The 121,896-nt window shown below is 32.2% G+C and overlaps 6 protein-coding genes and 2 long non-coding RNA genes across 11 annotated transcripts; 5 read left to right on the top strand and 3 right to left on the bottom strand.

Annotated features, from left to right (window-relative positions):
• Positions 1-244: 244 nt before the first annotated feature.
• On the top strand, positions 245-6,864 carry LOC136272522 (uncharacterized). Its single transcript, XM_066074210.1, has 3 exons — positions 245-297; positions 1,085-2,209; positions 3,499-6,864. Exons 1-3 carry the CDS (start codon positions 295-297, stop codon positions 5,047-5,049), a joined length of 2,679 nt encoding a protein of 892 aa, XP_065930282.1. The 5' UTR covers positions 245-294; the 3' UTR covers positions 5,050-6,864.
• A 3,519-nt stretch (positions 6,865-10,383) lies between these two features.
• On the bottom strand, positions 10,384-13,798 carry LOC136272482 (uncharacterized). The gene is made up of 2 exons (XR_010710492.1): positions 13,681-13,798; positions 10,384-11,871 (listed from the first exon to the last, which is right to left on the bottom strand). It is a non-coding gene; the product is annotated as an uncharacterized lncRNA (long non-coding RNA).
• A 5,119-nt stretch (positions 13,799-18,917) lies between these two features.
• Positions 18,918-24,255, top strand: LOC109619559 (uncharacterized). The gene is made up of 3 exons (XR_010710287.1): positions 18,918-19,160; positions 19,939-21,063; positions 22,358-24,255. It is a non-coding gene; the product is annotated as an uncharacterized lncRNA (long non-coding RNA).
• A 5,137-nt stretch (positions 24,256-29,392) lies between these two features.
• On the bottom strand, positions 29,393-36,291 carry LOC117683824 (low affinity immunoglobulin epsilon Fc receptor-like). The gene is made up of 4 exons (XM_034453740.2): positions 35,807-36,291; positions 33,801-34,219; positions 32,122-32,203; positions 29,393-30,686 (listed from the first exon to the last, which is right to left on the bottom strand). Exons 1-4 carry the CDS (start codon positions 36,093-36,095, stop codon positions 30,472-30,474), a joined length of 1,005 nt encoding a protein of 334 aa, XP_034309631.2. The 5' UTR covers positions 36,096-36,291; the 3' UTR covers positions 29,393-30,471.
• A 9,441-nt stretch (positions 36,292-45,732) lies between these two features.
• Positions 45,733-63,624, top strand: LOC105327389 (inactive cell surface hyaluronidase CEMIP2). The gene is made up of 24 exons (XM_034453860.2): positions 45,733-46,029; positions 48,574-48,790; positions 49,483-49,637; positions 49,763-49,940; positions 50,457-50,636; positions 50,993-51,214; positions 51,369-51,473; positions 52,048-52,184; positions 53,240-53,312; positions 53,588-53,706; positions 56,330-56,463; positions 57,110-57,179; positions 57,297-57,434; positions 57,758-57,887; positions 58,255-58,318; positions 58,556-58,591; positions 58,979-59,113; positions 60,001-60,181; positions 60,474-60,689; positions 61,021-61,220; positions 61,660-61,827; positions 62,578-62,746; positions 63,219-63,293; positions 63,529-63,624. Exons 1-24 carry the CDS (start codon positions 45,889-45,891, stop codon positions 63,580-63,582), a joined length of 3,297 nt encoding a protein of 1,098 aa, XP_034309751.2. The 5' UTR covers positions 45,733-45,888; the 3' UTR covers positions 63,583-63,624.
• Positions 63,625-64,116: 492 nt separating this feature from the next.
• On the bottom strand, positions 64,117-76,240 carry LOC105327388 (aggrecan core protein). 4 transcript variants are annotated; one of them, XM_066072809.1, is made up of 11 exons: positions 75,662-76,240; positions 74,965-75,021; positions 73,781-73,861; positions 73,080-73,136; positions 71,520-71,576; positions 70,177-70,239; positions 69,818-69,874; positions 68,325-68,387; positions 67,705-67,784; positions 65,651-65,747; positions 64,117-65,062 (listed from the first exon to the last, which is right to left on the bottom strand). In XM_066072809.1, the coding sequence occupies exons 1-11, from the start codon at positions 75,957-75,959 to the stop codon at positions 64,824-64,826; spliced, it is 1,149 nt and encodes a 382-aa protein (XP_065928881.1). In that variant the 5' UTR covers positions 75,960-76,240; the 3' UTR covers positions 64,117-64,823. The 4 variants fall into 4 exon arrangements, with proteins under 4 accessions (XP_065928881.1, XP_065928882.1, XP_065928883.1 ...); XM_066072810.1 differs by lacking the exon at positions 71,520-71,576 and having other exon boundaries at positions 75,662-76,235; XM_066072811.1 differs by lacking the exons at positions 69,818-69,874; positions 70,177-70,239; positions 71,520-71,576 and having other exon boundaries at positions 75,662-76,232.
• Positions 76,241-88,540: 12,300 nt separating this feature from the next.
• On the top strand, positions 88,541-98,611 carry LOC105327387 (calcitonin gene-related peptide type 1 receptor). Its single transcript, XM_011427829.4, has 11 exons — positions 88,541-89,307; positions 91,860-91,975; positions 92,582-92,694; positions 93,380-93,548; positions 94,032-94,182; positions 94,428-94,494; positions 94,835-94,901; positions 95,484-95,566; positions 96,017-96,149; positions 96,477-96,518; positions 96,802-98,611. The coding sequence occupies exons 1-11, from the start codon at positions 88,860-88,862 to the stop codon at positions 97,036-97,038; spliced, it is 1,626 nt and encodes a 541-aa protein (XP_011426131.3). The 5' UTR covers positions 88,541-88,859; the 3' UTR covers positions 97,039-98,611.
• A 6,552-nt stretch (positions 98,612-105,163) lies between these two features.
• Positions 105,164-110,702, top strand: LOC136272052 (pineal opsin-like). Its single transcript, XM_066072807.1, has 3 exons — positions 105,164-105,945; positions 106,769-106,841; positions 109,487-110,702. The coding sequence occupies exons 1-3, from the start codon at positions 105,352-105,354 to the stop codon at positions 109,780-109,782; spliced, it is 963 nt and encodes a 320-aa protein (XP_065928879.1). The 5' UTR covers positions 105,164-105,351; the 3' UTR covers positions 109,783-110,702.
• The last annotated feature ends 11,194 nt before the right edge of the window (positions 110,703-121,896 follow it).

Here is a 121,896-nt window from a genome sequence, read left to right as displayed (position 1 = left end):
ATTTAGGTGTTTTCAAGAAACGGACGTTTATTTAATAACCAGGACTTGTTAGGTTAAACACATAGTTCAACACACATAATCATTACATAATCTGTCTTTTTCATGGAAACCTGATCAATCTCATCACCCGATTTGTGATTAAATTAATTTTGAAAAGAAATTATTTCTTCAAGTGCTTGCCACTTATGACATGAATAAAGCTATATATATGATGGCAGTGATAGAATTTATTACTTGTTTTGGAGTATAGGACAACGGCATTCAAAACAAAAAGAAGCTTGAAGTTGATCTAAAATGGTATGTACATTAAATCTTTGTTTTTAGGAAGAAAAAAAGAAAAAAAAGAATGATATGATAAGAAAATGCACAGAGGAGTTACTTTTTCTATGGTTCCATGAACAAATTTAACGTTCAGTTTCAGATACATGCATATACATGGATGTATTTAATCTATGTTCTTTAAAATAGGAATCACATGAACCACCTCATTTGTAAATTAATCAGCGGTTCGTAATGTTCTCATGTGCACAACAAGTGATGACGTATCGCTGATGACGTTCGATTCTTCTCTGTATTCTGGTTAGAGAGATGTGTGCGAGGGGAATGAATGACGGTTGAGAGCTAGGCAACAATTGTAATTATGCTTTATTTGTTAAAAAAACCTTGTAAACATAAAATATGTGGCTGTTCACTGTGACGTATGTTTCCTACAATAATTACATTTGACACTACCCATTTATGTTCAACATTGCCGACAGACATACGATTTTCATAGAACATGTGTCACTATATTTAATGAATCTAAATAAAGGTTTGCAAGCTTAAAAATTATAGGTGTATTTGTCTTGAAAACATGTAAAAATTGCATGTTATTTAGATACTGGGTAAACGTATGACGTTTTACTTGATATTCACGAAACAATAGCCGTTCAAGACTACATCAACTGTTTCTATCGACTTAATTACGTTCTTCTCCAAGACTTTTGCAAAATTGTTCGATGGAACAACTTATCGCCTATCGTATTGTACATGAATTTCAACAGGACGACTTATCAATTTCCTGTGTCTGCTAATTTCCTTACAGGGTCTTTTTCTGCTGGCGATATCCATGTCGTTACTTTTCGTCGTAAATTCAATGATGTCTCCTTCACTTCCAACTTCAGTGGCCACTCTACCCTCTTCGGATGATAAACTTGTTGTAGAAAACATGACCTCATGGATCACTAATGACACAGTTAAGATATATGTATACGCCCACCTTCTTTTTTGTCCCAATCAAGACATGTGCTTTGGAGAAAAGTACCAAAGAAATGTCTCATTTTCAAAAACAAAAGTTCGAAGTTGTTCGGTTTGTGGCTGCAATGATAATTGCCACAGGAAGAAGAACTGTTGTCCTTGGCGCAATTACAAACAAAATATTTCTACCAGCACACAATTCATAACGTATGTCGACCATAGCTATTCATCACATTCTCGATACGATACCGTGGCCTTAGATTGCATTTCTCCTTCTATTAATTTGCTTTACAAACAAAAATACTTTATGGTTTCGGATTGCCCGTCTACGTTTGTTGATGAAGTCACTTTACAAAAATGCCAAAAGCCGGAAAATGAAACTGATCTGAAACTATTCCAACCCGTGACATCTATAAAGACCAACGAAACTTTTCGAAACTTGTACTGCGCGATTTGCAATGGTGAAAATTCAGACATGTTGTTGTCTTGGGAAACACGACTTAGCTGCAGATATCAGGATGACCTTATGAAAGCTTTCTCTACAGAAACCCTCAAAACAAAGCTGTTCAGCCACACTAGTCAATGTGGAGTCGAGTTTATTCCACCTTTGTTGGTTGCTAACAATATCAGAAACAGGTGCTACACTGATGATCAGTATGCTGATCGTTGCAACATCACAGGTTTATGGCTGACCTATGACAGTCAAATTGAGAGAGGATGCAGCCTCGATTTCGTCGACAGATATATGCATTGTACAAATAAGCACATTGCTAGGAGGCAAGAATATAAAAACTTATTTTGTGCCATGTGCAACGTTGGAAATTGGACATCTGATTTGCCTACAGAATGTATTGAGAAATATTATTTAGATGAAGACCACATGGATTCGTTTTCAGCTATGATAGATTTGAGCAAGTTCGAAGAAAATGTTCGTGATCAACACCTACAATGTCCTTTCTATGATCCACTACTTGTAAGTACACACTTCTTTGTATTTCTCTTATTTGTACAACTCTAATTTTAGGGTAACATTACAGAAATATATAGAGTTTCAAGAATACTTTGTGCATAAAACTCTAAAGATAATTCACTGCTGGATAATTATTTCAATACCAAAGAGGTACACACAATCGCTATTTCTGGCAGAGCTAAAAAAAAACAACTCTAATGTATCAACATTACCGGATGTTGGAGTTTTTGTTTTACAAAGTGGAGATCCTTTTTATTTATAAGTAGCTGCTAGACAGCCTTGTACGTCTCTATTCACTATGTCTAATTTTCTTCATATCATAAAAAGAAACATTATCATTTTTTTGGTACAATCTAGCAGCGCTTCATCACTTTCACTTTGTTTGATCTGATTTTATTGATATTGACGAAAAAAACCCAGTATTATTAATAAAGAATTTTAAATATATACTATAAACCAATTTTTATTCGCGGCGACTATATTTCGCGATTAACCTCCAATAAACTGGTTCGCGACGACTTTGGGTTCGCGACCAAGTCTTATCCAGATCTGTATTGTTATCAAAACTATAGACAAAGAATTGGTTCAGGGCGAGAAATATTCGCGATGACAAGGCTCTCGCTAACCTCGCGAAAATATCTCGCACTCGAATTAAAGTTGGTTTACAGTATAAAAAATTAATTAAATTACACATTAATGAGGTCTAGTTCAGATCGTAATATGTGATATATTTATATGGTTTTATTTAAGTGAGGGGGGGGGGGGGGGGGTTACGGACGCATGTTATTCATTCGATGTGATTGTCCTAAGTCTGCCGGAAAGGTACAAGAAGTTGCGATTGGAGGCACACATTCAAAGCTACTATAACACACTCAATCATAATACTATAGTTTTTTTTTATATCATTAATAAATGATATTTATTGAAACTGTGATACAAAATTTGTATAGATATCCAACAAACTATACTTTAAGGGCAAAGACAACTAAGTGTATATAGATATATTCATGCTGACATATTAGGGGATCATGATCAAGGACTCTAAATAAACTTATTTTACGCAACGACTTTATTTTGCTCTTTACCGAAGACGAACTCGTAAGCTACGACTAATTTTTTTTATCAAGATGTATATTATCTAGGTATTAATTTTCAGAGACATTTGAGAACCTGTCCGCTGCGAGAAATATTATAGTTTCAGTATTCATAATCGTATTTGAACTTTTACATCATTATGGCATCATTGACCTACGATGTACTGACATTAATTTTTTTCTTATGTTTCTTTTCAGAAAACATGTCACCGTCCATTTTGTGATGCAGGCCTTAGATACGAAAATTTCGACTGTGTTCCGGCTCACATACAGATTTCAAAGCAAAAATACGAAATGAACATTCGTTTCACGACAAAATCAGGAAGAATAGAGCCAATCACAGACTCTTTGTTTAAAATCATAAGATATATTTATTCAAATGACAGTTTTGACAACCTGATATGTAAAGGACGTTTATTCGTTGAATCAGACGCCGCTGAAACATTTAAAACTGACTATTCATTTATGTTTTATGTAGAAATGTTTTATCATCATTTCCATAACTACAAAGAAAGCCTCAATTATTTATTAGAGTATTTTAAATTTGATGATGTAATTAGAAATACTTTAAATGTTGAACTTCTCAGTCAGTCCTTTAAATCTCGATATCATGAGCATACTTCTTTTTCTACGTTTTATCGAAACCCAGTTTCTGGAAAGGATTTATATGAGTTTACGAGAAGAAAAGCTCCACAACGGACTGACAAATGTGACCTCAATTACGACACAATCACAACAATTGTTGCTCCGTTCACGATCTGTCCAAAAATACTGATAGACAAAAGGCAAACAACGGTGGTTGTTTCGGGGTCCGTTTTTTGCTTTGTTGATTTGGACTTTTGCATGGGATCGTCGTATTTCAAGGAATCACGTGACAAAAGTAGAGTAGAGGTTTGCGTCGATCAATATTTTGAAAAACTTGAGTTGGCTTTGTTGAAACAAAAAAATTCTATGGAAAAGATAACGACACTTGTTTGCTTGTCCTTTTCTTCCGTTGGATGTATTGGAACGATGGTCGCTTATTTCATCTTCGATATTGGCAAACACGTTCACTCAATGAATATCAAAGCTTTGTGTTTAACTTTGATTTTTGCTAACACTGTATTTTCCGTTTCCGGATTATCCTCGTCCAACCCAATATTTTGTCAGATAGTAGGCGTTCTCAATCACTTCCTGTGGCTATCAGTAGTAATGTGGATGCTTGCCTCCTCTTTTACATGTTTCCAGACCTTTACATACACCCAATATCAAAGCAAAGGTAGTATTAGGAAAAGATTTTTTATAAATGTGGTGTACAGTTTTGCTTTTCCAACGTGCATGGTTCTGACAAATATGTTAGTCAGCAAACTTTTGTTCCAAGATTCTAGTTATGGATATTCATCATTCAACTGCTTTATCTCTCTCAAAGATATGCTACTCTATACATTTATCGTTCCAATCGCATGCATGGTCATTCTCAATTTCTTTATGTTTCTCTTATCATTTAGAGAAATAAGCAGGAAGGATGACACGCATGTTGAGCTTAAAACAAAACAGGACAGAAATATGTTCGTTATATTTTTCCGGTTGATTGCCATCAGTGGAACTACCTGGTTCTTTGGATTTCTAAACATCATGTTCCCGAACCCCTTATTTTCCTACCTACACATCATTCTGGCCAGCTCTCAGGGTATCTTTCTCTTTTTTGCATTTGGAATTCAGTTGATTGCCAGAAACATTAATCCACAAAAGAGACATTCTCTCAAATAGTAAAACACAATCTTTCAGTTCATCCGAACCAGAGACTCTATGGATTTTTTTGCATCCTAATTTTTCTTTCCTATTTCTGTCATCGTTAATGGCGCCGTCATCATTGTTTTCGTGTTAACAGTTTGCATAATTTTTTTTACTTATTTAAAACACCATTTATGTAGCCTCAACAAATCAACATTTTGCATTATTTTTTACTTATGTAAAGCAACATTAATGTAGCCAATCTCAACAAAACATGGCACCAAACTAGCTACAGTTTAAAAATTAAAAAAAAAAAGTTTGAGGACAGAAAGCACAGCCTTTATTAGCCTTTTCCCTTCATCAAGATCAAAAAGAACAAATTGAATTGATGAATAATACAACTCAGACTATACAAAAAATACAAATATTAATGAAGAAAAAGATAAATAAAACAATTATGATTGCGTTTTAATAAGAAATGTAAAACAGCAAACCACAATTTACGTTTTATAAACGGCAGAGCTGTTTATAAAAAACATAAACTGTTCAAACCAATTTTGAATTCGGATGAACGTAATACAATGTAGCTATTGAAATATATAATTCCTTTGATTTTCTGCCATAAATTTAGATGAAAACGGTCATTTGACCTTTAAAAATGATATTTTACCGTACCAAATTTCAACGTAATGTCGGATGGATTGATACGTTTTTGACGTTATACCTTATGCGTCGAAGCAACATCTTTCATACGAAATAAACATTTTTTTTTTCAGCCAATCAATGGCGTGTTGCAAGTAAATCCAAATTATTTATCATGCAAGAAGTATCGTTCTGTGAATTTCATTGTTTGTTTTTAGAAATGTTTTTGATGTTATGTCGTCATATCCAAATTTGGCGGAACAATAAAATGTCCATTAAATATAGAATTTTCGGCGTCGGTAAAACAAAATCATGTAATCAATGAGACATGATTACAATTTTTCGCATTATTCGTCGCATGTCATTTATGATGATGTCGTTTGAATTGTTACAACTAAAATGTGCAAGCTTGTTACTAATATTTCTTTGTTTTTAAAGCTGTGAGTTTATCTTTTAATCGTTTCAAAATGCATGTACTCAAACCATATTTTTTTTTAAGGGAAAATGAAAAAGCAATGTATGATCAGTATATTGTATTCAAATTATCTAATGTATTTTGTGAAGCAATTATAAAGAATTGTGTAATTAGATTCATTTTAAGGTACGTTTTGTAAAAATGCTTAGGTGATTGTTTTCTTACAAAGTTTAAAATGCACCCCCTTTTCTGTCGTCTTTCATAGAAATTGATTACCATTTGTGTTTCATCAGAATAGGCTATTTTGCTAAAATGAACAAAACAAGCGTTAAACACGGAATGCATTAACATAATTGACGTTACAAAATACAACTCTGCCATTTAGTATGGTGAAGGGTGACTGAAAGGTAGTTAAGTACTGACGGAATGGCATACTTAGTGGCTTTGTCGTTTAGTCACATTTCGAGACCATTCAGTCATCACTCAGCTGACTAAATTTGTTAAGGTTGTTTGGGACACTTTGTGACGTATTGTTTATCGAAAAAAAAACTCCAAGAAAACCAAGTGTAATTTTATAAGTAGTTTCTTTCCCAATATTATCACCTATCAGCGTAGTGCAGTTGGCTAGAGGGTTTACTAAGAATCTGTAAATCATGAGTTCGAATCCCACTGAGGGATTAACAATTTTTACCTCTCAAAATTCTTTTAAAACTATTTTTTGGGGTCAAATATCGTAAAATTTGAAAATTTTAAAACTGTGAAAGTAATTCAATCATTATGATTTTTAATCCACATTAATAAGAACATGGTACATTAATAAGAATATGGTACATTGGTACATAAAAGAAAATGTTAAAAAAAAAAAAAAAAAAAAAAAAAAAAAAAAAAACTTTTGCAGATAAAGTGGTTTCAAAAATGGTGTTCAATGGAAACTGTAAATGTATTACATTTGTGATAACATTTGGCTGTGTATTCTGATTACCTTCATTGGGAGAAAACGGCATTATGCCAAATCAAGTGCATCGCCAAATGGTATATATATATATATATATATATATATATATATATATATATATATATATATATATATATATATATATATATATATATATATATATATATATATACATGTATACTGAATATAAAAGAAGGTAATAGGTACAATAAGAAATGCGCTGAAGCAAATCTACGCTAACTTGTTTGGAAATCATTTTCCGCCAAATATAATACATTTACAGTAAGCCTTACTTTTCATGAAAATGTTATGTTTCTTTATACATGTATATTAATACCATATCTTGAAATATATCATATATAAAAATATTTATTGTTTCACTGTTCATAATGTCATTGTTCAATAAAAAAAACGCTTAAGTTTCGTTACCTTTTTTCATGACACACTTTTTAAAAATCAAAACCGTTTATGCCAAGTTTTGAGCGCTTATTAAAATGATAACATATTATGCATATCGAAATTATTGTGAATGAAAGATATTTTTTCATAATTATAAATTACACCTTCTTTTCCATTTTGCAATTATTCATTGTTCATTTTACAATTTTGCAATACATCGATAATTACGACAACAAGATTGATCAGTTGATGCATTTTAGATTTTAGGATATTGTAATATTTTCGTTCGAAGTCAATATTATGCAGTATTTTTTTTTATAGAAGGGAACATAGATTTTTTTCTAAGCTGATAATTATACTGTAATTATATTAGGCCATACACTTCAGTTAGAGAGACCATGAAAAAAAAACACCGTGAAAAAGGATATTTTGTTATATGTATCTTTATATGTTTGCTTTAATATTCAACTTGTTAAAATGATGAATATCTTAACGAGTTGAATAAATCAAATATGAAGTCAGACAAATATACCAGTATATGAGCTATTTATCTCTTACCTTTTATTTATATTAAGCTTTTGAGACAGTCTCTAGAATAACGAATTGTATTTTTTCTGCCCTTATCGATCATGCAACGTTATGTTATTAATACTTTATTGTGGCTTCTTCTCTGTAGAAAAGTATTTATAGCGTAGATCTACAGATGTGTGATGTGTGTACTAGTATTTTGGATACGCTTACCTCAGATAATTAAAGGGGCATGGTCACAATTTTGGTCAAATTCTGTTTTTATGTTTTGATTAATTACAATGATTTACGAATGTATTTCTAGCTAGACACGATCTCGTTGCAAGCAACGAGGAGGTCTTCCGTCTGATTTTAGAACTTGAGATTTATGTTCGATCTTGATTTTGCTATTTAACAGTTTAAATGATTTAAAACAGGAAAGGAGGGTCTACAATTTAAGGGCCAGATACTATTTTGTTTTAGGTGTAAGAGCTTTGTTCAACAAGTGTTTAGATATTCGTCACCGTTCTTGAGTTATCTGTGAAAAATGTTTAAGGGGCCGGTCCCTTATCTCCTTATTGGGGCCACTGAACCAAATTTTTAAGGTTGCATGTTGTTAAGAACATCATTTTGAGCATCTTCTCTTTTATACTGCATTTCAAAATATATTTTTCTTTTTGAGATATAGGTGATCAATTTTTTGGTCTGTTGAGCCCTAAAAAACCCTAATTACGTAACACATTAGAAAATCATTATGTTGTTAGACTACATAAATGTGAGATAAACATTTTGCTTTTATAATCTATTACAAAATATCCCTCGTTTAAGACCTATAGGAAAAAGACTTTAGAGCCATCTAGGTCCCTACATTTAGGGGCCAGCCCCTTTTTCTTGGTATCAGATGTAAGGTCATTTAATCATAAAGACATTTTGTTCAACAAGTGTTTAGAAATCTGTTACCATTCTTGAGATATCTGAGAAAGAATGTTTTAGGGGCCGGTCCCTTATAGCCTTATTGGGGCCGTTTAACGAAATTTGAAGATTGCATTTTATTCAGTATATCATTTTGGGCATCTTCTCCTCTACACTGCATTTGAAAATATTTATCCTTTCTGAGATATGGGTGATCAAAATTTTGGATTTTGACCCCTTTAAAACCCCTAATTACGTAACCCATCATGAAATCATTATATTGCTTGGATACATAATTGTATAATAAACATATTTGCTTCTATAACCTTTCACAAAATATCCCTCAGTAAAGGGCTACAGATAAAAGACTTTAGAGTCCCTTGGTTCCTTAATTTGTGGGGCCAGCCCCTTTTTCTTGATATCAAATGAAAGGTCATTTAGTTCTTAACACATTTTACATAATATGTTTTAACAAAATATTTTTCAGAAAAGAGATAAACAAAGAAAACCAGAAAAAATAACGACGTTTCTAAACTCTCAATTTTCGGTACCAGGCGAGCTTCAGCGCCTTTTGAATCAGATAAAAATGAATGCCTAAAGACACATCTACAATCTTTTGACTACAATCCCTGAAAGTTTGAACTCAATATCTTCAATCGTTAAGGAGAAGATCCCAGGACAAGCCGACCCTCTGAAAATCGCTAAAACGTCAATATATCAAAAACGTCATCAAAATTAAAAATTACGTATAAAGTTTAGATCAGTATCTATCATATCTGAAAGTTTAATGAAAATCGGTTGAGTCGTTTTTGAGAAACCGTTGGAAACGGAAGACCTTAATGATCAAATAAAATTTTTGAGAGTCATTCGTAGAGTTATAAGCAAGATACAGGGCTCACAATTCTTTGTTTTGTAAACAAGGCTCGTGTCCTGTTTTTGTTTACATAGGTTAAATATACCAGTAAAAATCTTTTTTTCAGCTTATTTGTTTATCTTCTTATTTATTTTAAGGATGGATAAACAGTTCCTAATGTTTTACCTATTCGTTTCTGGTTTAAAACGGACATTTTTACTTCAACGTCCAAAATGTAAACAAACGCTTTGTTTATATAGCGAAGAATTTTAAGCTTTCTAACTCGCTCATAACTTTGTATATAATAAAATCGGAAAAATAATGTTTGACCAAAATCGTGACCACGCCCCTTTAAGGAATAAGGAATCATTCTTTAGGTATTATGAGGTGATAATTTTGGCCGGGCGTGATCAAATCCATGAAGCCCGAAGGGCTTTATGATAGATTTGATCACGCCCCGACCGAAATTATCACCTCATAATATTCAAAGAATGATTTCCGATGACTTAAATTTATATAATTTTAAGCCATCGTACGATTAAATATTCAAATATAAAAAGCAAACCCCGCTGGTGCTTCGATTGGCGTCATTTGAAGTTATGAGTTATATAGTACAAAAGCAGTACGTAGTGTTATCACAGGCAAAGAAACCGGAAAATGTAAATTTTTAACAATAACAGCTAAACAGAATTCTTTATTATTTTAATATTAAAAACATATAAATACACGGATAGTATTGATATGTAATACCACAGCCCGACATTGCTAAACTTCGCAGACAACCTCTCTGAGATCTTTGTCAAATTGTAAAAAAAGAAGTTATTTAGTTATACAATGATTCATTACAATTCGCAGATGACCTCTCTGCAGTTTTTTTTGTTTGGCTATTCCTTGATTAATACAGCAGAGGATCTCTATGAAACTCTTTTTAAATGATGAAACAAGTAGCGTCCTCAGCTGGACAATAATCCATTTTGCAGATGATTTCTCTTAAGTGCTTGTCACTTGAGGAAAACAAAGACAGATCATTCACATAAAAAATGATCAATTCAATTTAGCAGGTGTTTTTTTGTGGTACTTTTCACAAGCAAAAGCCAAATGGTGTCGGTAGCTGGACATTTTTCCATTTTGTGGATAATTTCTCCTACAAAAAGGTGCTTGTCACATGATGAAAAAATTAATTTCATTCAGTTTGATGTTTGATCTAATTCGCTGATGATTTCTGTTAGGTGTTCCTCACACGTAAAAACAAGTGGCGTCGGACATTTTAACCATTTCACAGACGATTTCTTTTAGCTGTGTTTCAAAAGGTAAAAAAAAATCACTAAGCTGGACACTGTTCAATTTCGCAGATCCTTATTCAAAGGTTTAGAAAAACAAGATCCATTATTTGATTGCATTTTATTTAGCCAGACATAGTTTTGCAAAAAATAAATTTTGGAATGCTTTTCAGAAGGTTAAAATAAGAGGCTCGATTTAATTGGCTCGGGGATTACTTTAAGAATGTTGTCAGACGGTGGAAAATTAATAGCAGTCAGTAGTATATTTAGAAAGCAAATGTGCAAAAAATCACTTTAATCATGGTGGAAAAAGAGATGCCATTAATTTGAATACTGATTCATATTTGAGGAGTTTGGCCGTTTTAAGCTGGAGATGGATCAATTTTGCAGATGATGTTCGAGTTGTATGTCAGATCGTGGGTGAAATGTCTATTAACTTGACAGAGTTTCATTTCACAATAAGATTTTGTGTTGTTCCTGTTGCATATCATTGATCAATTCAGATCTAAAAACAATTTCTCGGGGGCGAATACATGCATCATAGTCTATAAAAAAAACCTCAAGTTTATCATAGTATTCGGCCGGACATTGATCCATTATGCAGTTGATTTCTTTAAATGTTTAATTTAATTGTGGTCAATTTTATATGTGTGAGATTTTTGTCACACAATAAGATGTCATTAAGGTGGACATTCATCCATTTCGCAAATGACCTCTTTGAGGTGTTTGTCACAGGGTGCATCATTCCAGCCCTCCGTGGCCCAAACAAGACAATCCTCGCCCGTGACGTTTTTGGGGAACCCCTCCATCCAGTCCGTGTACGTAACAGTTCCCCCTCTCGACCAGGAGAACCAAGTACCGTTCCGGTGTCCCCCTAACCAAGCTGGGCGAGACTCTAGAGGTCAAACACAAAACAAAACAAAAAGGTATATTATTAAACATTCCTTTAAAGGGCTTGATGGACGTGGTTATAGTAAACTATCATTATTGATCTCATTATGTAGACGAGCTCTAGATATTGGAAAATATACAGTTTAAAAGCTTATATATAGAAGGAACTTTTCTTTACCAAATTTAAGTTGATGGCTAAAACTTCAAGGTAGAACTCATGGTTATTTTTTTTTTAAATCTTAATTTAATTTGACCGTTTAATATTATATAAATAGTGCCTGTTTGGGAGGGTAACAGTTGAAATTGACACCCCGAGGAAACCATTGTCAACCGACGCGAAGCGAAGGTTGACAATGGTTTTTGAGGGGTGTCAATTTCAACAGTTACCCTCCCAAACAGGCACTATTTATTTTATTATACTGAATGTCTTAATTTTATAGATTTTTTTACTGCTTTTATATAGAAATGAAGCGAATTCCACGGCAAACCGTACGCGCATAATTTACGCGCATGTAACAATTTATTGTGTTACCCTTTGCTAAGTGTGTTGCTAACGCTGAGGGTATTAGAACGGATTATCAACTGTGTCTAAGCCAATCAGATTTCAGTATTTAACATGAAAGTATAATAATATAAACTAGTGATAGGCCAAAGACGAGGAACTCAATAAATCATAAATCTAAAATATATAGTATTTTTACTACTCTTGTTTATTATTTTTAGACGGGTAATTTGTTATCCAATCAGCCACCTTTGAATTATCAGACCCTATGCAATGTTCGATAACTGTACACAATATTTTATTCGCGGCGATTATGATTATTTTTTAAAGGTTTCCGTTATTAGTTGCTTCATACGAAGTAATGTTTCCCTCAATGCAATCCCTATAAGAGTTACTTTTTTTTCTACTACTATAGAAGCCTTTTTAAACAAAATAAACGTAATTAATCATTTTCCAAGAATCTTTCCTGCACATACATACTAGATTATTTTACAACATCCTTCTATATCTGATAATTTCATCATATTTACATTTTTAGTGTGTTTTAACACTACGAATCAATTCAAATTTGTGTCATACATGTATATTCCGATATACTATATATATTTCACCCATGAAGCGAAGCAAATGTTCAAGTGGGGTTTGCAAAATTATAATACAAACTGCCGGTATTTTAATATATTATCGCACAGTTGCTGATAATTACATGTATAAAAATAGACGCAATGTGGCCATTCTTTGAATATTGTGACATGATCAATATAATCGAATACGTGTGTTCAAATATATCAAAAAAGCCCTTCGGGCTTTATGTATTTGGTCACTCCTTACTATATTGATCACCCATTATACTGAAAGAATGGTTAAGAAGTTTGAATTATTCATGTCGCAATATTATCTACTGACTAATAAACATCTTTGGATTTTGTTCAAGAGTATCAAAGAGAAAAAACAGTTCTCAGTTTTTCTCAACACCTATTAACTATTTCTTCAATGCATTAACTCTTGTTTAAAAAAATCTAACGGATGACAGATTTTTTCTTCTAAATTTCTTTGAACATGTGTTTAAAGGCAAATTATTTTAATAGGATTATTATTTTGAACCGGGATAAAATATCTAAATATTAATAAACTTCTCCTATTTCAGAGATGAAAGGATCCAAAAGATACATAATTATATGTACTTCATTGATAACATCATTTGTTACCCATTTTCTATGCTTATCTTTACAACTCACATGTTTGTTATATGAATAAGAAATGATGCTTCAAACCTGCTTCACTAATTAGTGTAATGGCAAATCAACTTACGGATAACATTTGTCAGTATAAAGTTGGCTTCATCAACTGTTGCTAACTCAACTAGGTATCCCCCTATTGCTTCACAGTCCGTCTAGTAAAATAAAAGATCACGTAGAATTAATTCTCATACACAACTGTGGAATCAATAGAATTCGAGGTGGCTCAATTTTCGTGGTATTCGTGGGTAGCCCCCACCTACGAATTTACATCCTCCACAAAAACCTATAAAAGATTTAATTTTCCTACTGAAACTAAAAACCGACGCATCCACGAAATTATATCCCCACGAATAAGCAAAAATCCCATAATCCACGAGAATTGACCCTACGAAATTAAATGATTCCACAGTATTCACACTTTCTGTTCATAAAGCAATATTCCAACCAGTAGGAGAGACAATTTCTTCTCTAGTTTGATAATGTTTTTGCAACGTTCCGTTTCGTGTTGGATATGGAAGAAAATTTTTCACTTGGTGAAACTTTTTTGATGACGTCACAATCATATGGTTTGCACATCAAAAGGTATCAAGTTATTTAAGAAATGAACTCAATGTCTACACAAGTTATACTCGTATAACCTGGGTTGGGGCAATTTACTCTTTATAATCCGCGAAGATGTTGAGTTCATTCCTTATACTTTAATTTTCTGTAATTTGCTGTACAAATTGAGTCCGTTTTACTTTTAAAAATGATATTAATCTGTTCAAAAATCAAACCTAACGTATAGCAGATTAGTACGTTTTTGCATTGTGACGTGTCTTGTGACATGCAAACCAGGTTATACAAATTTAACTTAATATTTCTATCCAATCAAATGCCGCGTTACAACCAGAATTAAATTATATGAATTTGCGTTTCAAGTTTGTTAATAAATTTAAAAGTGTAAATTCGGCAGATTTCTTCCTCTCAATGAAGAAAATTATATACTCTAGAAAGTTTACGTCCGTGCTATCATTCGCATTTGCAGTTAACTGAGTGTTAACTGTACCAACCAAAATAGGGTTAAATTCCAAAATTTCTGATTTTATTTTTACTTTAAAGCTTTGTTTACTTTTGTAAAGAACCAAGTTAGCTTGATAAAATAGTTATTTTAACAAATTCAAACAAAATAACAAGAGGTCAGCTTTTACTCGGTGATTTTTAGTGTGTTTGTTTTATTTATTTTTTGATGTACCGTGCAAATTGAAATTCAAATTTGTAAATTTTGAATCAAAATATTCACATCTTTTTGTAGATTTTAGAAATTTATCTTCACAAAGCAACACTCTTACTAAGTGTGACGTGAATTGAAATGCTTTTGAATAAAAATTCTTTTTTTCTGAACCACTTAAAGTTTATTAAAAGCATAACACTAGGAGGTGAGTTGAGCGGATGCTACGGTACACAGGCACAACAATGGTAAACTCGGTTGTTCTTGTAATGTTTTACACTCTGGTATCCATTTGTTAGAAAGTAAGTACACTATCTCTCTTCGCGTGCGGGAGAATTTCCCATAGGCTGCAATTAAGAACTTTGCTCTTTTTTCTATTATTCGAATAGATTTTAACGTCTGAATTTTATTGACTTAACGAAAGTTTCATTGGGGATACTGAATACCCCATAAAAGTTGCTTTTCTTTAAGATAATTCTTTACGTTTCCATTTTCAATTCTGAATTCGCTTTTTTGCACTAGCTAACAATAAAAAAAAAGCAATTAAAGGAGCGTGGTCAAGATTTCATTTAGAAATTACTTTTCTATATCGAAAGACTCGTTTAAAACAATTCAATAAGGTGTATACATGTACATGTATATGGTAGTTAAAAAGGTCAGTTGTCGAGTTAAATAAAAGGTACAGATCACAACTATTTTTTATGTAAACAAGGTCCTTGTCATGTGTTTGTTTTCGTTTGTTAGATATACATGCACTAGAAAAAGTTCTATGTTTGGAGTGTATTATGCAAGTCATTATCTGCATGTTATATAAACAGTATCTAATAAAAATAGTGACTGGGTCCTTGTATTTTCTAATTTTTTTTTAGTTTGGGAAACAAATATGGCATGAGCTTTGTTTACATTGCACAGAATTGTGAGTTCTGTATTTTGACGACTGACATTGAAATTATTTTGGTAGGTTATTATAATTTATTAGAACCTTAATAATCAATAGTATTCGAAAATGTTTTTGATCAAATCGTGATCATGACTCTTTCAACATCAACATGAAGATAGAAATAATCGCTGTTAATGAAAGTTGAGATTGGGCATTGTACTCAAATATTATACATGTATGTCTGGTTGTAGTGCCATCGGAAAACATACTTTAATTCAACTTTTACATCTTAATTTCTTTCTCAAATAGATATCATATAGCGATATTGCGTATTTCACTGTTGATATGCATCTTTAGTTACTATATGGATACATACAGTATATAAGAGCTTGAAAAGAAATTTGCCACTTCTGGCCACCAAGATATCATATAGCGATATTGCGTATTACGCATAAAGCGGTATTGCTTATTTCACTGTTGATATGCATCTTTAGTTATTATATGGATACATACAGTATATAAGAGCTTGAAAAGGAATTTGCCACTTCTGGCCACCAAGATATCATATAGCGATATTGTGTATTACGCATAAAGCGGTATTGCGTATTTCAGTACTGATATGCATCTTTAGTTACTATATGGATACAAAAAGTATAATTTATGAGGAACTTTAAAAGGAATTTGCCACTTCTGGCCACCATGATTAAATACCTTTGCAGTGAACCAATTATTTAGATGTCCCAGATTAGCATAATTGCAGGCTGAGAAAGAAGCATTGTTGGTGACACTCGGCGTGGTTCCAAGATCAAAATTTGTACTAACTGTTGTTTCAAGATCAGTTGTAGAATCGCACTATCCACCTCTGTAACCCCTTTCGATTGTTCACTTGACGAGCTCAATGTAACTAACGCCTCTGATGACGAAGTGACGTTCGTAACTACTGATGACGTCAGAGGTGATGATGACGTCTCATCTGTATTGTAAAATGACGTAGTTTCTGTTCATATGGCCACTCCCGAGCTTATCTGAGGATCTGATGACGTTGTTACACCAACAAAACTCGTTGAAGTCGAGGAAAGTATTGATGTTGTTTGGGTAGTTGATGAATTTGGTACTAAATCTAATAATGAAGAAAACATACATTAATTATATTGTACAGTGTAGTTCTAATGAATAATAATTTAATTCTGGTTTTAACGCGCTTCATTTAGGGAATGAATTCAATATTTAATATTTGTTTTATACGATATGATATGGTTTGGGACAGTTTACGCTTTATAAACCGACAAGCGGTTTATAAAAAAAAGCGTAAACTGTTTCAAACCATTTTATATCGTACAAAACTACTAAATATTGAATTTATTGCTAATACTTTAATTTTTTTGCTTTTCGTTGTAGATAAAACGGTCATTTGATCTTTAAAATGAGGTAAAATTGTTCAGAATTTAAACATAACGTCAGGCGTATTGATACTTTTTTTTCCTTAGTCTTACTATCACGTAGGCAAGATAGTTTACGATATAAAATAATGTTTAGCCAATCAGAAAGCACGTTACAACTAAACTTAAATTATTTGAATATATTTAAATCTCAAATTGTAAATGCACAACCTCACCTCAGATATTAGCTGGTTTTCACTCTTATTATCTACCAAAAAGGTGGCCCATCAAAGCACAAGAATGAATAGTCATGATGGTTAATAAATCGGATTCTATATGATATTTTTTTTCATAAAAATTTCATTCTGTAATAAAGTAAATCTTTTTAAGAAAATATTATTAAAAAGAATCCAGATTTTTATTTTTCATTAATTGTGTGTCAAACGTTAAAAAAAAAATATGCCCAAGTTGCGATAGGATTTTATATCAAGGTGGAATGTTATACGCTTATAGTAAGTAATTAAGATGAAACATAGCGCCACGTTTGTGACGGGTCGACGCATTCATATAGGTGTTAAAATGTCGATATCTTTGAGAATCTGGGGTGTTTCAAGAAAATCAAAGGTGTTTCATTATTTGTTTACAATAAGACTTAAACAAAATGACAGCATCAGCTGTCTCATTTCTGGGAAACCTGATATATGTATTCACCTGATCTGTGAATTTAATTAGTTTTGGAATCCAATATTTCACTCAGCTCACATCAATTTTGACATGCAAGAGATTATATTATATAAAAGTTATGTCTGCTTGCCTTACTAACCATCATCAATACAAAGCATAATTACTCCTGTTTAGAAAATAAAATAAATCATTTTTTGAAAGATGTATAATAAATGACAATTAACAAAAGGCATAATATTTAACACGTGAAGTAAAATAAGTTACATGTCTATAGATAAATATCAAAAGTAAAGAGACGGATCATTAAATTTCAAGTTTGTGCTTGAGAGCAACAATGAGTTGCATCAAAATACAATTTTGGCATAACTGACCTAAAAGATATATTGCAAAAATTAAAATGAGTTTCAAGAATGATGCATATGGTGAGAAAAGGTGGGTGCAGACAACGCACTTTGAAAAAAAAATTCCATTGAAATGAAAAGCTCCATTTAAAAATAAAAGAAAATATTTAAATTTCATGGTTTTGTCCTTACTTAATTGCATTTTATAACCGAAAACATCATATTTAAAGGCTCAAGGTACATCCGATGAGTTATGTGTTGGCCATTTATCCCTAAACAAATGGTATCATGTGTATACTGGACTAAATAAAAAATATTTTTAAATTAGTGATAATATGAACCCAATTTGTGCACCCTCTCAATCCTTGGGTTAAATAAGAACCTGACACATGAGACGATTCGCGAGCTAGCTCAATCAAGACATTTTCGGAATTTTAAGAAGTCAATCCATGTTAAAATTATTTTAAGAAATGAACTGAAGATTCACATGTCCCACAAAAAATATTGGTGTAATGACCTGGTGACCTTTTATCATCTTCGGGTAATATTGTGATCGATGTATTAATATCTGCTAGTCTTAAAAAAAAATTGGAATGTAATTGCTATTCAATAAGAGTTCTGGGTGAAGCAAATGGTGCTTTATCGGCGAAAAGAAAATGACCACTGTCGCTTCTTTCCACGCAAGTAATCATGACTTAGTCAGCTCTCTCATGACATTGCGAAATCAAGCAATATTCATACACATTTAGGTGTTTTCAAGAAACGGACGTTTATTTAATAACCACGACTTGTTTGGTTAAACACATAGTGCAACACAAACTTGAACACATAATCATTACATAATCTGTCTTTTTCATGGAAACCTGATCAATCTCATCACCCGATTTGTGATTACATTAATTTTGAAAAGAAATTATTTCTTCAAGTGCTTGCCACTTATGACATGAATAAAGCTATATATATATATATGATGGAAGTGATAGAATTTATTACTTGTTTTGGAGTAAAGGACAGAGGCATTCAAAACAAGAAGAAGCTTGAAGTTGATCTAAAATGGTATGTACATTAAATCTTTGTTTTAGGAAGAAAAAAAGAATGATATGATAAGAAAATGCACAGAGGAGTTACTTTTTCTATGGTTCCATGAACAAATTTAACGTTCAGTTTCAGATATATGCATATACATGGATGTATTTAATCTATGTTCTTTAAAATAGGAATCACATGAACCACCTCATTTGTAAATTAATCAGCGGTGCGTCATGTTCTCATGTGCACAACAAGTGATGACGTATCGCTGATGACGTTCGATTCTTCTCTGTATTCTGGTTAGAGAGATGTGTGCGAGGGGAATGAATGACAGTGGGGAGCTAGGCAACAATTGTAATTATGCTTTATTTGTTAAAAAAAGCCTTGTATACATAAAATATGTGGTTGTTCACTGTGACGTATGTTTCCTACAATAATTACATTTGACACTACCCATTTATGTTCGACATTGCCGACAGACATACGAATTTCACAGAACATGTGTCACTATATTTAATGAATCTAAATAACGGTTTGCAAGCTTAAAAATTATAGGTGTATCAGTATTGAAAACATGTAAAAATTGCATGTTATTTAGACACTGGGTAAACGTATCACTTTTTACTTGATATTCACGAAACAATAGCCGTTCAAGACTACATCAACTGTTTCTATCGTCTTAATTACCTTCTTTTCCAAGACTTTTGCAAAATTGTTCGATGGAACAACTTATCGCCTATCGTATTGTAGATGAATTTCATCAGAAAGACTTATCAATTTCCTGTGTCTGCTAATTTCCTTACAGGGTCTTTTTCTGCTGGCGATATCCATGTCGTTACTTTTCGTCGTAAATTCAATGATGTCTCCTTCACTTCCAACTACAGTGGCCACTTTACCCTCTTCGGATGATAAACTTGTTGTAGAAAACATGACCTCATGGATCACTAATGAAACAATTAAGATATATGTATACGCCCACCTTCTTTTTTGTCCCAATCAAGACATGTGCTTTGGAGAAGAGTACCAAAGAAATGTCTCATTTTCAAAATCAAAAGTTCGAAGTTGTTCGGTTTGTGGCTGCAATGATAATTGCCACAGGAAGAAGAACTGTTGTCCTTGGCGCAATTACAAACAAAATATTTCTACCAGCACACAATTCATAACGTATGTCGACCATAGCTATTCATCACATTCTCGATACGATACCGTGGCCCTAGATTGCATTTCTCCCTCTATTAATTTGCTTTACAAACAAAAATACTTTATGGTTTCGGATTGCCCGTCTACGTTTGTTGATGACGTAACTTTACTAAAATGCCAAAAGCCGAAAAATGAAACAGATGTGAAACTATTCCAACCCGTGACATCTATAAAGACCAACGAAACTTTTCAAAACTTGTACTGTGCGATTTGCAATGGTGAAAATTCAGACATGTTGTTGTCTTGGGAAACACGACTTAGCTGCAGATATCAGGATGACCTTATGAAAGCTTTCTCTACAGAAACCCTCAAAACAAAACTGTTCAGCCACACTAGTCAATGTGGAGTCGAGTTTATTCCACCTTTGTTGGTTGCTAGCAATATCAGAAACAGGTGCTACACTGATGATCAGTATGCTGATCGTTGTAACATCACAGGTTTCTGGCAGACCTATGACAGTCAAATTGAGAGAGGATGCAGCCTCGATTTCGTCGACAGATATATACATTGTACAAATAAGCACATTGCTAGGAGGCAAGAATATAAAAACTTATTTTGTGCCATGTGCAACGTTGGAAATTGGACATCTGATTTGCCTACAGAATGTATAGAGGAATATTATTTAGATCAAGACCACATGGATTCGTTTTCAGCTATGATAGATTTGAGCAAATTCGAAGAAAATGTTCGTGATCAACACCTACAATGTCCTTTCTATGATCCACTACTTGTAAGTACACACTTCTTTGTATTTCTCTTATTTGTACAACTCTAATTTTAGGGTACACATAACAGAAATATATAGAGTTTCAAGAATACTTTGTGCATAAAACTCTAAAGATAATTCACTGCTGGATAATTATTGCAATTCCAAGGAGGTACACACAATCGCTATTTCTGGCAGAGCTAAAAAAACAACTCTAATGTATCAACATTACCGGATGTTGGAGTTTTTGTTTTACAAAGTGGAGATCCTTTTTATTTATAAGTAGCTGCTAGACAGCCTTGTACGTCTCTATTCACTATGTCTAATTTTCTTCATATCATAAAAAGAACCATCATCATTTTTTTTGGTACAATCTAGCAGCGCTTCATCACTTTAACTTTGTTTGATCTGATTCTATTGATATTGACGAAGAAAACCAGTATTATAAATAAAGAATTTTAAATATATACTATAAACCAATTTTTATTCGCGGCGACTATATTTCGCGATTAACCTCCAATAAACTGGTTCGTGACGACTTTGGGTTCGCGACCAAGTCTTATCCAGATCTGTATTGTTATCAAAACTATAGACAAAGAATTGGTTCAGGGCGAGACATATTCGCGATGACAAGGCTCTCGCTCACCTCGCGAAAATTTCTCGCACGCGAATTAAAGTTGGTTTACAGTATAAAAAATTAATTAAATCACACATTAATGAGGTCTAGTTCAGATCGTAAAATGTGATTATTTATATGGTTTTATTTAAGCGGGCGGGGGGGGGGGGGGGGGTTACGGACGCATGTTATTCATTTGAAATGATTGTCCTAAGTCTGCCGGAAAGGTACAAGAAGTTGCGATTGGAGGCACACATTCAAAGCTACTATAACACACTCAATCATAATACTATAGTTTTTTTTATATCATAAATAAATGATATTTATTGAAACTGTTTTACTATGATACAAAATTTGTATAAATATCCAACAAACTATATTTTAAGGGCAAAGACAACTAAGTATATATAAAAATATTCAAGCTGACTTATTAGGGGATCATGATCAAGGACTCTAAATAAACTTATTTTACGCAGCGACTTTATTTTGCTCTTTACCGAAGACGAACTTGTAAGCTACGACTAATTTTTTGTCAAGATGTATATTATCTAGGTATTAATTATCAGAGATATTTGAGAACCTGTCCGCTGCGAGAAATATTATAGTTTCAGTATTCATTATCGTATTTGAACTTTTACATCATTATGGCATCATTGACCTACGATGTACTGACAATAATTTTTTTCTTATGTTTCCTTTCAGAAAACATGTCACCGTCCATTTTGTGATGCAGGCCTTAGATACGAAAATTTCGACTGTGTTTCCGCTCACACACAGATTTCAAAGCAAAAATACGAAATGAACATTCGTTTCACGACAAAATCAGGAAGAATAGAGCCAATCACAGACTCTTTGTTTAAAATCATAACATATATTTATTCAAATGAAAGTTTTGACAACCTGATATGTAAAGGACGTTTATTCGTTGAATCAGACGCCGCTGAAACATTTAAGTCTGACTATTCATTTATGTTTTATGTAGAAATGTTTTATCATCATTTCCATAACTACAAAGAAAGCCTCAATTATTTATTAGAGTATTTTAAATTTGATGATGTAATTAGAAATACTTTAAATGTTGAACTTCTCAGTCAGTCCTTTAAATCTCGATATCATGTGCATACTTCTTTTTCTACGTTTTATCGAAACCCAGTTTCTGGAAAGGATTTGTATGAGTTTACGAGAAGAAAAGCTCCACAACGATCTGACCGATGTGACCTCAATTTCGACACACTCACAACAATTGTTGCTCCGTTCACGATCTGTCCAAAAATACTGATAGACAAAAGGCAAACAACGGTGGTTGTTTCGGGGTCCGTTCTTTGCTTTGTTGATTTGGACTTTTGCATGGGATCGTCGTATTTCAAGGAATCACGTGACAAGAGTAAAGTAGAGGTTTGCGTCGATCAATATTTTGAAAAACTTGAGTTGGCTTTGTTGAAACAAAAAAATTCTATGGAAAAGATAACGACACTTGTTTGCTTGTCCTTTTCTTCCGTTGGATGTATTGGAACGATGGTCGCTTATTTCATCTTCGATATTGGCAAACACGTTCACTCAATGAATATCAAAGCTTTGTGTTTAACTTTGATTTTTGCTAACACTGTATTTTCCGTTTTCGGATTATCCTCGTCCAACCCAATATTTTGTCAGATAGTAGGCGTTCTCAATCACTTCCTGTGGCTATCAGTAGTTATGTGGATGCTTGCCTGCTCTTTTACATGTTTCCAGACCTTTACATACACCCAATATCAAGGCAAAGGTAGTATTAGGAAAAGATTTTTTATAAATGTGGTGTACAGTTTTGCTTTTCCAACGTGCATGGTTCTGACAAATATGTTAGTCAGCAAACTTTTGTTCCAAGATTCTAGTTATGGGTATTCATCATTCAACTGCTTTATCTCTCTCAAAGATATGCTACTCTATACATTTATCGTTCCAATCGCATGCATTGTCATTCTCAATTTCTTTATGTTTCTCTTATCATTTAGAGAAATAAGCAGGAAGGATGACACGCATGTTGAGCTTAAAACAAAACAGGACAGAAATATGTTCGTTATATTTTTCCGGTTGATTGCAATTAGTGGAACTACCTGGTCCTTTGGATTTCTAAACATCATGTTTCCGAACCCCTTATTTTCCTACCTACACATTATTCTGGCCAGCTCTCAGGGTATCTTTCTCTTCTTTGCATTTGGAATTCAGTTGATTGCCAGAAACCTTAATCCACAAAAGAGACATTCTCTCAAATAGTAGAACACAATCTTTCAGTTCATCCGAACCAGAGACTCTATGGAGTTTTTCGCATCCTAATTTTTCTTTCCTATTTCTGTCATCGTTAATGGCGCCGTCATCATTGTTTTCGTGTTACCAGTTTGCATATTTTTTTTTACTTATTTAAAACACCATTTATGTAGCCTCAACAAAACAACATTTTGCATTATTTTTTACTTATGTAGAACAACATTAATGTAGCCAATCTCAACAAAACATGGCACCAAACTAGCCACATTTTAAAAATTAAAAAAAAAATTTGAGGACAGAAAGCACAGCCTTTATTAGCCTTTTCCCTTCATCAAGATCAAAAAGAACAAATTGAATTGATGAATAATTCAACTCAGACTATACAAAAAATACAAATATTAATGAAGAAAAAGATAAATAAAAAATTATGATTGCGTTTTAATAAGAAAAGTAAAACAGAAAACCACAATTTACGTTTTTTATGTTTATAAAAAACATAAACTGTTCAAACCAATTCTGAATTCGGATGAACGTAATACAATGTAGCTATTGAAATATATCATTCCTTTGATTTTCTGCCATAAATTTAGATGAAAACGGTCATTTGACCTTTAAAAATGATATTTTACCGTACCAAATTTCAACGTAATGTCGGATGGATTGATACGTTTTTGACTTTATACCTTTTGCGACGAAGCAACATTCTTTATACGAAATAAACATTTTTTTTTTCAGCCAATCAATGGCGTATTGCAAACAAATCCAAATTATTTATTATGCAAGAAGTATCGTTCTGTGAATTTCATTGTTAGCTTTTAGAAATGTTGTTGATGTTATGTCGTCATATCCAAATTTGGCGGAATAATAAGATGTCCATTAAATATAGAATTTTCGGCGTCGGTAAAACAAAATCATGTAATCAATGAAACATGATTACCATTTTTCGCATTATTCGTCGCATGTCATTTATGATGATTTCGTTTGAATTGTTACAACTAAAATGTGCAAGCTTGTTACTAATATTTCTTTGTTTTCAAAGCTGTGAGTTTATCTTTTAATCGTTTCAAAATGCATGTACTCAAACCATATTTTTTTTAAGGGAAAATGAAAAAGCAATGTATGATCAGTATATTGTATTCAAATTATCTAATGTATTTTGTGAAGCAATTATAAAGAATAGTGTAATTAGATTCATTTTAAGGTACGTTTTGTAAAAATGCCTAGGTGATTGTTTTCTTACAAAGTTTAAAATGCGCCCCCTTTTCTGTCGTCTTTCATAGAAATTGATTACCATTTGTGTTTCATTAGAATAGGCTATTTTGCTAAAATGAACAAAACAAGCGTTAAACACGGAATGCATTAACATAATTGACGTTACAAAATACAACTCTGCCATTTAGTATGGTGAAGGGTGACTGAAAGGTAGTTAAGTACTGACGGAATGGCATACTTAGTGGCTTTGTCGTTTAGTCACATTTCGAGACCATTCAGTCATCACTCAGCTGACTAAATTTGTTAAGGTTGTTTGGGACACTTTGTGACGTATTGTTTATCGAAAAAAAACTCCAAGAAAACCAAGTGTAATTTTATAAGTAGTTTCTTTCCCAATATTATCACCTATCAGCGTAGTGCAGTTGGCTAGAGGGTTTACTAAGAATCTGTAAATCATGAGTTCGAATCCCACTGAGGGGTTAACAATTTTTACCTCTCCAAATTCTTTTGGGTTAAATATCGTAAAATTTGAAAATTCTAAAACGGTGAAAGTAATTCAATCATTATGATTTTTAATCCACATTAATATCTACAGATGTCCCATACAACTTAAATTTTTCGCAGATGCCAAAAAAAACCCGGACCCCCCCCCCCCCCCCAAAAAAAAAAAAGAAGAAAAAACCCCAAACATTTAATAAAAGAAAATAAAAAAAATCAAAAAAAACAACAACAACAAAAACAAAACAGAAACAAAAACAAATCCAGAAAACACAAACGTGTTGACACCTCAATATGTATGTTGCATCGTTCTGTGTAAATTGTTTGTGAAAATTTTATGATATAATTAAGAATATGGTGCATTGGTACATAAAAGAAAATGTTAAAAAAAACAAAACAAAAAAAACAAAAAAAAAAACAAAAAACTTTTGCAGATAAAGTGGTTTCAAAAATGGTGTTCAATGAAAACTGTAAATGTATTACATTTGTGATAACATTTGGCTGTGTATTCTGATTACCTTCATTGAGAGAAAACGGCATTATGCCAAATCAAGTGCATCGCCAAATGGTATAAATATATATAAATATATATATATATATATATATATATATATATATATATATATATATATATATATATATATATATATATATATACTGAATATAAAAGAAGGTAATAGGTAAAATAAGAAATGCGCTGAAGCAAATCTACGCTAACTTGTTTGGAAATCATTTTTCGCCAAATATAATACATTTACAGTAAGCCTTACTTTTTATGAAAATGTTATGTTTCTTTATACATGTATATTAATACCATATCTTAAAATATATCATATATAAAAATATTTATTGTTTCACTGTTCATAATGTCATTGTTCAATAAAAAAAAAGTGCTTAAGTTTCGTTACCTTTTTTTATGACACACTTTTTAAAAATCAAAACCGTTTATGCCGAATATCTACTTGTTGCCGTGGTACGATCCTTGCTCAAGTTTTGAGCGCTTATTAAAATGATAACATATTATGCGTATCGAAATTATTGTGAATGAAAGATATTTTTTCATAATTATGAATTACACCTTCTTTTCCATTTTACAATTATTCATAGTTCATTTTACAATTTTGCAATACATCAATAACAACGACAACAAGATTGATCATTTGATGCATCTTAGATTTTAGGATATTGTAATATTTTCGTTTGAAGTCAATATTATGCAGTAATTTTTTTTATAGAAGGGAACATAGATTTTTTTCTAAGCTGATAATTATACTGTAATTATATTAGGCCATACACTTCAGTTAGAGAGACCATGAAAAAAAACCGTGAAAAAGGATATTTTGCTAAATGTATCTTTATATGTTTGTTTTAATATTCAACTTGTTAAAATGATGAATATCTTAACGAGTTGAATAAATCAAATATATACCAGTATATGAGCTATTTATCTCTTACCTTTTATTTATATTAAGCTTTTGAGACAGGCTCTAGAATAACGATTTGCATTTTTTCAGCCCTTATCGATCATGCAACGTTATGTTATTAATACTTTATTGTGACTTCTTCTCTGTAGAAAAGTATTTATAGCGTAGATCTACAGATGTGTGATGTGTGTACTAGTATTTTGGATACGCTTACCTCAGATAATTAAAGGGGCATGGTCACAATTTTGGTCAAATTCTGTTTTTATGTTTTGATTATTTACAATGATTTACGAATGTATTTCTAGCTAGACACGATCTCGTTGCAAGCAACGAGGAGGTCTTCCGTCTGATTTTAGAACTTGAGATTTATGTTCGATCTTGATTTTGCTATTTAACAGTTTAAATGATTTAAAACAGGAAAGGAGGGTCTACAATTTAAGGGCCAGATACTATTTTGTTTTAGGTGTAAGAGCTTTGTTCAACAAGTGTTTAGAAATTTGTCACCGTTCTTGAGTTATTTGTGAAAAATGTTTAAGGGGCCGGTCCCTTATCTCCTTATTGGGGCCACTGAACCAAATTTTTAAGGTTGCATGTTGTTAAGAACATCATTTTGAGCATCTTTTCTTTTATACTGCACTTCAAAATATATTTTTCTTTTTGAGATATAGGTGATCAAATTTTTGGTCTTTTGAGCCCTAAAAACCCCTAATTACGTAACACATTAGAAAATCATTATGTTGTTAGGCTACATAAATGTGAGATAAACATTTTGCTTTTATAATCTATTACAAAATATCCCTTGTTTAAGACCTATAGGAAAAAGACTTTAGAGCCATCTAGGTCCCTACATTTAGGGGCCAGCCCCTTTTTCTTGGTATCAGATGTAAGGTCATTTAATCATAAAGACATTTTGTTCAACAAGTGTTTAGAAATCTGTTACCATTCTTGAGATATCTGAGAAAGAATGTTTTAGGGGCCGGTCCCTTATAGCCTTATTGGGGCCGTTTAACGAAATTTGAAGATTGCATTTTATTCAGTATATCATTTTGGGCATCTTCTCCTCTACACTGCATTTGAAAATATTTATCCTTTCTGAGATATGGGTGATCAAAATTTTGGATGTTGACCCCGTAAAAACCCCTAATTACGTAACCCATCATGAAATCATTATATTGCTTGGATACATAATTGTATAATAAACATATTTGCTTCTATAACCTTTCACAAAATATCCCTCAGTAAAGGGCTACAGATAAAAGACTTAAGAGTCCCTTGGTTCTTTAATTTGAGGGGCCAGCCCCTTTTTCTTGATATCAAATGAAAGGTCATTTAGTTCTTAACACATTTTACATAATATGTTTTAACAAAATATTTTTCAGAAAAGAGATAAACAAAGAAAACCAGAAAAAATAACGACGTTTCTAAACTCTCAATTTTCGGTACCAGGCGAGCTTCAGCGCCTTTTGAATCAGATAAAAATGAATGCCTAAAGACACATCTACAATCCTTTGACTACAATCCCTGAAAGTTTGAACTCAATATCTTCAATCGTTAAGGAGAAGATCCCAGGACAAGCCGACCCTCTGAAAATCGCTAAAACGTCAATATATCAAAAACGGAAATGACGTCATCAAAATTAAAAATTACGTATAAAGCTTAGATCAGTATCTATCATATCTGAAAGTTTAATGAAAATCGGTTGAGTCGTTTTTGAGAAATCGCGTGCACAAAATTTGTTGGAAAAAAAAAAAAGATAAATAGCCAAGAAAAAGAAACAGAACGAAAACAATAAGGTCTTCCGTTGGAAACGGAAGACCTTAATGATCAAATAAAATTTTTGAGAGTCATTCGTAGAGTTATAAGCAAGATACAGGGCTCACAATTCTTTGTTTTGTAAACAAGGCTCGTGTCCTGTTTTTGTTTACATAGGTTAAATATACCAGTAAAAATCTTTTTTTCAGCTTATTTGTTTATCTTTTTATTTATTTTAAGGATGGATAAACAGTTCCTAATGTTTTACCTATTCGTTTCTGGTTTAAAACGGACATTTTTACTTCAACGTTCAAAATGTAAACAAATGCTTTGTTTATATAGCGAAGAATTTTAAGCTTTGTAACTCGCTCATAACTTTGTATATAATAAAATCGGAAAAATAATGTTTGACCAAAATCGTGACCACGCCCCTTGAAAGAATAAGGAATCATTCTTTAGGTATTATGAGGTGATAATTTTGGCCGGGCGTGATCAAATCCATGAAGCCCGAAGGGCTTTATGATAGATTTGATCACGCCCCGTTTTTTTTTTCAAAAAAATTGATTCATTACAATTCGCAGATGACTTCTCTGCAGTTTTTTTTTGTTTGGCTATTCCTTGATTAATACAGCAGAGGATCTCTATGAAACTCTTTTTAAATGATGAAACAAGTAGCGTCCTGAGCTGGACAATAATCCATTTTGCAGATGATTTCTCTTAAGTGCTTGTCACTTGAGGAAAACAAAGACAGATCATTCACATAAAAAATGATCAATTCAATTTAGCAGGTGTTTTTTGTGGTACTTTTCACAAGCAAAAGCCAAATGGTGTCGGTAGCTGGACATCTTTCCATTTTGTGGATAATTTCTTCTACAAAAAGGTGATTGTCACATGATAAAAAAATAAATTTCATTCAGTTTGATGTTTGATCTAATTCGCTGATGATTTCTATTAGGTGTTCCTCACACGTAAAAACAAGTGGCGTCGGACATTTTAACCATTTCACAGACGATTTCTTTTAGCTGTGTTTCAAAAGGTAAAAAAAAATCACTAAGCTGGACACTGTTCAATTTCGCAGATCCTTATTCAAAGGTTTAGAAAAACAAGATCCATTATTTGATTGCATTTTATTTAGCCAGACATAGTTTTGCAAAAAATAAATTTTGGAATGCTTTTCAGAAGGTTAAAATAAGAGGCTCGATTTAATTGGCTGGGGGATTACTTTAAGAATGTTGTCAGACGGTGGAAAATTAATAGCAGTCAGTAGTATATTTAGAAAGCAAATGTGCAAAAAATCACTTTAATCATGGTGGAAAAAGAGATGCCATTAATTTGAATACTGATTCATATTTGAGGAGTTTGGCCGTTTTAAGCTGGAGATGGATCAATTTTGCAGATGATGTTTGAGTTGTATGTCAGATCGTGGGTGAAATGTCTATTAACTTGACAGAGTTTCATTTCAAAATAAGATTCTGTGTTGTTCCTGTTGCATATCATTGATCAATTCAGATCTAAAAACAATTTCTCGGGGGCGTATACATGCATCATAGTCTATAAAAAAAACCTCAAGTTTATCATAGTATTCGGCCGGACATTGATCCATTATGCAGTTGGTTTCTTTAAATGTTTAATTTAATTGTGGTCAATTTTATATGTGTGAGATTTTTGTCACACAATAAGATGTCATTAAGGTGGACATTCATCCATTTCGCAAATGACCTCTTTGAGGTGTTTGTCACAGGGTGCATCATTCCAGCCCCCCGTGGCCCAAACAAGACAATCCTCGCCCGTGACGTTTTTGGGGAACCCCTCCATCCAGTCCGTGTACGTCACAGCTCCCCCTCTCGACCAGGAGAACCAAGTACCATTCCGGTGTCCCCCTAACCAAGCTGGGCGAGACTCTAGAGGTCAAACACAAAAACAAAACAAAAAGGTATATTATTAAACATTCCTTTAAAGGGCTTGATGGCCGTGGTTATAGTAGACTGTTAATATTGATCTCCTTATGTAGACGAGCTCTAGATATAGGAAAATATCCAGTTTAAAAGATTTTATATAAAAGGAACCTTTCTTTACCAAGTTTAAGTTGATGGCTTAAACTTCAAAGTAGAACTCATGGTTTTTTTTTTTTTATTTTAATTTAAACTAGTGATATGCCAAAGACGAGGAGCTCTCAGTAAATATTAAATTCAAATCATAAATCTAAAATATATAGTATTTTTACTACTCTTGTTTATTATTTTTAGACGGGTAATTTGTTATCCAATCAGCCACCTTTGAATTATCAGACCCTATGCAATGTTCGATAACTGTACACAATATTTTAGTCGCGGCGATTATAATTATTTTTTAAAGGTTTTCGTTATTAATTGCTTCACGAAGTTATGTTTTCCTCAATGCATATAAGAATTCCTTTTTTTCAACTACTTTAGAAGCCTTTTTTAACAAAAGTAAACGTTATTAAACATTTTCAAGAATCTTTCCTGCACATGCATAATAGTCATAGATTAATTTAAAACATCCTTCTATCTCTGATGATTTCATCGTATTTACATTTTTAGTGTTTTGAACACTACGAATCAATTCAACATACATGTATTTTCCAATACATTTCATCCATGAAGCGAAGCAAAAGTTAGGACGCTAGTGCGGTTTGAAAAATTATAATACAAACTGAAAAAACCCCGTGAAAATGCCAGTATTTTAATATCTTATCGCACAGTTGCTGATAGTTACAATTATAAAAATAGACGCAAAATGGTCATTTTTTGAATGATCAATATGATTGAATACGTGTGATCAAATCTATCAAAAAGCCCTTCGGGTTTTAGGGATTTGGTCACTCCTAACTATATTGATCACCCATTATACTGAAAGAATGGTTTGAAAATTTGAATAATTCATGTTGTCTCAATATTATCTACATGTACTGACTAATAAACATCATTGGATTTTGTTCAAGAGTATCAAAGAGAAAAACAGTTCTCAGTTTTCCTCAACACATATTAACTATTTCTTTAATGCATTTACTCTTGTTAGAAAAATCTAACGAATGACAGATCATTTTTTTTTTAGATTTCTCTTTACATGTTATTAAAAGCAAATTATTTCAAAAGACAATTATTTTGAACCGGGATAAAATATCTAAATATTAATAAACCAAACTTATTTCAGAGATGAAATGATTTAGAAGATACATTGGTATGTTCGTCCTTGATAACATCATTTGTTACTCATTTTCTATGCTTATCTTTACAACTCACATGTTTGTTATATAAATAAGAAATGATGCTTCAATCCTACTTCGCTAATTAGTGTAATGGCAAATCAACTTACGGATAACATTTGTCAATATAAAGTTGGCTTCTTCGACTGATGCTAACTCAACAAGGTATCCCCCTGTTGCCTCACAGTCCGTCTAGTAAAATAAAAGATCACATATAATTTCTTTTGTTAAATACTGTGGAATCAATAGAATTCGAGGAGGCTCAATTTTCATGGTATTCGTCGATAGCCCCCCCCCCTTCGAATTTACATCCTCCACAAAAACTGATAATAAAAGATTTAGTTTTCCTACTGAAACTGATCCACGAAATTACATCCCCATGAATAAGCAAAAATCCTATAATCCATGAAAATTGACCTCCAAGTGTGATGTAAATTGAAATGCTTTTGATTTTAAAAAAAAAGTTGTTTTTTTCTGAACCACTTAAAGTTTTTTAAATTATTAAAAGCATAACACTAGGAGGTGAGTTGAACGGATTCTACGTTACACATGGCACAACAATGGTGATTTCTGTTGTTCTTGTAATATTTTACAGGTATCCATTTGTTAGAGAGTAAGTACACAATTTCTCCTCGCGTGTGGGAGAATTTCCCAGAGGCTGCAAGAACCTTGCTCTTTTTTCTATTACTCGAATTGATTTTTAACGTCTGAATTTTATTGACTTAATTAACGAAAGTTTCATTGGGAATACTGAAGTCCCCATAAAAGTTGCTTTTTTAAAAGATAATTCTTGACGTTTTCATTTTCAATTCTGAAGTCGCTTTTTAGCACTAGCTGACAATAAAAAAAGCAATTTAAAGAGCGTGGTCAAGATTTCATTTAGAAATTACTTTTCTATATTGAAAGACTCGTTTAAAACAATTCAATAAGGTATATACATGTACATGTATATGGTAGTTAAAAAGGTCAGTTGTCGAGTTAAAGAAAAGGTACAGATCCCAACTATTTTTTATGTAAACAAGGTCCTTGTCATGTGTTGTTTTCGTTTGTAAGATATACATGCACTAGAAAAAGTTTTATGTTTGGAGTGTATTTTACAAGTCATTATCTGCATGTAATATAAACAGTATCTAATTAAAAATAGTGACTTGGTCCTTGTAGTTTGTACCTTTTTTTAGTTTGGGAAACAAATATGGCGTTAGCTTTGTTTATATTGCACAGAATTGTGAGTTCTGTATTTTGACGACTGACATTGAAATTATTTTGGTGGGTTATTAGAATTTATTAGAACCTTAATAAACAAAAGTATTTCGAAAATGTTTTTATCAAATCGTGACCACGACTCTTTCAATATCAACGTGAAGATAGAAATAATAGCTGTTAATGAAAGTTGAGAGTGGGCATTGTACTCAAATATTGTACATATATGTCTGGTGACAGTGCCATCGGAAAACATACTTTAATTTAACGTTTACATCTTAAATTTCTTTTTCAAAGAGATATCATATAACGATATTGCGTATTTCGCATAAAGCGGTATTGCGTATATCACTATTGATATGCATCTTTAGTTACTATATGGATACATACAGTATACGAGGAGCTTTAAAAGAAATTTGCCACTTCTGGCCACCAAGATATCATATAGCGATATTGCGTATTTCGCATTAAGCGGTATTGCGTATTTCAATACTGATATGCATCTTTAGTTACTATATAGATACTAAAAGTATAATTTATGAGGAACTTAAAAAGAAATTTGCCACTTCTGGCCACCATGATTAAATACCTTTGCAGTGAACCAATTGTTTAAATGTCCCAGATTAGCATAATTGCAGGCTGAGAAAGAAGCATTGTTGGTGACACTCGACGTGGTTCCAAGATCAAAATTTGTACTAACTGTTGTTTCAAGATCAGTTGTAGAAATCGCACTATCCATCTCTGTAACCCCTTTCGATTGTTCACTTGAAAGATGTGTCGAGCTCAATGTTACTATCGCCTCTGATGACGAAGTGACGTTCGTAACTACTGATGACGCCAGAGGTGATGATGACGTCTCATCTGTATTGTAAAATGACGTAGTTTCTGTTGATATGGCCACTCCCGAGCTTATCTGAGGATCTGATGACGTTGGTACACCAACATTACTCGTTGAAGTCGAGGAAAGTATTGATGTTGTTTGGGTAGTTGATGAATTTAGTACTAAATCTAATAATGAAGGAAACATAAATTTAACATTAATTATATTGTACAGTGTAGTTACATTGAATAATAATTTAATTCTGGTTGTAACGCGCTTTCTGATTGGCTAAAAAAGTATAAAGAATGTTGCCTACGTCATAGTAATACTAACGTCAAAAACGTATCAATACGCCTGACGTTACGTTTGAATTTTGTACAATTTTACGTCATTTTAAAGGCCAAATGACTGTTTTATCTAAACGTAAATTCAAATTCAAACGTAACGTCAGGCGTATTGATACGTTTTTGACGATAGTCTTACTATGACGTACATGTAGGCAACATTCTTTATACGATATAAAATAATTTTTTAGCCAATCAGAAAGTGCGATACAACCAGCATTAAATCATTTTACAATAAAGGGTAAAACAAATTAAATCATAAGCAATGAATTCAATATTTATTAGTTTTATACGATTTAAAATGGTTTGAAACAGTTTACGCTTTTTTATAAACCGCTTCGCGGTTTATAAAGCGTAAACTGCCCCAAACCATTTTATATCGTATAAAACCAATTAATAGTGAATTCATTCCTTAATTGATAATTATGTTTTCTGAGAAACATGTTACATGCGTACAAACTATAACTGTCCACCAGAACTTCATAAAAAAAATCATAACCTAGTTTAGGTAAAATTAATGTGTTTTCCAAATGAGCTACGTCGTTTTGAAAGAAAAAAATCCGAAATGTAAATTATTTCCTAAAAACACGCACGTACATGTAGCATTCAAAATCAATACCTTATTAATCTGAACCTATATTTTTGTTTTGTTTGATATTCTATTAATTTCACAATGGAGTCAATCTGAATTTTGCGCAGATATGCTAATAATTAACTTGCTTTTATGCGATTTTTTAAAATTAGAAATAGTTAAATAGATCCATTAAGAATATATATAATTATATATATATATATATATATATATATATATATATATATATATATATATATATATATATATATATAAAGTTCTTTGAACATTAAAATCTCTGTCCTTCAATTGTTAAACTTTTTGAAGAGAAATCGATTTTTACAAAGCTTGAGATTAAAAGCAAAAGTATCTGAAAGATCCCATTTTGTCATAAAATAATACCTATTTTTTCAGTTGTAATTACTTATTGACGTATTTTTCACTTATTTCCAAATAAGTAAAGTTTCATACCGAAGAACACCTGGGTCGTCCATCCGAAATTTTTTTTAGACCGGGAGCTACAGACCTGCAGCATATTTTGACCCTTTCATATTTCGTCCATTTTTCATGATTTTTCAACTTTTTAGACCTCCCCACTGCTACTTTATTCGAAACTGCCCCTTGCTACCTCAGCCGATTAAAGAATTAAATAATATTATGTTTAAAAAAAAAACCGGAATATGAGCGGTATACTAGTATATGATAGATTAAAACACGAATTAACTTTATTGCATCAACCATAATTAAAATTTAATTATTGATTTCTCTTATAATTAAGCAATTTTCGGTGCTGCTTTTAAGTTTCATGGTGGGGATGGGGGGGGGGGGGGGTGAGGGTTAGGGTAAGTACATTTACTTACCGGCCCGACGATACCGGTAAAATCCCGGTCCAGCTTGCAGCTGGGACAGACCCAGATGCTCGGTGGATACACATATTCTTGTAACCTTGTGGTAAAAGTATTCCTGTGCCCCTTGAATCAAAACACTGCATTCCAAATTGCTGCGAACGTTTCCAAAAACGTGCAAAATTCCCGATGACGGGTATTTGTCTCGTTCTAAAAGACGAAACGATGATTCAGCAATGATCAGGTTAATTTGAAGAATTTCCATGAAAACTGCTCCAACGAAAGAACTCTCACGAAATTTCATTTTTGAAGGGGTCTAAATAAGAAGCAATCGGTTATTAATGTATTTTGCCAGGCAGTGGGGTATGCTTATTTTACACTGTACTCGCGTTTTAATTTGCGCTGCTTGAAGTTGAAACGTTGTAATTAGCTACATCAAAAATTCGTATACCACTAGGGCGATGATTTCTCCCCTCTGTCATTAGGTCTTGCACCATGCATTGGCGGCATCGACCTATAGGCTCTCCTCCAATGAAGTCAAAGATGAACATCGCGAGGCTCTCGAGACAAAAAAGAAAACTATTTGAAATTAATGAATGGAAATCGATGAAATTTTCAGACACGTTCTAGTCTAGAACTTCAATATTTCAATTATTGTTTAAACTAAACAATTCTTTCCAAGAAAAAAAACCCCGTATCGCTGATGTCTAATTGATGGTATGGCGAATATTGCTATTTATTCACCATAGCTCTAATGTACAGCTATATGATTATTTTTCGCTGTAACCAGTCATTTCTTATTGATATGTATGTATTTGGTACGATGCCTGATTTTGCATTGATTCATGTCGGTAGCTGTCATATCTTTTTAAGCTCCAAAACAAAATACAGACAATTACTGACAAAGGACAAAGCTTGAAGATGAATTGCAAAGATTGATATTGTATCGATCAATGAATAAAAAATCCTCATCGACCAATCGTTAAATTTTTTTAGAAAATACATAATTATTTTCCAACCAATTTATTAACTGTATGAAAATTCATGGGTTGTTTGTATTCAAGTAAACAGTATGAATTACAACTGCAAAGACAAATAAGACATTCTGCAATATTTTTTCCGCTAATTGTAAAAGACCAATTATAGAAAAAAAAACTCTGGCACTTATTTACATGTTCAATTGATTAAAGCTTCTATATTTAGAAAAAGCAAATGTATCAACGGGCAAATTAAAAGAATTTATGCCATTTATACGTTCCTGTTTAAATACAGGTTCCTTTTGCCACAATGACCTATTTTTATATAAAATGTAAAAGAATTACACATGGTGTTTTGTGTACATTTTATATATAGTTTTAGATGTATGACTTTTTTTATTTACAAGGCCACTTAATCTTTGATGAAAATGTACATATTGATATAGTCTTATATTTTGCAAAGAGAGAGAGAGAGAGAGAGAGAGAGAGAGAGAGAGAGAGAGAGAGAGAGAGAGAGAGAGAGAGAGAATTTTTAGGCGCATATTAAATTCAGTGTAAACATTTAATTTGGCAATTTAAAAAAAAGTGTGTTTAAGTAATGTTATAGCATTGAATGATTTATTTTTGACGTTTTAAACTGGTTTTCACATAGACTTTTGAGATGAGATCGACGAGCATGAAAATATATTAATCCATGATAAATAACTCTTGAAATTTTGCTTTTAACAATAAAGTCAACTTTTTGTTGAATAATTATAAAACATGGTGTTTTGACAACATTCATGAAATACATTTTTTAACCGAAAACATAGAAATTACTGTTTGAGAACTACTTATGTAAATTACTCGTAAATTCATACGCAGTGAATAGGTGTTGCATTTAGAGGCATTTAAACATCACGGAATTTAATGGAAAAACACAGTAGAATGTAAATATATTTAAGTATACCGGTAGAGATTTGGGATAATCTTTTATATATTACCCTCAGTTAACTTTACATATCATTGAAGAGTTTTAGAAAGATCCAAACAATCCAAAAAATATGGTCAAAAGTATTTCAAAAGATTTGTATAATGTAGTCTAAAAATGTCCACTACCACCCAGCCTTGTTAATTCAAACAACTTTCAATATTCATTCTCATTTTTTCCTTTTATTTGTTAACATTTTTGCTGTCTTTGCATTAATGAAGAGGCATTATCGATTATTGCGATCAATGTATATACCGACATAATTTGAGATAAATAATCAGCTTTTAGCAAACAACAACACTTGCACTCTCTTTCTCTATGACATGTTTTATCCCCCCCCCCCCCCCTGCGTACTTAAGTGTACATGAAATGAATACTGGGTTAGGTTCAATTTTGTGCACTTTTCTTTCCTTCAAGGCTGTGAATTCATTTAGTTAAAGTGATGTGAACATGTAATTATCGAATGGAAAATTCGCTTGCTGAAACAAATGCTCAATACCTTGACTTCAATTGGGGGAGGGCGATATAAGTTAGGGAACTTGTGCCCAATCCCTATTGTATTTTAGTACAAAAAATATATTCAATTCAATTGTTTTCCGGCATCACGTAGACTTTTTTGTAAGGTAAATAGAATTGAATTTTAAGGACTCTTTTTCGGGACAACAAATTAACTATCAGATTTACTTTAAAATTTTAGTCATTAATTTTTTTTTTTTAGCCATAAGTTATTAAGTTAAGAGAATATTCCAATATTTCAGTAATTTCAATGAAAAACTATTCTACATCTTAGAACAAAACTCTTCCTTGAAAGGAGATTCATATAGTTTAAAATTGGCGTCACGACTATCCAGTCCTCTTAAACAGCCTTAATTGATGTATTCATACCATCCATAACTAATATGGAAACGCCTAAAAGTTCAGTAATGGACTCTTTTTCCCAGAAGGCTGTAATGGTCTAAAGGTAAAATATTCGTGTAATTCAGTCATTTAACTTCCTCTATTTTTCATCATTTAATTAATAATGATGAATAATGGAGAGCTTTGGGTATTGTGGCTTTCCCACTGAAATATAGTATCCACGTGACAAATTTTATATAGATCAAAAAAATATATTTTTCTGGTTAATAATTAATACTTCCAAGGAAATTTGCGATAAAAATAAAACTAATTAAAGAGCATACAATTTTAATGAGGATCTAACGTCAAACATATAGTCGTGATAAAATTGTTGATACATACATGTATATAAAATCGAAGGGTTTCGTGTCCATCTTTTAAATTAAAGAACTGGCATAAAAAAAGACCATATCCTAATTAGATAATGTGTAAAAGAAATCTTGGAAGTAAGATTATGATATCTATATTTACAACTATGGGATATTTTTCTCAATTTCTTAAGAACGTTGATTAATATTTATGCTGCTCTTTACTGCAACATGAGAAGACTGAAATATAGGCGATCCCGTAATAATACAATGTCATTGTACATGTACATGCCTTATATAGACATTCCTTAAACTTTTAAAACGCATTTTGTTTAAAACTTAAATCAATCGTAAACTTGGATTTTGTAAAACAAATATTTTTTAAGTCGTATTTTTATCTGGCATGGTAGCCGACAGTGAAATAGACAGGCCTACGTCACATTGCTGTTTGACACAATTACACAAAGTTCAAGGACTCTTCACAAAATAAATATTATACCAGTCATTTTGAACACAAAAAAATACAGGCAATGTATATTTGAAAATGTTTGAACGTGCAGTCAGTTGTAAAGGTTTTTGAGAATATAGAGCAAATATATTTACAGATTTTCTTAATAAATACATGTATTTGCACTTTTCGCAAGGCGTTCGTGTAAATTTTACCTTCTTAATCAATACTATGTTCAGATGTGCACTAAGTTTTGCTTTTTTTTAAATTAGCAGCTTCTGCTTACCGATAGTCGTTTTTGAGGATCCATAATTTGTTTTTATCGTATCGATATATCTAATTAAGAAAATGGGGGCTAAAGTTTTCTCTTCCCATCCATTATTGATGAAATGGAGTAATGCATATTGACTCTACATATATAAGAACAACATTTGATTTCTGCGTATATTGGAAAAGCGGGGCGTCGATCGATAAGTCATTTTTCATAATTACAGAAAAAATTCTATTGTTTTTGTCAAATAATTTTTAAAAAGTTAACTATTAACTAATTGAGAGAATTTTTTTGTCATATTATGGACATTTCCTTCAGAAACATACAAAAATGTAAGTCTTCTAACACTTCATAATATTCAAAAATTTTATTATAATAATGGCAAATTTTTTAGTATTTCCCCAAAACATAATTGTTCATATCCTCTTACTCTGTTGACAAATCATCTGAAAAAACTATTTGATATTATAAGAAAATATAATTTAATAAATGTGACATAAAAAATTGAATGAAAATCATTGCAAATAAACACACAAAAAAAAGATTTATATTTTATTTGGAATGAAAGAGTTCCTCAGGTTGGAGTTGTCCTTCCTAAGTCTCAAGTCTCAAACACCTTGGGGGCTTTTCAATTTCTGAGTTGAATAAAACTTCCTAAATATTGTGTTGGAATGGTGAATACATATTTTATTAAAGGCCTATATAAGTAAATATATTCGCTTTTATGCAAACCTAAGTCAAATAAATAAAGGAGAAAATTAACTTATACGATTTTTGTATCCCAGCCTGAGAGATCTAGAAATTCAAAGCCACCGTCCCATCCCCTCAAGGTGGTATGGAACATATGCCGAAATCAATGTGGATTAAAGTACATTTTACTTTCACCGGTTTGAAATTTTCTTTCATTTGAAATTTGAATTTGTATGTTTTGGAAGTATTGGTACCCCCCCCCCCCCCCCCCCCCCACGGATTAGGATTTTCATGATTTTGGGAAAGGTTTTTTTTTCGCAAGATTTCTGACGATTAGTCCAACCCCCCCCCCCCCCCCCCTCCACTTTCAATTTGCTTATACTTGATTTTATTATTTCGATAGATAATGCGACACAACATTAAGGTGTCCCTTACCACCACAAATGTAAATAATGAATTTTTCAATTATCAAATAAATCTATTCATTTAACTTTTTTTTCAAAAGAGCGGCCCCCATACAATTCGCCTCAGTTTAAATCAGCCAGTACAGGAATTACATGCTTCCAGATGCGTCATAAAAAATGGTGTATAGAGCCACCTTAAATGGCGACATATGATTATGTAAATGGAATTCTATGGTGGCATATCTCTGCCCCTTGTGTGCAAGTTATTTTTCTATAAATTATGTGGACATGCAAGATAAATATGTTGACATGCAAGATAGTGAGTCAACATGCAACATAATTATGTTGACATGCAAGAAAACTGCAATCAAATAAGAGTTATAAAAAATCTCAAATATCGCCAACATGTGACATTCAAGATGCTAGATACGCTACCTATTGATGTCAACATGCAAGTTATTTATGTCAACATGCAACTTATTTATGTCGACATGCAACTTCTTTCTGTCGACATGCAACTTATTTATGTCGACATGTAACTTAGTTATGTTAACATGAGACTAAGTTATGCTGACATACAACTTATAAGTTGCATTTCAACATATTTATCTCGCATGTTAACATAGCTAAGTTGCATGTCAACATATTAATCTCGCATGTCAACATAAGTAAGTTGCATGTTGACATAAATAAGTTGCATGTTGACATAAATAAGTTGCATGTTGACATAAATAAGTTGCATGTCAACATATTTATCTTGCATGTTAACATAAAGAAGTTGCATGTCGACATAAAAAGGTAGCATCTAGCATCTTGGATGTCACAAGTGGGCGATATTTGAGAATTTTTTAGATTTTGTATAATTCTTATCTGATTGCAATTTTCTTGCATGTCAACATAGTTATGTTGCATGTTGACATAATTATCTTGCATGTCAACATATTTATCTTGCATGTCAACATATTTGATGGAAAAATAACTTGCACACAAGGGGCAGAGATATGCCACCATAGAATTCATTTGATAAACGATTGAACGAGTCCTTTGACTATAATTTTACTGTTAGTTTGTAAATATGCTTTTTGTGCATTCTCTTATGCAGGTAAACAATTTTAAGTGAAACATTAAGTAGATGTAAAAACTTTGTAAACGATTATCCCTTGGGAAATAAAAAATGCAGACAGACGTCGAAGTAGACAAATAAAAGGGAATAGACGGGAATGTGTAATACATTGTACGAGCAGAGAGGTTATTTATCAATAATTGTCAATATTTAACACGATGATTTAAAAAAGCAAGCTCTCTCTCTCTCTCTCTCTCTCTCTCTCTCTCTCTCTCTCTCTCAATTTTTTTAATGCGGCTAACATCGGATTAAAGGGATTTTTTTTTTAATGTTTGACTTCTTTTAGATGAAATTATTGTTGAATTCAGGTTGTACAAACTTTCCGTATTGTATAAAAATCAAAACCAGACGATAAAAACACATTAGCATGTTTATTACTAGTTGTCTTCTTCAGCAGCCGTGACTGTTCTCGCGTGAATTTATGGGATTTACTCTAAAAAATTTGCGAATACTTTTGTCATAGCGCTGAACATGTACCAAATGAATACTTTTGGATGTACATATGTACTGTAACGGGACCGTACATATGTGTGATCAGAGTTCAAAAGGATATCGAGTATATTCAGTGTTTAAAAATATTATATTCTGTAATTAAGTAACAGAAATAAACAAATATAAACGTAACAGGTATGAAACAGTATCATATTAATATCCAAGGGAGTGTGATATTTACCGTTAATAGGATTTGAATGTGAAATTTAACCCCAATCCCCGAAAGTACGTCTGATTATAATCAATGAAAATTAAAGACTGACTCAATACACCCCGACCGGTCGGGCTCTACAGTCCTGGCACGCGCATACATGTACCACGCCCGGTCGGGTCAAAGGGAAATAACTCTAAAATAAAACTAAGGAAAACCCATCACAGTACCTGTATATATTGCCCGATAGGCTTGGATCATTTTAAAATTTTACATGTTCCTTTTCTCAAATCAAATTTTTTATGGGCTAAACAAGATCCTTGCTCAAAACCGAATTCATGCAATCTGATCTATATTAAGACCAACACTTTAGAATTAAAATCACAAGACATTAACAAATAAAAAGAAAATGAATTGATCATTTCTGCAAAACACGGCAATGTTAAAAAAAGAAAAGTTTTTACGGCAATATAAAGTTCATTTCACAAAGAAAACTGTCCTTTTTCTATGAATATCAGAGCTAGTATAATTATCATTTTATTTAAAATCTTAATAGATTATACCATACAATTCTACAAAGAAAAAGACCAATTTCTTAAAAACTCAATGATACATGTAGTATGCCGATATCAAACAAACTTATGAAGGTGGTATGGGACAAACATCTGTCGATATTAATGTGAGAGTTTTCAAATTTTACAACATTTAACCAAAACAATACGGTTTAATTTTTTTTTTTGGAAAATAATTTTTTTTTTTAAATTCCCAGCGGGTTTCGAACTCATGACTAACAAATTCGTAGTAATCCTGTCCTTTCTGACATATTTTATTTCTTTAAATAAAATCTGCAATATGACGTATTTCGATAAAGATGAGGGTGTCCCGTACAACCTTAAGGTTATCTCCAAACTTTAAATGTACATAATATTATATACATGTATAAAATTTTACAGCAGGTCGAGAGAACTGTCTTTTCTTTAGGCAAAACATGCTTTTCATATTCATGGTTTGTTTAAATTCAGAACTTTTTTTTATACCTTCCCCGTAAACGGTACTCTTGTCAGTTCACGACAATCAAGTCATTATTTGATGTCATTCCAATCTCTACTCAAGGGCAAACTAGATTGGATTTGTTGATATATCGGAGTCTCATGGGTCCATGTTTACTAAGTTCTATATATATATATAAATATATATATATATATAAATATATATATATATATATATATATATATATATATATATATATATATATATATATATATTCTTTCATAATGTTTATTCGATCAAACCCAGCCCTACACGTATGCACCCTTTCTACTTGTTTATACTTTTTGATTGTTTGTACATTCTGAATATATAATCAAGTAATATAAAATACGTGGTTACTGTCTTGAAATATAAGCTATATTTGGGCGAGGATTAAAAAAAACGGGACAGAGGGCGAGGTTTGCGGAGTAAAATGTGATATGATGTTGCAGGATAAACTAAATACAAGAGATCTGTCTTGAAATATATTATGCGATTTTTGGGCTCGGGTAGACAACGTGAAGAGGGCTCGACAAGCCTCGTCCTCTATCACGTTTTCCTAGCCTCGCCCAGATATAGCTTATATTTCAAGACAGTAACCATGTATTTTATACATTTTACACGAGTACTTGATTCCACGCTTCTCTGCTGTTTTGCGAGAATATCAAAATAGGAGCATCAATTTTTTTTGTTAATGTGATTTCAAATAGCTCAAACTGTCTGAAAAAATAAAAGCGAAATTTTAAGGCTGCTTTTGGCGATTTTACGCAGAAGTCGATTCCTCCCATTCAATTAGGAATCTGCAGCAGTTTATTTTTCTCTCTCAAATTCTTATTCAATTACCCACTAAACCTTTACCATTTTTAGATCCTTAACTCTTACAAGTTAATTCTAACAATAATAGTTATTCTTATTTTGTTAGAGTGGCATATGTTGTTCATTCATTACGTGCGATTAAATGAAGCTTTCCTTTACTTTCTTTCTCATTTGCACATTTCATCTAAATCACGGTTAGCTTCTTGGTAAATACAGAAGAAATAAGAGTTGGAGGGGGGCGAGGGTGGATACTACCCATATCCTCTGGCTGCTTCTCATGGTTCGTAAAAAAGAACTCTGGTAGAAATTTTTTCAGTGGGGGTGGTGTACAGATATATATATATATATATATATATATATATATATATATATATATATATATATATATATATATATATATATATATATATATATATATATATATATTATATATGTAATAGTCGAAGCGTTTTGGGGAGGGGGAGGGGGTGTTGGTAATGTAATAGTTCACGTATTGTTCAGACCAGGCGCAATCTCTTTACACACATCTTGCGATACAAACTTAAGACACATATGTAATAAATTTGACAATCATCTTCAGCAATTACATGAATGATATAGTTAGCAGCACACAATAAAAATTTACCATGATCAACAAGATTATTTTTGGCCAATATTTTAGATTAATGAAGGCATTCATAACCCCAGTCTATTACTTATTAAAAAAAACCCCAATTGAATATTTAAAATTTGCAAGCAATTATCGTAACGAAAATACAATGCACGATTCAGTTAAGTTGATACACTTTTATTTACTAGAAACTAGACACTAAATTCTAGTGTTATTATATAACATGTAATGTGTAATGTATATTCGAAAATGTGTGTATAAACAATATAATCTAAATTAATACAGTGCTAATAGCTAAAACGATTTTTTTTTAAATTTAGTACATGTACTTTAAGACTAGCGACGACGATATTACGTGCATGAATACTCTACGACTGAAACTATTTATCCATGATTACTTTAATTTGTAATAAGTTGTAAACATGTAAGGTGATTTGGTAACCCTGTTATGTACACACGGCTTTCGTGTTATTTTGCACAGCCGGGTGTAAACAATAGGCCGAAAAATATTTTCAAACAAAACAGCCGGGCATCACTGACCATGAACAGGCATTGTTCGACATCTACGCGATACCCGTCCCTGAACTTTCATTCGTCACGATTTTTCTGAGGTTGATAATGCAAAGTCGACAGATCTCGTTTCATTACGTTTGTCCACACCCCCAAGGTAGGAACGTATCAATTAAACGCAGTTTAATTTTTATTAACAATTCACGGTTCATCGAACACGCGTATATATAAGCTGTAGAACCCAAATCGGACAATCTCACTTTTCACGAGATTTCGGGTCCGAATAGCACGAGTTTGAGCCTCGTTCTCTAAGTTGTTGTATTTTCGACTTTCATCAATCGCGTTCCTAAGGGAGAAGAAAATAACGAGAAGTTTCCCGTGTCGACGACTTTGATCAAGACATGGCGAGATCCGGAAAGCTTCTGTTGCTCCTGGGACTGTGGGGGTTGGCTGCAGCACAAATCGATCCGAATGTCTGTCCCCACAAACAACAGGGAGCTACCTACAAAGCGTGGTCAGCCACTGCTACCTGGCCTAATGGGGTAAGATTTTTTTTAATTACACCCGGGATGTTTGTTTGCTAACTGTAACTCTTTTGAACATTTGGATGCTGAATGTATTTTGTTTTCATTTCTTCATAAATATTCAATATGAATATAATATAATGTGAAAATAAAATTTAGCTTGATTAAGAGGGCTTAATGGTCGTGGCTATTTCTATAGACTGTATTGATCTCCTTTAAAAGAAGACCTCTATAGAAAAATATAGGGGAAAAAAGATAACATCTATGGATTTTTCTTTTCTAAAATTGATAATATTCAGTACTTTCTAGTTAAGCTAATCATAAACTTTCTTAAAATAATATCGTATGTTGATTGATATCTAACTTGTTACCATCCGGCTTTCGAAAGAAAATGATAAAGAATGTGCATTTTTATTATCCGAGAAAATACAACTTTTTTGTCGTTTTAACAAGCATTTGACAGCCTTTTTTTTGCCAATCGTAAAATTCGATACGGTACATTACGTTTACGGTTTTCTAAGGATACAGTAAAAAGGAATACAAAAAAGTTAAAAGCATCCTATTGACTTGCACGGCAAGAGCTAGAAAATGATGTCATTTTCTGTTATAAAATTTGATTCGATTTTTTACGCCTGGACATTTCAAAATTTCAACATGATCAAATAAGATGTTTATAGAAAAAGATTGATGAAGAAATACGTATAAGTTACTTGTTGGTTACATAATGTTAATGTACATGAATTAAACTAGGTCAACGTAAAAATAGTTTTGTAACCTTGTTTTTTTTTTCCTTCTAGCCATAGACTCCAATAAATTATTTAATATTCATATTAAAAAAAAAAAAAGAAGAAGTTTTTGTCAAAGTATCGCCCCTTTTTTAATAAAAAGAGAGTTTTGGTTTCCCAACTTTTTTGTACTAAAAACATATTGATCTCAGGTTTAAAGCGGAACGCGTTAGTATGTTCCTATAAACTTATTGTAATTCTTGATAGTTATGATCTGAATTTTACAATACTAATGAAAAAAAAATTTTTTAGAAATAAAGTAGATGTACATTTATAAGCAGTCATATCAGAATATTATGTATTATTAAGAGATCAAATTTGCTTAAAGTTGAATTAAACACAGGTTAAAAAGCGCATGGAATGATACTTTTATATAACAATAAAATATTTTTTAAAAAATCTGATAACAACAAACAATAATTATATGTATACCGATCAGCTGATATTTTGTTTTTACATGTTGGTCTGCACGTAATCAAGCTTTGAAATCGTGAGTGAATAACTCCCTATGTAAATGATCCTTTTATAAAAAACTTTGTCCAGTCATGTTGATGAAATTAATCCATTAATTATAAAAGCCCTCTGTACTTTTTTTTTGTAAACATGAAATCAGATATTATTTACAAAAGAAAAAAAGAAAATTAGGGAAACATACCAAGGGTGGATTATAATTACATATCCGTGACGAATCGAAGGTATGGTAATTTGTTTATGTTTACAGGTGTATACAGGTATAAATAGCGAGCCGTTTAGATCCCGGTGTGACAGCGTAATTATAGGGGTTTAAACCCCGACCGGTTGATTAATGATATACCCTGTACATATAGCAATACACGTATACATGAACATGTATAACTTGAGTGCGTTTCTTCTCAATTTTCCATTTAGAATTTAAAACGTGGTGGAAAAATCTTAAAGAAATCAATAGTTTATCAACTGATCGATGAATTTAGCACAGTGTTCCTTTGAATGTCGTTTATAATTTTACTAATCTTTATTGTTGATAAGGATATGAAACGGAAAAGGGTGGGGGGGGGGGGGGGGGGTATTTAACTAATAGTATCCACAAGATTATTCATTAAGCTAATAAATATATGAAAAGATAATGAATAAATGGATGAATGGAAGAATTAACGGAATTGACAAATTCTTTAATCCTCAAAGTTAATTCTTTTTGAAACAACTTGCTTATATTTTTTAACATATTATGTAACTATCCTTGTGTTTTAATGTCCTTCGTCCTATTCATGTACATGTACGCATTCTTGCGTCCTTAAATCTTACAAAAAGGGATCGGAATGTGGTGGTTTTAAAGTAAAAATATTATAACTTTCCATGCAAATAAAGATATTCAAAAAATATTTGTTGGGGTTCGGATATTCTTTATAAGAAAATAAGTCAAAATATCGACTGCGGAAATCTTGTACATAACAAAATGTCGATTTATATGTCATATGCCAAAAAAAATTATACGCATTTGCCCAAGAAAAGTTTGTCATTCACATAACAAGAAATTCAATATTATAATCAAAGACGATGGTTTGCATTTATACTATATATACCCACTTTTTTTAATTGCTTGCATTAGATTCTAACGTTTTTCTTTTGAAAAAAAAATGCATTGAATTCGTATGAAAAATACATGATTTGTTTTGCAGACACCCAAAAAGCGGTTTGAATATCTATCATACACAAGTTTTTTTAATGAAAAAGTGCGCCGTTTAAATTCGAATGAAAAAATACTTAAGTTAACAAATCTTTGTGTGTTTGTTTGCAGGCACCTGATTCTACCGTTGACGTCACGCTAAATGACGGAATATACCTGGTAGATACAGACGTAGATGTGAAGAGCATAACCGTTAACACGAACGCCATTCTTGTCTTCAACGATGCTGACCTCTCAGTGCGCACGCGCTACATCTTAGTCCGCGGAGAGCTTTACCTAGGCTCAGAAAACTGTAAACTTACAAGCAACATTGATATTACTCTCTACGGTGAGTTTGATAAAAAAAATTCGTTGAATCATATACCCCCCCCCCCCCATTCGGCAAACCTCGGCCGATTCCGTAACCTACATGATACGAATCGGCCGAGGTGTGCCGAGTGCCCCCCCCCCCCCCCCAAATAAAAACAATTAAATAATTAAGAAATAAGCAGCAAGTTAAAAAGTTCACTGGGATATGAACGCGGTTGGTCACGTGATTAAATCCTGTGAAGCCTGAGGATTTGATAACGTACCAATCAAGTTCATGTCCCGGTGAAATTTTTAGCATTGCTGTTCATTACTTATATTTACATCTAAAAAAGCAAATCGATCAGAATTCTTAAAATAACAATGTTTTTAATGTTTACAATATGCAGCCGTCAAGCGATAATCGCTTGCGGTAATCATTGAAACATCATTAAAAAGTTCACACAGAATTGAACGTGTTCGCTATTCTATAGGTATGTTCATATAAGGAAACATATTTGCAAACGTAAATATTCAAGCGTATCCTATATCAATAAAGATATCTCTAGAAATATATACACGTACATGTTAACATGTTAAGTACTGTTCAACCAAAAAAGATCTATCACCTAAGTAAAATGCTATTTGCGGACAATACATTTTAACTGTGTTTGTGTTTTCTGTCACATGGGAAAAAAATAAATACCGAGTTGCTTGCTTTGTTTATTTGCACAGGTGACAAAGGAGACGTCGCTATCTCTGGATTCGGGGAGAAGTTTATTGGCGTGGAGGGGGGAGTCCTTCATATCCATGGCAACCCTCAGGTGTCTTGGTCTAAGCTTACAAAGACCGTTCACCGACTGAAGGATGGACAGATTGCTGACGTCTATGTAAGTTTGTTATTTTAGAGAGAGAGAGAGAGAGAGAGAGAGAGAGAGAGAGAGAGAGAGAGAGCTTTAAATCAAGTTAAATCTTTGATAATTTGATAATCACATGATTTTATATTTATCTAAAGAACGATGGAGAGAAGAAGACCAGTTACCAGGGAATTGTCATGTACGTGTGGGACGCCACTTCCGGTCAGCTGGAGCGGTCGGAAGGCGTGTACTCCGCCGGACGTTCCATCATCACCAAGTCAGGAGTCCAATGCGAGGCTGATGAGGAGGCCAAGATGTTTGAAGAAACCCTCAACAGTCAGTTTTTTTAAAAATCAAATCCACACATAAAAAACCTAGCTAGCAAAGGGTTTACGATCCGCTCCATTTACATCTTCGCAAGACAAGGAATTCTGTTCCACTAGCGAAGATAATGAGGAGGGTAGCGGTTCAGAGACATATTTGTCTAGCGAAGATGCTCCTCTCAAAAATTTAACAAGATGAAACTCTGCCGTTCTGTCAACCAAATGTTAACTGAAGGGTCTGGAAAGGTGACTGAATCACATACACATAGTAGCTTCATTATGTAATTTTCCAAAGGGGGGGGGGATAAAAGGAATAAAGCTTGGAGGGGGGTCGGGGGATGTTTGTGGTCTGAGCCCTTTCTCACTTATGTAGGTATCATTACTTTCACAAGTTTGATTTTTCCAGTTAAGTGTGTGTGTGTGTGTGGGGGGGGGGGGGGGGGTCTATACTCCCCCGATGCCCCTCTAAATATGTGCATGACGCTAAATAGCTGCTTCTCTTCACTGCTTTATAACTTCCGTTTTATAGACGTTCCGGATGGCAAGATCATCGGACTGGCCCTTAGGAAACAGCTCTTCAGACGCGGTAACGTGAACTACGCCATGTTCTACGAGATTTTTGAGAACTTTGCCTTCGGTAAAGTGACGGGGAATAGCGGCGTACGAGACGTGAGGCTCCATGACGCCTGGTCATTCATCATGAGGAAAGGTAAAACAATGACACAAAAATCCTTTGAAAACAAACGAAATTTTTATACAGATTTCAGAAGAAAACTAGAGTGGCATTGTTCTTTCAATTGTTGTGAAGCATTATCATAATGCATTTGCTAGTAATGTCAACAATGAATCTTTATACTATTTTTTAACTCTGCACAATAGAAACTTAATTATAACTTGTCAAGAAAAGAAACATCGATGTCTAAAGTTAAATGTCAATATCGCACAGGGTCAAGGTCATTAATGAAGGTCTAATATCACAAGTCTTTGACGCCATGAAGGAGGAATAAAGGCGTGGCGATCACAGGATATGTTAAATCATTCAGTTTTTTGTACCTGTTTCTGTAGGAGATACCAGTACTTCCCAGGAGCTCTTGTTGAAGGACGACAAGAAAATACTAGCGCGGACCGCTGAGCTTTACCACTATGACAACGGAATCAAGTTCACTGCTCGCAGCTGGGTTCACACCATTCGGCGAGGTGCTTGCTATTCCCGCGCAAAGAGCGCTAAAGCGGAAATTGCCGATCCTAAACTTGCTTTGGCTGATGACGTTAGTTCCTGGAAAGTGGGTAAGTATTAGAAGTGGAAAAAAAACGACACAGTGATTGAAACGTTTCAGAGTTTATCAAATAATCTTATTGAAATGACTTTTTTTTCGTCTACAGTGGTAAACACATGCTATTCGTTTTTATTTATTTGTTTTTCAATTCTCACATTGATTAGGCGATGAAGTTGTTCTCTTATCCACGGACTACGACCCTAAACAGGCTGAAGTGACCACCGTCAAACAATGTGACGATTGCAGCGCCAACGAAGTCAGGATCAATCGTAAGGAAGTCTCAAAAAGTCCTAACAAAATATTAATCGTAAGGAAGTCTTAAAAAGTCGTAACAAAATATCAATCGTAAGGAAGTCTTAGCAAAGTTCTTGCAAAATACCCAATCTTTATATGGATTTGTAGGAAAATCTTGGCAAACTATCAATTATAAGGCAGTCGTAACAATCCTCTAAATCTAAGCAAAATATATTTCAAGATGTATGTTGATTGATGTCATTTAGTTTATTTTCAGTTTTTTGTGTGAAATTTAAACATCATATATTAAACGAAACGTAAACCTGAATATTCATATTAGACCCAATGCATTCTTTAATCTTTAACTTTGAAATTTGAAGGGGTGGGCTATAGTAGGATTTACAAGCGATTATTGAATCTTAATGAAATTTTGTCTAAATTTGGATGGGAATGAAAAGAAAGAGTGAAATGTGTATTACATGTAAATACAGTTATGGAAATATTACTCCTCTTTTGTGTGTAATTGTTATATAAATATTGCTAAATTCATTAAAGATCAACTTATATTAAAGATCTGTGTACGACTTAAGTTGTTTCTGTTTGTTTCAGTGGAACCATTATTCACTCACTTTGGAGAAATAGTAAACGGCGTGGACATGCGCGGTGAAGTTGCACTGCTTAGTAGAAACATAAAAATCCGAGGGGCTCCGGCAACAAACAGTAAGACACTCGGAGGCCATATCAAGGTACATGCACACATTTAATGAATTACTAATAAATCAAATCGGGGCCATTTAAAAAACAAGACACGTTTTTCCCATCTTAATAACATCTTTAACTTATAAATACTTAGTCTTGTAAATGCCTTAACCCAAAGTTCAGTTTTGCACTTCTATTCTTAATATGCTTGAATGCAACAGATACATGTATGTTTTTCTTTAAATTAAGGAGGATTGAAGCAACAAATCTAGATAGTGCGCTATTATATTCAAGTTCTAAGTTCTTCCAATCTGTTTTAAATTTCTAGTGTTTTTTTCTGAAAGTCAAAATACTTGTACGAAAAATCTTTTATGTTCCAATTTCAATTAACAATTTGAATAGTTTAGACCTTTTTTCCGTTTTACGAGTATGTTTTGATCATTAGATTTAACTCTCTCTCTCTGAAAAATTTACGATTTTATCAATTTCTAAAACTAATATTACATGCGCCAATGGTTCTGTTATGACCCCATAAACAGCAATACAATCAAACGTTTAAAGGGTTAAGAGTTTCAGATTACTTGAAACGTCTATTAACATGAGTAATACTCTCTCTCTCTCTCTCTCTCTCTCTCTCTCTCTCTCTCTCTCTCTCTCTCTCTCTCTCTCTCTCTCTCTCTCTCTCTCTCTCTCTCATGGATTCGATGAATTAACGTGATGAACAATCGTGCTTATATATACATGTATATAGACATATATATAGACATGTAATGAAATGGAATTCTCTAAAAACTGTCGTATAGGCAAGGTGCATATATTGAAAGTAAAATTATTTACTGTATACATAGGCGTGTACTTAATTTAATTTGATCGAATAAATATGTTTCGTTTTTTAACCTGAATACAAAACCCCCATATCAATGCATTTTCTGACACCAAAACGCAAACATTCATACAATATACATTTATAGTTTATACAATACAAATACTAATATACCAATTTCATTTAATTTAATGTTACGAAACCGCACAATGCGTATGTTACTAAATCCATTTTAATATCTCAAAGCATCTCTCTAAAGTTGTTTTTTTACTTTTGCAGGTTATGAGGGGTTTCAAGGAGGCACAGGTGGAAAATGCAGAACTCGTGAACTTGGGACAATTAGACACACTAGGTAAGGGAAAAGTAAATTTTATATGAAAATTATCAATAGTTATTTATATTATATACTAGTATCAATGCTAATAAATCACTGGCGCCAAGTGCAAAATGGGATTCAGAATTTTGCATCAACTTCTGTTGCAGCGCCGCCTATATTTCATTCGATTAATGCATGCATGTACTGTCTAGTTGTAGGTGTTTCAGCTTTGGAATATCATATCTTTACTCTTAAGTTTTTGTTTATAAAATTGTGTAAAACTCTAAACAGAAAAAACCCGGTTCTTGTAGGAAACTATCCATTCCACTGGCATATGTGTGGTGACGTCACAAACTCGTACATCCGGGGTAGCAGTATTAGGGACTCCAATGCTCGATGCGTCACGGTTCATGCAACTAACGGAGCTGTCGTGAGTGAATATAAAATTATTAGTTATTTAAGAAATTAATTCAATGTCTACCCAAGCCATTCTTGGGTAGATATTGAGTTCATATCTTATAATTTAATTTTCTGTAATTTATTGTACAAGTTGAGTGCGTTTTAGTTTTAAAAATGATAATAATCTGTTAAAAATTCAAACGTAACGTCAAGCGGATTAGTACGTTTTAGACGTTGGTGCATTGTGATGTGTCTTGTGACGTGCAAACCAGGTTATACAAATTTAACTACAAAATTTTATCCAATCAAATGCCGCGTTACATCCTGAATTAAATCATTAGTATTTATCGTTATAACATGTATATCTACTGAAGAAATAATAGAACAAATGTTTAAAAAAAAACATTTGGGTGGATGGGATGCTTGAATATGTTTTGTAACATATTTCAAAAAAAAAAATTTTTAGATATGTAACTATCATATTCACAATATTTTATTGAAATAACAGAATAGAATTAATCACTCCTGAAAGGGGGCAGGGGTAAAAATGTTTTGCAATTATACCCATAATTGCCTCTTACTCTCACATAACGTCAATCAATGACTTATCCTGATTTAATCGCTACGCAAAAACAAAAATAAATCTGTTCACCTTTTAATGTATCCTTGTTTTACTTGAGAAAATTTCCTTTTTTTTTTGACATGGGAAGGTTGTGCTTTTATCAAAGATCTACCAAGCTTGATAAATACAGTTCACCTAACATCTAAATTCATTTGAGAAACACGAAATGCGAATTTTGGCATGTCACGATAGATTTATCAAACGGATTGTTTTCGCTGACCAGACATATGTTACCGCATCAGTAACTTCGCGTGGGCCTCTGTTTATGGTCAATTTAGATTCGTCTTTGATAGGAGATCTCTAATTGTCCAGGGAAAGGGTGTCTAAAATAAACTGTCAACAACGGCCCCCCAAAAATACCCCGCGGACCAAAGAGATCCGTCTGGATCAGCAGAAATTTAATGATAGCTTATCGCTGATTTGTTGGGTACAATTGAATACGATTACCTCGAATTCGTTGAACCCGAAAAATGTACGTCATAGTGACGAGTGGAATGATCTTTAAAGGACACTTGTTATTTTTGGTTAAGCTTTAACGTTGCGGGTATCGACATATTAAACTGATAAGATAGGTAATTATCTATTGCTTCATACATCTAAAAAAACATGTCTGTTTATACAGAAAGAAAAGAAAAACCGTTTATTAAAAGAAAATACTTTAAGCGCAAAACCGAACATAAATAAGCAATTATGACGCTTGTTTTCATGAACATAATTACATGTATATCAATTACCGTTTAATATTTTTGTGTCACGTTTAGTTAGAATTTTTCTTTTTACGAATTACTTCAATGTTCTTTGGTTTTAAAAGTCATCTTGTGTTTAGTATTCAACTGATAATTTGATGTCATAAACCAACTTCTCCAAAAATCCGAAAAATCAAAAGGAATTTTCAAAAAAAAAAAATACAGTGTATCAGAGTCTTACATATTCTTGTATCTATATTCAACAAGTGAAAAAATACTTTTAATTACTGTTAATCAAAAATTAAAACAGATTGCAACAGTCCAAATTAAGTAAGATATTTACTAGTGCTATCAGCCAAGTCAGCTCTTCAGACAGTTAATGTACAAATGAAAGAAAAAAACATTGCTACAGTAACTGTTGTCACTGATGGCAAGGTGGTATGGGACATCTCCATATCATTGTGACGTATTTCCGATCGTAACTACGATATGTAACTCATGAGTTCGAATATATTAATCCCGCTGGGGCTTTCATAATTGTTACCTTTACAAAATTTTTAAAAACTCAGTTTTTGGTCAAATATTGTGAAGTCTGAAAATTCTAGAAAAAGAATTTTAATTATTGTGTTCTTTTATCCCCATTAGCATCGACAGGTGTCCCATACCACTTAGATTAAATATATACGACTGTATATTATACAAATATTGACTGGGTTTGAGGGCAACATTGATTATATTAGCCCCCCGAGGGACGAAATATTGCCCGACACGAAGCGGAGTCAACAATTGTTTTGTTATATGAAGAAACAAACCAAAATTTAAGAAATTAATTGAAAACAGATCGCCGTAATTTTCTCAGCTAAACAAAGAAATCACGAATTCAATGTTGTGCAAAGTTCATTTCCAAAATATCCTCAGCATCAAACGGTCACTGGTGACATTCCGCCGACCGTAAGAATTAACATACAGATGTTCTACCTGATTTTACTTCACAGTAATTCGCAAATCCTTATATCCGTTATGATAGCAAACCGTCGCATTGCGCGTCCGTTGTTTACTTCCCTAGACTGACTGTCTATTATGACGTCACCTTGTTTTGGATTCGCGAAGAGTTATTCGCGTCATCGTTTACGAATCAACAAATCAGAGGCGATTATTTGAAATAGAGGGAATGTTCTCTAGATATTATTCCTAGCCGGTCAATATCAAAAAAATATTGACCGGTCAATATTTTTCGGACGAGCTAATATTACAATTTTTGACTATTCGTCTATATAGAGTTATATAGTGAGAAAATACTACTGAATATAACAAACATATATAAGTAATTGTTTTATTCCTTTCAGGTGGAGAATAATGTCTGTTTCCGAGCGGTTGGTCACGGATATTTCCTGGAGGAGGGAGGTGAGGTGGACACGACATTTGCCGGAAATCTGGGAGCCGGAAACATCCGGACCAACAAACTCACCAAAACCGACGGGTAAGTGCATGACAATTAATAATACTGCCAGTATAATTGCCTCAGTTGGGGTTCGAACCAGGGTCCTTTGCCATACAAATTATCCTCTCTTCCGATCGAGACAGCTAAAGCGTTAACCCACTTGCCAATACAACTGTATACAGGGTTATTTTCGCCCCGTGTCATTTTAGCCCCTCTGCACTTGCAAACGGTTTCGCCCTGTCTTGAACTCGCGAAAACAGCCATGAAATTCATCAAAATTCTCTCGGTTAATTTTTTTTAATTCTAAAATGCTTTTAATTAACATAAGACTATTTAATAATATATTGATATTCAAGATTAGAATAATTAGGTCCTAATATAGATCGAATACCTTAATAGCACAGTCAAAGGAGTAAATTTGTAGTGCAAAGAGTGTTGTTAAGCATTTTTTTCTCCCTTTAGCTGAAATGCAAAAGGGAGAAAAAAATAAAGAACGATAGAGAAAAGAGAAAGAGAGCACGCAATGATGATAGACATGCGTACATGCATAACTTGAAACATTGTTAACCATACAATATTGTTTTTAAGATATTAACGGATTTATAAATTTTGATAAATTTAAAAAAATTAATGCGCTATTTTGATACACAATTTATTTCATTTTATCTGACTGTGTTCATTTCAGAATGCCTTCGACATTTTGGATTACAAATCCTAAAACCATCATGCGGAATAACGTTGCAGCCGGAAGTGACGTAAGTGAAAACAAACGGCGACGCAAATTTTTACCTTTTCTCTTCATAAATGCATAAAATTGCACGAGCCTTAATTATGGGTTTTGATTTTAGCATACATGTATTATATTCTATTAGTATGCCGGGATCTGGTATGTATTCCCGGATGAGCCTATCGGAGCTTCCTTTGGAATTGTGAAAACCATGCAGAAAGACGAAGCAAAGCGGACCCCGATCACAGAGTTCACCAACAACGTCGTACATTCTAACCGCGTGGTCAGTATCTCAGTACCTTGTACAGTAGGGCAGATGCTCACACTGATAATGCATTGAAGATTAACAATTAAAATATCATTGATTAATAATAACGTAGAAGAGAAAAATTTGATACAGAAAAATGGGAAATTCATACATAAATGAAGCTTTCCTTAATTTTTTCTTCTTTTTATTTAATTTGAAATGCTCTTAAATCAGGTTAAAAGTTAATTTCATATGAACTGAATTACTGACATTGATTTATCGCGCGCGTGAATGATATAATCTACAAAAGTCCAGGGGTTCACAATGTCTTCATGAAATGTCATGTATTTTCTACTCAGGGCGGGATATTCTTTGACCGACGCTTGAGGAACGACACTGGATTCGCCTTTGGAACCAAATACACCCCGCTCAGTGACCCCCAGGACGAGACATCCACCCCACAGACCGCTGTATTCAACAGAATTACAGGTAATCTATGGGCTACAGTTGCAACATCACGTGCCTTTCCGACTGATTTCGGGAAAATGCTGTTGGATTTTTTTCCCGTTTGTCAGATGGACCCAGATACCACTGCTTAGGGTTACTGAAGCTTTAGGTTGATAGAAGTGAAATTGAGAGATACTATTAATAAAACATTTGTGTAGTAATTAAATACTAAATAGGGAAAAAAAATTATATCAGTTTTATAAGTTTATTCTTGTAATCTCAGAACTTGATAGCAACAATATTCTCTCTTTCTGTCTCTCTCTCTCTCTCTAATTTTTAACTTCAACCCAATGCGTTTTATTTTTTTTACATCTTATGTTATAAAAATTAATTTTTTCGTATATTTCAGCGTACAAGAACGAACAGTTCAATGGCTGGTTTGATGCCTCTAACATTCAGATCACACAATCATCGTAAGTGTTCAGTTATTGTCAAGTGTAGTTCAGTGAAATTTAAGCGACACTGCGCCACAGCAAAAGATTACAATCGCAGTTCTTGGGTTTTTCGCGCAACGTATAAGATGCGTAAAAAAGGACTGATTAATAGAACTTGTAAGTGAAGGGGGAAAGATTAAAACAGAATTTACATATGTATCTTTTATAAAGGATATTTAACTTTAAATATAACTGTACTTTTAATTAATTTTTCAGATTCTCCGATAGTTTAGTTTCTCTGGCAGTAAGAAGGTAAGTTAATACGTTTGCGTGGTACATGTAATAACTTTTACATATGTATTTTATTTCAGTATGCAATTTAAGCTTACCCCTATTTTTGCTTTTTGGTCTCCTCAAATTTAATTAAATTTCTTCAACACAATATGAAATACATGTTTAATTGTACAGCAATCCTTAATTAATCAAATGCAGTTAAATTAAGAAAAAGAACTTCAGTTTTTGTAGGATATCGATAGAGTCATGGTTCAGTCAATTCTAAATTTAAAGATATACCACCTATTCTCGATAAAAATCAAATAAACTCGATATAACGATTAACTTGCTTTACTCCTCTGGTATACATGTTTGTATGCACACAGTCTATATAATGTAACCGTAATGTATTTTGTAATTTTACAGAAGCAGCGATGGACTGGAGTGCACGGTCACGAACAGTGTTTTCATGGGGGAATCTATCAACATTGGAGAACCCTCAGTCATCAGGGGGAACGGTGTGGTCAAAACGTACCCCCGTGCTGTGCCCCTCAAGATGGCGTAAGATTTTAAATTCTTTGTTCTAAAAACATTTTTAATTTTACAAATCTCTTTATATAATAAAAACAAAATTCTTTCATGTGTAAATATACAAAGAAACTAAAAAAAAACCTGAACTTCCTTTTACTAATACACTCCATAAATTATGATCAAATTTGTTTTTTGATTTTATGTATTAAATAGTTTTTTTGCGCATTTGGAATGATTGTACAAAATTTGAATATTAGAAGTTCAGTTATAAGAGAGATACAGAGGTAAGAATTCATTGTTATGTAAACAAAGCTTCAGTCTTCTTTTTGTTTACAGATAATTTAAATTATGGAATTATCATTTCTTTGACTAAATTACTGATTGCAAACAAAGTAAACCGATTCGATGTGTTTATAAATAATGTTATCGACAGAAGAAAGGAACATTTATTTGAAACTGATGCATGTACCAATAAACCACATTTGTCAACAATAACAAGACTAGAGCTTTGTTTACAGAACAAAGAATGTCAAAACCCTGTATCTTGCTTATAACTCAATAATTGACATTCAAATTTTGATAAAACATTAAACATATTCATAATTATAACTATTCCAAAAATTAGAAATGAAACAAAAATCAAGATTTTGAGCTCAAACTAAAAACTAAAAAAAAAATACAACATAAACCCAATGGCATTTTAACAAGAGCTTAGACGTTTGGTAGTTGTGTCAAACGGCATTGTGACGTAGGCCTGTCTATTTCATTGATGGCCACTCAGCAATGGCTCTTTGAAATCAACAACATTTATCTTGTCTTTTGACGCATGTACCATTAAGTCCTACCGAAAGTCCAAAGTCCTGTTAAAAATGGTTCTACGTTGAATTTAACACCACCCCCCTTCCTCGATTTTGTAGGAACCAGCCCCGTCAAGGTTTCGTCTTTTACGATCGGGAAGTCTCCCTGTCCGACTCATGGTTCGGTGACTACGCTAGCACCGACGATTACAGCGCAGGCGCACTAGGATTCCAACGAAACAACCAGCACCTTGCCACTTACGGAGCTTTTACCAAGAACCTGTTGTTCGGCTTCGGCGATGTAAGAACGTTTTTATGATCGTTTTTCAATCTAATGGCAAATGGCTGAATGTAGCAATTTCTTTTATGTTTTATTATCTGTTCCAGTTTATCTAATTTAACAAAATTATGCATTTATTATTCAATGACATATTTGGTCTCGTCTATATAGTTACGTACTTTATTTCGATATAATATTGTATTTTTATAAATATTTCCATCACACTTTAACTTTTTGCATATACATATAACGAAAAGTGTATGATAATGCTGTATATTATCATTTTATCATATATGACATTCGTTATTTGTAGGCTTCACAGGGTAACCGCGTGTTTGATGGAAACGCTACTGACGTCGGCTTTACGTCACTAGATGGTGACGACATCGTATTGTTTGAAGATCTTGACGGGTCTGTGACAGGAAGTGCCGGCAACTTTGTGGTCAAGCCACTTCCGATCCACATGACTGAACAGTGTGAGGAGATCGACAACTGGAAGATGGCCGTCTGCCCGCATCCATTTGGACAGGTTAGAAGATTTTTTTGGTGTTTTTGATTTTTATTTTTGAGGAACGTTTTCAAACTACGGACGATAGGAATGGCATACGTTTCAAAATTTGACACCCATGCAACAGAAGTGCTTTTGCCTGACGCTCCATTAATGAAAATGGAAATTATATTTCTTGAACGTTTGTCCCTCATTCTGTATTCTCTCTCTCTCTCTGTCTCTCTCTCTCTCTCTCTCTCTCTCTCTCTCTCTCTCTGTCTCTCTCTCTCTCTCTCTCTCTCTCTATCCCGCCACGTGAGAGCATCTTAAACATACAGTCACATAACATTTCACTCAACTAAATTGTCTTTAGGTTCGTAGCAATTTTGCCGGTAAAAATTCGGACCAAATCATCGTCACGCGTGATGACGACAGCGATGACCCAATTATGGCAGACAGGCGATCCTTCGCCCCATTCCTGACCATTCTCGGCGGCACCCACAGCTACCTGGTCCGCAGCAACGCCGCCACGGCACCTGGGTGGTTTCGATTTGAGTTCTTGGGTCTCACTTTGTAAGTTAGTTTTATCTTAAAATTTGAAAGGTCAACATAAGAAAGAAACATGACGATTAATTTTTTTCCGACTTGATTCTTTAAACATCATATTTTACGTATTTGTTATTTGTTGTTCATTATGAATAAGCAACCGAAATTTGCATTGTATATGAAATGAAAAGTATTTTTATTAGCACTTAATTTTTTTACTCCGATGTACTGTTCATTCATGTTTAATAAGTATTACGTTATATTCATTTTATTATGAATATTGAAATATCAAATATAAGATGTCCTTTGACGTCTACTTTCACTCCCCACAAAAAAATATAAAACCCTATTTTAGATTCCACCTTTTAAGGTCAGGGTTAAGACACTATATGGTCACGTGTTTTATTAATAAGTAAGTTGTACACTGACATATTGAGCTAATTTTGCTAATTCCTTTTTTTTTCAGATCTAAATATGCTTCCCTCGCTGTCTGTATTCCCCGACAGTCTACCCTTAAAATGGCTATGAAGGATCTGGTGACTGATAAGTGGGAACGAGGGGTGGCGGCCAACTCGTACGATGATTTCACATCAAGCCTTTCTCGAACGAGCTACTTTGTTGACCAGGAAGTCGGGTACGTGACATTTAAACAATAAATTGCTTTCTTTGGTGATTCATTCGGGATAACGCGGGTTATGTAAACTGTATCTGCAATGATCGCTACTACCTTCATAACCCGCATGGATTATCAAAGAAAGCATTCTATTGTTTATATCAACATCTTTCCTTTAACTAATTAATGAATTGATTATGAAAAATTAGTAAAATTTACTAGATTATTGTTAATGTACATAAGTGCGTTAGCCAAATGAAACCGCCAAATTGTCTCCTGTAAGACTTTGAGTCTGACTTCATCATGATTATCTCGTGCGGACCGTGATTTTTCTTAGGTCGCTGTAGGTTTCGACCAATCGATAACAGGGCGTGTCAATTTCAGTCCTGTCAGTATCTTGTCAGTTTCAGCCGCGCTGTAAATTTCGAACAATCGATAAATGGGGCGTGTAGATTTCAGTCTGGCTGTTTATATATAACTATGAATTTAAAAAAGTTTCTTTAAGAAATAGAGGAAATAATACTTGGTAGATGTTAATTTTCAAAATATTCATTATGTTAATTATATAATGCAACTACAATATACTTGAAAAAAAAATCAAAATACTTTACCAATAAAATTAAACACCTTTGATAGTTTAATTACATATATACATGTGATAATACTGTAACTAGACCATGACATTTATTACTATCCATTCAGCTTAACCAAGCAAACTTTCTATGTCTCTTAGCGTTACTGTATTTTTCTCTGTTTTCTCCTTTTTATCAGCGTTGTTTTCTTCAATGCCATGCACATACGTGAACGAGTTGAATCGGACAGAGGAAATTGTCTGGACGGCAAGTGTCCATTTGTCGGTTTTAGCAACTCGGGCGGCGATAGAACGGACACCGACTGCAGTGAGCGGTTCTACGCAAAATACAGCAAGTCACCCGTTCTGGTAAGCTATCTTGACGTACATGTATATTATATTGATTAAACTACTTGTACATATTATTAACACTAATTTTAGTAATTTAAAAGATATACCGACTGCGTTTTAAAGGACATTTTTGGCAGAGTTCGCCGAAATCAAAAAAAATCGTAATCAGTCCAAAACTAGCGCAATATTTTTTGTGCGCCAGAATATAAATTGCAGTTTTTTTTCAATGGGAGGTAGCTCCCAAATCGTCCATCTGAACTTTTTCAGACCGGAAGCTACAGAGCTCCAGCCAATTAGTTATCAGACTATCATTTTTAAAATCAATTACTTGTACTGTTATTAATAGTTTGATCACGAAAGTGTAAACGTTATCTTAAACTATGTATATAATTGTTCGTACCTTTCTTAAACAGTATGAAAAATAGCTAAGAAGAGTATTTTATACAATTATAACACAAAAAATGTATGAAATATTTCTAATATTTTCCAGCCCTCCCGGAAGAAGAGAGCAGTAGGAGTGACTTCCGCCGACAAATTTCCTGCCTCCAGAGCTACCCCTCCACAGGTGTGTATTGTTACCTGGAGAGAGAAAGAGAAAGAGAGAGAGAGAGAGAGAGTCAGTCAGGCAGACAGAGAGAATGAGAGATACACAAAGGAGAGAGAATGAGACACAACCGCCAAAGATAAATTGAATCAGAAATTAAAGAAGAAGAAAAAATGAAACAGAAAGATAATGAAGATTTAGATTGTAAAGAAAGATTTTAGATTTGTTAATCTTGTAAAACCAAATCTATTTTCAGGCCTGGGGAGCTGGAGACACCAAATCTACCGTTTCTGTTCAACTTGGAGTGTGAAAGAAGAACTGTTTATTTTTTTTAATAAATGAATTACACGAATTTCAACTTGTTTGGTTGAATGGTTTTCGAGAAGAGGTTTTTTAAAAGACTTTTTCTGATTAATTCATAGCTCATAAAAGCCCCATCCTTCCTCCAGGGATAATGGTTTTAACAAACTTGAGTTTACACTACTTTAGGAAGCTTCCACATATTAAGTTTCAACTTTACTGACCAAATGGTATTTGAGAAGAGGATTTTTTTAAAAAATGTCAATAAGTTTACCTCCTTTAAAAAAGGCGTGATTTTTCAACTTCATTTGAACAAACTTGGAATTTTTATGGTTCGAGAAAGTTTTTGTCATGTTTTATTGAAATTTGCTCAGTGGTTTTGGAGAAAATAAAATTATAAAAAAAAAAATACGACAACGACGACAGACAACGGACACACTTTTATCACAAAAGCTCACCCGAGCCTTCGGCTCAGGTTAGCTAAAAACTAATGATTCTATTGCTTAAAAGAGATGATCGCTAAACGCACCAATACGAGAATACATTGATATTTGATGATTTATTTAACACTAAACATATTATCCATTCACGAGCAAAAAGAAAAACAAATCAATCCTTTAAGGGGCATGATCACGATTTTGGTCCAATTCTATTTTTCTGTTTTTATTATTTACAATTCTTTAGCAGTGCATTTTTGATAATCAAATGAAACTTGAGAGTCAATTGTAGAGTTATAAGCAAGATACAGAGCTCGCAATTTTTTGTCATGTAAACAATAATCGTGCCCTGTTTTGTTTACATAGGTTCGATAAACCAGATTAAAATTTGTTTCAAGCTGATTGATTTATCTTTTGACTCTTTTTAAGCATAATTGAACAGTTTCAAGCCTTTGACACATTCATTTATGATCTTACACTGGATTTTTTACTTCAACATTCAGAATGTAAACAAAAGCTTTGTTTACAAAGCAAAGAATTGTAAGCTCTGTAGCTCTCTTAATATAACTCAATGAATGACACTCAAATTTTGGTTGCCTATTAAAATATGCCTTACTAAAGCAGTGTAAACCCTCAAATCGGAAAAATAATTTTTGACCAAAATCATAACCATATTTATGCATTCACGATGACAAAGAAATAAAATTCAACCCTTTAAATTCCTGGAAATGATTTCCATTTAAAAAAAACAGTAATATACCTATGGCAATAAGCTGATTTGTTGAGTCAAATTCTTGTCAATAAAATTTGTTCTCTATTTTTCACAAATAAAATTGTTTGCGTCTGCACAGCTGATATCGTCCCAAAAGCCTCCTTGGAGCATACTAACGCAATCTTCTGTCGTTGGAAAGGAGAGGACGTCATTTGGCTGGAGTGGGCCCCAGAAAGCCAGAGTCACTAACCTGTTCTGACGAGTCCAGCTAAATACGCCTTCACTGATAAGGTCGCTGGCACCGATCCAAGCTGAACACGCAAATACATCAGAGCATGACACTACAAATATAATTCATTTCGGTAGAACCAAGGATTATAAGGGTAAAATCATTTTATTTTGCGGTAACACCAATAATATGGATAAGTAAGAAAAAATGAGAAATTTGAGTTCGCCCAGTCTTAAACTAGCCCGCTGACAACGAGAGCGAAAGGGCGAAAAAAAAAATCCGGGGGCGAATATTTCTCTGTAAACAGTATTATTAATCAATTTTTTGTACAACATTTCTTTCATCTCTGACAAAAATATATGATGTATGACAAACGATAAGTAAAAATCGGTGATAAGGACTAAACGTACAATATACCGGTACAATAAAATAGTGATAACTATAATGGAGACAACACTGAATACAAGGTTATTTTCGCCTCGTGTAATTTTCACCCTTCTACATTTGCAAACAGTTTCGCCCCGTCTTGAATACGCCCAGATACAGTTAAGTTTATAGAGTGATTATTTGAAACATTGGAATTTGCTCAGTCTTAAAATCGCCTGCTTACAACGAGGGCAAAAGGGGGCAAAAATAAAACGGGGCTAATATTTTCCTGCATACAGAAAAAACAATGTAGTAATAAGAATTTTTTTTGTACCTCCATCAATCGTTTCCAAAAATTTATATGACAACCACCGGTTCTCATTTAAATCATCGACCTCCACCAAGTATGAAGCATGAGCCTCACATTCTACCTGAAGATTAGAATAAAATATCTTAAAGGGGCAAGGTCACGATTTTGGCCAAATTTTATTTTTCTGTATGTATTATTAACATGTGCTTAAGAAATGATTTTCAATGATCCAATGAACTTTGAGAGTCAGCCAAAGAGTTATAAGCATAATGCAGGGCTTACAATTCTCTGTCAAGTAAACAAGGCTCGTGCACTGTTTTTGTTTACATAGATTCAATATACCTCGCGGGGGTGTTAAGGAAGCATATGGAATCTGAGTTACATGTAATTCCGTGAAATCACAAATCTTAGTTATTATGTACATATTCAAATATATAAGCAACGAAACGTAGACCAAAAACAAATAAAAAATACTTCAAAGACAATTTTTGCCAGAAATTAGTTTGTATTACGTAGATTTACACATTGATGACGTCATGACTAAAAGTTGAATGTCGTGTGAATTTGATCGGAAAGCATTGTAAACATATTCAAAATATAATAATCTAAGAACTCTAATAAAGTATTGTGGTGTGATTTATTGAGAATTGGACATAAGAATACTGGGGGAGATGTTAGTTTTATCAATCATTCGCTAAAAGGTATGTAAATTTGCTTTTATTTCTCGGCCAGGCTTTCCTCTGTCGTTGTTTACCATATAAAAATCCAACTAGAACAACACTACCCCGTGTATGTTGAACTTGAAATTTTACACGTATCGTTAGTTTAATCAATGCTTAAATTGAAAAGTGCTGCTAGAATCCCATGTTGTGTGTTGTTTTAATGCAATTTGCCGTTTTCCGTGCAAACTTTATAAAAGTTGGTAAGGTTTTACGAGAACCGGATGAATAACTTTTTAATAAGGAAAAACATAGGATTCTAGCAGCGGTTTTGATTAAGTTGAGATGTTTTGCCTTCACTTGGTATGTTTATTTTATTTTGGAAACCGCGGGGTAGTGTTGTTCTATCTCATTTTATGTTAAGGAATATACGTAAGCTATTTATAGTTGTCACGTGATAATGCACCAATGTGGCAGTGATGTACTACCCGATTTTATTGCACTGACATCTATTTTAAAGGATGATACTAAGTTTTTGATCTTATTCAAAATAATTATTTAATTTTACGATTTTGAATACAACAGTCAAAATAAGACGGCATATTGCCCATATGCTTCCTTAACACCCCCGCGCTGTAAAAAATCTTTTCAAGCTGATTTTTCTATACTTTTTTTCATAATAAACATATAGAGACAGTTCAAACGTTTAACAAATTAATTTCAGGACTAAAACTGGAATTTTTAGCTTTACATTCAAAATATTTATAAACAAGAGCTTTGTTTACATAGCAAAGAATTGCAAGATTTGTAACTCGCTTATAACCGAAAGAATGACACACATATTTTGGTTCCCTATTAAAATAGTCTTACTGAAGCATTTTAAACATAAACTCGGAAAAATAATTTTTGACCAAAATCGTGTGCATGCCCCTTTAAAATAACACATGACTTTTTTTTGTAGAGTCGTTGCTTGTACAAATAATTGCATACTCCTTCCAAACGAATATATAAAAATAGAATGAAACTTTTATAATTGTCATTTTTATTGCCATTACTCATTCGACACAATATTTGAGGCTCATATATTTATAAATCATAGTTCTTTGTCAACCCAAATTTGATCCAAATTTGACTCTTGTGGAAAATGTAGGTAAAACAATGTTTGGGATCAATGTCGTTAAGACAGATTAAATAGTTAGTTTCAGTTAAAATGCACACTGCTTTTAATTTTATGAATTTCTTTTGCAGCATACATATTCATGAAAAAACCATTTATCTTTTCAAAATGTAAGGATAATAGTTTTAATTGTATAATTCGACCCAATTTGAAAAATAATTTCTGTTTCGTTCACAACTACAGATCTTTTTATACAACATATAAAACACGTTAGGTATAAAACTTGAGATTTCAACAATAACCTTTGCTTTGTCCCAAGACATTTTCGATGTACTAAAAAAGTAACAATGAGATCCATAAGGAGACCAGCCTCCTTCACAAACTGCAAAAGTGAAAATGGAAAATATAAAGAGTTATGACAAACCATTAAGGTAATTTGGTTGTTAGTGTGTTTGATTTCACAAAAGAAAAGAGACAACTGAGAAACATGAAGTAATATGGTTAAAACGAATTTCATGTAAATTTTATTTATTTATACCGTCTGTATTTTAAAAGACAATGAAATACTAATACAAATATTTGCATCTCAAAATTTAAGATATCCTACTAGTGAAAGTCAATCTCAATAACAGAGCATCATTAAATGAAAAACTGTATACAGGTTTATTTTCTCCTCTTGTTATTTTTCGCTCCGTCTTGAATTCGCCCGCCCAAAATTGTGTTTAAAGGGAGATAATTTGAGCCAATGCAATTTGCCCGTCTTAAAATCGCCCGTAGTCAAGAAGGGGGAAAAGGGCGAAAATAAAACGGGTGCAAATATTTCCCTTAAACAGTATTTCCTTTAATCATGTTCTGTTATTGGGTTTGAGATATATTTTACATGCGACCAAAATTTTTCTCTAAAAATTATTTTCTGTATTACCTGTTTGTTGTACTGTTGAAGTGTCAAGTTCATTTGTAACAAGCTCACTCGGTGTTGTGTTTTCTGAAATATAACGGTAATGTATAATGTGTTTTCCCTAAAGCTTACTTATAGGCTTTTTGGGGAAACAGTATATGTGGGGGTATGGTAAAGAATTCAAACTATGATATAAATAAATTTACTAATTAAAAGTCTTTCCTGACCACTTTGAATGTTTATTTAGATTTATTTTCATCAAAGTTATTGTACGTATAAATAATATATTTCTATTTCGCCATTGTTGTTAGATTCTCCTGCATGTAACTGTAAAGTAAATGAGTTTCGGAAAGTTTGTTTTCATGATCATGGTATCTCTTCATAGCCATAGAAATATAGTAATCAACTTTTATTCTAATAAAGATCTAGACTTGTAATGAGTTATTTTTAATCAAGTTGTTTTACTGATTACTCTAAACGTACTTTTGGCGTGTACGATATTTGGAACAAGTTGGCGTGGATTTGAATTAGCTTAGTCCTGAATGTGACTGTTCTTATACATTTATGCATTGCATTTAGCGATGTACTTGATTTAGCAGAAGCCGCATTCCGCCAAAAAAGCTAAATAGAATACACAGCCAAATGTAATACGTTTACAGTATTTCTTGTGATATTGATTTTTCTGTGAATATTTGTAAATAATTTTTTTTTTAAATTGTAATCACATTCAAATTATAATCAAATTATCGCCCAAAAACTTAGACATTTAGTTTTTCCATGGACCCTAATTAATAACCAATTATGAATAGCGTTGTTTACATTAAAAAAAAATAAAATAAAATAAAATAAAGATTAGAGTATCTGGAATTTATGGACAATGTATTTACTTTTATAAAATTAGTCCTTTTAATAAACAACTGATATCATTGGCTGATTCATCCTCAGAACAGCTGAAAAATAACTTTCAACGAGTATTTATTGATGAAGCGAAGGTAAAACAAAATGTTTTATTAGTTCAAGGTATGCAACATGAAATTGTTTCAAAGACCATCAAAGCTTAATGATTGAAACATACGTGTTGCAACGCACTTAGCGCCATTTCAAAATTGTTTTTCCAAAATTTCATTTGGCTTTCATGGAGCATTAAAATTTATAGGTATTTGAAACGGACTAACGAGAGTTGGAATAAATAGTTCGAAGTTAATAGTATTGCCTGTCGAGCAATGATATAAATGTACAAAAACATTTCTACTTAAAGGAATAATATTTTCATAAAGTTTAATTGAATTACATACTTTATACGGAGTTTAAAAGGCTAGCTGGTCAATAGAATACCTTTAGATTTTAGATTTTTATCATACACTATCGTTTTTGAAAGAAAAAAATCCAAAGATTTTTGACTCAACATTTAAATACTTCTCTGTTTCGTTATACAAAGCTCTTCATCATAGGGAGGTTGTGAAATGAGATTTTTTGTGCGTACACACCAAACTGAAGAGAAGTGTTGTTTATTATACCTTTGTCCAGTGTATGTTGTCCGGTGGATTTCTCGAGTTCATTTATCGAGGTTCCGTCTGTAGAGATATTGCACATTAGATCCCATAACATTATTAGAAATCACTCCTTTTTAAATATGTGTTTGATTTCATAACGAAAAAAAAAAAACATTTGAGAAACATGATGTAATATGGTTTAAATGAATTTCATGTAGAGAAATGTATTCATAATGTCTGTATTTTAAATGACAATGAAATGCGATTAAAATTTATGGGTTTTTTTTTCATTTAATCATGTTCCGTTATTGAGTTTTAGTTTTTTTTCCCATGAAATACATGAAATTACAGAACAACAAATCCTTTACCATTTTCTGTATTACCTGTTTGGTGTACTGTTGAAGTGTCAAGATCATATGTCACAGGCTCATTCGGTGTTGTATTCTCTAAATTATAACATAGTATAACCTGTAGTTTATAAAGATAAGTAAATATCAAATTAAATAAGGTGTGTTTTCCTTCCATCTGACCTATATGTTTTTGGTGGGGAGGGGGGGGGGGGGGGTGTTGGATGGGGATGGGGTAGAGTGGGGGATGATAAAGAATTTTATCTGTGAAATGAATAAATTCACAAACGTCTTTCAAGCAAAGAATAAATGTTTTCTTAGATATAATTTCATTAAAGTTGTTTTACGTATAAATAATTTATTTCCGATATGCCATTGCTGTTTGATACTTCTGAATGTAACTGTAAATGGGTTTTGGAAAGTTTCTTTCTCATACTAATTATTTATCTTCATAGTCATTGTAATATCGTAACCAACTTTTATTCTCCCAGATCCATAGTCGTACTGTGGAAATGCAACGTTTTATTTATTCGAATTGTTTTCCTGATAATCTTTAATGATTCTGATTTTTTCTGTGAATATTTGTAATGAAAAATAATTTATTACTTTTTAAACTGTAAAAAGAATTATCGCCTCTACAACTTATCCATTTAACTTGTCCATGGACCTTAATTAATAGCCAATTATGAATAGCGTAGCTTACATTGAATTAAAACATGATACATTAAAGAGCAGAATATCTGAAATTTATGGACAATGCGTTTGGTCCTTATTATGACCTGTTGATTTTATTGGCTGCTTTATCCTCAGAATCGCGTGAAATTGACTTTTAACGAGTATTAATTTTATTAATGAAGCCAAGTAAAACAACGTTGTTTTATAAGTTCCAAGTATGCAACCATCAATGCTTCATAAATAAAACGTGCTGCAATGCACTTAGCGTCATTTAAAATTTGTTGGTTTTTTTTCAAAATTGTCTTTTGGCTTTCATTGAGCATTAAAATTAATTGGTATTTGAAACGGACTAACAAGATTTGGAATAAATAGTTCAAAGGAAATACATGTAGTATTGCCTGTCCAGCAATGAATTATATGTACAATGACTTTTCTGCATTCAGGAACCATTATCATAAAGAAGTTTTTAAAGGCTTAAATGGTCAACGAATTACCCATCAGATCTGGTTTAAAAAAAAAGATATGATATTTTGTCAATTACATCATCGTATATTTAAGACAAATTCCAAAGATTTTCGATTCAACATTTGAATACTTTCCTGTATCTTTAAACAGAACTCTTTATCTGAAAGAGGAATAAAAATGGGCAAAATCATCCGACCCTCTTGTGCTTATACATCAAACTGAAGAGAAGCGTTGTTTACCCTTATTCAGTGTATGATGTCCAGTGGATATCTCAGGTTCATTTATCGAGGTTCTGTCTGTAGAGACATTACAAATTAGATCTTATAGTATTAGATTGTATAAGGAATAACACCTTTTAAATAGGAGGAACCTCGTATAAAGCAGAAGATACAGAATGTTTGCCCTAAAAATTCAAAAGTTGTTTAAATCTCATAAAAATACACATATTTTTGGTAGAGGTCAACAGGGCTTGCTCTGCCATAATGTTTATAGGGTCATGTCAGAAACTTTACAATTATTTAAACGTTTTGCATTAATTATTTGGTTGTATATTATCATAACTCATTGGTTAAAGTATCCCACTTGTGAACTGCATATCATGATACACCTGAAGTTTTCGTTCATATTTCATTGAATAAGCATATACATGTAATAATTAATTATTTTTTGTTGGTTTTTTTTTTTTGTTTTTCCCTTATATATTTGACTTGTTACCTGTACATGTACTTCTTATCAATTATGCTATTTATCATAATCAAATAATTTTCTGCTAGTTTTAGAAACTAGAAATATTTTATATTTCTTCCAATGAGTCCTCGGGTGGGGTCCTTCAAGACCAAGGTCTTTCAGTCGTGGCGGTTTTTAACCCCACCTTTGCAAATTAATTTGTCATTTATTCAATGATTTTTTCTTCTTTAATATATTGTTTTCAATTTAAACAATACAAATTGGGTTCATTGAATAAACGACCTTTAACGCAATCTGTTGTTCTATTTCATTGCAAATGAACTTGGACTCATTGGAAGATTTTGGATTTAGTTACTTGTATTGGGTAAATTACTTGTAGCCACAAAGCTCAAAGTTGGGCAAAATTAATAAAAGTGTTTCTCTTGGAAATGCTTATGTATTATATTTATGGAAAAATTTGGTTGACAAAAATACCATTTTGCAAATGTGTGTATATAAAGTATAAAGTTATACACTTTTATGTTGTTTCAAAAAATAGTTATGGCTTCAACATGTTGGCATAATTGTAAGATTTGGTCAACAGTGATGAAAAATGACTTATTGTTTCATAGCTTTTGAAGAGAAAAATGTGTCCACAGCCGACTTTCACAACGGAATTAATATATTTTATGTGATATCAATGTTACGTAAATAAAACGTGTTGCAATGCACTTAGTGTCAAGTAATGTATGTAGTTTAAAAACATGTTTTGGCTTTGATGCCGCTTGAAAATTAATCGATGTTTGAAACGGACGAACAAGAGTTACTAGGTAGTCCAAGATTAATAACATTTCTGCATTAAGGAATAATTACCAAAAAGAACAATTGAATTATATTCTTTATACGGAGTTTAAAAGACTGGATTGTCAATCAATTACCCAACAGATCTGGTTTTCAATTTTAGAAATGAAATTTTTGACAATACACTGTCATTTAGAAAGATTTTTGACTAAATATTTGAATGCTTTCCTGTATCTTTATACATAGCTGTTCATCTAAAGGAGGTATTAATTAACCACGATTATTCAATTATCTTGTGCTTATACACCAAACTGAAGAGAAGTGTTGTTTACCTTTGTCTAACGTATGATGTCCAGTGGATATCTCAGGTTCATTTGTCGAGGTTCCGTCTGAAGAAACATTGCAAATTAGATCCCATAGTATTACATTGTATGAGAAATGATACCGTTTGAATTGCAGTGAGCTCGCATAAATTATCCTATGTTAAGCTGACCTTTCATAAAAGTAACGCAATATTTTTATATATGGATGAATAAAAACGAACTTTTATGTTCTCGGTCAAAAAATTCAAATGTATTTTATACAACACCGAGAGTTGTATTTCATTGACTTTAACTACATGTATCAGCAAGGTTCGACAAAGGTGGTGTCAAATAATACTTGGTGATTTGTGTAGATTTATTGCAAATTAGATCCCAAAGCGTTATTAAGGATAACACATTTTTTAAATATGTGTTTGGTTTCACATCGGAACAAAGACAATTGAGAAACATGATGAAATATTGTTAAAATGAATTCCATGTAAAGAAATATATTTATAACCTTTTGATTTTGAATGACAATTAAACGCTATTACGATTATTTGCATTTAAAAATTTAAGTAAATTTTCTTTCATTTAATCATGTTCTGTTATTAAGTTTGAATTTCAATATTTTACATGCGACAAAACTTTTCGTCCCAAAATATCCATGATCCACTGGGTTTTTTTTAATTAATAAAATACATGAAATCACACACCAACAAATCATTTACCATTTTCTGTATTACCAGCTGTTTGTTGTACTGTTGAAGTGTCCAGATCATTCGTCACAGGCTTATTTGGTGTTGTGTTCTCTATAATATAACATAGTATAACCTGTAGTTTATAGAGATAAGTAATATAAAATAACATAAGGTGTGCTTTCCTTAAGGCAGAATGTATGTTATTTTTGGAGGGGGAGGGGAGGGGAGTGTGGTGGATGGGGGTGGGGTATAGTGGGGGATGGTAAAGAGTTTTATCTATGAAATGAGTTAATTTACAAAAGTCTTTCAAGCCAAGATTGAATGTTTCCTTAGATTTATTTTCATTCAGGTTGTGGTACGGTTGAATATAGCTGTTTGTGGGTTTTTTGAAAGTTTTTTTTCTCATCCTTATGATGCATTTTCATAATCTGGTAATATCATAACCAAGTTTTATTTTCCTAGACCTACAGTCGTACTGTGGAAATGCTATGTTCTTCTCATTCGATTTTTTTACTGATGATCTTTAATGATTTAGATTTTTTTCCTGTAAATATATGTAAAGAAATAATGTATTACATCTAAACTGTCAACAGAATTATTGCCTCTACAACTTAGCAATTTAACTGGTCCATTGACCGTTATCAATAACCAATTACAAATACCGTAGTTTACATTATATTTAAAAATGCATAAAGATTAGAGTATTTGAAATTTATGGACAGTTGATTTAATTGGCTGATTCATCCTCAGAATCGCTAGAAAATGTCTTTCAACGAGTATTTATTGATCAAGCCAAAGTGAAACAAAACGTTGTTTTGTTAGTTCAAATTATGCAACCGTCAATACTTCATGAATAAAACGTTATGTAATGCACTTAGCGCCATTTAAACTTTGTATTTCCAAAAAGTGTATTGGCTTTGATGGCGCTTCAAAATTTATCGGTATTTGAAACAGAATAACAAGAATAAAAGAATAATTAAATTGGATTCTTTGTGCGGGGTTTCAAAAGGCTGGGTGGCCAATTAATTAACAAATAGATCAGGCTATAAAATTTAGATATGAAATTTTTGACCATACACTATCGTTTAGTAAAGAAATAATTCGAAGAATTTTGACTCAACATTTGAATCTTGTCCTGTACCAGGTATACGAATGAGCACAATAATCCAACTCTCTTGTGCTTACACACCAAACTGAAGAGCAGAGTTGTTTACCTTTATCCAGCGTATGATGTCCAGTAGATTTCTCGGGTTCATTTGTGGAGGTTCCATCTGTAGAGACATTGTACATTAGATCCCATAGAATGACATATGTACAAGGAATATTATCTTTTAAGTATGAGTAAACTTGCATGATTTTTACTTTGATAGGTTTATATTTCATAATAATAACCCAATAATTTTACGTGAAGGGTGAATAAAAGCGAACTTAAATATTCTCGGTCAAATAAAATCTGAATGAATCCTCTCCAAAACCTAGAGTTGTTTTCCATTGACTTAAACTATAGTCAGCAAGTTTCTACAATGATGATGTTTGATAATACTTGGTGACATATTTAAATCTTAATCCTAAGCACAGAAAGGGAAGAATTTCCTTACACAGCATCGAACACATGAATATGACGATGAGAGAGAGAGAGAGAGAGAGAGAGAGAGAGAGAGAGAGAGAGAGAGAGAGAGAGAGAGAGAGAGAGAGAGTTTAATGCACAATGGCTGTTGGAGAGAACAAACATAATTATATATATTGCCTGCTATCCAATACTTTCTACGATGTACATATATTAAATATCTAATATGATTAAAACGTTTCAGGAACGAACATTCAATAATTTTGATCCTCAATTTATTGCATTTAACAAAAGTTAAAAAAAAGTTCTCCATCAAGCCTTCATAAAAGTTTGTAAATACTTACAAAAGGTTTCAGATGCAAGTCTGTAATGATAGAAGCCAGGGGCAGCTATCAGCGACGACTGAGGCCCCTGTTCAGTTGATAAACACACATTCAAAAACTTGTTGTAAAAGTACTCTTGCACTCCATGAACAAGTACTCCGCATTGTGCAGGACTGTGAACGTCTTCAAAGATTTGTAAAACGCCTGACTCTGGATACTTATCTTTATCAACGAGTTCATAAGACCTCTCGTTACTGGCCAAATTAAAATGACACATTTCAAATAAGACTCCAAAGAACAGAGTTTTCCAAAATTTCATTTTGATGATGAAGTTTGTAACAATTAGCTAAAGTTGCATTTTGCTTTGCGCTGGGATTTAATATAGCGTCCTCAATTTCCATGAACTGTGACGTATTGCGTGAGCAACTTTTTCTAACAAATTCATTTTAAGCCCGTAATGCAAATTTTATGTTAATCATAAAGTTTGACATGGTGCAATAATAAATGAAACATACGACGTGGTAGGAGACCTGGGTAATGTGCCGGAATATGTTTGAATCGTCAGTGGAATGACGTAAACAACATTAAAAAAGGCCACAAATATACATGTAGTACCTGTGAATATTTTACCCGAACAACCGCCATGTCTTTGTTCAAATTCAAAAATAGATTTTAAGTATTACTGTAGGATTGATATCCATAATCAATACTTTTTTTATTTTTCACGTTGGGGGGGGGGGGGGGGGGGTCATCAAATTATTCATCGATTTCAAATAAACAATTTTAATATGAAGTTTTATGGACCACCAGGACATCATTGGAGATTTTGACTTTTTTTGTTCAACCTTTGCAGCATTTAATGTTTCTACCTGGTTCTTATAAATGGCTGTACTTAAGCAATACTCTATATAGAAAAAATTAATATATTTTATCTGTTAATTTTTAAGGTATCTTCCTATATTTTCATAAAGAACTCTTCTTTTAAAGAAAACCCAATATAATCAAAAATGTTCATAGAAATATCTTAACTATTAACACATAGAGCACTTATCCTATATTAACACCAACATTATTATTTGTCGTTTTAATGTGTTAAAATTGGCGTTATGAAATAATAATGCTTTCAAAAACAGATGTTTGAAATTTTACATGGTTACTTTACCAAAAAATTGTGATTGGTTTTCATTTTTATGAATTTTCAAAGCAACATCAATTTCGACAGTGCTCTTTCATTTTTTTTACAAGGTAAAGTAAAACACAACGTGTTTCTAATCTTCATCAACATAAAAACTAACGATGAAATTACTGTTTTCTGTAGTTGTTACATAACTACTTAAAACTTAGTGTTTATGAATTTTAACACGTGTCATTATGTATTTTTATTATTAATTATTTATTGTTCTTTGAATGTTATTATGTAGATGGAATTCGAACCTACAGAACCGTTGATGGACTTTTGCGTACTATATACAGAGAAATATTCGCCCCGTTTTATTCCTGCCCCATTCGCTTCGTTGTCAGCGAATATATGACTGAGCAAACTCAAATTTCTCATTTCAACTCTCTTTCAATCAACTCTGTCTTGGTGAATTCAAGACAGGGCAAAAGTGTTTGCAAGTATAGAAGAACGAAAGTAACACGGGGCGAAAATAACCCTGTATACAGTATAAAATGAGTATTATTTCACTTTCATATTAAATACTGAAATCTGATTGGTTTAGACGCGTTTCATAATCCGTTCTATTACCTTCAGCGTTAGCAACACACTAAGCAACGGGGAAATTTTTTATGCGCCTAAAATATGCACGTGTGGTTCGCCGAAGAATTCACGTCATTTCTATATAAAAAAAGTAAAAAGTTCTCTAAAATTGAGACATTCAGTAAAATAAAATAAATAGTGCCTGTTTTGGAGGGTAACATATGAATTTGACACCCCTCGAAAACCATTGTCAACCTCCTTTTCGCGTCGGTTGACAATGGTTTCCTCGGGGTGTCAATTTCAACTGTAACCCTCTCAAACAGGCACTATTTATATATTATGACTTCATATCTATATATATTAAGCATTTTGAAACATTAGGGAGGCTGGCCTATCAACAAATCAACCATCGTATCCACCTTAAAATTTCTGATATGAGTTGTTTGAAAATTCACTATTACTATCAATAAATGAGGGAAAACTCCATATAATTTACTTCACTCTTAAAGCATATATTTTACTATTTGTGTTTTTTTTTTTTTTCAATATGTCGAATATCTTAATATTTTTGAAAATATTGCACTGGAAAATATTAAATTTAGTTTTGTTTAAGGTGCCTCACTACACCTTGAAATAGTTTCTCAAATCAGCAGAAAATTACTTGATTATGATAGAAGGCATGATGGATAAGAAGTATATATGTCAAATAGGCGAACAAATGTCCAATTTTAGATAAAAATGATATTTTCAAAAATTTCATTCAGTAAACATAAACACAAGCACCAGGTTGATTCGAACTCATGACCTGCGGTTCACAAGCCTGATACTTTTACCACTGAGCTATGACGATATACATCTGAATCGATTGATACAAACAGTTTAATAAAACATTTAAATCACCATCTTGTGACGTAGTGTCTTAAAAAGTATAAGTCTCGGTGTAGTGAAGTACCTTAAGACATTCAAACAACGTACATGTACTGGTCCAAAAGACCATTCCATAGATTTATTTTTCTTTCTACCACATGAACACATAAATCTAAGCACTAAAGTGGATACAATTTTAAATTGAAAGACACAAACTATGAATGCAGACAAGTTTAGCATTTTATTCAATATAGGATCGTTTTAAATATCAACTTTGTAATTTTTAAATTATAGTATACATGTACTAGTGTTGTTAAAATAAAATTATGTTACATCCTATAAAAAATAACTTCACATTTTATTTTTTTAATCGTTTTATTTCCTTTCAAAGAAAATATGGAGAGTTCTCACTGTCACATTGTAAACGATTGTTATAAACCCCGAGCATGCGCGTTTTGCATGTAGGCCTTGCTAATGATTACTTTTTGGAATTTATTTACTTTAATAATCAAAACAAAAGTGAGATTGACCAAATGATTTAACAAACTAAATTTGCATCTAAAACTGATATTGTAAGATGGTTTAAAGCTATACACGCTATAATTTGCTTCAATTTTGAATAAAGGGGAAAATGTATGTGTTTGATTACTAATAAAAGTTACCTTTATTCTGTTAATTATAATACTCATTTCGATCACGTAACAAATATATCAAATATTAAACAATAAAAAATATTTATTTTCCTGCCAGGAAAGTAATGCCTCCTCGTGAATATCAATCTATCACGTGATATCGACAGCTAAATTTAGCCTATCATACCAAAACTGGTGAAGGGTCAACATCTTCATAATTGTGATAGTTTCACAAAGGAAAGGATATTTTCAGTAAAGCATAAATTTGTCAGATATATGAGTACAAACAAAAGAAAAAAATACAAGCCTGTGAGTAGATATGAATACTTCCTTTAAAAAAATGACGTAGACCTGTGTTTTTCCCCTATGTGCTATTTATAGATCCTATAAGTGTTAATGCAGAAGTAAGGGTATCGTAAATGGCAAGCGTATTTTACTCATTATACATGTATGTATTTCAAATTAACAACTGTTAAGCATATTAAAAATCAAGTTGGATATTTAATTAGGCAAACAATAACGACCACCTAGTTCTCCGCGGACATGCGCAATGAGGTCGGTTTGCTCTTCCTTCATCAATATTCATGAAAAGGTATATTTTCCTGGCAGGAAAATAAACAATTAAAAATCTATATCTTTGTAACGAGATGGAATTCACCCTTGTAATTTACAGATTAAGGATAACTTTTATAAGTAGACAAACACATGCGTTTTCACTGTCATTCAAAATTGACGCAAATTATAGCGTGTATAGCTTTAACATTCTACATGCATCCTTTTTTCAAATCAAACTACTATACAGTAGTTTAATCCATTCGTAACTACTCAGCCATTTCCGATGGCGAATATTAATGTTTTTCGCCAACGGAAATGGTTGTGTGATAAGACTGACTGTAGTTTGTTCCTGTGATAAATATACAGTCATCTTAAATTAACAATGTTTTTAATACATTTAATATCAAATTTTTAGGATTATGTAGAAGGTGAAGTGTTCCCATTATTAATGACAAGCTGCTTTTAATAGACAAACGGTCTCAAAATTCTTACTATACAATGGCAATTCAATTTATTATACTTTCCTGTTAAATAATGATTTCTGATTGGTTAAGACGCAGCCTATATTCCGTCTCATTAATCTCAGCGTTATCAACACCCTTGACAACGGGTAACACAACAAATTGTTCAATTCGTGTAAATTATTCACGCACGGTTCGACGAAGAATTTACGACATTCCTAAAGTACAAAATCTAAAAGCAATGAAGTTTTCTTTAAAATTAACACATTCAGCATAATAAAATAAATATTGCCTGTTTGGTACTATTCATACAATGGAACATGTATATATAATAACTCCATACAGTATCAGTAGTGCTTAAGCGAGCTTGATAAGAGAAGAGCATTGTATTAAGGTAAGGGAAACCACTCAAAGCCAAATTCTTGGAAAATTTCTTGACTTATCAAAAGTTTATAACTTACGTCTAAACACTCATGACTGTAACTTTATGGCAGATCTGATGAATAAAATAAGATAAAATTTTCCTTACGAGATAAACTTGAACTTTCAGAGCTGACTTTTCTTTTTTAAAGGACAATATTTATCTCCTTCAAAAGAAGAGCTTTGTATTAACAAAATCTCAAACTCTGAAGCTAATATATGGTATTTGTCGTCCGTTGTTCAATTATAGTTTATAGTTTTAAAAGTAATGAAAACTTTTTTTAAGGTAAATCTGATGGGTAATTTGTTGACCATTCGTTCCCCTCAGTAATCTTGATTTCAGGATGAGAACGGATGGATATTCATATGTAGAAGTGAAAGGATCAACGTTCATACTTTAAAGGGTTTAGAAATGTACTTTTAAAGGGATAGTTCTAAAACAATATTCGGTTATTCAGACTTACGTCAATTGATGATTAATTTGTTCCCATGCCAGATTATTAATGAGTGTTTCCTCCGAATACGTCACACAGCACTTTGTTACTTAAATGTACATTGATAAACAAAAACAAAAACAAATAAATGTTTCTGCACTTTTAAATAACTTTGGTGAGGTTTATGATTTATCATTTTAATCTTAAATTCATATAAGTGAATATAATTATTTAACTATATTTCAAATAACACGTTCACTTTCAACAAATATGAACGTATTCAAGAAGAAATATCAAATGCTTGCGTTTTGAAAAATACTTTGAAAGACGATATAAGAGAGAGAGAGAGAGAGAGAGAGAGAGAGAGACGTTTACAAATGATAAACCAAGACAATATCGTCAAATATCGAAGAAAAAAGGGAGAGAGCTGTAGCTAGGTAAACTTCTCCCATGAACCTTATTTCCCTTATGCATGTATTCAAAAGTACATGTACGTATTGCAATATGTTATGAAAATTACTTTTTCATAAACAGTTCAATGGTAATCTCATGGAAACGATGAACGAATGACAAATTTATGTTACAAATAACCAATTCTACTAGATAAATCATTGCATTTGTACTAGTTATTATGTTATTTTGTTTTATTTTTACTTAAATATTTCGTTTTTCTAGTAATCAACTGTTGAAGGTCCTCTAACCATTTTCGATGTTATTAATGATTCTATTTTTTGCTCCATTTTTCAATAAATGCCAACATTTCTACGTTTTACTACGCATTACTGTCCCTATTGCATTATTACAAACAGGGTTCATTGTCGGTTGGTCGGTAAATTAGGTTTTAAAAACAAAATATTATCTGACTGCAATCCCAAGTGTTCCCAAGAGTAGAGCGTAGTGAAATTATGGTATGCGCTTGTTATCTGAACCTACCTTTTTAAAAAGTGAAAGCCGATGAAAACCATTAATTGCAAATGGGTATGAAATTACAAGGAGAACAAAGAGTAATGCCTAACAATATCTGGTTTTAAACTGCAAGAATAGCGCACAATTTCATCCAGGGATAACACTTTACATCTTTTGCATGATTTTCCACGATCAACGTAACCTTTAAATGTTTTGAATCAAACACCAAAATGTTATTTTTGAAATTTTGTGTTAAATTCAGCTGCAACTTTAAACATTGAGGGATAAATGATTCAGATGAATGTAAATATGTTTCACTTTTACTTTTCTCGAAACAATGTTATTACATCTTTAAAAGAAATAAATAACAGAAACAGCACGATTAAGGTGTCCTTCAAAATAGTTGTTGAAAACCTTATGCAATGGACATGTATGCGATATTTGTTTGACCAAGAACCAGCTAAGAAGTGTACACTGATGATTTTGTCTTATTTGAATGATGGATATATAATGACAATTGTCCGAAGCACTCGGTTTAAAAATTGCTTGCATTTAGATGTGTTCATGTATCATTCCTCTGTCTATTCCGGAAGACACGAAAATTAAATTTCAACATGAACTGTTTTTGCAACTTCCCAGTGGCCATTAGGAAAGAATTAGAATTTGAATCTTGATGACATTTAGTTTTGAAGCATTTTTCTTTCTTCAGGCCTAATGACCAAATGTTCCTTTGATTCATGTGCACGATTAGGGAGTGCCATCCAAATTGAGTGTGGTAATTTTTTTAAATAATTGTGTAAAAGATGATTGTCTGTATCTGGTGTCGTTATATTGCACAAATAATGAAAATAGTGCAATTGGGACATTTATTTCTTAATGTTGTCGCGTAAATGAGAATGAAAGTAAAAAAAAATAAAATGTGTGCTACAGTATGTGGGGAAAAATATTTCAAAATTCACTGAAGATTTAATTTGAACATTATATAATAATCATACACGTGACAATGTATATGCAGACATTTTGAAAAAAAAAGATTTTTCTCTTTAGAAAAAATTGACATTTATTGATCTATACTTCATAGAGCAGCCGTTCTAATGATAAAGCCATCACGTTTATGTCACATTAGTCATCTAACGGATTTCTCTTTGGAGAAAAATTAAGCAGTGGGACAGATGATATTACACACGCTAACGGACCATCTATCAATTCAGTCTAGCTGTTACAAAAATAGGTCACATACCACCTTTCAGTTACCTGGACTACGTGTAACTTTTCAGAAAATTCACTGAGCATTAAAAAAAAATGTTGGTTGATATGATTGTAAATTGTTAATCTTAAAACTTAAGTGAATCAGTTTTTACTTTCTTGTTTTGGTGTATATTCGTGTTTACCGATTTTCCAAATAAGCAACAGACGAAATCATCTTCGTTTTTTTTTTATATATATGTTATTTATGTTCTATAATTTTTTACTTCCTATAAGCAAAATCTAAAGTAAATTAAACTAGTATTCAGGATTTTTGGGGATTCTAAATTCAATATTCAACTACAAATGAGAGATTTAAAAAGAGGAAAAAGCAGCAAAAAACTAAGATGAATGAGCATAAAATCTGACGTCCGCCTACCATCGAAAGTTTATGCGCCATAAACTGTAGATACGTCAACAATGCCATCGATTCTAACTGATATCAAAGTTCAAAATGATATGATATGGACACATATGGCCATTCATTGCGATTTTTCGAAAATTGAAAACATTATCAGATTTCCAAATTCATTTTACAATGATTTATTACGTCATTTGTGAAAATAACCCACGGTTACGTAAACAAACTCCAACACATTCGGTATAGAGATTCAAAGATTAATTTACCATTTGACATTAAAAGCAAATTTTAAAGGAAGGTCTCTGATCATATTCTTTTTTTTTTTTAAGATTTTTAGACGCCAACTAAGCTTTGCATGAAAATGTATAATGATATACTTAATACTAGAGCTAAATTGATAATATTTTCATAAATAGATTGCATGTATAGTGTGTTAAATTTAATCATAATCATCTTTAAATTCAGATTGTATTTTTTTCTCAGAATCGCAAACCGTCACCAACCCTGTGTTGCAACATTCAGATCTTACCTTGGTGAACGCGGATTCCGCCTTCTTAACATCTGGCTCTGACTGCAAATACAATTTGTACACAAATAGTAAAACGGATGCATAAAAAAGTTAAATAAATAATTAAATTGCATGAAAATGTGCATAAACATTGAAGTTTCCACCCAAAAAAAACCTCCAACAAAACCAATAAACAACCACCCGTCGCCCAAAAATGACAAACATAAAACAAATAAAACTAGAATAAAGTTTGATGCAAAGCAACGAGTGGGTTTTCCGTTTAAGTCAAAAGATTAGTTTGAAGTTCCGAATGAAGTTAATTTCAAAACTCAATAGCAAAGTTCTAAAACCAAAAAAAAAAGATTAATAAATAAAAGTCAAATGCTTCATGGTACGATTTAACAATATCTGAATTATTCTAAAATAATACGAATTAACAAAATGATTCCAAGAACAATGGACAAAAATATCCGAATATGATCAAGAACGACAGAACAATATTACATTATTATAATAACTTTTCGTACCGCATTACAACAATTGACTTTAAACGGTATACTTAACCAAGAAAAAAAGTCCAGAAAAATCAATTTGTCAACTCAAATATATCTTCACTGCATCGTCCGAGTTTAAAACGGATTTTAGATTTAAAAATCTAGAAGGTGCGCAAGTATCTATAAAATGATACCCAGTGCAATAAAGAACTTAAAAGCTTTCTTATTGCATCGTTGACTGCAATTTTATGAATGTGCTCAGGTATTCAACAATTCCCTAGAAATGGAATTTATAATTTAGAAAGTCTTGTTGGTGTAGCAAAATCAAGTCTTCATAATGATACAATCAAATTATTGCTAGTAAAGACGGCTTCGTGATTAACTATTAAAATCTACAGTAGATGTGATATGTTCTGGTAAGAACAAACAACTGGTACCTGATACAATATACAGGGAAATATCACCCCCCCCCGTTTTATTTTCGCCCTTTCGCCATAGTAATCAGTGGACGAAGTTAAGACTCGGCGAATTCCCATGTCGTAAATTATCTCTCTTTAAACACAACTGTATCTTGACAAAGTCAAGACGGTGCGAAAATTGTTGTGAATGTGTAAAAGGGCGAAAATTACACGGAGCGAAAATAAGTCTGCATACAGTAATAAAACAGCACCATGAGACTCTTTATATATGGTATGCATTTTGAACATCTAACAATTGAGTTATTGAATTATAGGGAATTTGCTCAAGAAAGTTATGAAAAATGAGTACTCTCACTTGATGTAAACCCGCCTGTGTTTTTTCTGTTCTGTCAAGAAACCCTTGGCAATTTTTTTTAAAATAATAAACTAAAGTGTAATTCATTAAGTTAATGACGTGAATAGGTTGGAAAGGAGTAGTCTTTTAAATTAAATAACGTGTTTGTTAACTGTTACTGTAAATAACAATGTTTGTAATCATTAGCAAATGTGAAAATAAAAAAATCTACGTTCAACAAATCATCAATGAAATCATCGATTGTTTGACGTCTTGTTTGTATACATTTTCGTCGAAATAAAAAAAAATCTTAGAAAGTGTATCCCCCTTAATACGAAGCACTCTGATCCAAAAAAGAACTGCTGCACGGGATCAGCTTTTTTTTAGGTCAAGTGTCTTAGCTAACGAGGTTTTTCTTCTCCGGGACAAAGATCTTCTTAAAGAGCCTCTGACCACAACGGACATAAGAGATTTATTTTGGTGGATGAAATACCACAGATACAGGAACCTTACAATTAGGGTCTCTGTTCCTAACATTGCTCAGACATCCGAGAGGAAACCCGAACTAAAGCAACAGACTCTAACTCACGCCTGACACATATGAACATGCTACGTCCCGACAAAACCACCGCATACACGTATCAAAAGGTGAAAAATTGTTTACTTTAATCTTTCAAATACAGGCACGTAGCATCAGGGGGGGGCCAGGGGGGGCCTGGCCCCCCCCCCCCACTTTTTCTCGCAGCAACAAATTTTTAAAAATTTACATATAAAAAAATGAATGATAATGGAGTTGGCCCCCCCACTTTTTTGGAAGTTAGTAAAAAATTGATATGAAAATAAGGAAATGAGTAGTCAAATTGAAGCTACTACCCCCCCCCCCCCCCCCTCCCCCCCCCACCCCCCCCCCCCCCCCCCCACGGATTAGGAATTTAAAGATTTGGAGGAAAAAAATTTTTGGTAGGGAAGAATTTTTTTGGAAGTATAGTTGAGTTCCCTCCCTCCCCCCCCCCCCCCCCCACGGATTAGGATTTTGAAGATTTTTGGAAAACTTTAAATTTCCTTTTTGTTCCTCTTTTTTTTTTTTTTTTTTTGATTTTTTTTTTTTTTTTTTGCTTGTCAAGATTTTTTGGATGGGTCTGGCCCCCCCACTTTCAAAAACGATGCTACGTGCCTGAAATACATTTCACTAAAATTGCGTACATGTTCATTCCAAAGTGTGTATTATCTTTAAAAAAAAACATGTATGTATATGCGTGTGTATTATGGATAATACATATCATTAATACATAATGGATAGACATGATACATTTCTTGCAACGATGAGCTAGTAAAATGAAATGAAAAATTGGAGACAAAAGGTGCTTTATGAAGAAACAAACCTTTGCATATTTCGGCATTATATTTTTATTCAATTTTATTTATTTATTTTATGAGAGGGATTGTATTTTTATGATATTCATTTTTTGGTTATTTTTTAAGTTTAATTTTGATCATTTGAATATTCTACCCTGACTTGAAAAACTGGTAATCGTATAATGCCAATAGCATTCATGTACTTGGCAAAAATGTGGAAGTAGCTGTGCTTACCTGTTCATGAACAGGATCCCCACCAAACGGGCAACTGTATTCATCAGAAGAGGGGACTATTACGAATTCTAATGCCAATACGTTTGCTGTGCATTGTCACTAATTGCTTTCACGTGTCATTGTTTAAAGATCTTTGAAGATCTTTATATAAAAGATACATGTATTCATTATTTAAGTGCTACTTTAATTTGCAATCTTTTTTCTGTAGTAACAGGATTCATAGATGAAAGAATAATAATTCGAAGAAAATGTGTGAGGGACTACAAAAGATATGCGACTAATACTTCAGCATGGGTTCTTAACATTACTTCTCACTTAAATGAATTATAATTAAGTTTTCATTCATATCAATCGCTCTGCAATATACACGCAGTAACAAACAACTTATCAGATTGTTTTTATTTAATTTACGTTGTTCAGAAGCTCTGAATAGTTTTCTTTTAATTGGCACATGCTTTTTGCATATTTTTTATGTTCTTAAGATATGCTTTTACATGGTTATATAAGTTTAAACAATCTCTAACGATTAGCAATAACGAACAAGAATTTGGTGACAATGTGTTAAAATAATAATGCCAATATTTTAAATTTACTAATGATACTTAAGTTTTATTTCATTTGTTTTCTAATTAACCCAGAATGTAAACGTCTTCATTTCTTGATATCATGATTATATGCATTCTAAAAGAAACATTACAATGAAAATGGAATTTTCAAGCAATCTACCTTAACTTAAAAAGTATAAGATTAAATTAAAAATATAGCATTGTTAGATATCATTTTACTTCAATTGTTTCAACATTTTTTGAAATCATACAAAAGTGAAACTTTACACAGAGTAGTCTATAGCTGGTTAATAATCTAAAATTTAAGAAACAAAACGTTTGTACGTCAAGCAAACCTAACCGTATATCATTTTAAATTTTTTTCAATAGAATAATCCCCTTAGAATCTTAATGTAATCTAACATTGTACAGCACATTATGTCATTGCATGCAAAACATGCTTTAAAAAAATGATAAATATCATAAATGTTGACTTTGTGTGCCAAGATCCTATAGTAAGATTTTCGGTTTTCAGATAGTTGATAACGAGAAAAATGGAATCGAGAAAAAATCCATATTTTTAACAGTCAATTTCTATGTAATATGAAGGAAATAAGTAACAATTCTCGGAAGAATGAAATATATCTAGAATGCTTACAGTATCTTCAAAAACGACATTTGAACAAGTTCTAAACCCTCTCTTTAAAATGATGTCAAATTTGATATAGGTATCGGGGTTACTTTTTCTGTAATTTGATTTAAAAAAGTGAAGAACACTTAAATATTCTACATAATTCTTTTAAAGACGTAAAATACAGAAAAATTTTCATTAAATCTATTATGACGTCATGATGGTTGTAGCACCAAAAAAGACACTCTGGAATCATTCCCTAGATCTTGACCTTAAATATCTTTATATTTAAAGAAATGTTGATATGCCTTTATACTGCCCTTCGATAAAAAAAAATTCAAAGCGCGTTAATTTCGTCAAAAATTAAAGTAAGCACTTTGAAAAAAAATTTCATAGTTCGTTGATTTTGTCAAAGTTGAACTCACTTTATTTTTTTTTTCAAAGTGCGTTGCCCCATAGTTAGTTTGGTCAGTAAATTGTATTAAAGAAAAGGAAAAAAAAATTAGAAACGTTAATATTAATAACGATGATAATAATACTACAAATGCACGCAGTTCTTTGTCCATTTTTATCCCAATGTTTATCAAATTTTTTCAATTAAAACATGTTTAAACTACACAATTCTCTTTTCTTTTAATAAAAAATCAGATAAGTAATCTTAATTTTATCTCTTGAGCCCACGCTTTTTTTCCCTTTTCTTTTTCTTTTGACCACAAGGGCCAGGAAACATGGCGTCATAATCATCACCAACACTTCCCGTCGAAGGAAAAACTTTGCTCAAAAGAGGCAACTCGCCCCTTGACATTTTTCCTGTTTACATCCAGTGTCTCTGTATGATATTTAACAAGCCAAAAAACATATACATTTTTCTATAACGATGAGATAGTTGCTCTTAAGACAGTTTGACAAAAAAAATATCAGGAAAACTGCATTGAGAGGTAAGATGAACAGTGGATTTCCATACAAATAGATTCTCAACCAGACAAAAGAGGAAAAAACCGGAAGCCATTGATCAATAACACTAAACTGTCATTTTCTTTCCGAAAAGCAGCATTTGAGTGATGGAATCTGAATGTGAATCATTGTGCCTAGTATATTACTAGCTGCATTCTCCGGCCATGTTGCATCTGACTATATGTCTGACCCATCTGGAGTTGTACAATATCGTAACTTCCTTGTTTTGTTATCGGCTCTTGTTACCTCACCTGAGTGAACAATCAAAGGTATACTGGGAGACCGATATCTTAAAGACGCGTGCTTTGAAAGCTACGGATGAAAACCAACTGTTTCCGTCAGGATTTTCATTTGTGCCTGATGTTAATAACAGGACTAGTGTGGATATTGCGTGCAGCGGTTTGACCGAAAATGACTGTGAAAGATGGGTCAAGTGCTCAAAGATGGCCACGAAATGCTGTGAGGATTATATTTCGTCTAATGCATCGTTTGAAATACCGGTGGCAAACTGTCCCTCCATCTGGGATGGAATGTCCTGTATAAGTTCCATTCCCAATGGAACAGTGGTATCCTTGGACTGTCCGTCATATTATATTCCAACGTTTCAGCCAGGTATGTGTTACAGAGAGAGATAGAGAGAAAGAGAGAGAGAAGAAGAGAACCTAAAGAGAAAGAATAGACAGACAGACAGACAGACAGTCAGAGGGGGTGTGATCATTTGAAACGAATGGGTTTGTTTCAATTAGAGAATAAGTTCCTGTCTATATATATTTTCGACAGGTTTTGTCTTTGACTAAACTTCCTATTCCTAGCGATGATATATTATAAGTTAGAATTTAGTTTATATGAGCTGAGTTTAAATACTGCAATCATATAAGCTGAATAGTTTACATTTTTAAAAGGTTACTTAATCGATGAATGAATGAAATATGTTGTCATTCAACAAACTACTTTAAAAACTTATCTCTTTTCCCGTTCAAAGTGTTTGCACCGCTCCTAAAACATTAATATCAAACTTGTTATATGAATTCGATATCATAAGGATTGTCTAAATAGCTGTTTACACTTAGATACAGTCAACCATTATAATTTTCTATGGAAATAAAGTTAATCCCATTACTGAAATAGAATTACGTCAAAAACATGACTCCAGTTTTGCAAAAATATGGCAGATGATGGAGTGACATCAGATAGACAAAATAATTGATAAATTTGAAACTGAGGCTCCTTTACTTAATTTTCAATGATTGGGTTTAAAATCTTGACCGCCAATATGTTGTTAATTAAGTTTAGACCTTGTCTTTAAAAAAATTTTGTATTTCTGAATGGATACATTAATCTAATCTTGTAAAAATGTCTAAATCCTATCAGTTGCATTTCTTTGATAGAAAAATAAGAATTACAGTAATTTCTGAATACATATGCATTTCTATTTCATTAGGCCAGAACTTAATTTGAGCGGAATAAGGAAATTGATCAAAATCCGATTTATTTCCTGTTTTGAAATGTTTTAAATGATCTTTTATATTTTGTGACTTGTATGTTTTATGATTAATAGTACATCTAAAATCTTGATTTTTAAAAAACCATATCAGTTTTTACTATTCAATCCCATAAACTTGCTTTTATATATTGTAAGTTCCTTATTAAGTGTTTAAGGCAGTGGGTCTAAATGTTTGCGCTCTTATGTTTGCATTCTCATTGTGAAATTCTCTTATATGAATGTTACGTTAATCTATACCAAATAATAGCCACTTCTAAAAGAATCTTTCAAAGTTTAAACAAAAAGTACCTACATTGACACGTAACTTTGGACGCATCCTTTTATCCTTTATGTTTGCATAGATACTGTACCTTCGACAAAACTTTCCTGTCTTTGTTAGTCTCTGCATAACTCCGAATCAAATGGGGCAACAAATGTGTCCATGGGTCTTCTGTTGAACGCCATCTTTTGGAAACTGTAACAAAAGTAAAAAAAAAAAATATAACCCATTTTTAAATTACAGAAGTAAAGTTGATCCCTTTGCAACTATTTGCATTACCAAATATGGCATGCGTCTTGCATAGGTAAAAATAAATGGCAAATTGTGTAATTTTGGAATGACAAACTGACAGAGACACGAAAGTTTATTAGATTCAAACTGAGCATGTCACTGAATTTTCTGTCAATGAAAAGAAGTAGTCTCTAAATTGTCATGTCAGAATTTTAACTCAAATGTTTGAAGAATAATATGTCTGAATATTAAGAAATTAATACCTTATGAGAATTATAAATGAAAACATAAAACTGATCAAAACCAATCTATCTGTGACTTTACCTTTATAGTAAATAATTATGTCAAAAATAGTTGATTGAAAAATATTTTCCCTTTTATAAGATGATCTAAATTACGGAAACTTTTCTTTTTTATTTTATTACGTGTAAGTTTTTTTTTCTTTTTTGTTTTGTTTTTTTCTTGTTTTTTTTGTAAATCCGTTCAAAGCAAACTTTTTTTTCAAAAATTTTAAATTAATGTAAAACAAAATAAAAAAAACATAAGCCCCGCTACTTCTGAAAAGATCTTTATAATACTCTACATTTGCCAAAAAACCTATTATATGAGAATACAAATCTGCCTTACATTTATCAATTGACGAAAAGTCCTCAAATGTCTGAGGTTTGCTACACTAAAAAAAGCATTAAAAGTAACTCCGTAACTTACGTTAGCAAAACTTGTGTGGATTATGCTACGGTCAAAAAGCATTTTTTCCCCCTAGATATTCAAGTGAGTCGCAATGAATAGAAAAAAATCAATTTAATTCATTTAAAACAAGAGTGGATGATATTTTGCAAATATAGATATTAATCTCTAGGCATCAACTAGTGAGTTGATTTTATACCAAAAGCAAGAAAATTGTATTTCAATTGATTTTTTCCAGTAATCTAAAATACAATAACTAAAAACAGAGATTACGCAATTTTTAGATATTTTCAATCCATCTGCTAGTCAATTTGAATTGCCTAAACAATTGTTACGTTGTTTTTGGTCCTTTAAACTTGATAGATTTGAAAAAAGGTCATAAACTTAAGCGACAAATGCATTAAACGTTTCACAACAGGAACGATTTTTTAAAAGTATAAGCGTTTGATAACTTTTCGTTACTGCACTTTTTCCTTTTTGTAGCAAAATTCACGAAAACATGTTTGTCAAACGGTACCTGGGAAAAAAAAGCCAAACTTGAAGTAGATGGAGCTCATGTTTTGTACAACTACACCACCTGTAAGGAAGCTGGCAAGCAGGTGAGAGTTATTTTTTTCTTAGTTATAACGTTGCCGAGTTTAGTAAAATGTTAGTTGTTGGAAAGTCATGCTTTTCATAAACTAAACTAGCAAATTTACTTTCCGTTATTTGAATTTTTGACATCCTATGATTGTTATGTTCTTTCGGGAATACATGTGACAATCATGTGACAAAGCATGTAGGACAGCATCTATAAAAAGAAACCGAAACATGATAAGAACGGCAAAAGTAATATGATTTAAACGAGTCAATGAGAAAAAATCCTTTACTTATTAAATCTGTAATGCACAAAACGCAACATGTTATATAAAATAAACGGATGAAAAGTGGTGTGATTTTGATGTGGGGCGAGAGTATGTGGAATAACGCAGCATCGATTAAAAATAGAGAAGCCATAATGCATTGGACTTTTACATTAAACAGCCCTTCCCCCCACAAAAATAAGCATACCTTGTTTAAATTAAAGTACTCATCAGATTTGTCAATTATCAATTATCCCAGATTACATCCTATTAAGTACAACAGTCTGTAATAAATTTTTAAAAAAAACCATTTATTTTGTGCATTTATTATCTCGTAAATCCGTTATTTTTTTCATATCACAGACATTAGTGGTCGGTAAGGAGGAGTTCCGAATACACACCTTGGTTACCTTGGTCACAAACGTAATCAGTCTGGCCTTTCTGCTTCCCTCTATTGTCATCGTTGCCCTATTTAGGTAACTAATTTCTACCAAAAAATATTCTCATCGTCTTTTTGGGAGCATATCATATAAAAGAGGTATTTTTGTGTTATATTGAGTTATATTGTAATATGTTCAATTTGTGGACAAACTTTCTGTTCACAAAAAGATATGTAGTTTTCTAGCTGCTGTGACTTTTGTAACATAACTGTCCAAATATAGGCAAAATGGGATATGGAATGTGCAGATAACGTTGTCTTTTTGTGAATTTATGAAAATAAACACAGAAATATTACATTCCTATCTGGGTAAAAGCGAAAAATATCTTAAATTTTCAAAAAACTTATCAAAAGTTTTATTTGAAAGTTTTTGCTATTTATATAGATTTTCATATCAGCTATTATTTCGAATCATTCATTTCTGTTTCGCTAAATTTTGTAAATCTTTAATATATTGTGAAGGTTTTTTGTTGGTTAAATGGTAATACTAATAGATACACTTCATGTATCATAATTCGCCTTTATGTAGAATCCCCTTTTTAATCGATCAAGGCAACGTTGAATCGAAGCTGATTTGTTTCCATATATCGTTATCCTAATAAACACAGGAAAACACAGTAATTTAAAAAATATAGTTATTCATTTAGTCTTTAATTCTTCCATGGTCAATTCCTAATGGTTTTCCAATTTCCAATACTTCAATACATTTCATGCCTCTCCAGGTATTCCGGAAGTTTAGACTCTGGGACAAGGCGGATGTTCCGAATACGGTTCCACTTCCTGTCATCTCTAATCCTTGTGAGTGTTGTCACGCTGGCCTGGGACTGGGTCGTTGGCAAGGAACACGTCGACAAACTCCACAAAGAAGACAGTCTTATAGAAAAGAACTCGGTAGGGAGAATTTGAATATCATTGAATGAAATCTTTTACACAAGAATTTGGTAGGGAGAATTTGAATATCATTGAATGCAGTCTTATAGACAAGAATTCAGTAGGGAAGGTTTGAATTTCATTGAATGTAGTTGATTTTTTTTTTTTTATAAAAACCATTGACTCTTGGATTAGAGAAACAGTATCACAAGACCTTCTTATATGTTAATGAACAGTTCTTTTTAACTTAAGTTAAATTTAAGTTAAAGTTAAACTTAAATTAAATTATTGCTATCAAAAATCATGTTTCATTGAGAATTCTCTTAAAATAAAGAATCAATGACTTTATCTTGTTACAAATCGCACAAACATTAGATTACTAAATTTATTGTTCGTTTTATAGTAATCTAGAGAAGATTTTGTACTGACATACGTCTTATTAACTCATATAAATTACAAAACTCAACAATGGTTTTGTATAGTTATTTTTTCTATTGTGTGCAGCCTATTTGTAAGGTACTGATCATCCTACAGCTGTATCTTAGATCCGCCACTTATTTCTGGATGTTCGTAGAAGGACTCAACATACTGGTTCCTCTACGTCACAGCTTTCAGGGGAAAATCCGGATGTCGTGGTTCTATTTTATTGGATGGGGTGTGTAATTCTTTTCAAGTGTCAAACATTTAGTTAGATTTTAGCTCTTTTATAGCATGTTATTGATTTATAATTTTTTTCTAAATATATATGAAAGATGTATGTAATTCTTTTCACTTGTCAATTTTTTCGTTAGATTTTAGCTTTTTTATAGCATTTTTTTGATTTAAAAAGTTTTTCAATTTATAAATGAAAGGGGTGTGTAATTCTTTTAACTTTTAACTTTAAGAGTTCTTTTTTTACAGGCATTCCATTAATAACAATTTCCATCTACGCACTACTAAGATCAACAATACAGAAATATAATTTCAAGTAAGTATTCCTTATGTTATAAGTTTTTCATTATTACTATTCCTTTTTTAACTAAAATTTAACTAAAACCGATTTAGTTTTGACAATTTTGTAGATTTTTACTTATCTTAAGACAAAGGACCTATAGTAGGTCTCAAGGTACATGTGTGGATCAATTCTTTCTGTCAAAGAAAAATCAGATTTTAAGACATGTGAAAAATGTTACTTTAACATTCACCAAATATTAAAACTTTTTCCTATAACCCCCTCCCTTTCATTCATCGTTCTTGTTCCGTGCTTGCTGATTCCTTAATATTGCTATCAAAAAACAACAGCATTACTTAGAGGTTGTCTGTTTCAGATGTTGGATTTATCACTTCAAAGAAATAGAGTGGATTGTATATGTGCCAAATTACGTGACTGTTATTGTAAGTACAAAGAAATACTATCCTTTTTTCTGTATTTGAGTAAATTCCAATAAAAAACGAAGCTAAATTGTGAGCCCTGTATCTTGCTTAAAACTAAACGACTGGCACTCAAATTTCATTTGATCATTAGAAATGCATTCTTAAAGCATTGCAAATAATAAAAACAGAAAAATAAAATTTGACCAAAATCGAGACCATGCCCCTTTAAAACAGGAATTACAAAGATATTTTTGATTAGCATCATGCTGTATTTTTATCATGTAATATTTTTGATACCATGAAAAATTAATTCTAACCATATGATAAAACCTCGTAAAAATATTTAACATAAGGAAGTTATTTATATTTTTGTACAAAATTGATACAGAATATTACCATTGAAGTAAATTTTGTATTTTTTTCCCTTTCAACCTGAAATATTACGGGTAAAGAAAAATAATGATTGATGGCGGTAAAATACTTTTAATTTTTCGATTGTTGAACACACCAAATATTTGTGTTGATTAACTTACAATCAGATAATTCGCGAGAATATTTTATAATTTTTTTTCATTTTTTTTGTTTCTGTTTTTGTTTTGGCAGTGTAATATTGTTTTTCTGATCGTGATTATGACGGAGATTGTCGTAAAACACCGGAATACTCAGTCGCCATCCAGCTATATACCGTAAGGTTCTATAATTACATTTATTATCAAAGATACTTGAACGTCAAAACTCTACTTTAAAATGTTCACAAGAGTTGCCTCTCTTTTTTTCCCATATGGGTTTTTTCGTTTTTGTTTTGCTTGTCTGTTTTTTTTTGGTTTTGTTTATTTGTTTTGTTTTTTTATTTTTATATTGAAAGATTGTGTATTATCTGCTTTGTGGTTTTACTTTTTTATTTATTCAATTATCTATTTATTTAATTGTAAAAATAAGATATTTAAGACTCAATTATTTATCAGAATATCATTTGAACTAAATTTAAAAAAGATAATAATATGTAAAATCAAATGAAATAAATCAAATAGTTAGACAGCAACGCAGAACAATAATATTAAGTTAGGTCTCATTGAGACATGCATTGCTAACTACAAAATGAATGAAGTTATATGATATTATCTTTTATTTTCCAGAAAATCCATTCGTTCTTTTATCTTTCTCGTTCTTCTTTTTGGCATAAACTTTATTTTCACGTGGATGTTTTACGCCATATACACGGATATTCTTGTCCCTTACATCATTAACAGAGTAGTGGATGGATTACAGGTAATTAAAGCTTACAGGTATATTTTACAGGTATTTATGAGTTTTTTTTAAGAATCTCAATTCATTTTGTAAAGGTCATAACCATATCTAATGCTTTCAGTTATATGTATTAATACTAGGTTTTTAGAGGATCTCTAATGATTTCGTTAATGTCAACTTGTATTATCCGTCTTCTAATGACTTTGAATTTTGTCCCTGTGTAATAAGTTTCACTAACCGCGGGTTTGAGTATTATATAAAGAATGGATTAAACACGGTATTTCAGGAAATATTAACATATACTTAAATTATAAAAGGGTATAAGTTGTGTTAATCGTTTTATTATAGGGAGTGTTCGTCTGTATACTGTGGGTATTCTGCAGCAAACAGGTCGGTATCAACTTATTTAATTTAGATATTCATTTCACTCTTACAACAAAGTGAATACTGCAATCTAAATGCGTTTTTGAATTCTAATGTGTAATACATTTATAGATAATATCCTTTTCCAGTTTTTTTTTTAACACCAACCATGTTGAAAACAGTTTTGATAAAATAATTCAATAAACATCGATATAATAATTTAAAAATCATCAAATGTGCGTCAACATGTATAATTAAAAGTAAACTACAGTCTACAAAATGAATGTAGGTATAACTTTTTTCGTTCAAGGTACAGCAAAACTTCAAAAGAGCGGTCAGCAGGAAATGGTCTCACGTTTTTGTGCGCTTCCACGCCCGGAAGTTCAGCACCACCTCCAGCACCCACCTGACTCAGGCTATTCACCCTATGTCCGTCACACCTATTGTCCTGGACAACGCCAAGGTCTCGGAACATCTCAAGACCACCCGGGAAGTTCCGGAAGTTCCGGAAATGGAAAGACTTTCCCAGGACGAAGATCGACTCTAAAAGTAGATTTAACGAGTGGAAAAGGCACTAGTCACATGTATGTTATACAGACCCTAAAACGTGCTACTACACTAGATGCACGGTTCGGTTTGTTACACTTTGTGAACTGCATGGTTCGCTTTTTGAACAGTACGGTACGGTTCGTTTTAGAGATGTAGTAGCACGTTTCAGGGTCCGTATCTGAAAGAAAATAATGGCACTAATATTTATATGCTTTTATATTTTCTCGATATCAATCTTGTTGGGTTTTTTTCGTATTTAACATTTTGTTGTTCTTCTCAACTACGGGTTAATCTATGATTTTTTTTCTTCAGAAATCTGTAGAGCATATATTGGCTATATGTATGAAGAAGTTGTTTATATCATTTTATATACTTATCCATGTAGTTTGACGTCAGTATAAATCTACATCTTTCATACATGTATGTGCCATACTGTGCGTCCTTATACGCATTCTTTCAAGTGCTGTTTAAAAAGTTAATGTATTCGATATAACATCGTAGTTTCTTTTAAAGATATCCGGGTGGTACGTAATTGCCGTTTTAATACTGAATCAACCTTTTTCACATAAGGAGGAATCAGCATAAAAATACAAGGAAATGCTCTTAGACTAGTTTTAAAGCTAAAAAATGTTTATTATAATGACTAAATAGTACAAGTTTATGGCTAAAAAGTTTTAAGATAATCCATGAAATTGATTACCATACAGCCTTTTTGAATACCACAAGACTACCAATAGAAGCATATTTTGATTTTTACACAGGATGAAGCTCTGTTATTCAGTCAAGTGAATGATAACTAAATGGTCTTGAAAGGTGACTGAATGGCACAGATATGCCATTCAGTCATATTTCAGTTACCTTTTAGTCACCTTTCAATTGACGCAATGGCAGAGAATCATCTAGTGATAAATTTCACAATGTTTTATGTTTGCGAAGTGTACACATTTTCATGTATTTGTTCAAACAGTGTATGGTCTTAATATTTTTCATCTTATGTGCTTTTATATCGAATTTCTGCAATTTGTGTTTGGAAATGTCAACGTTTTATTTTGTTTGACTTTTATCAGTTTATCTTTTAAATCATAAAAAGCTTTCTTTTGTGATTCATGTGGGTATGAAGGTAGCGACAATGCAAACACAATACATAACCAGCTAACGCTCTTTTCTATAACTATATTGCTATCTTCAAATCCTGCATAAGTTTTTATATATAAATTTTATTGTTAACATTATTATCTTCCTTTTTACAAGTTATTGATTTGATAGAGTATATAGTCTGACATTGTCATGATATTTCGTGCAATCCGTGATTTTTCTTAGAAATGTTTAAGGTTTCGACCGATCGATAAACTGGTTAGAACCGGATATTGTAGATTTCAGCCCTTTCAGTGTCTAAAGAGCTGTGAAAAACAATCAGTTTTCTTACAAAATATAGAAGAATGTACCTGATGTATGTAAATCATTTGATTTGCCAAAAAAATCAACTTTTTATAGCCCAAGTAGGTCACTTGAAATATAGTTCATTTAGAATTGTTCAACATATGATTATATTGTTTAGAATATATTATTTATTAATAAAAAAAATTAAATGATGTCTAGTGAAAGTATATTTTTTTTGTTTTATAAACAAATGTCCATTTCACTCATATACGTGTTTCATAGTCTCAAATTTTAATAACTATGTGCTTAAAAATTGATGCTTACATATTTATCTTTTGGTAGTTTAAAATGCCCCTAATTAACTACGCTTTTGAATTTCATTTTCTTGTTTTTTTCTGTTTTTATTAGCATTCAATATTGTATGTAAATGTATTTTTGAAAATATATTGGGTATTTTATAGAATTTGTATATGCAGAGTGGTTTTTTGTGTCACATGCAAAACTTCAGATGTTTTTGTAAGGTATATGGAGGAGAAGATATCAATTATTGTGCTGAAAGAATACTTTACATTTGTATTATGAATCTGCAGTGCATTTCTATTGTTAATAAATATTAACATGTTAAATATCCTATGTGATGTTTTTCCTTATTTGTGTTATACATGTACCTATTAAAGATAAATGAAGTTATCGCAAATCCTATGCTTTTTCCCCCTAACGTTTTGTAGATAAAATGGAAGAAAAGAAAAAATACAGTAACAGAACTCGATGTATTTTTTGGGGCATGGAACGCTGTACATAAAGCAGTGCAAAAGTTTACCTGGAAAGTTTGTACTAAGTTTTATAGGAGAATGAAATAACTTTGAAAGTGGATACGCAGACAAATGTGGCAGATTCCACGTTTTATAAACGGGGAATCCTCACTGTTGCACGACAAACTGCCTCTTTGATATAAAAGTAAATAATTCCCAACGTTTGAAGTCACGCAATGTATTTAAAACTGCGATTTCCTGTTTTTTTCTTTCAAAGAGGGATATTTTTAAATAATGAAAATATACTTTCTTTTGAAATCAAAGAAAGCTGCTTACCTGATATTGGTCATGTCTTGAATATAGAGAGGTGACATACAATGTTAGCTGAGTCCGACTCTTTTGATTGGGGTATAATCTCGAAAGAGCTGGAAGTTTTTTTAAAAGATATTTCTTCCAATCGCATGGAAAGGTCATTTATGTAATATAATTTCTGAATATCAGAATTAACGTTTTTTAAACGTTTGTCGATGCAATACTTTGCATGCGTGCAAAGAATATTTCAACATTATTTACTGTGTTTTAGTAAAGAACCAGGTATGTCGTTTTCAAAGATAACGCTCAGTATTCAATTTGTCTACCCATCCTTGGTGTGTTATAGGACCGACGGCATCCAAAAATAAGCAAGTTAATGCTTAAATGCAAGTGTTACCTCATTAACACTTACACTTAGTCATAAATGTAGATATAGTCGTTAGGGCCGAGTACAGGTTCAATGACAATGAACATTATTCTCATAACTGAAATCATAGTGTAGAGAAGATAATTATAAACAGTATGTACAAACAACATTATATTAGATGAAAATCATTGGTACAGGCATGATGAAGGGATAACACATAATTGGTTCAAGTTAACCAAGGGAACTAACTCTCTCTCAAATATGGTATCTAATAGTTTATCTATACTGCTATATTAAAATAATAGACTTGAATTTTTTAGCTTTACTATTAAGAAATCAGAAGAGTACTGTCTTTTGTTTTATATATTTTAAATATCATTGGTACTTGAAGATTACCAATTTGTTTTTATTTCTTCTCAATCAAGCTTCCCTAATTAATAATCAACGACAATTCCTTTAAAAATCCGGATATCATCTGAATTTTTTTGGATTTAACAATCTTGCGCATGCGCATTACATTCACGCTAAATCACGGGAGGCTCTTTAGTTTATGTTTCCACAATATCACATTTGCATGGATAAACTAAAAAACGATAATACAGATACATGTACACTTTCATTGAAAATTTGTCATATATTCTGTTCACCAAAGGAAATACGGGGGATACTTCTAACTCAGTGCATTTAATATGAAAAATCCAGAGAGTTTCGAATGTCAGCATGGTGTGTAAATTCGAAGCGAGTAAAAAACGGTGGTGAAAAAGTGTTTAATTCTTCATTAATATGAATAAAATTTTTATATGAAAGGTATTTACAGCCTCAAAATGATTTGTTATGAATAATAAACTGTTATTGTCAATGAAGTTTTGTTAATTTTTTTCCAAAATCGTTTCGAAGCGATTCTGCAATTTTTTACAGGTATATGGGACGCATATTAATTGTGGTGAAGGCCTGTCCCGAGATACAGTTAGATTATTTTAACTAAGCAGAGTGTAGTGAAATTAATAGCATTATTGTAGGCTGAAAGCTTAACTATTTGAATGTCAACCATTCGGTGTGTCGATGTATCCATTTCGTAAATGTCTGATGTCAACCCGTGCACGCACGGGTCAAAGTCTAGTATTTATTTATTTATATTGATAAATTGGTTTATTTTTGTGACATTGATCAGTGTTTCCAATTTTACAACATTTGGATTTGTTATGAAATATTTTGGTAAACATATAACTCTTGAGTTGGATATATACAACGAATACACCAGTACATTTAATATGATAGTGAAATTCATCCCCAATTTCATTGTAGGCACAAAATTTACAAGTTCTGTTTCCTCTAGGAATATTAAACCATCTACCTGTCTCAATAGGTTATTAGCATTGCCTGTTCTAAAATTACGATATTTCTAACATAGTTTTGATGCCAATATTTATTCAGGCGACACTTGTTAAGACAGCTGATAATTGATCGATGATTGATCACTTAAAGACAGCTGAAATTCGGTAGCAAGTTACACTCTGTGTAAACCTTCCTCTGAAACGTGAAATGATTACATTTGTTGATGTATATAATGAACGTCTTTTAACAGTGTAATACAAGAAATACTACAAACATTAAGTTCAAAATGGAATGGTTTTTAAGTTAACTGCTCCGTGTCCTGCCTTGTCTTTAAGTACACAACACACAACATCAGGTTACCACAGTGGGGTTTAAACCATCGACCTCTACTCGGACAACTTTACTTTGATAACGCAAACGACCACTGATATAATCGATGACGATAAGTCAACACATTTTCAACGTCAAATGTAATAAAGAGAAAAACAGCGAGAAATTGAAAAATCAGCTTATTATAAGTATTTAATTAATAATTATAATATGATATAATATAATATAATATAATATAATATAATATAATATAATATAATATAATATAATATAATATAATATGATATAATATAATATAAATTAGATATTTAATATAAATATTGAGACATGAGGTGAACAGTAAAGCTGAGGACAAATGTCCTCTTTCTTCTTTAATTTCAGACAAATAACACTGAAAAACTAAACCAAACCAAATCTATCTATGTATTAGATATAAAGAGCAAATTAACTAAAAATTATAAAAGAAAATTAAATTCTCGTAATAATTTCTGCACGAATGTGTTAATATAATTTTTTTATTGCAAATAAAGAAACAAAAGACAGATAGTTAAATATAAAAATTATAAAAAATCCCATTAAATTCGAGAAAAAAATAAAATGTTTACCCATGTATTGTACTGATAAAATGAATACATATATTTTTTACTTGTCAATTTGTTTTTAACGTAACTAATTAAGGATGCTGATTTAGGGGTGTGGGGGGGGGGGTGCGGAAAAACTACAATAGCAAAACTCTTAAGTTCTTAACCATATGTAATTTGAACCAACTTTAGTTTATTTGCGAAGCTTCCAGAAAATCGACTGTCTGGTTCTTTTTAGGGACCATCTCAAAGTAGAGGTACATTTACCATTAAAGGGGTAGGGTCACGATTTTGGTCAAATTTAATTTTTCTGTATTTATTATTTACAATGTCTTAGGGATGGATTTCTAATGATCAAATGAAATTTGTGTGCCAGTCGATGAGTTTTTAGCAAGATACAGGGTTCACAATTCTTCGTCAGTAAACAAGGCTCGTGCCCTGTTTTTGATTACATAGGTTATGTATACCAGTAAAAAATCTTCCAAGCTGATTTGTCTATCTTCTTATTCATTTTAAGCAGAATTAAACAGTTCCTAACGATTAACACATTCGAGGTCTAAAACTGGAATTTCCACTTCAACATTCAAAATATAAACAAAAACTTTGTTTACATGGCGTAGAATTGTAAGCTCTGTAACTCGCTTATAACTCAACAAATGACACTCAAATATTGGTTGCCGAATAAAAATGCCTTAATGAAGCAATGTAAACATTAAAATTGGAAAAATAATTTTCGACCAAAATCGTGGCCATGTCCCTTTAAAGGTATATTAGGAAACTGTCATTTTCCGCACATCAAAGCAGATTAAAAAAATACTACAAATGCTTTTTTTCCCTCAAATTGTTAATATATGATTAGTATTATCATTTCCGACCTTATATGTAAAAAAAATACTAAATTCTATTGTCTGTTTTTTAGTGGGGACTATCTCAAAATATCAAAATGCTCCAAATTTTGCTATATATTTGGATCATTACGAATGAAGATTGGTAAAATGGATTCATTCAAAAAATAAGGAAAATGTCCTCGAGGATGGAATCATTCTGTATATAAAATTTCAACGGCGTACAATTTTTACTCTTTCTTTTATTTTGTTTCTTATAACGTACTCCTATAAAGCTTCATTTTTTCATGACGTCATAAAAGCACAATGGCAACGCTCCCCTACACCACAACGGAAAAATCGTTTAAAAAATAAAAATTTCTTTTGTATTTTATTTATTGTGTTTTTTATTTTATAAACGATATCGAAAAAATCTCATAAGAAGTATAAATCAACAGTATTATACTAGAATGCGCAAAAAAATGCGCAATGAAACTAAAGTCGGCCTCCTTAAATGATTTGATTCAGAAACGCTACACCATGGCCACTTAGCTGAATGGCCTTAAGTTACTCATGTAAGAAAGAGAATAATCATAAAATTATACACTGTGAAAGCGGTGGTCATCGAATCAACCTTCAGATAAACCTTAAAATTTTAAAATATGATTTTACAGCTATAAACCGTTAATTGGTTAAGTAAAATTCAATATACCGTAGCTTTAAAATCTGAATATTTTCCTACATTTCTATACAGAGCTCTTCTTTTTAGGAGGTAAAAAAGACCAGTACCATCCAGTCCACTTATCAACCCACCAAATGTAGAGAATAAAGTTTTTACGCTCAGGTTCTTAGCAACAGCATTGTTAATATAGAACCTAACTGTGATTTGGTACAATGTTTGAATGACAACTGCTTTATTATATTTTATTATCACATCAGTTCATTACATTCGCCTCTGCTAGTTCATACACAGTACACAAGGGGCAGTCCGTGGGTTATTGATTATAAAAAATAAACTAGATTTGATACACAATACACAAAAGGGTTTTATGTACCCCCCCCCCCTTTATTTTCTTTATATATTGCAAATAAAGAAACAACAAACGCAGAAAGCAGAATATTTAAATTATATGAATCCTATAAAAACCGCAAAATAAAATGTTTACCTAAGTATTGTATTGAGAAAAAGAATATAAATCTTTTTTACTTGTCAATTTGTTTTTAACGTAACGTAATTAAATGATTTGATTCAGAAACGCTACATCCTTGCCACTTAGCTGAATGGCCTTTAGTTACTCATGTAAGAAAAAGATTACACATAAACTAATGCACTGTGAAAGTACCCAAAGCAGGCTGTGGTCATCTTATCAATCTTTAGTTAAACCCTAAATTTTTAAAATATGATTTTACAGTCATAAACTGTTAATTGGTTAAGTAAATATTCATGTACCTTAGCTTTGAAATCTGAATATTTTCCTACATTTTTATACAGAGCTTTTTTTAAGGAGTTAAAAAGGACGAGTATTTTCCAGTCCACCCTACAACCCACCAAATGTAGAGAATTACATTATTCACGTTTTGGTTCTCAGCACCAGCATTGTTGTAAGAGAACCTAACTGTGTTTTGGTACAATGTTTGAATAACAACTGCTTTATCATATATCATTAGCACATCAATGAATTACATTCGCCTCTGCTAGATCATACACAGTACACAAGGGGCAGTCTGTCGATCGTCGGTTATTGATTATATCTAATGTACATGATTTGATACACAATGCACAAAAGTGTTTTATCGTTTCCCCCCCCCTTTATTTTTTGCTAATATTGAGTGTTTTTAATTCCCCGTGAAATTTAAACATGAAGTAAAGCTAACGAATATTGTGGAATCATTAAATTTCGTGGGGGCCAATTTTCGTGGATTGCTTCAATTTTACAGGTTCATGGGGACGTAATTTCGTGTATTTTCTGAATCCTACAAAGGAAATATGACTTTATTACCCTAATTTATTATTATGCGTCATGTGAATAACGCATGATAACCATATTCTTAACAGTTGGAAGAAAAGTTTACCTGAAATCTAATTATTCATCATTCTGTATATCCAATAATATACATTTAGCACCGTAGTTTTTTTTTTTATTGAAATTCGATAAAAAGGCGAGTCTGGCTAATGTACTAAGTGACGTTGTCAGTGTTTCCGATTTGTATGAGTATATATATATTGGCTGAGAACATCCTCATTTAGGTTGATTTTTCATTTTGTCGCAGACGTTAACATTTCTATTCCATTTCTCTTTTGTCCTGCTTTTGGATCACCACTGTCATCTGATTGATGTGTTTTCTCTTTCCTTTGTTTAAAAAAATTGTTCTTAGTTATCAATGCACCAGAAGAATGTGAGAGTTTGAGGCTGGACAAGGAATGCACAAATGACCGAAGCAGAAATGGATCTGTTGTTAAGACATTTATACGGAGCTCTATACTTGTTCATAAGTTTGGCCTCTATTCTTATGAATGGGATTTTGATCATCCTTCTAGTCAGACAAAAATCGAGAAACACTTTCGCTGTTCTTCTACTTGGGCTGTGCAGTGTGGATTTTTTCATGTCTGCCTCGGGAACATTCACCACAGGCCTTGCTTATCTAGTCGGTTCTTATCTTCTCCGTTTTCCAGCCTGCCAAGTCCAAGGGGTTGTAATGACATTTTCGGGATTGTCGCAGATTGCTGTTCTTTCCTCCATCTCGTTTACTCGTTACGTCATAATCACCAACCCGAACTTTAAACTGCAGGCATGTCATGCCCGAAGGATATTATATGGATGCTATGGGTACTGCCTTGCTGTAGCTCTTTGTCCAGTTTTAGGATGGAATACATACCTGCCAAATGAAGCAGGAGTGTCTTGCGAGCCAGTATGGGACAGCAATTCGCGAGGGGACAGGTCCTTCAACATATTCATGATTGTGACCTGTTTCCTTTTCCCGCTTCTTATCATCTGTGTATCGTACTCAAAGATCATCTTAGCGGTAAGGCTGTTTTTTAAAAGACAACTTAAGGAAATTATAGAACCACTTTAACAAGACCTTGGACTTTCACACGGATGTAACAATCTATTTCTTGCGTCAGAACAAGTTAAAATGGCGCTGGTTTCAAGCGAAATATACACCGATTGCGTAGTTTTTGCTCAAAAACCAGACAAATCCTGTTGATTTCAAAGAGCCATGGCTGAGTGGCCTACAATGAAATAGACAAGTCTACGTCACAATGCCCTTTGATTTAACTACCCAAGGTCCAAGTTCTTGTTAAAATGGTTCTAATTATTTGCCAATATAATGTCCTCATAATTATGTTCTCTATTTGTTTGTTGCTAATCGATTTTGTTGTTTTTCATTAAATTTGATAAAGAACTTATTGCACGAATACTACTGTAGGCGACTTACACTGTAAATATCCAGTATTGCAGACTAAAAGTTTTATTTATGCATGTACAAAAAGCTTGTCAAAAAAAGTATGTGCAATACAGTTATGTTGACCCGATATTTGGATATATATTTACAACATTATGACAAAAAAAAGGCTTTAGACTATGATGGAAACCGACTGCCTAGATCATTTAAATCTATTTTGTGCAGAATATTTGAAAAAAATAATAATAAAACATAACTGCTTTAAATTTAAACATTCAAACAATCGTTACAGAAAAAAAAACTGTCATATTTTTTGGAAAACGTAGCAAATTAGATGGTCAAACGCTTTAATACAATATCTTTGGAATGCTCTCTTTTAATTTATTTCAATTCAGATATTTCGATATTATCCATTTTAAAACATTTTTTGAATCATTTTCAGGTAAAAAGACAATCAAAGTTCCATACTCGCAGCAGGAAAGTACATGTCAGCTACACGATCTTGATCATGATAGGTAATTTTTTTATTATTTTGTTGCAAATGACATTAGACTGGCGAATTATTTCTATATAAAAGCCTCACAAGAGGCTTATGAAAGAGCACACAACTGTACTCTTCATTATTTTCTGCAACACAGTAACAATAATCAATATCGCCAGTGTCGTCCATTTGGGTTTTAGCTGATATTTAATAGCTACCTTGACCGACGGATGTCCAAAAAAGAAAAGGAAACCAAAAACACCCGAATAACCGTTGTGTTAATTGACCTAAATGACGAAGCTATATACAATGTATTATTACATAAAATCAAGAAGGAAATCAGATATCTTTCACACATATAAATATAAATTTTAGATTCATGAAATCATTCTCCTTCCTCCTCGAGTTGCATACACTTCCTAAAGTATTATTTTCAGTGGCGTATAGTGACATCGAATCCCATTTTAGTTTGAAGAAATGTCTCTTGAACTTTGGCAACTTGAAAAGTGGTCGAAAATGGATAAAATATCACAAAATGCACAAAAATTACTAGTTCAACAAAAAATTACTATTTTAGACTGTAGAAATGATATTTGCCTATAAAAATCAAGAGACTGATACACGTAGAAAAAATCTTTTGGAAAGAAAGGAAGTGGTAAAAAGGCCAGGGTTGTAAAAATATGTTAATTATCCTCTTCTTGAATTCTGTCTCTTTAACTCGACCAATCCTGTGCAAGTAGGTTTAATCTAGTATATTATATGACTACAAAACAAACGAACGCAAAAGAGGTTGCAAAATTAAAATCTTGGTCGAAAAAGCATTGTCAGCGCAAACAAAGATGTGTGAGAAACATCAATGTCATTAGTGTCATCAAAGCTAGATTTATCGTTAGATACATGTAGGTTCACATGAAGATGAATCAACAATGATATCCTTTAATTTAAACAATATTCTATTATGCGATAGATCACATAAACGGTGGGATAGCAGGCTTTGCCTATATAGATCCTGTCCGATATACAATGATACCCTTCACATAAATATCATATTAAGAAGTTAAAGATGAATCTGATTGTTAATTTGTTGACCACAAAGGATAAAATTCACAGGATGAAGCTGACTGTGTCATTCAGTCAACTAAATGTGAACTAAAAGGTCTGAAAAGGTGACTGAATGGAGAGGTATGCCATTCAGTCTTATTTCGGTTACCTTTCGGACATATTTCAGTTGCCTGAATGACAGAGCTTCATCCTGTAATAAAAAGTGATAATTACTTTGCCGAGAATTATTCCGTTCGTCAATATATGATAAACATTCATTGTACGTATAGCAGGCATCATCCCTAGCATCATGGGCTTTACATGTATTTAGATTATTTATTTTACTAAATATGAAAAAAGGGACAAACAAGGATAATAATAATCTTTCCAAATATATTCACCCGTCAGATATATACCTATTTTTTTTGGTCTGATACTAATATTAAGTTTAAAATATCAAATATTTTTTTTAAACGTTGATTTCCTGTATTTTCATATAGAGCTCTCTTTTTTAAGGAGATTAATACAGTCTAAAAAATGGTCACGACCATCAAGTTGTCTTAGACAATGAAATGCTACTTACTCTTGGTGTTTCATACGGATAATGGTTGCGACCAGAGAAATACGTGCGGATATTTTTCTTCAATGATCGCCAAATTAAGAGCATGTACATGTGTATGAATGAAAAATTTCAAGACAAATATATGATTAATATTTTCATGTATATCTGAATCTTTTTTTTCAATAACCAATAAAAAATAAGCAAATATAGTTACGAAGACTGTCAATATGGACGTTACACAAAAGGAACGGCCATCTCTTCCAATTAATAATTAACTACTTGGAAGTCTGTGGTCAAACCGTTCAAGTGGAGAGTTCGTGCTCTCAATTATGCATTGCTTACATTTTCCAAGGCCAGTCTGTAATCACACTACAAATCGATCTTGTAATGAACAGACTTTTTTGGAATATTTAATTAATCCTACAATTAATGAAAAATTCACATATATTAGTAATGAATCATTCTTTGGAAATTAAGAGACGATCAAATACGGTCAGGTTCAAATCTATCATAAATGAAACCTTTTCATGCTTTAATGGATTTGATCCCTTTAACCCCCCCCCCCCCCCCTCGACCGTATTTGATCATCTTATAAAACTCAGAGAACGATTCTAAATTTTTCCTTAAATAATTCATACAATGTCAACGTCAAACGTACATGTGTACAACTAGAAACCGGCTATCGATGCAAACATAATACCTTAATAGAGGCGTTCAAATAAACGTTACAGTAGAGATTTTTCTATGAAATAAACAAAACAAAAGTCATTTGAATGCACTTTTAAATAATAAAAAGAATAGATAGATAAACGAATTCACTTAAACAAGTTTGATCGCCATATGGCAAAGAAAATACATATTTGATTTAAATGAGATAAATATCAAAATCTCTAATTTTCTGTATTCAGGTTTAATCTTTATATATATTTCAATCAAACTAAGATGCATCAAATTTTTGTTTTATTCATGTAAGCACATACATGTATCTTCTTTTACGAACCAGCGAACTGCAAATATACGTGATTTGTTTAAAAAATGAATTCAGGTTGAATGATTTTAAAATTTGTTCATTGCAGCCTTTTTTCTGTTGTCCTGGGCTCCTTACACTATTTACGCTGTACATCAAATGGCAACGAATACACTGTCTATGGGTTATAAAACCGTTAGTGTACCTGGGCTATTCGCCAAGTCGTCCGCCATGTGGAACCCAATCATTTACTTTCTGCGCGATTCTGAGTTCCGGAAAATGTGTCGGCAACGTTGTGGATTCTACAATTTTTTCTTCGCCAAACGAAGATCGGTTAACCTTACCAGAAAGGATACAACTCTTCAAACTTTGGTATCTTCCCCGGATAGGGAGTCCCAAGTGTAAATTGGTGCTTGGTTTTTTTCATGTTTATAAGCTTAATCAGTTTTTTGGTACTTTTTCCCGATCGAACGTCTCAAGTGTAAATTGGTGCTTGTTTTTTCATGTTTATAAGCTTACGATCAGTTTTTTGGCGTCTTCTCCGAATCGAGAGTATCAAGTGTAAATTGGTGCTTACTTTTTTCAGATTTTTATGCTTACGATCAGTTTTTTTGGTATCTTCTCCCGATCAGGAGTCTTAGGTGTAAATTGGTGCTTGTTTTTTTTTTTTCATGTTTATAAACCTACGACCAGGTTCTTGTTATCTTCTCCGAATCGAGAGTCTCAAGTGTAAATTGGTGCTTATTTTTTTTTTCAGGTTTTTAAGCTTACGATTAGTTTTTCAGTATGATCTTCTCCCGATCGGGAGTCTTAGGTGTAAATTGGTGCTTGTTTATTTCATGTTTATAAGCTTACAATAAGGTTTTGTTGAGTCAAGAATTACATAATTATGTACATATTTTTCTTATTTTATCAAATTTTGAAATGATATTCATTATTTGTATCCATCTAACAATTTTTTTGGTTTGTTATAATTGTCATTTTCACAAATTTAAGATGTGTGAATATTTTTGTTCATTTCATGTATTATATTAATAATTAATTAGCTTCATCATTTAAACCAACAACTTGATGATCATAATTGATCTTAACTGAATTATAACTGAATATACATTACCTAGCAAATTCAGTTCATGGTCTTAAGGTACTCGTAAATAACACTACGAAATGAGATGTCTGGATCTGTGTCTGTCTTCAGTGTGTAGTGATCGCAAGAATGACATGTCTTAATATGATCGTAAGTATGTCAATGAAATTGAAAACACTTTCTTATCGTGATTGTAAGATTGTCAACAAAATATGAATAAATTTTATAGTAAATGAACCTCTATTATCATGATTAATAGATAGATATGGTATGCGAAATGTGTTTTTTATTATTTTTTTTTTTATTTTTTTTATTTTTTTTTTTTTTTGCACTGGATAAGTACAGTAAAAAGTCCATAGATATAAAAAAAAATAAACCTTTGCCTAGATAGTATATGGCAACTTTTTTAATTGATTAACATTGCCTAAAAGGTGAGATATTTTAATTCAGAATTTTATTCAGACAGGTACATATAGTTATTTCCCACGGGTTATAAAGATTGTCTATCGGATTTTGAAATCTTTCAGATTTTTTGTTTAAATTCCATCGGAATTAAAAATCCTGTAGGAAGCTCTTTTATTTCAATGGTACATTTTTCAGATCCTATAAGGTTTTTTTCATTCGGGATATAAATCCCGTAGGAAAAAGTTTTCAAAGGTAGATATCTCATCTGACAGGCTGACGGCTGAATCAATATCAATAACAATTGACTAATACAAACATGTATATACACTCTATTCATTGGTCTATTTTTTGTATTATATGAATGAAAAGAAAGCATCGTTAGCGGGTGCAAACAAGCCACATTGGCACTGGCATAATTATTGGACATAGTGTGTTGAATAACACTGGTTTATAGGGTTTTTTTTTCAACAAGATTAAAAAAAACTGTGATTTAATTAATTAGGTAAAGGTACCGGCTTTAAGCCGGCTTATCGTTAGGTGAAAATAAATAGTATGTGTCATCTAGAGATCGTAGCTGATTCATTACGTATACATTGTTGTAAAAGTTTAGTTGTCCGGGCGCACTTACAATTCTTATCATAGGCACTACGTATACACCCAGTGACCACTCATGCAAGCAAAAATCAGTAAATAGCTCAAAATTAATACATTTCAAACAAATTTTAGATACTAAAACTCAACGAAAAGTATGGGAACATAATTGTGACTTTTAAAATTCAATGAGGCTCGATAGTATATAAATTAACCATCAGAACTACCTAGAATTTTTTGGTTATGTTTTATTTATCTATAAACTTTTATCTAGTAAATAAATAAAGATATATTTTACTTTTTAAATTTGATTTTTTTTCCCCCTTTATTTTTTATATAGAGCTCTTCTTCTAAACAAGATCAATACAGTCTAAATACAGCAACGACCATCGAGTCCGCTTAACGTTTGTATAAAGTTTTGATTTAAAGACCCGATTTACATGACAGAAACATTATTCATTATAATTAATATAATAAATCAACGAGTACTCGTATAACGGTTAAAAAAATAACATTAAAGTATATCAGCTTTAAAATTTTGGCCTTTTTCTTTATACAAGACTCTTCACCCAAAAATGGTTACTTATGTCTAAAATTTTCCACGACCATCAAACCCTCTAAAGGTGGTATAGGACACCTCCATGTTTTGACGTACTTCCTATAGAAATAAACAATAAAGTCTAGTATAACTTTACAAATGTTTTCTTTTCCAAAAATGTTACCTAACAGCAAAGCGCAATTGATCAGAGCGTAATTTACGAATCTGCAAATTATGAGGAGGAATCCTGCTGTGGCTTTTAAATTTTTGCCTTTCCAAAGAATTTGAAAAACGTATGTTTTGGTCGAATATTGTAAAATTGTAAAATAAGGTATTTTGAAAATAGGTTATTTTATATGGTCTAAATTGTTCAAGCCGTTACCTATGACCGAAACTTGATTGGGCTTCTGGAGAAACTCAAAACTTTTTACTTTGCAATCGCCATTTTATATGGTATTAATTGTTCAAGCCGTTACCTATGACCGAAACTTGATTGGGCTTCTGGAGAAACTCAAAACTCGGCATTAGAATATTAAACAACGCTTTAATGGTTTTAAAAAATATTTCCAACGAACAAAACCCATTCAATTTTGCATCTTTGTATGTTCATTTTTTCATAAAATGCACTTCTTTGGCATTTTGTGGTCTAACAAAATGTACGTCTTTAGATTACGAAACACAATCTTAAATCATTGGTTCTACAAGCCATTTTATTAAGTTAAGTTCCCATGATCACGTATAAAAAACAATTGACTATCCATGTAAACCCGAACTCTAAGTATTTTGACGGTTCTGCCGTCGTCATGAATAAAAGCTGGTTTACAACACAGTGAAAAAGTACTAAGTTTTAACTAGTGTTTTAGTTTCGGATCGTAGCTTGGGGGCATCATTCCACCCAATTGCGATGATGGAAACTGTCATCTCAGCCCAGACGGAATGTACACAGAGAATTCTTCTAATCAGGTAGGATGATATACAGGTATCAAAACAAAACCAATTTATTGTGTGCTAAAATTTGTCTGTGATTGTGATAAGGTTTATTTAGACCAAATTTGGACCAGCTTAGCTTGTTGAGAAATGATATAACTGTAGAAAGTGAATATACGCAGAAAACTAGTTTGATCTGACTTAAACACACAGAGTTGAATTTTAATTTTCATTGTAGGGAAATAGACACTATTGAAGGAAATATCCTTTACCATAACTTCATATGACGAAAGATATTACTTATCATGCAAGTTTATTTTGTTAGAATTTTAACAGATTCGTTGAGGTACATGGAGAACCTTTAGACCTATTCATCATATGGAAAGGATTAAAGAGTTTCTGATCCAAGAGACAGTGTTCTTCATAATGTACAAACCTGATCTATAGTTCACTGATCTTACACTATCCAGATAGCAGCAAGTTAGGGCCTTTTGACGAAAATCACATATTTTATTTAGTCATTTATTTGCTGATCTATAGTTTACATGTACATATCGAACAATATCCAACCAGCAATAAACCACATATTCAATCTATTAAGTTTGCTGATCTATAGTTCTTATGTACATATCGAACAATTATATCAAACAAGCAATAACTTGGGAGTGTTTGACGATAACCACATGTGTCTAGTGAAATTTACTGATCTAACATCAATCAGTTGGAGGTCTTTTTAAGATACCAAACAAAACGTTAGCTTAATCTCTTCGATCACGATTTGTGGAAATGGTGTGAAAATATTGTGTGCTGACGTATGATTGATGTCAGAGGTTATTTATTCAATTATCAAGTTATAATAGAACTATTTTATTTGTATAGTTCATTAACTTTTAAGTTTATTGACCATAGCTTCAATAATATTTGTGTTGTGATTAGTTAAATATATTAGAACCATTTTAACAGGAGCTTGGACTTTTGGTAGTTGTGTCAAACAGCAACGTGACGTAGACTTGTTTATTTCATTGCTGGCCACTCAGCCATGGCTCTTTGAAATCAATAAGATTTGTCTTGCTTTTTAGCTAAGACCACGCAATCAGTGTATATTTCGCTTGAAACCAACGTCATTATTAAATTGTTTTGACGCAAGAAATAGATAGTTACGTCTTATTGAAAGTCCAAGGCCTTGTTAAAATGGTTCTACAAACCTAATGACTTCGGTAATTCAGGGTATTACTATAAGATACATGTATATAACAGTGACCTTTAAGATTATATACTCTCTTTATTACATTTATTATGCATATTGATGAAATACCTTCAGATTAGCTTAACAGTATAGTACATTACTTTAATTAGCAGAATCCTATTGATTAAAGAATGACAACTCGTATATATTATTTCAACATAAAATATAAATATATTTTTATAAATTGTTTTTTTTTTAATTTTGGAATAAGTGTTAAAGTGAAATACAACGTATCTTGAATTTGGAGTACATTAGTAGATTTGTTCTTTTACGGAGTAATTCTTCGATTCTGTCATTTTAATCAAACACAAGAATATAAACTTTCTATTTGATATTATGGTTTTATTTGTAGTTCATAGATTTCTAAAAATGCTGCATAATGTGCTTCTCAAGATTTAAAGGGGCATGGTCAGGACTTTGGTCAAATTCTGTTTTTATGTTTTGATTATTTACAATGCTTAAGAAATGCATTTCTAATGATCAAATTAAATTTGAGAGTCATTCGTAGAGATATAAGCAAGATACAGGGCTCACAATTCAACCTATGTAAACAAGGCCCGTGCCCTGTTTTTGTTTACATAGGTTGAATATACCAGTAAAAATCTTTTTCCAGCTTATTTTTCTATCTTTTTATTTATTTTTAGCATAGATAAACAGTTCCTAATGTTTAACGTATTCGTTTTAGGTTTAAAACTGACATTTTTACTTCAACGTTCAAAATGTAAACAAACGCTCTGTTTACATAGCGAAGAACTTCAAGATTTGTACCTCGCTCATAACTTAACAAATGACACTCAAATTTCGGTTGCTTATTAAAAATGCCTTTCTGAAGCATTGTAAATATTGAAATAGGAAACAAAAATTTAACCAAAATTGTGACCATGCCCCTTTAACTTGGATATTTTAATTTCTGGCGTTTGTTTAAGAATCTACAGTATATGGGAATAACTGTATCTTAAATGATTAGGGCCAGTTTGTAATATATACATTTTAGTGTCTTTAGTATGTCTGTGTATGGGATCAACTTTGGATCAAATCTACAGTCCAAATTCAAATGATGTATTGTCGGGGGGGGGGGGGGGGGGCGAGGTTAGCACTATCAAAAGAAATGAAAATCACATAAATATGCCAATATTCTAATATTTAATCGTACAATCGATAGAGTGAAAATCCTACAGGGGAAATGAAATCTCAGTAGAATTTCTATTAAAATCTTATTTGATTTTTTATTGTAGATATTTATATGTACTCTTGTGTTAATGAATTAAGCAGCACGAGGCGCATTACGTGAGTGCTATGATTGATTTGCAGGTTGAGTCGAAAAATAAAATAAATTTAATTAAAATGATCTCCGTTGCTGTTGCTCTCTCTCTCTCTCTCTCTCTCTCTCTCTCTCTCTCTCTCTCTCTCTCATTGACGAAACAAGAATTCCAGGGCATAAATTTTTATGCATGTTAGAATAAAAATAGTTTCATTCTTTTAATTTTCACAACACTGTGAATAGCTAGTAACTTCTTGGTACATTAATATGTACATGTACTGTAGACATGACTCAACGGCCAAGTATTGTTTCAATTACTCAACAGTTAAGTACTCTACGAAGTGGTACAACAACCAACAACTCTATAAAAATATTTAATAGACAAATTGATTTTTGTTGGATTTAATTTTTCAGTCTGATACTGTATTTGTTTAATTTGAACAGACAAGGAGGCTAGTTCAATAATCTAACATACGACATCATGCGCGAATTTAGGCCCCCCCCCCCACCCCCTTTGTGAGATATTCAAAATTCTTTAATTCATATAATAAAATTACCGAAAATATGACTCAAATCTCCTACCTATGGTTAACTTAAATATACCTCAGATCCCTCCGAAAATTTTTCTTGAACCACGCTTGGACATGAATACTCAGTAATATATATAAAAAGTCTATATTCAAGCACTCTTCGTTTTTCAAATCACGTGATGTATGGAATGATGAAATGACGTAACATACAAGTACTGTATGACGCGATCATTTAAAGTCTGAAGGATGGGGGCTTATGATCACTCAATACAACTTAACATGTCACTCTTTATTTTTAAGTCCTTATATTTGTAAATTCATTTCTTTGATCACAAATGAAATATCTACACACCATGGTTCCATAACGTATTTGACAGTTAATTGTAAAAAATATTGTAAAATTCAATATTTACTTTAAGATGTATATGTATTTTTCCTCTACATAAAATAAATATAGATAATCTATTTTTTTTTGGAAAGCTAAAGTGTTTTAATGGTGTTTATTAAAAGTTTATTACAAGTTGTACTTCAACAAGCATTAGCATTGTACATTGCCTATGAGCTGATGGCATTTTCACTATGATGCGCTAACTGGTTTCTTTTTATGTTACTATCGGAAAAAATATATTATTTTTTGGAGCAATAATTTCCATATCTGAATCAAGCTTAGTTTAAACTTATTTTATTAGAGTATATATATATTGAACTTCATGAGGACATTTAATTATCTTCCCCATTGATCTGAACCGAAATCTACATGTTTTAATAAGCAAGTGATCAAGTGATTGGTTCTTAATTGCGTAATAAGTATCGGGCATCGGAGAAGCTGACTTTGTTAGATTACAGGTTTTTTTAACTTCATTAGGAAATATGAATAACTTTCTTTAAGTCTTTTGTAGGTTTTCATGCCTTAGTTGATGTCTTATCGGCTTCTGTGTGTGAAAGAAATTTTTTTTGTACATGTCAAGTTTGTAATTTAAACCTCACTCTTTCTTCACAAAAAAAAAACAAAAACATCTAATTGCTTCCACCGCAAGACTTTGTTCCCATTTACTACGATTTTTTATTCTGTTTTTATTTCGCAGACTAGAATGTGAAGCAAGTCTATAGTTGGCGTTATTTATTCAAATGCTATTTGGTGCGGCATTCCTTTTCTGTGAAACCAGTGAATTTTTTCATAACCAATTAGTGAAAAATGCATAAATAGTGATATAGTTTTGTCATCTCCCGACGACAATAGCAGAAACAGTTTTAATTTTATTATGTTGTAGTACAAAACACAACAACATCATTTTAAGGATTCATGCTTCAATAAAACCGCTTTTAAACCGTCATGCGTTTAAAATTATCCTTGTGATATCCTATCATTTTAATACATGATTTTCTAGAATGTAAACAATGTTAAAGTCTTATTAAATAAAACTCTTAAATAAAAAATGACAAAACACTTACATTCCTGTTATTCATTCTTTTTAATAATAAGACAGAACTTGCTTTCCATTAAAATGGACAAACTGCGTCATCCAGTTTGTGAAACCTTAGTCAGTATATATAAGGACTCCTGTGAATCCTGAATACAGGTAAGGATGTATGTAACCGTTCTTTACACCATTTTCAATTTTGACATGGTCCCCAGACTTCAACTTCACAATGACTGTTCTGCTTATTTGACTTGTTGAGTTTCCGTTGTGCCCAGAAGACACATGAAGACTACCGACTGTTTTCTTGTTGACTTTCACATGTAACCAGATTCCTGGAAAAGATAAGGAATCGACAACAAACATATAGGTTCCCGCCACAGGACACGTGAACACTCCCGTTCTGTCGTCATATCCGTTGCCATCATTTGTCAAGACTGCGTCATATTTTACCGTTTGTCCAGCTCCAAGCCTAAGTTCCTTTGATCTTAAAGCGACTGAAAAACTGACTTGCCGTAGAGTGTTCGAAGAATCTGGAATTACATCACACCAAACATGTTATAAATATTATATGACATAAAGTAAACAATTAAAGACTTAATTTCAGATGAAATTTGATCTTTGATATATATTTACTTGAAGACAGTTCCATTAGTAGTTTTAGAGCTGAGGAATCCAGGGTTATCGTTCCTTTGATATTGTCGAAGATCAACGATTTTATCCAATCAGATTCTGTCCGTTTGTCTGTCTGTACATCAATACCGCTGGGTGTCAGGCCAAGTACACCTATAGCTAACATCGACGCAAACAGAAGGGCCAGTAGCATTTTCTTGAAATTCCAAATGAACAATGGTGAGGCTCATTTCTGTCGGTTTATATAAAAACAGATATGAACAACACCTGTCACATCATATTATCATGCAATAACTACATTATTTTCTCATTTCACCTAACATGACAGCTTGAATGTGAAGACTATCATGCATTATTTAGGACTAGAGTGGCTTTTTATTTAAAACTATCAATTAATACAGACAATAACATTGTACATGTATATATTCCAAAACTCGATGTGTTAAGGTGGTATGGGACATCTGTCGATATTGATGTGGATTGAAGTACATTATAATTGAAATCCTTTCACCGGTTTAGAATTTTCACATTTTACAATATTTAACAAAAAATAGCTTTTAAAAAATATTTGGAGAGGTAAAAATTGTAAAACCCTCAGCGGGATCCGAACTCATGACATACAAATTTGTAAGAAAACCCTAACCCGCTGCGCTATGCAGTTAGGTGAAACTACTAGGAAAGAAACCTAAATTTATTGTTTCTTTCGATAAACAATACGTCATAACATCGAAGTGTCCCATACCACCTTAAACTGATAGGATATCACAAAGGTAGTTTTACATGCATGAACTTTTTCAAGCGGATTTATTGAAGCATGAGTCTTTTTAAAATGACAGTGTTGTGTTCTTTTAACATATTAGATAAATACATATTTTTGTGCTTCAAAATGATGACTAAAATTTCTGCTTTTGTCGTCGGACGATGACTGAACTACCGTGGTATTACTATATGCATCTCTCAAACGTCGGTTATGAACTAAATCACTGGTTTCACGGAACTGGAATGCCGCACAAAATAGCAATTGAAGAAATAAAGTCGATTAAAGACTTGCTTCACATTCACGTTTGAGAAATAAAAACAAAATAAACACATAATTGTGGTAAATGGGAACATAATCTTGCGGTGGGAGCTATTACTGTGGTTTCATTAATATCCAAGCTAGGGTATCAATTTTCGTGGATAAAGTGAAAAGATACGTAAATTCGTGGCCAATGACCCTATCAATACAAAATGTTAATAGAAATTGCACTTCAATGAACATTAAATTTCGTGGATCAACTAAACAACGAAATCCATGAAAATTGGCATTCAACGAATATTGATGAAACCACAGTACATGTTTTGTTGGTTTTTTGTTTGTTTTTTTGTGAAGAAAGAGGTTTAAGTTACAAACACGAAACGTATAGACAACAAAATAAAATCTTGAATTTCGTTTAAAAAGTTATAAAAGAAATGAGTTAGATAAACAATATATTTGTGAAATTTTTTATCTTGTCTTCTTTCTGTCTCTAATTATTTTTGATGGCGGACTTAAATTTTAGAATAGTAATAAGTAAACATTTCAAGCTTGCCATTGTTTGAAAGCAAAGCAGCACTGTCGAATTTTATAGAGATGTACAAATTGACAAAATATATGCAGTTTACTTAATTTAGTTGTCATGTGGTTAGATTTTATATTTCAGGAGCATGGATAAATAATACGTATATAACATCATGATTTATTCATTTTTTATATTCATTTATTTAATTAATTAAAATAATGTTTAATCTCTGTCATTTACCTGGATTTATACCATACGGTTTGCTGTGGGTAATGGTGATTTGATGCTTTGAGCAATGAATAATATTCTACTCACATGCAGAAGTAATTTTCAAAAATACGTCAACAAAGAAGAATATGCACGCGAAACTTTATCATAATCAAATCTCGTATGTTGATAAAACATTGTACTGATGATCTATTTTAACTTATACCAGCAACTTTAAAAAAGAAAGAATTTTTTTATAAGGCCTATACATAAAATATAGTCTGAAATTTCATAAGAAATGAAAAAATGAATGAAATTTTGACTAAATCTCCGTCATCAATGACTAATATTGAATTTTGTTGTAGCAAACTATTGCAGTTGATGTAATTAAGAATGCATAATTTTATTTTATTGAGTATATTGGCTATTTTCTTTTGTCTGTGATTAACTCCAAAGGCATTCTTGCGAGTGTTGTTCATTATTTTATTATCCAAATCTAGATCAAAACTAAGTAAATGCCTGCTTTATTCAAAAGAGAAATAATATTAAATTAAATATAGATAAATTATTATTCTTGTTAAAAAATGTGATGTTTCTAAATAGTTTTCTTTTTAAAAATTGGATCCTCAATTTGGCACCACCCTTCTCCTCGAGGTTTTGATTTGAATCTATATTATCTGAAGTTGCTTTCAGTAAAGTTTCATCTTTCCTAGGCAAATGGTTTTTTTTTTTTTAGAAAAAAAGATGTTTCTCTTTATATTCCTATGTAAAAATTTGACCACCTTACCCAGCCATTATGGCTCCACCCTACCCCTCAAGGAATCATAATTTCAACAAAATTATCAAATCTACCCTGCCTAAGAATGCTTTCAAACAAGCTTCAGCTTTCCTGGCTAATTGATTTTTGAGAAAAAAGATCTTTAAAGATTTACTCCATAAATCTCTATGTTAAGATTAACCCCCATTGTGGCCCCATCCTACCCCCGGGAATCATAGTTTGAACAAAATTCAATCTACACTACCTTAGGATGCCTCCACACAAGTTTCAGCTTTCCTGGCTTATTGGTTTCTGAGAAGATCTTTAAAGATTTACTCTAAATATTTTTTATGTAAAAATTCGATAAGCAATAAGCTGATTATTTTCTCATTTCACCTAACACCACGGCTTGAATGTAAAGAATCACACGCAATATTAAAGACTGGAGTGGATTAAATTTTTTGAACAGTAATTAGTCAACATTTCAAGTTTTGCACATGTTTGAAAGTAAAGCAGCACTGTAAAATTTCATAAAACAAAGTCCTCGGCCAAGCCATCAGTCAGTGCCTCGGAGGTCTGTCTAAATCAGCGTCCCCTGACCAATTTCAGAAAAGGACCGAGAGATTGAAATTATATATTTTAAGCCGTTAAAATACCTTGAAGGGATATCATATTCATTTCGTTATTTGATTTGAATGCTTTCTTGAGATATTGTACAATACACATTACATATCGAACAATACCCTTATTAATGACCGATCGTCTGCCACCGTCCTTTATTTTCGTTTAGTCTTTCGTAAACATTTTTAAAACACTTTCAACTTCTCGTTTTGATCTATAAGACTAATCTTTGTTATTTTTCATATGTAGCATTCATTTGTTAACAAGGATTTTATAACTTGTAATTTTCATGAATCCTTATTGCCTGTAGGAACTGAAATTTTGGGAATGCAGTAACACATGATGCAATCGCTATACGAAATCTACATGTATAAGCAAGTGTTTTATAACCTATATACATGTATTTACATCTATATATCAAAGCGAAAATAGCATCAGAATAGATCGATATTTCATTGTCACTCTCTTGAAATTCAACGGAAATAGATGGGAATTATTATAACATCTATTCAAATTCGTAAGCTTCATCTCTGAAACTATTAGGGCTATGTTACCCAAATTATGTGCGTAGCGTCTATACGAGAGGGGGAACATCTATACCTTTAAATTAAGACTTTTTTCTTATCTAAAAATGCCTGCACCAGAGTAACTGCTTACAGCTTTAGTATTTCAAACACATGTGATATGATGTCCGTAAGCTAGAATTGAATGCTACCTGATAAGTAATTACTGTAAAATTAATCAAAAACCTGTTTTC

The sequence above is a fragment of the Magallana gigas genome, chromosome 10, assembly GCF_963853765.1.
Source record: "Magallana gigas chromosome 10, xbMagGiga1.1, whole genome shotgun sequence".
In the NCBI taxonomy this organism is placed as follows: domain Eukaryota; kingdom Metazoa; phylum Mollusca; class Bivalvia; order Ostreida; family Ostreidae; genus Magallana; species Magallana gigas.
The sequence above is the reverse complement of the archived record's forward strand: the minus strand, read 5'-3'. Positions and strand labels throughout refer to the sequence as shown.

What these genes read in the sequence shown, in the direction of transcription:
- LOC136272522 (XM_066074210.1), top strand. An exon ending in CTTTCTATGATCCACTACTT is followed by an intron (nt 2,210 to 3,498) that starts GTAAGTACACAC and finishes GTTTCTTTTCAG; the next exon opens with AAAACATGTCACCGTCCATT.
- LOC117683824 (XM_034453740.2), bottom strand. Translation starts at nt 36,095, where the DNA reads ATGAAATTTCGTGAGAGTTCTTTCGTTGGAGCAGTTTTCATGGAAATT. An exon ending in ACAATTGGTTCACTGCAAAG is followed by an intron (nt 32,204 to 33,800) that starts GTATTTAATCAT and finishes TTATTTTACTAG; the next exon opens with ACGGACTGTGAGGCAACAGG. An exon ending in TATATTGACAAATGTTATCC is followed by an intron (nt 30,687 to 32,121) that starts GTAAGTTGATTT and finishes TTTGACCTCTAG; the next exon opens with AGTCTCGCCCAGCTTGGTTA.
- LOC105327389 (XM_034453860.2), top strand. Translation starts at nt 45,889, where the DNA reads ATGGCGAGATCCGGAAAGCTTCTGTTGCTCCTGGGACTGTGGGGGTTG. An exon ending in TGTTGTTCGGCTTCGGCGAT is followed by an intron (nt 60,182 to 60,473) that starts GTAAGAACGTTT and finishes CGTTATTTGTAG; the next exon opens with GCTTCACAGGGTAACCGCGT. An exon ending in CCAGAGCTACCCCTCCACAG is followed by an intron (nt 63,294 to 63,528) that starts GTGTGTATTGTT and finishes ATCTATTTTCAG; the next exon opens with GCCTGGGGAGCTGGAGACAC.
- LOC105327388 (XM_066072809.1), bottom strand. Translation starts at nt 75,959, where the DNA reads ATGAAATTTTGGAAAACTCTGTTCTTTGGAGTCTTATTTGAAATGTGT. An exon ending in ACATCATACGTTAGACAAAG is followed by an intron (nt 71,577 to 73,079) that starts GTAAACAACACT and finishes ATGTCTCTACAG; the next exon opens with ACAGAACCTCGATAAATGAA. An exon ending in TTTGGAAACGATTGATGGAG is followed by an intron (nt 65,063 to 65,650) that starts GTACAAAAAAAA and finishes TTATATTTGTAG; the next exon opens with TGTCATGCTCTGATGTATTT.
- LOC105327387 (XM_011427829.4), top strand. Translation starts at nt 88,860, where the DNA reads ATGTTGCATCTGACTATATGTCTGACCCATCTGGAGTTGTACAATATC. An exon ending in GTAAGGAAGCTGGCAAGCAG is followed by an intron (nt 91,976 to 92,581) that starts GTGAGAGTTATT and finishes TTCATATCACAG; the next exon opens with ACATTAGTGGTCGGTAAGGA. An exon ending in GTCTTATAGAAAAGAACTCG is followed by an intron (nt 93,549 to 94,031) that starts GTAGGGAGAATT and finishes TATTGTGTGCAG; the next exon opens with CCTATTTGTAAGGTACTGAT.
- LOC136272052 (XM_066072807.1), top strand. Translation starts at nt 105,352, where the DNA reads ATGACCGAAGCAGAAATGGATCTGTTGTTAAGACATTTATACGGAGCT. An exon ending in ACTCAAAGATCATCTTAGCG is followed by an intron (nt 105,946 to 106,768) that starts GTAAGGCTGTTT and finishes AATCATTTTCAG; the next exon opens with GTAAAAAGACAATCAAAGTT. An exon ending in CACGATCTTGATCATGATAG is followed by an intron (nt 106,842 to 109,486) that starts GTAATTTTTTTA and finishes TGTTCATTGCAG; the next exon opens with CCTTTTTTCTGTTGTCCTGG.